General features: G+C 36.0%; 1 protein-coding gene across 1 annotated transcript; it reads left to right on the top strand.

The window, feature by feature from the left end:
• Window positions 1-24,091: 24,091 nt before the first annotated feature.
• On the top strand, window positions 24,092-125,282 carry SHISA9 (shisa family member 9). Its single transcript, XM_089502115.1, has 4 exons — window positions 24,092-24,609; window positions 52,029-52,153; window positions 120,042-120,197; window positions 124,921-125,282. Exons 1-4 carry the CDS (start codon window positions 24,092-24,094, stop codon window positions 125,280-125,282), a joined length of 1,161 nt encoding a protein of 386 aa, XP_089358241.1.
• The last annotated feature ends 18,897 nt before the right edge of the window (window positions 125,283-144,179 follow it).

The following is a 144,179-nucleotide window of genomic DNA, read 5'->3' as shown; positions in this document are numbered from 1 at the left end:
GACTTTCCAGAATCTTCCAGGGCTGAATGTCTTTACATCATGGTGATATCTCTAGGTGGCTTCTGTTCTGTGAATCTTATGATGCTGGCCAGGCACCCTAAACAGAGGTCCTTCACCATTTTGTTCTTATGTGCTTGGGCGTTTCCTTACCTATTCGGGCCCAGTGATCTGTACATGTTGACGCCTGATGCCTAAGTTACAAGTTATATACCTATGCTTAACTAATTAACCCTGTGGTGACTGGGCTCAGGAGTCATATAATTAAAATGCACTACACCCAGAAAGGAAAAAAAAACACCGTATTGGAGTAATTTCTAGCTGTTCCTCAAAAAGTAGAAAAATGCCTTCATAAGCATATAATAAAGGCAATGATCGTCACCACCATTATGAAAAAATAGAATGGCGTTACTTACTTTTAATACAATTGTGCTTATTTTTGTTTTTTTGAAAGGTGGCGGGGGTTCATTTTTGGTTTCGGCCAAGTGAATCCTGAATTTTCGGTCCAGCATTTTCATTTGGGTAAATCACTAGTTTTAGTGCCTTGACTTCAATATACATTATGAAGATTACGAAGAGCTTGGCTGGCCCTGTATAATGTATAGTTGAACCAGCACAACCATTTTTTTGCCTTTCATAATTAATAATGAAGTAGGGGAGTTGAAAATACCAACAAACTTTCCTGCCAACTCATTCTTTAGTCAATAAAGCCTACCATGTATGACAGCAGGCAGGAGAGAGTGGTGAGTTGAGCTTTGGGTGTCGTTTACTTGGAAAAGTTGGAAGTAAAACCCAATGCATTGCGTAGCCTTCTTGTTTACAATGGGTTAAACATAGAAAACTAGCAATTTGTAGAGTAGACAGCTTTTCTAATGAGTAGCCCTCGGGGGATTCTGTATGTCAAAACTGCATGGAGCTTATCAAAAACGGAAATGCCATGAAAGCAATGTCATATTCCATGTCTGAATCCTATCAGAAATCCCTCTGGATCATTTTGTACAAATACTGAAGTTTATTAAATGTGTCTGATATATATCATTATATATAGTTAGCTAGAGCCACAGTAAAAAAAATGAACAACAAAGCACCCTCTTCCAGGTATATTCTGCAGCTTGCAATGGGTGGTATTCTCCATGCCGTGAGATAGCAGACCACCTGTAGAGTATATGCCTGTGTTTTATCTGTACATCAAAAGAGATGAAATAGATATTATGCCTTGTAAGATTTTTATTCCATGTTTGATGAAGAAGCTATAAAAAAAGTGCCATGTCTCTTACAAGCTTACTTCAATTTAATTTAGTTTTCCAGCATGTGCAATAAAGGAGTTTCTCTTCTTAATATCCACAGAGTCCCCAAAGGTATTTTTAACTAAGATGTTATGTTACATATAACATATAGTGTGCTGATTAAGGACAATGATCTAAAAATAAACGAAGCCATTTATTTCCAAAATCTGTGTTTTCTATTGCTGTGCTCGTTGTATCTAATGATGCTTATCAAGCAACTTATAGGCCATTTTCAAATAGCCAGGAATGAATAGAAAATGTCATTCGAAATAATTTTAGAGTAACGTTGCACCCTCCTATTCCAGTTGACTCAAGTCAAAATAGTTCAAGAAAAATAACGCCACATTCTCGTTGCAGTAAACCTTACCCAAACCCTAAACCACAATCTAGTGGCCATTTTGTTTGCACAATCAACCTTATTTTTTAGACAAACATTTATTTTCCTTTGTTAACACTATACGAGATCCAATCCTTTTTTTGTTTTCCCTATTCTTCCTATATTAGCTTAATATTTTATTGAGGTATGTTTTATCTTGTCCAGTGTCCAACTAAGACAGGTTCTAATGTTAGTTCCTTAATCATGTAATGCTAATCAACTATCGGTTCTTCAGCTCCCCCACCATTACACCCAACGCTGCAATCATCGCCATTATCTGAGGCATTATGCCTATAATTGTATCCCTAATTCTAGCTCATTAAAGGCAAGGTCTACCTCTTCAAGCTCCCATCTGGAGAGGAAAAATGAAGTCCTCCATCACACAATACCTGAGAATTTCTTCAAATACAAATAACTCAACTGTGATCTGCTAGTGCTCAACAGGATCAAATTGTTGACAACAAAAATGTGAGAAATTATTTGCATGAGATGTAAGCAAAAACCAAAATGAAGCAATTTACAATGAACTCCCTCGCAAACAATCTGGATAGCACTACGTATATATGCAGAAAACGTCACCATAAAATGTACCCATTCCATATTATTAAAAAAAAATAAAAAAAAATGTGAATGTTTATATTTTGTGTAAAATTGTATTCCCAATTTAGTTCACCTTCACAGTAATATTATTTGACGGTGGGCATGGTCCAATGCATTTAACAGATTGCTTGCTAGCAGGGAAGAAACATCATTGTTGTAAGAATGCCAAGATATGTTGAGGTTTGATTATATTGGAAACTTCTTTACTTTGGCTGCATTTTTAATCCACCATATAATTTTCATTGATCTGTTACCACACTGTTTTTTGTTTCAATTTATTTACCAAAAACATCTTATTTATACCTTTTTAATGTCAATCAGTATAATAATTTGGGAAACATTTGTTTTAAAGTGAGGGAATTTTACTACAATAGCACTGAAGGAGGCCTTGGTTACAAGACCTGCATTACTAATTCAGATTCCTGTCCAGAATGGATCTGTCTTCCCTTTGTTCACATTTCTAAGGCTGCCAGAACAAATTAAAGGAAAGGAATAATTTTAACAGAGGGGATTATATGCAGACGGCGAGAACAGGAATTACATAACTAGAAACGTATACATATAAAATATGCACCTGGCCAAAAATATTATCAAACAACTGGAACGGTTTTAAGACAATACAATATTTTTTTAAAATTAATTTGAATGTGATACTTGTAATAAAAAATTAGTCTTGTCCAGTTTTTATTATATGTAAATTTATTAAGATGTCCTATTAAAAGCATTCTCTTGAATGTGTAAAAGGGCAATGTGTTCAATTTGTTTTGCAGTGAAACAGTTTGGTTGCTTTTTTTGCACAACATAAGCACATTTTTCATGTTTTCGAATCTCAATTTGTTATGTTCTCTATTTGAATGCCTCATTTTGATATCTAAAGGCTTAATTCCAAATGCATCTGTTTTATGTTCAGTAATACCCCCTAAGTTAGTTGCACCCCCAATTTAAATTACACATGCTATTTTAAGGGGTGGGAAAGGTATTATTTAATATTTTTAAAGGGAGAGCAGTGCACATATAGAGATCCCGGGATCTTCATTAGCACATGGGAACCCCTTTGATTTCTCGGGAGGACCTCACCTCTTAGGGTTCTCCTGCACAACACTCAGGGGGTTCCCGTATACAACAGAGGGTTTCCCAGTGAGGTTCTCCTCTATAGAAGTCAGTGTAATCCTACAGGGATCCTCTGATTGCTGTGTGCAGCCCTGTGACAGCTCTGTCATAGGGATACAGTATACATGCAGGCACACTGACTTATCGCAAATTGTGTTATTGTGGCAACAGACCTGATCAAGGTTTCTACAGACCCCGCAAATCCTTGCCACATCACGGTGAGTCCCTGGCCCCAGCTGTCAGAGGGGAGACCAGGCTGTCGTTATTGTCTTGTCTTGTCTTTGTTTCTTTTCTTCTGTCTTCTTGTTCCACATCTCCCTGCTATCTGTTCGGTTAACCTGGCCTCCTTCTGCCACAGTGTACACCACAGGGACAACCTCAACAATGATTGGAGGAATGGGGGAGAGACTGACCACGTGGTGCGCAGCATGGCTCTGCCCTTTTGTGGAAATACTTCTCTTTCTCCACAGATCCGTGGGCTCTTGGAGTACTCCCCCAAAAGGCAAGAACCACGGCACGCACCATGGGTTCAGCACCTTCCCTATCCTGCCAAATGTTGCTCCTTACCAAAAGAAGCAGTAAGTTGGCGGATAAAGGCTGACTCACATCCCCCACCAAACTCGATGAGTTTTTAATCAAGGAAATTAACATGAAAAACATGAGTTTTTAATTAAGGAAACTAACATGGAAAATTTGTATAGAATTATTGAACACATATATACACGTTCACTATATGCACTCTTAGCCAGAAGGTTGTAATCATAGATATAGCTGTGACTTTCCTGAGTTACATCAATAAGATACAATCGGCATCTCTTTAGGTACAGTTAGAAAGGAGGTCCTTAGCTGGACTCACCTTTAGAGTCGCGTAGAAGCCCAAGAGGTTCCCAAGGGAAGACAGACTTATGCAAAAAAGGTCACCCAAGAGCACACACCACCATATTGTACAGGTTCTTGACTGCCCTTTGTGGGAGAGATTACTCTGTTATGCTGATGGTGGTTTTGTCCTCTTTAAGTGCACAAGTGAGGTAATATTTGAGAGTCTCTTGAGCAGGAATTTAAGCACTGTCGGTTCTTGGTGTGCTAGTCTCACTTTTTTATGCATGTCTGGGGCTGTGGGTGCCATTTTATGGGTGACATTTGTTAGACTTTCTGATAAAGGTTCTTCCTCTGCTATAGTGTAAGTGTTAAGACTCCTCCAAGAAGGGATTCTCTAGGGGACAGAGCGCTTAAATCTGTCTATTGTTGGCTCAGCTAGTTTCTCCATATTTTGTATGCAGTTTACATACAGTCATTTAAATTTTGTTGATACATGGTTTATTGAGGCTGCTCCAGGATTCAAAGGATTTCTTCTCCCTTTTGAGCAAAGCTGGCTTGTTTTTAAAAGGACCTTTTTTTAACTTCACGGGAGTCAATGCAATTATGGATGCCTTGGAAAACGTATTGCGTGTTATGTCTTTTTTCCTTCATTAAAGACAAAAACAGTATTACATGGCACTTAAAGTTTAACTAGTTAACAACCTTATGACATATTTTAACATCTTAAGGATTTTGTGGTATATGACCACAAGGACATAATATGTCTAATAGGCTTTGCACTGGCAGGGGCATTTACAATTTGGAGTTCTTTTTTTAACTTGCATACTTTGCAAGCAAAACTGTCAAGAGTGCTTTGTTGCATGTGCCAAATTGAGTTCGGTTTAGTGAAGTTTGTCCAACTAGCGACAAACTGCTGCAAACTTGATTTTTTTTCCAACTCGCATGCACTTGCAACTGCAAGTGAAAATACTCAACATGACATCATTGCTGTTGATGTAAATGAGAAAGACATTTAATAGAGGAAAAATATAATTTCATTTATAAACATAATTTTCTGCAAATCATTATCAGTTTCCGTGCTGTGGAACACTGTGATACAATCAAACCCAGCAATTTTGGGACATCAATAGAGGTAAGTGGGACAGAAAGCACCAAATAGGAGCATAGTTCTGTAACACTAAATGGACGTTACCATGGATATGGAAGTAAGGTAAGGATGTGAAAGAAAATAGGCAAATTAAGGTCTTTGCACATTAGAACCAATATCTGCAATTTTCATTTATTAGCCAGAAATGTCCTACTTTTTCTCCTTTTTTACATATTTTTACATTTTTAGGAGACAGATACATTTTAATGTATGCTGCCTCATTGGTTATTTTTATTATATGAAAACAACTTACCGACATCAGCATGTAGTTATCTATTCTGATATTATAATTAAGATATAAAAAGGGATCTAGGACAAATGTACCTTCCACCCACAGGTAAAATAAACATATGAGATACGTAGTCCGCCTTAACGATTTTTTTTTCCCAGTCTGGACAGTATAGTAAAGTTTGCACACTTTTGTGGCAATTAGGTATAAAGATCAGACATACATACTATATAATATTTTGGGAGCAAGCATTGTATTCTCTGAAATTCTTTTCTGTTATACACAATTGGGTAATACCAAAAATAACGAGAAATGCACTTCTTTTTCAAAACCCACTATCGTAATGGCAGCCTGTGTATTGTAAAGGCAATATCGGCAATGGTATTAGAGTTCTGACACACTTTGTGTGGAGCGATTTCAAACTGAGTCATGCAGTCATGTGGTTTTCAATTCTTTGAGTAGAATTGAATTTATTTACTGACGTAAATGGGGATTACCTTACCGAGAAAAAGCCTCTCACAGATGAAGTAAGTAGTAAATCAACTAATGAAATTATGCAATCTGCTCATTTTCCATCTGAAAATATGTTTCAGTGAAAATAGGTGTAGAGACACAATGGGTCTCCATACCTCCCGTGTGTCCCTCTTTAAGACCGGAATCCTTCTGTCATTCTTTGCTAGCCTAATATCCCTAAAATATCCTTCAAGAAGTGTTTGAGTAATATGTAGTGTTTTACAGCCTTAAAAGTAACTAAAATGTAATTGTGTAAAAGTAAAAGTAAAATACATTATTCTTTTAATAACTTCCCCAGTTAAAAAAATACTAGGCCACAAAGCCGCAAAAAAAATATTGGTAAAGCCTTACCCCAGTCAGATACCTAACCCACAGAATGGCCCTGCTTCAGATAATACTCTGTGTACTGCTGTGGTTTAACCATATGGTACATTTTAAAAGTCTCACATAATTATATTAATTATTGGCTTGAGTTGTCTCTTGCCTTAAGACCACCACGTTCAACCATTTGCATTGTCCAGACGAGTGCCAAGTATTGCACCAGAATAAAGGGAGGGGAAGAAGCCTTTTATGCCAGCAGGTACCACAGATGTATATCTGCTTTAGCCACGGTTTATTTTATTTTGTTTATACATTTATAAAATAGATTGTCAAAATGTATCTACTGTACTCATAAAGTCATTCAGTATCTGGATTTACTATTTCCCCAGGTAACGCTTCCCACGGACATAAAAAGGCATGAACAGAAAGTACATTGGGAGTGGGAGACAATTGGTCTAAATGGGGGTCTACCCTAAAAATTGTCCCTTAACCCCTTAATGACAAAGCCTGTACATGTACAGGCTCAAAATGCATTGTTTTCAATGGGTTTAGGGACCGCCCATTGTCCTTAAGGGGTCAAATACATTTCATGATACAACCGTGACACTGAATTGCCTACATACAACCCAGCCATTGTTCCGGGGACTTTATGTCAGTTTGCTAGATCAGAACACATATTTGGGTGCTTAAAATGTGAACATTTTGTCTGAAATGAAGGCTAGATAGTTAATATCTTTTAGCAGGGTAGTCAATAATCTAGTTACCTCTGTGTGCTAATTAAGCCATTATCACATAGATCTGCAAAACTAGCATTTGCAATGTTTATTCTGCCCATAGGTATGACACAGTGATTGAAATGTTAATCCAATGTAGAATGGATTTTATCTGCTAATTTGATTGGTTTCATCAGGTAATAAAGCAAATCCCGATTTAAAATATTGGCAAATCTACTTACTTCTTCTCAGTTCCAATACATCAATAGGGCATACTGCATGGAACTGTTAGGAACTAATCTAATTCAGCTCACAGTTCGTGATTTTAGGAATCCAGCTGTTAGTAAATGTCAAAAACCCCCACTGCTAAAAGTATCCATTGGAATCAAATTTGTACATAGTAGAGGAAAGAAGAGAGATGGGAGATACATAAAGGGATTTAACAAAGCATGGGAGGGAAGTTTATTTCAAAGGAGGAGAAATGTTAGAACAAGAGGTCATAATCTAAAACTACAGTGTCGGAGGTTTAGATGTAACGTAGGGACAGCCTACCTCTGCCTTGCTCTCATATACCGCCCAGGGGGAAGCAGAAATGCAGCAGGGTCGTGTTATTTCACGTGACAATGCTGAGTTACTGGTTCCTCTAGGCGGTAAGAGAAGTTGTTCGCACAGTGTTCGAGCAATGCAGAGGTTAACGGAGGGCCCCTGCAGAAGTGTGAGACTGCCACAGAGAAATCGGGTGAGGTAAGGGTGTGGAGGAGGGTGTATTTATGAGTATCTGTGAATGAGTGAATGAATAAATGAGTATCAGTGAATTAATATTTGTGAATGAATATGTGTAATGAGTATCTGTGAATGAGTTAATGAATGTGTATCTGTAAATATGTGAATATCTGTAAATAAGCTTGCGTGTAATAGAATGGATGTGTAAGTGGGGGCAAATATGACACAAGCAGGCTGTTTGGCGCAAGGATGAAACAAAAACTGTATGTGTAAAGACAAAAAGTGATGAAGGACAGTCTGAGACAGGTGTGTGTGGAGAAAAAACAGTGACCAAAAATACTTCCCTTCTTTCTTGTCACTGGTTCCGGATACCCAGCTGCAGCCCGTACAAAACACTCTCCAAGTGTTTTTAAACAGAAAAAAGGACACTAGGGGGCGCTCGTGTATACCGGTTTAGATCAATCGAAAAAATAAAACAGAAAGAAACAAATAATAGCGTAATATTGTATACAAAGGTGGCGCTGTATGACTCAGTGATGCACTCACACTTTGTGTAGACTTTCAAGCGTTATAGGACCTCCAGTCCTCCAGGTGGACGTATAATGGGAATATGCAAAGAAACAGAAGACACGTGGAAAAACCCAATATATTCTTTGCATATTCCCATTATACGTCCACCTGGAGGACTGGAGGTCCTATAACGCTTGAAAGTCTACACAAAGTGTGAGTGCATCACTGAGTCATACAGCGCCACCTTTGTATACAATATTACGCTATTATTTGTTTCTTTCTGTTTTATTTTTTCGATTGATCTAAACCGGTATACACGAGCGCCCCCTAGTGTCCTTTTTTCTGGCGCAAGGATGACACAGGCAGGCTGTTTGGGGAAAGAATGGCACGCGGAGGCTGTTTGGGGCACAGATACCACAGATGGGCTGTCTAGGGCAAATATGGTACAGGAAGGCTGTTTGGGCCAAAAATGGCACAGGTAGGCTGTGTGTGTGTGAGGGGGTGGTACGAGAAGGCTGTTTGGGGCAAAGATGGCACAGACAGGCGGTTTGGTGACAGATGGCAACTTCTATGCATTCAATCTGGGTGCTTGGCAGGTCCTGTGGATGCAATCTGAGTGCATTTTTTTGGTTAATCTGTACCTGCAAGGCATGGTTTGTGTGCTATTTAGTTGCTCTGTAGCTGCAGTGCTATATTCCATGTGTTATTTATTAATACCTGCAAATACAGGGTTTGTATGTCTCAGTTGATCTAAACCTGCAATGCCCTGTTTCCATCTGATGTTTATTTGATCTATACCTGAAATACATGATGGAGAAAAAGAGATGCGTGGCATGGTAAAGTAGGGGACAAAGAGACTCTAGGGGTGATGACGGGGGAGGGGACACCAGGAGGGTGACCCGCACAGGGTATCTGAACACCTAAAGCTGGCCATGATCCCTATTCGCACTCTATTTCAGGTCACTCGCCGGACCTCCACCATTCATTTGCTATGTAATCTGCACAGTATTGTGCTCCTCCCCTGCCTGCGCATGTAGGAGGAGGGAAGACCACGCTGACTCCTCTTTGGTGTTGGGGGGAGGATGTGATTGTATGCCAAGGAGTAGGCAAGCAAATGCTTAATGGTCCCATTAATATTTAAGGCGGCCCTGAGTATTTCATTTGGTACTCAACAGTGATAAGATTTTTGAGGGCAATTGCCCCTTAACATTTACATGGACTGCTTTGCAATAACAAACCCGTAAACCAGACAGCACCTATATATTACTATGTATACTTACCATTATATACCTTTCTCGGAACACCAGCACATGTCCTCCAGTGACTCTAAGTCACATATCTGCACAGTATTGTATTTGTTTTCAAAATATTATGAGAGCATTTACCCCTCACGTACAAAGCTGCCACTTCACCCCTAAATGTATTCATCTTCTAAGCCCAATAATATAAACTATTACCATTCTTTTTGTTCACTCACGTTTGCTCTATAATGTTGCTGCTATCACAAGAAACAGCAAGCAAAGATTTTTTCTGGAAAAACATTGTCTTGGGCAAATATTTAACAGCACAACGCCTAGAGAATATGCCAAACATTCTGTCGATGTCAGGATAACTGTACTAAAACGTATTGCACAAGACTATAATTTAGAAAAAAATGGATAACCATGCAGAAATAAGATAATATTCACATATGATGGTTGGCGCAAGTAAAGTACAATCCACAGTGGAGTAGATCAGGAGAAATCACCAAGGCGGTCTGTAGAAAAAAATTGTTTCTCATCTAAAATATCATTAAAATAGAGCCTAGTGGACCTAATTTAAACTTGGAATGCTAATGAAGCTAGATGGTATTTTTCCCTTTGGCATCCTATGTAATGATACTCCTTTACTCTGGCAAAATAAGGAGGATAAAAAATTAACATTTCTTGGAAAAGGAAAGAAAAGTAGAAAAAAATATTTTTTTTCCACTACGGAGTAGTATTTCTAAATTCCTATTATTATAATTATGTAAATTGCACAAAAGGATGGTATGAATGGACAGATACATTTTGCTTAAGCCTTAAACTCCTGACCCTGTATCCGTCAAAGCCTTACATTAAAAAAAGCAAATTTATCTTGCAAATCACATGCATGCATGTCAAGGCGTTCAAGGACTTCAAGAGGAAATATCACCTTTGGCTTTTGCTTTCATTAATTAATTAAAACAACCTATAATTTGGGATTTTTTTTTACTGGTATAAGTATGTATATTTTTATTTATTAAGCGCTAACCGATATATTTAGCAGTTTATATTCTATAAGAATAGAAATCGACAGGTATATTGATAATGAGGTCCCTGCCCCATATAACCTATAGTATAAGTAGTAGATGGTGTTTTAAGAATATTAAGTTTAAAATAAGAAACTATTTGATCTCAATGAAGTTGCGTTCAGTGGTTGTTAGTGGCAGAAACTCTATAAGTAAGTTCTAAATAACTAAGTAAGTATAATAATAATAAAAGTACATTTGTCTAAAAATCATCCATTTCTCCCCAACCTAGCAAGGTTCAGCAAAAAGAGAGGAATATCATAACTTGTATGGCGTAATCCTGAAAATCCTGAAAACAGGGAGTGAATTATTCCTAATAAAATGAACATATGTTAACACATCCTGCCTCTTTAAATGGTCACACATTGCCACTGGTCTCAAGTTATGTAGAATAAGGATAATCGTAAGAATATTGTATAATTAAAGTTGTTGACATTCCGGTCCATATTTAAACAAAAAAGAGCCCTTGGCAAGATTCCCTCTTGGTCTTCCAACACACTGCCCACTCCAAATGATATCTGTGATATATGTGTGCCGCATGCTGCTGGGCACTGCAATATGATGTCATACTTTGGCGCTCTCCAACAGCACATGGTGTGAAGGACTCAACGGTGGAAGCACTAGGAGAGGTCTTTGCTGGCGGCTGTACCGACCTTCTCCCCAGGACTGTGCGGTCTTGTGAGGGGCCGGGGAACAGGTGCTAGGGACCTCTAACATAAGCCTGGGAACTGGCTATTATTCCCTGTATTAAAGATGACCCTGCTGAGATTAAAGTATTGAGTATGAAACGCTCATAATTGTGCGTATTTTGATATTGTCCAAATTCAGCACAATTTTATAGCTACTGTCTGGAGGTATATTGTATGTAAATGAGCTCAAGCACTATGTTTTCATCTTATGGTTTGTAAAGAGCATCAGTGAAAGTTTTCTTATTGAAGTAACATTTACCTAGCAGCTCGATAGTTCAAGATAAGCATCTTATATATTGTATGATATACTCTCATTACTTATTTATATTGAAGTTATTAAAGTTTTATACCGCCATTCTAATGCATGAACCCTGCTCCTGTCATGATGCGACTTAACACATTCTTCTGATATCTCTATAAAGTGAATCAGTCATCAAAAATGCATGTGTTAATTATATGCATTTAAGCATATTCTTAAGTAGTATTTTTTGTTTAAGTTTGGTTTCCGATCTGTATTATTATTCAAGTGTAAAAAAGTGAAGTTGTGGAGAAGGCAAGAGAATTATGTTTATTGAAGCATGTCTATCATGTAATTTTTTTGGCATAATGTTACCTCCAATTCTCCTTTCCCATCCTACAAAGCACACTAAAACAAATCAGCTGTCCAACAAAGGACAATTATATATCAAAAGAGAAGAAATAACATGATGAGGAGGATTTGTCTTGTAAACACTATGAGCATAAAGCAAAGATGGTGCTTCAAGTGACAGACTAATGAAATGGTTTACTAATATGTATATTTTTGAATTGTACTATTAAATATATCAAAGCACTAATTTTCACATTTATAGAATTTGTACGTAGAGCTGACACCAGCCACCTGTCCACTGCCTCTATGCTTACTGCTGAATGACACAATATGATGTCATATACATACCTGGGAACTCTCCAGGTTTTGGTCTGGTCTCTGGCTCACCACCGGAAGACTCTGGGTCACAAACATGCCACACTCTCTGCCCATTTCCCCCTTAAATAGTGGCTTTGTGGGACCTCCTGTCCACATCCAGCAAGGGGGGCTCTGGGTAGCCGGAGCCATAAAGTTCCCAGGTATGGTCATATTCTGACATGTGTGTAAATGAGATGGCTGGGGAGATAAGAGCAGTGAGGGCAATGCTGCATGGTTTTATAGCAGAGGGACTGCTGTGCCTCTTGTGCCACCTTCCTAGGCCCCGGTCAGAATATTGACAGGGAGATTGTTTGAATCCATTATATTGCTCACCATTCGTTGTCCTAAACTAAAAAAACCATGAACTGGTTCTTATGGACAATCAATTAATACATGGCTACACATGAGTGGTGATCTGGCAACTGTACCTCTTACCCGAGTCTTGTCTAAAGGCTTGTACAGCGGGCAATTACTTTCAAGGGATCCATGTATAAAGTGGATATAGAGGCAAAAGGTGATAATTGTTGACCTTATTTGCATGTGCCTACCCAAAATTCCTTGTGGTTGTGGCAGCACCATGAGATTTCTGAGGGAAAAACAAGCCTTCGGGCTTGTCTGGTGTCTGTAGATGAGTGTTTAATAATACTTCTACTACCCCTTAATTTTAAGTGGAAGGGTTTTCCATCACCTTTACCCACCATAACTTATGTAATGGTATTATACATGGCTACACCACATTATATTACAAATAATATTTATTTATTTATTTCCTCCAGTCCACCTTACCCTGGAGTCCTCCTCTGAGTTGTCAAACATAATTGTTTAATACAGCAGCAAAAATAAAATAAGTAACTACATTTCAAAGCAAAATCTTTAATGTTTATCTAAATGATTTATATACTTCACTTCATAACAATGATTTATCTTCTTTAATGAACACCTATGGGATTTTATTAAATAAGGGAAGAACGAAACAGTATGGTGAGGATTGATTGAGAGAGAACATTATTTGAAACATTAAAATTGTTCCCAGTGGTTTAAAAATATCTGAGATAATGGCCTGTGAATTTCATTATATAGATTTGTATTGCTCATTTTGTGTCTTAAACATCTTGAATGCGCATCAATATCATGTTGAAGGGGATCAAGCCTTTTAAAAACACTTGAGGATATGTGAGCAAATGTCACCAGTTCAAACAAACCCAATAAATATGAAGTTACTGAAAGGGAACAAATTTAATTCTTACATAGTGACAATTATTCAAAGAAGTTTCAATGTAAATAATCCAGTAATCCATCAGATAGAACATGAAGTAGTAGGACCAGGGACATTGAGTAAGTCTAAACAGTAAGCAGTAGACTTGTGCATTCATCTTTGGGCGAACATGAAAACGAACATGAAGAGTGCGTTTTCCTGTTCGTTCCGAAGACACGAAGAAGAGAAGACAGCGGCGGTAAAACATAGACGAAGACACACACCACGAAGATCTTCGGGATCGTCTTCGTCTTCGTCTAATAATCTCCCCGGTCCCTTCCCCATCTAGGCTACCTTATCTTCGCAGCATCGCGTGAGTTCACGGAAGCGGAAATGCGTAGGTTCGCCAAGTTAGAACGACTGAGCATAATACATAATTTAATAGCTGAGGAGATTTTGCAGAAATCCCTCCGATTAAACTATGTATTCGACGGGGCCAGCCTAGCTCCTCTTGTAGCAGAAGTGTGCCAAGAATGTTCCGTCATAATGTATAGGAAACGCAACTTATCCTTAGTAAAAAAAAAGTCTTCACTATCCATTATCAAGGGAAACTCCAGTGAACGTTCGCAGCAAGAAAATTAGTTAGCCTTGTACAAAGCATTGCTATGTCAGTGAGATTTCTTAAAAGACTCATTGCCCATTGAAGTATACATTTTAAAGGACATTCTTAGCCCTTCTTCCAAGGCTCTCTGGGGGTTGGCTGTTCATCATGCATAATTAATTTAGTAAGCAAACCCAAAAAATGAAAACTCCAGCTTTTGTTAATAAACCCCTTATTTTTCCATATTAATTCTTTGTGTGTGTTTCTAGTCTAAAGGTTCATTCTAACTCTCAGAAAGAAGGAAAACGAGAAGGAGGGTGAACTCTGACTTTCCCGGAGTGTACATTTTCTTAAGCATCTCTGGTTAATAAGGCTACCTGGCATTTTTAAAGGAGCTTTAGGGAAAACATGTTTTTTAGCAAATTATCTTGTAACTTTTCTGTTAAATATTTGAACATGTGTGGCTTCAGGGGATTTGCCCTTTAAATATTTGAACATTTATTGCTTCAGGTGATAACCATGTTCACTAGTACTTACAGCAAGACAGTTGTAGTAGACACATGTTCAATACTACTAGAAGCATTGTTAGTTACACTAACAAGGATAAACCATTGTTAACAAGAGAAAAGCAGAAGTCATTTGTTTTATACTAGAGTGAGCATAAAGGTTACATTCAGCTACGGCAAATGGAACACGATACACTGGTACACAGGATCTGTTCTAACCATTTATCTCTTTCATGGTAAATGCTGTATGTATCAAAATGTGTTTGATGAGATATGACAGCGCAGAATGCCTCTATGTCTCCCACAATGATGTCAAGAAACTCCTAATTCTTGCTAAAATGTGCACTGACACACACACACAGTCATAATTTAATTTATGATCCATTAAAAAGCTGCTAAATCTCACGTGGGTCATAGAGTTATTTTATGGGGATTTGCCATTGCAATACTTTAATGCCTAGGTAATATTGATGAAGGCAAAATCAGTAACCTTGTCCTCTACCAACAATTCATCTGTAGATCCTATTTTAAAAGACTCCTGAGTAATTATTTTCAAACTGTGGGTTTGATTCAATAATTAAGATAAGGTATGTCTATATATTCTGTTGAATAATTTTATTCTCTTACCATCTTAGTTATACTATATGACCAAAAGTATGTGGACACCCCATACACACTCACAGAGTAGGGATGCCAAGTGCTGAAGCGCGTAGCGAGTAAAAATCACCTATCCTCTGTAGAATCACTGACTAGAGTTTCAAGATGCTTCTGGAAGCAATTTCAGCACAAGCACCGTGCATCAGGAGACTCATTAAATGAGTTTCTATGGTCGAGCAGCTGCACACAAGCCTAAGATCACTAAGTGCGAGACAAAGCATATGCTGGAGTGGTGTAAAGCACAGCACCACTTGATTCTGGAGCAGTGGAAACGTTCTCTGCAGTCATGAAAACACTACCTACCGGAATGCATAGTGCCTGCTGTAAAGTTCTGTGGAGGAGGGTCTGGGGCTGTTTTTTCCAGGGTTTGAGCCCTGGCCTACATCAGTACCTGACCTCACAGATGCTTTTTTGGCTGAATTGGCACAAATTCCCACCACTTTGTGGAAAGCCTTCTCAAAAGAGTGAAGGCTATTATAGTCACAGAGGGGTTAAGTCCCTATGAATGCCCATGGTTTTGGAATAGGATGTCCAACAAGGTTATATAGATGTAATGGTCAAGTGTCCAGATACTTTTGGTCATATAACATGTCTACCCTGATGTACTATCATTTATATGACTACAAGTTTTTTATTTGAATATTCACTAATTACTAAGGGCATTGTCTCCTCTTTTGAATAAAAATATAATTTAGTTAATGTCATCTATAGAGCGGAGTTATATAAAATACCGTCCCACTCCATACCCATGTAACAAGTTTCTTTTTTCAACATTACTTTCTTGACTTTTACATCTCCCACAGATCATGTATTCCTCAAAAAGATTAAGCTTTTAGAAAGCATGTCTACGTCTTGCTTATTTTTGGAACTTTAGTGACAAAAGTTTCACATATTACATGTTTAACAATTTACTCTTAATTCATATAATTTTTAATCTCACATATTATGTGGAATGCCTTACCCTAATAATTTATCCAAATGCATGTATTCTGCTATCAAACAGTTTTGGATAGTTTAGGGTCTGCAACCAATACTACAGACTCTACATCTGTTTCATTGATGTGAACTATGAACTTCTACAAATGGCATTTTTTGATGTTTCTCTTCACGTAGGTTTTGATGCCAATAAGCCAGTGCAGGAAACAAGCTACTTCCCGAAGGCAATCAACAGATAACAACTGAGAAGGAAGAGATACTAGTTGGAATCTGATTATTAGTGTTCAACACATGTTTTTTGACAGCCTTCTAGATCAACTATTGTCATTATTATGCACAAAATGTAGGAATTACCTGATTGCTCAATAATGCTAGAGAACCAGGTGGATGGGTCATCAAACATGTGGCACATTATTTCATCATCAGACACGTTACTTCAAAGCAAAATTGTCTACAAATACTTTGGTTTGGATATCTGTTTCTAACAATAAAAATTGTATAAGGATTGAAGCACACCACTGCAGCTGCTGACATCTTTCTTTAATCAAAGTACTCGTGATATAAAAAAAATGTTCCAAGTAATGAATTTCATTAGCCTACTTCAACTTGTGAGACAACTTAATTCCTTCCCCCTCTTCACTATATTTGCCCCAGGTATCTTCAAAAAAATACATACTTTTTTTTAGAAGATGCCTACTGTGAAATAACTTTTGGTACATATATTTTACACATTTGTTGCAATATACTTTTTATCTTTCAAATTCTACTATAGCTATCCAAATCACATGCGCTTGAACAGGTGGCAGCCTGAGATAGCACATGATGAACTATATGTCCCAAATAAATTATTTAAATTCTATATTTGTGAGAATAAAAACTTACTTTTATTTTTTATATGATTCTAGAAACTTAAAAAAATTGGGAACTTGTAACAATTAAAACAAGCTGGAACTACACAGGCTGTAGTAATAACAGTAGTAATAATATTAACAAATATCAATATAAGTAATATCAACAATATATTCAACTTTTTTTATTGAGTAGGTTCTGCAGGATTGACCCTTCATATTGCATTATTATATCAGGAAGAGTGGTCAGGTCAACTTTCTTTCATACGATGTCTGAATTGGCTACTACAAACTATGTAACAATGGAGACCACGTTTAAAAAGTTATTTTGGTGGAGCCTGCGGTAACAGTTGAAACACGTTCACAACATTAAACCAGAAGTGCTTTTTAGATATAACTCCCAATAGGTTCATGCGATGAGAAATTGCTAATGTTTTGAAACAACCCGTCTTCTTTGATTTCCTTTTGTGTTAACAATTTGATTTACACAACAATGCATAATCATTTATATCCTGGAAGATTATCCCATGGGAATTGTGACTCCTTGGTTGACGGTTGCCACATTCCTAATATGCTGCTTTTATGTCACAATATTTGGGGAGTAAACACATTGCATTTTTTTTCGCATTACTAATCAATTTTTCGGGATCTCCTACATGACTTGGCTTGCAAGATAAACACATCTGTTTGGGACAGAGAGTTAGTTGTAATAATTTAGAGTTTGAAATGGATGTAAGTATACTAATATACTCCAACTTTCTTATAGGCATGTTGATATTTAAAATGCACTTCTGATCCCTTCTTACCCATATTTTATTAATTCATATTAATAATAATAAAGTGGCTCTGGGTCACAGATTCAATAGTGCTTACAAATCTTTTACATTTTTACATTCAGCCTAGGCCAAGGCACGATGTTTGATGGTCTGTCACAAAATCTGGGGCAGATCACCGTACTGGGCAATTGTCTCCCTGCTGTGCTGCTTGCTCAGGTGGCTGGTTGGGTAGATCGCAGATCTCCCCTGTTGCTGGTCCACTGGCGCTATGGAAGTCTGTGTCTACCTGGTACAGCCTCTAGCATTCTTGCCCCGGACAGTCTTCAGAGGATGCATGGTAGAGTCTTTGCTAGGAAACTACCATGGGCAAGACCTAAGTTTGCAAATCCTATAAGTATTCAACAGGGGGTATTTACAGGCTATTAGTCCCCTGTTGCTGGTCCATTGGCACTATGGAAGTCTGTGTCTACCTGGTACAGCCTTTAACATTCTTGCCCCGGACATTCTTCAGAGGATGCATGGTAGAGTCTTTGCTAGGAAACTACCCTGGGCAAGACCTAAGGTTGCAAATCCTATAAGTATTCAACAGAGGGTATTTACAGGCTATTAGTCCATCAAGGCAAAGTCTTAAATAGTTAGTACCCCCTCCAAAAAGATGATAATATTGATAATATTGTATATTATCCTAGATACAATGTGGAAAATAGGACAGAGTATGAGAGAACCAGAAAACTTTCGGTCTCTGTTCTTGTTATTGTCTGTTTAATCCATTGTACAACACTGCAGAATACGTTGGCACCATATTAATAAAAACTAATAATAATAGCTGAATTACTCCAAAGCCACAATCTTACAATGCATGATACTCTGGCTCTCACTGAGTTAATTTTAACTGCCTTTACTAGAGTCCTTGGAGCTCCTCTGTCTATTCCTCCCTCCTTCTTCAGGCTGCTGTCCCTGTCCTCCTGACCTCTGTAACCCTCCCTCCATTGACAGGATTGAAGAGGGGTTAATGATATTCAAAGCAGACGCCTGCCCTGTCTAACCTCTGTCTAGTGCGGCAGTGGAAAGATAGAAGCAGGGAAGAAATGGCAAGGGGGGCAAGCTGAGAACACCCCGCCATGTTTTATATTAGATGACAATTGAAGCAGGATGCACATTTGCTGCTCCTAGTTAATTCCACAGTTTGCTTTATACGTTAAGGGGATACGTTTGGGGAAACTAGGTTGTATTGTGAACAAAAGGCTCATGTTCGGTAGCTGGTAATTTCATAGAGTACAAACACATGATCACAGGGAATGATTTGGTCAATGGAGCAGCTGGTCCTCAAAGCAACTGCTCAATTTATCCTCCCTTAGAAACTACCCTCCTTAAGAAGTGCGCTTATTCCTGGATGAACATCTTGGCAGTCAGCGTTACAGAAGACTTAACCCTTGCTCTTGAACCACTCATTTTCTGGTTTTAATATTTTTCCTTCTTTCTATGTAATTTTCTGTCTATACTTCTATATTTCCTTAAAATCAATGCTCTACTTTTCAAATATTTGTTATCTATAAAATGCCATGTTGTGTAGAAAGGGTCTTATCTCCATAGCAACTAATGAAATATTCCTTGTAGTTTAACTAATCCATTGGTTGCTATAGTGACAACACCACTTTTCAAGTGGTTTGTCAGAATCATTTTTTTAAGTAAAACCTCCACGTGCATCCAACAGGATATTAACCCCCATTAGAAACCTTTTTGCCAATTCTGTGACTCATCACCCCAATCGGTTACATACAAATCTCTAAAGCTGGTTGGTGAGGGGCCATTTTGTGGCACTATTTAATCCTAAACTGTACTATATGTACCCATTCAATAAGGGGGTGCATTTTACTGTGATATGAGAGTGATATCTTTAGGGTTAATTCACTAAAGTTGAAAATGTTGGCATACCTGGGAAATTGTATGCATACCTCGGTTTGCCCTACAGGATCAGAGTATCACGTTTGATTAATGGGCCTATGAGTCAGCCATTGATCTCTAGATGAGAGGAGTGTTGTCTAGCTTTGTCCACTCTATTTAGTTCCACTTGCGTCCCTCACCCTGCCCAGTTGTGGCTATTTCTGCCCTTGGTGCAAGTAGCCCAGTCCCCTCCTGCCCGGGTCTGCTACACTTCCATCTCTATATCCAGCAAAAGGGGGAGGCATCTAGTGGAGCATTCCTGTCAGGTTTCTGGGTATGTAAGTATGTGAGGTGTGGTGGAATTAATAATTTATGCAGGCCCAGAATGACCATCTAGCATACCGGGCAAATTTCCAGTGCGTAGATGGTCAAGGTAGCCCATGCTTACCTTATTCAGTGTGCGGCCGCAGGCTCAATATGTGCAGCTATTTGCTGCTAGAGTGTAAGAGCATAGCATGTGGCCAGACGTATCCAGCTGGTGGCCACAAGAACATCATTTAGTGGCTTCTGGCCTTAGACCACAACATTTGCTTTTCTGCTTTTTTACAAGAGAAACTCACTGGCCCTTCTTATGCCAATGCAATGAGCTAACACTTTTCATCTCAAGCAACTCTCCCGCAACTCACTAATTGCATATCTGTCTGTCTCTCTATCCATCTATCTTCTCATGCAGGTTAACCTTCATCAGTCTAAAAAAAGATACTTTCATGTGCGTGTCTCAAGATGTTCTGCAGCAGCTACCACATACCCCCAACATTTCAGGTGTGTAAGTTGGGAAAAGGGACTAGCAGGAGCTGGCACCATAAGCATGCAGCGCCACCACCAGGAGTGGATAGGTCCTGAGGCTCTGTCACTCACCCACCATTCCTGCAGTGGGTAAAGAGGAGCTGGAAGGGAAGTCGCATAGACAGTAGCAAAGACCTTCACTGATTTTACAGCTTCCTGAGCTGGTCAGGAAAGGTCATATAGTCTCCCCGTCTGACCCATGATCCCCACTGCCCACAAAAGTGAAACAGTGTGGCAGCTACCCAGGGCACCAGGAAAGTTTGATTCTTTAGAGGTATGCTACAGGCTCTCTTATACACCTCTTTATAGTCCCAAAGTGACCATCACATTCAGGTATAGTTAAATAACTAATAAAAAGGTATCATTATACTATTATTTTATCAGCCAGATGTCTGAAAGTAATAGGAGTTCTATTCCAGAACAGGGTGAAATTTGGCAATTTGCCACCCTTAATCAATATCATAAAATGTCCTAGCTTATTTACCTATCCTTACTGTACATATAGATAGGGAGGATGTGTCACCATCACAGGGTGTTTTTTGACGGGTATACAAACAGCACAGCTTGAGTTTTGGGACATCTGAAAAAAGGAAAAAACACAGATTGTCCATTTTTTATAACACTTAAGATAAATAGAAGACATCCCCCAGCCCCCAGCCTTTCCTTGAACAGATTTTCCACCATTCTTCATGATATATTTAGAAATGATGAAACATTCGCTGGTGAATCACATGTATCTGTGAGATATTTTTGTCCTCACTGGAGTTTGCTTGTCCCTCACTCTCTATCCATAGCATCTTCAAACCATTTCCCTCTTTCAGATGGTCACAAAATTTTTTTCAATGTTATATATATATATATATATATATACTAGCTTATACTTAGGGCCACTAAAACATACATTTAGAAAGGTATGGCAAAATTAGAACTGAAAAAGATGAACTGATACATTAGGTAAGTACCCTGCTTGCAAGCTTACACACATACACACATTTATATATATATATATATATATATATATATATATATTTCATTTTACTTTTCTTAGACATGTGCTATAAAGGTAAAAGCCATGTCTTTCCCTAAAAACTTGAGTAACCCTTTTCTTACTAAGCCAGGCAATGCCTAGTTGAGCACAGTCGAGACACATCTCTATGTGTTTTTACAGAAGCTACTAAGTTAATCATGAAAAAAGTTGTATAATACAATGTTAATGCATATTTCCATAGGTATTAATAAATAGAGAAATGTTTCATATGTCTTGAGCATGTGTTTGCATTATGTAAGTATACATCCTCACATATAGCAGAAAGGCTAGAAACTCTCACTGCTCACTTGGTTCAAACGTATTCTTTTGAGTTGGAAAGTTCACACGTTGCATACAAACACAGGGTGAAATCAACCCTTTGTCTTTCATTACATTCCTTCAAAGACTCATAAGCCATTGGCACCTTTTCCATGGCCACTGTTCTTTGTCTATTGTTCTCTCTCTCCATGGTGCTGAAAGCTAAGAACTGCATACAGACACAAAACACCAAGAGCTTAATGCAGATACAAAACACTGCGGCTGGTTAGTGTTGTCCTCACCTAAATGGGAGGTGTGATGATAAACCCTCTTCTGCCCCACACCTTCTCTTCCTGCAGCTTCTTTTTCTCCGTGTGCCTTTCAGCACTTGTGGAATCAAGGAGAGCAGAAAGGAGTGTGGATTATTTAGAGTGGTACAAAGCGAGAGAAAGAAGAAAGGGAGAGGGAGAAGAGAGGGGGTAGGAAAGAAGGGCAGGAAGAAGTAGTGGTAGTGGAAGGATGGAAATGGGTCATGAGTATGGGAAGAAGATCCTCCAGAAGCTGTAGGGGTGCATGATTTAACCTTGTCATTATCATTGGATCGATTGCAGTGATTTACATCCACTCATAATGCTAAATAAATGTTAAATATGTACGGAATGAACAGCAAGGGCTCCTGTCCTACTATATATATATATATATGTATATATATAATGGTGTCCAACACAAGCTCAGCATATGCTCATAAACCAAAGGTTTCTTTAGTAAATGTATTTCCACAACCCCTGCATTATAATTATCAGCTTCTTAATGGTGCATATCTATCTATCTATCTATCTATCTATCTATCTATCTATCTATCTATGATCTATCTATCTATCTATCTATGATCTATCTATCTATCTATCTATCTATCTATATATCTATGATCTATCTATCTATCTATCTATGATCTATCTATCTATCTATCTATCTATCTATCTATCTATCTATCTATCTATCTATGATCTATCTATCTATCTATCTATCTATCTATCTATCTATCTATCTATCTATCTATCTATCTGTCTATATCTATATACCTATCTTTCTATCTATCTATGCACAACAAAGGAGGGAATCAGTGCATACTGCAAATTGTATACATACTATTGAAAACACTTATCTCCTGTATAGCTATTCAGGATTCAGCCACACAATACTGCCATGCATTGCTTAGCCCCCTACTACATAAAAATACCCCAAAGTAAGTCGTATCTACTCCTAACCTGACTGTTTTGCTTATAGTGAATCTTAACCAGTAGCGCTGCATTACTTTTAAACCCACGGAGTCTCTCCTGTAATTGAAATCCCTCTTTGGACACTATTATCGAAGCACATGTGTTGTGAGGTCAGAATAGATAGTAATAGCTATGCGATGTATATGCTATTTCTATATATGGCACACACCTACAGACAGATACGTGCTATATATAATGGTATATGAAGAGACTGATTAAATCGTATTTAACATGCCATCGATGCAGGAGGTATGGGAATACATTGGAAAAACACTCATGTGCGAGTTCATTTGTTTGTATGTGTTGTGGATTAGATTATATCTAAAACGATTTACACAGATATACATTTTCTTTCTTCCTGCAATGAAGATCAGTATAATTTAGTTCCTCGGTAAGAAACAGGGAAACTTTTGGATTATGAGAGTGCTTGATCTTGTTTTTGGCTACTGAGAGTGAACAGCGTCATATACAAGAGGAAGGATGGGAATCCTTACTGCTCACTTGGTTCACATTTAACCTTTTAAGTTTCAGAAAGCTATGCACAAAATCCCCCTAAGGTTAAATCACACACCCCCTTCATCTGTTGGAATCACTCCCTCAAATACTCATGACCCATTGCCACCCCTCCCTCATCCCTCCCTCTCCCTCCTCCTCTTCTTGCCTACCCCCTCCACCTCCCTCTCTCTCTCTTTTTCTCTCTCTTTACACTACTCTAAACAATCCAGATTCCCCTCTGCTTTCCTCGATTCCACAAGTGCTGAATAGCAAGAGCTGAACACAGACACAGAGAGATCACCGCAAAAAGAGAACTGTGGGGAAGAAGAGGGTTATTATCACACCTCCCTTCAAGGTGAGGACTGCAATGCCCAGTTGTACTATTTGTGACGATGGACCTTGATTGATGGGCTAAGGTCCTCTGTGTTCTCCTCATGGTTGTCTCTTACAACTTTGGATCTTCCAAATCACTATAAAGGAAGATAGTTACTTATCATGAAAGGTCTTAAGGCGATTCTTTATTACTTCTTAGTAGATCTCTTTACTTTGCTCTGTTGGGCACAGAGCAAAGGTGGTCAGCACTTTGGAAGCACTGTGGTGGTATCCGATGTAAACCTTTCAAACCATGGAGATTTAGGGTCGTCGGAGCCCCCTCAGACTGCTGAGGGTTGCAGAGGATATTTTGATGTTATGGGGCAATGGGACCCTCCCTTTAATTGCAGCTCCGGGGAATTTCTCTACTGCTGTGGTACTTGTGGCTTCAGATACTGCTGTAAGTTCCAACAAGCCAAACTGGACCAGAGTATATGCACTAACTACGACAGACCGAACTGGCTAGCTCCTGGAAAGACTCCCCCAAAGATTGATGATCCTCTTCTTGATCCCAATAGGGATAAAGCTAACCTGATTGTCTATATCATATGTGGAGTAGTAGCTGTCATGGTCCTTGTTGGAATTTTCACCAAACTCGGTCTGGAGAAAGCTCATAGACCGCAGAGGGAAAATATGTCAAGGTAGGTCATCATTAAGCATGTAACCTCTCGTCGTCTTCAGAAATGTCCTAAAGTGTCCCCTATCTCCATTCTCTGCACCTCAATCCCTGTATTACCACCAGAAGCGATATCTCCTCTCTTAACTCTTTATGATCCCATGGGAACTCATCAAGAACACCAGTGTTTCTCAGATAAAGATCATGTTCTCTTTTATCACGATTAGGTGGTAATCTAAGAAATGTCACCTGCATTTGTTTACATCGGCTATTACAGTTACAGTGTCAAGTGAAGACGGTATAGATGGGTCAGGTGTCCTTGTACACTACCTCCCTTAGATTATGAAGTTATTCCATCAATCATAACCTTACTGTGGTATAAACAATACAGTACCTCACTCATCCACCACATGAAAGCCTCTTTTGTGCTCTGCAGCATTTGTATTTGTGTTAGGAAGTATAATATACACCTGCATGGTGTGCAGGTATTTAGGTTAAACTCATTTGTCTTAAAGACATCTTCCAACAGCTAATGACTTCATCTTTTCTTTACACAGGGTTAAACCTCTAGTCTACACAATATTCTTTCCTATGTTTATGAATAAAAGATGAGATTTTTTTGGAGGAAAATGGATAGTTTGTTTGTATCAGTACATTGGGTCATGATGGGGGGGGCAGTTCTCGGGGGCAGTTCCCATTTTCTAGGCTGCTGTTCTGTTGTTTTGTGATTTATCATGAGAAAAACAAGAGAGAGACGAAAGGAGAGATATAGATAGATAGATAAATAGATAGATAGATTCGATTTTGCATCAATAGTTGAGAAGCTGATGGATGAGTAAAAAAGGCAAGAGTAAAATATATGAGATAGGGAGAGAAAGAAAGATGTGTGTGGGCACTGGGCAGGTTGACAGCTTGGGACAAAAGCCCATTTTTTTATCATCTCAACATTCAGATCGTGTCAGCTCCAGTGTGAAGACATATTTTTAACTTCTCTGTGTTCTGATTCATTATGCAAATCTCAGCCACATGATAGCAGATGGAAACAAAAAAACAGGTTGAGATCTATAAAATTTGACTTTTCCGCGATTCTAGAATCATCACGAATACCGTGTACTGAATGTACAGATGCCTTCATAAGTGCATATATCGATGCAGTTATGCAAGCGTGTAAAATGATATATGCAGACAGTAGGAAATCTTGTGAAAAATGTTTGGTAACAAAGTATTACTTGACATGATGTCATTAGGTAGTGATAAATAAAGGTTGTTTATATATATATATATATATATATATATTTATAGTGCCCATACTTTTAACCCAAAGCTTGTGCTAATATGCCCCACATTACGATCACTTATTCCAGCAGTGAGAAAATATGCCATTAATACTCTTGTTTACTTGCTACTCTGTACATTGTGTTCTGGTTATACACGATACGCTTGGAGGATGTTCTGGATGTTAGGTCTACCATTAACAGAAATAAACAGTTAACCAGTATATAACAAGGTTTTAATAATAATAAGCTATAGTTGATTTAATTATTTTTTTAACAGGATATTTTTCTCATTTTCTCTACAGCCATTAAAATAGAGTCATTGATTTCCTTTTCATATTGTTTATCTTCTCCCTTGGGAAACTGTACCTTTTAGACATTTTGATGAATGCTTTCCTCCTCAGCCTAACCGCTTACCATTCAGGGATAGGACTGAATAAGCAAGGGAGATATTTAGTGTGAATTGTTCTCTAAGGAAAAGCCAAAACCATTTTTAGCAGCATAAAATGTCACACAGCAGAATTCTCATTCCACTATGGCAAGCGTTTCACGCGGAATTATGTTCTTTCATTTGTATTGTACTTTATTTCGGGTTTAGCTATCTGCTAACAATGAGTAAAACGCATTGTGAAAAAGGAACAATGAACAATTAAGCAGAGTCTAACCCCTGGTGTAGCCACTGTACCTTTCCCCATTTTTCTAGACTATAAACCTTATAGTTTGTCATATATTTAAAATTGAGCTAATAGGGAGATAAATTGCTAAGGCTTTTGTGGATATGTGCTCAGAGATAGCGCAGGTATTGATACTTTTCAATGCTTTCATTCGCAACAGAAGAATTTGTTATGTAGTAAAAACACTTTTTCTTAATATATCGTATTTGGTGTATTTGGTGTGTATTGGAAAAATCCTTATAAATGGCAGTTCTGGTGAAAAGGGGCCAATGTTGAGCAATTAGCAGGACAATTCAGTTGGTCGCCATGGTAACTGCACAACATTTCATAACTTTGACCCCGAATAGACATTTGAGATGTTTCTTTCCTTTCTGGTTTTGGCATGCTGGTACTCACATACGTTTATATATTACCTCTCAAAAAGGGGAAATAAAGAAAAGGAGGAATATAATTTTTATGCATAATATTGAAAATAATGCACCCAAGCAAAATAATGTAGATTGAATTTATTGCAGTGACCTCAAAAAAGGCAAAAAAAAAAATATTAAGATCAATTAAATATCAACAATGGCTCAAAGATGTAAAAATAACCAGCAGGGCATTTTTAATTATTTTTATAAACATATACTAACTGAAGAAGTTTGGGGGGGAAAATAGGACTGTTCTAAGGCTATTCAGCTGTCTACATAATTAAGGTAGGATTTACCTGAGACCAATATGAAGGTTTAGTCATGGGCCCTTTAAAATTCATTTGGATCTTCTATGTAATATCACCTACAAGATAATGTATTCACAGTTGTACCGACCGGTTCTATTTCTTACATCCTGAAGTCAGGTAGCATTCCATAATTATATTGCTCTACTGAACTATAGACAAAATATTGAATCCGGTCAACGGTCAACATACCATCTGTTGATGGCCTGAAGCTCCCATCATTATTCTTAACCAGTAAATTTTTTTGTATTGGTCATGTACAGTAGATTGCCTTTTATTCTTATGGAATGATGCAAAAATGTATTTAGATGAAAAAGAAAATCAAATAATTACCCTTTGCGGTGTTCTAGGAGTGTTCCCTATGACAAATGTAATTGTAATCAGATAAACAGTTACAACATATAATAAGTGGTTATGCTCTGGAGCAATAGATTGACAGGCTGAGGGGTAATGTAAGGGTATAGGATATATAGGGCACGGTGGATGATTGATGGAATAGGCTCTTGATACTGAGTCATACTGTATAGGGCATTTAGGCATTTAATAATTTGCATTAAAAAAAGAATAACTGATTTAACTTATTGTACCAGATAGGTGAATATGGTAACTGTTAACCATTTGTCAATATTCTTAATCATGTTAAAAATTTGTGAAACATTTTTTAATGTTGAATCAGAAGCGATAGAAACTTTTCAGTGAAGCCCTGTAACAGTACAATTAAACATATTGGTGGACACTAGGCTCTGGACTTTTTAGCCAACTTCCTTCTCTTCACAATTCTTCCCATGCCAAGTAACAGGTTGTGTACTGTATAGACCCAAATTATATATACATGAGAAATAGATATATTGCTATAAGCCACAAATTGAAAAACATATAGCTGCTCATTTAGTGAATGGTGTGGCTTTTTAGCAGCTGCTACAGCTTTGACTAATTTCTACATCACATGGCAGTTTGGCATAGGTGTCAAATACAGTCTAGAACAGTGTAAACCACTCAACAAAAACCCATAAACAAAATGCAATGCTGAACAAAGAACGGCATGCATAAATATTGGGATAACTTTGAAATGTTGATCCACTCACAAGTGCATTTTCATTAAAAAAGTACCTTAGTAGGATTCCAATTATGATTCCTGCTGACATTTTATTAAGAGTAAATAACTGAAGTCTATAGGGTATAAGCTTATATAAATGAGTGTTAAATAACGGGATTACCAGAACTCTTTTAACAAAAGGTCTGCTCCACTGCTTGTCAATAAACTACTGGGATGGTGGACAGAGATCTTAGCATTCCCCATATATTGGGAGCCCAGTGTAGGTATCATTAAACACCTGTAACTCCCAGGACATTGTACTTGGTGTACATGCATCCATTTTTTAAGAATCTTTTGTATGGGATACATGAAATAACCTCACATTTCTTCTGACTGCTGCTAAAGGAATCTTAATAGGCAAAAGCCATTAAAATGAAAGCACCTAGAACAGAGGATTTCCCTACCAAGTAGAAACCAAGTAAAAACATTTGATGGACCTCAAACATAATATCCAGAAGACAAATGAACAGTGTTCAGAATGCTATAAATGAATTACATTAATATTTAAGGATTTATTTTCTATCTGACACGAGGAAATTATCTATCCCTCGTTATATAATTGTGTTCTACATCCATTAAAGCAACTTTCATGTACTGTCCTTAAGCAGCCAGCAATGGAAGTTTATAGAGAATCATCACATAATTGTTGATTAATCCAACGTTAGCGGGATAGTAGGTCTCATGATAATTAAATACCTAATGTCTAAAACTAATAATTCAGGCATCTAACCAATGGTTCTCTTAAATGTAACTCTTTACTTACCTTTCTAATTATGACTGATTCTAATTAAAAATATATGAAAGAATTAGGAAGTTTGAAGATCACATGCATCTTGAGAATCTGTGATAAAGTCCTCTATCATACCTGCATATTTTCACCTATAGAATATTAAATGGAGGCTTGCCTGCCATGCAATTTTACCATTACAATAAACCCTTCTAAATAAACTATTTTCAGAAATCGCCCGACAATAATCCTAGAATTATTTATGCATTACTGGTATAATAGCATCAAAAATATTTACAGATTGGGCAAACCAGATTGTAACAGGTAGTTTTCAAAATTACATATTATCATCCTTGGAACAGTGAGCCACTTTTGTGCTAAATATGTGTCAAACTTTGGCTTCTCAAACTGTTGCATTGTACATCTCATTGAGGCACAGACCTGCTATGATTTATGGAGTTTACTGTCTGATGAAAAACTTGGGTCTTGATCCCTCGTTGCTGAATGTGACAATTTCTTGAAAGTGTCTGCAATGTTCTTTAGAAAGATAACTGGGGATATGCATCACATAGATTTCCTTTCATAGTACAAACATAAGAAACAAATGGCTATTTTGTGTTTTTAAATGCCAATAATCATATTTTCTAGTAAAACCTTAGATTACAATAAAAGTACTACTTACATAACATGAATATACTAACTATGCAAATAACTGCCATACTATGATTTTTTTCTGTCTACTGGTACTTTTTAATTTCTTTGTGATTCTACCTGGTTGCCCAGGAAACCGTAGTAAAATTAGCAGCATGGGATAATGGAGCAATCATCAAGGATTGAATGTGATTCAATGGAGAGCTCTCAGAAAATGATGTAATTCTGAAGTCTGAATTAGGTAAAATATGTTTCTTGTATAAAGTTAACTCTTAGCATTCAGCTACTTAAATAATCTAAGACATCAAGGTCACAATTTAGTAGTGAGGAGATATGGACACAACCCACAACACCACCAGTAGAACAGTAGAATATGAGTCAAAATCAAAGTAGAAAATATGATTATTTGGCATATTATTGGAAATATTATTTGATTTGTCCCATATTTGACAATCTTTATGGATAAACTTCATTTTATGCTCAGAGATTTTAAATGATCAAATACCCTACCATGGTATTTATATACATCATGCTTTTTTTTTTTTTTACTAGGTATTCATTCTTTTTCAGTAGATATCGTGGAATATTCTGCAAAAAAACTCTTTGCTTAAAACATTATATTATAATGTCATAATCATGCAGGATGGACCTGTTTTCTTATACTGAAAAAGGTTGTTCTATGTTTTATTGGAACTAAATGTTTGCCAAAAACACATTTTATTTGGCATATAATAACAGAATAATTTTATGCACGTAACAGGGTTTCAGCGCATATACAAGACAATTATAACATTCCTGCTTATGGTACATCTGCTGCTGTTTCTAGTCCTGCATGTGAACTCCCTAAATAACTCACAATCTGTGACATGCTGTGCGTAATGAGATATTTTAAACATGCCTGTACATATTATAACCTTTCCATGCGTATCTCTGGCTGTGTGATTGCTTGGTTCAGCTAAGTAGCGCCACTAAAAAGGTCTATTTAACATAGAACCATAAGAAAGTCTTGTAAATGGCGAATGTTTAGACAATCATTGAACATCTTTTCATGAGTACGGCAGAATAATCAGGCAGCCCGAGGTCAAAAAGTGCCACTGCAGTGACAAAGTGACTCTACATTTAGAAACATCACCATTACACTTATTTATATCTAACAGGTTTTTTAGTTATATATTTTTTATTACCACAAAACATAAAAAGCAGAGAACATTGCTGATTCCCAATGCATTTGACTTTAAAATAAGCATAAGTGAATTTTCCGGGCGAGAAATGATACAAACAGGTCTGTTCCCAGGGTAGCATTAGCATCAGGTGCAAAGTAATTCTCTGGGGGGTTTTTTAAATGTAAGTACTTATTCCCCCCCCCAAAAAAAAAATAAAAAAAAATAAATAAAAAAAATAAAAAAATAAAATATATATATATACAAACACACATACAGTATATGTATATATAGTTTTGAATTCTTACTTTACAACATTGTTTCACACCTTTGTGTTTTTTTTCATTACTTTTTCCATAGGTTCTAATGATTTATGCACACAAACATTCTTCTCTGTACATATAAGCACTCTCACATACATATACACTTGCACACATGTACATACACAATGATGTCTTTTCTGTGCATGAAGCTGAGAAGGGCCCTAGGCCCCTATTCACAATACCTATGGACCCCATACCCTTGTGGTGGCAGATGCCAGATATGGTACGCCTCTGGTATCCCTTAAGACCAGACATGCGAAAAGTGGGACTTCTTGCCGTCTGTATATTTCTAGAGATTATTGGCATTCTGCAGGCAGCTTTCAAAATCACATTCTGATCAGGGATTTCCCTTTTGCCATAAGAATGATTACATTTATAACTGTTGGTAAACATGTTTTGTACTTATATAGTGTCATAAGGATATTCTTTAATCGGTTATGTAAAATTTCTAAAACATTTAATGGGTAATGACAATTTTTGAAGATAGTTTCAACCCCAACCAGCTTTAAATCATTATTAATAAAACCTATTTTTTTTTAACATTTTGGAAAACCTCGATGGGGAAAATTGACTCCTCACATGTTTTATTATTTAGCTTATCTGTATTCTTTTAAATTATGAAATAAAAGCTGCTGCCAACAAAACAGCATCTGGAAATGTCTTATATTTACACATTTAAAAAAAAAAGTTGGACTATTTTCTAGATTGGTTTGAAATTATTTGTACACATAGTTTAATTGATTGACATCAGCAGCACTGTTATGAAGCACATGACAATAATAAGATAAGTTATAGGAGAAACCTGTACCATCTGCAATGATAATATTAGAAGTATTAATACTTAAAGGCTTAGAGATATTCTGAATTCTTAAGATTGATATTAGATAGATCATACCATTTAGGTTGCGTAAGAAAAATATCACATAATCAAACTTTAAGCTGTTTTAATCGGCGCAATATCTATAAAGGTCATCTGTCCTAAAGATATAGGGACCTTTTGAGTTGGGTTGCTTAAAGTGGAGATCCTCAGATAAGATGTATGTGACTAGAGGATGTTCATTGTGAATGCGTCCCTCATAGACTTACTTTAGAATAGAATTATATATATATGGCAATGAGCTATACATAATGCTTTCATTTGACAAAGACATGTAATGTTGACATACACTGTTAGGAAGTATGTGAAAACACATTATGCTCACCAAGTTCTACCGTTCCAAGATATTGCTAACCGCATTTATTTGGATGTAAATCTACTGCAAATTTCGCCTCAAAGGGCAGTCATATTTATCATTATTTATCATTCAATTAATGTATTTATCTATATATATGACATATAGGTAAAGTTTTTTCCAAAGGTTGTATATCAATATAGTATAAATAATAACACATTGAGATAATGTTACATGGACTGTAACAACACAAACATTTTATTTGCATCAACACTTATTTGTTACCTTCCATATTTGATAGAAAAATAACAACTTTGTTAACAAAGTTTTGATGCAAGCAAAGGCAATAGCTACTTTGTTAGCATGTCTATAGAGAGGGGAATTGATGTTGAATCAAGAAGATTTGTCAATCCATTGATTATATTGGTAGGACAAAGACAGTCCAATACATCATGTTAAGAGAACCGTGCTACATTCTTACTAAATGGGTTTTAAGAACCGCGAGGGCTTGAGCTGGACACTCAACCATCTGTGTGGGGTACAAGGAGCTGATGCTACCTGGAACCGAACCTAAACAAGTTTAAGATTATCCCCTCAAGTTTTGAGTCCCTATGGATTTCTATCAGGTACACGCAGTAACCTGGGTCTCTGAAGGATGAGATGTAGTAAGCCAACCTCTGGTATATGTACCTCTGTGTATATGTAATATGTGATGTGTGCACACAGCTGTTGTGTATATGAGGTGTGTAAGTGGTGTATAAGAACTATTATTCCGCTGAAAATGTTCCCAGATGATGTCCCAGGCCCCGTAAAAGCTTACCATTATATTCCTAACCTATAAGTAAATCCTTAAAAATCTATAATCAACTGACTTGCCGATATAACAGCAGCCTGTAGGATGCTAGAAATGCAGATAATGTCTTAAACCTCCTCAAATACCCTGCATATTCACACGTCCATGTATTTTGATTTGTTTATCTGCAGCTACCCAAGCATTATGCTGTAAATAATGTATTTTGAAGAAAATAAACGTAAGTGTGCATACCTTGAGAATATGTACTTGCTCATTTTGTGTATTACTTATTATAAATTATTTCAGTGGGGTCGGCTAATTTTAAGATCTGTGTATAGTAAACACTTGCAAAATAGAAAGAAGGGCAAAAATATTGAATCATTTGCATTGTTCTTCGCCTATTGTAAAGGTTAGTCGATAGCTAAATACATTCAGAGTGCATTTGTCATGCTGGGTTGCTATGATACCTTATAAAACCAAACACAGCTGTGAAAAGAATATTTTAGAAATCTGTGTGTTTAAAAGAAATAACACTAACCTCGTTATTCTTTGTATCATTCGTATGCTTAATTGTCTCATGTTTCCAAGGAACCTTAACTATTTTTTGTTCATTAAAGGGACACTCCAGCCATCCAATGGAATGTAAAGCATATGATAGCTGAGTTGCCCCTTTAAATGTTCATGTTGTCCATTTTACAAATTCATTGGGTGATTCTGGAGACTCCCCCCCTCCACATACATTTGCCCCTTCCCGGCTGCTACAGCTCATTAATTTCAATGGGAGCACTTGCCACTGATTGGCTGCTTCATTTGCAATTATAATTTATACCCTTGACAAGGGCATCCAGTATAAGTTTATCAGACCTCCTAGGGTAGAGTAACCAGAGTAATTGGCCAATCCCCAGATTGTGACATCTGTCCCCAGAACGTTTTGGTCTTTTGAAATGTCTCCTAAACCCTACTTAATTTAAAAGGAGAAAATTAAAAAATAGCCCTGAATGTCATAAAAAAAAAACTGGTCATCCTAGGGGCTGAATCATAGTAATTATAGGGTCCCCCTGAAAATCCAAGTTACTTAATTCCTGTGTTCCCTAATGAGCAGCATGTTCTACATAGATTAACACTACATATATTTATTTACTATGTGAATTCTCATATAATATTTTATGTTTTACTCCTTAATGTAATGCTACCTAGTGTTACATTATTTTTTTTAATGTGATTTCAAACAATGCTGTTATTTCCGTAATTCTTAAAGAATTGGAAGCAGAAATTTACATTTTATCTGTGTTAAATCAGTTGATTTCTCATGTGATGACGATTATGTATTATTCTGCTAAATATGTTCGTATTATATATTATTTATATATATTTACTTTGCATAAATGTACTCCTTTTATGTAATTATGTATCTATGCTCCAAAACCTGCCAGCTACTGTGTAATATTAATGTATGTGAGCAGTCATTTGACAAAAATGCCTAAACGTGCAACATTATTTGAGTGAGATGGGAGAAAAAAGAAGTGCATACTTAAACGTCAGAATATCATACACAAATGAAATTTAAATAAAAAGCCGTGGGATATATGAAAAATGTGTATTATACAATCAGTCCCACAGATATGAGATTGATTATTCCATCATCAAGCAGATTACGTCAGGATATCATGCAAAAATTAAATTTAAACGAAAAGCTATAGAATATATGAAATATGCATCTCATAAAGAAATGTGATACTCAACATTTTGCAGTCTGTATACATATTCTATACTTTGGATTACATTAAAACCTGATTATGAATGACTCAACTAAACATTGCTGTCTTTTGTTTCATTAACATTTACCTATAGTAATTATGAGGATGGCTGACTTTTGACAGCAGTACCAGCAGTACCAGCAAGTACAAAATTGTTGTCGAATAAGTAAAAAATAAATAAAAACTCATTAGTGCTCAAACTTGTAAGGCAAAAAGATGTCTGTCTTTGTTAAATCATGCACTGCTTTTGTCGCAGTCTGGAAGCCCATCTGAGTTAAGACAGACCCAATAGGCTACTAATATAACACCAAGCAGTTTAACATCCTCTCCCTTTGCAATTTTCTCATGTTACGCTCATTTAACAAGAGCAACAACCAGTGCTAGAAAGGAAAAAGAAATAAGACAAATTAGTCTCAAGCCATCAACGTCGTGTTTGAACAGCATCTAACTTGAAAGGCTAAGCCTGTTTTATTTTCATTGTCTAAACATTCTTGGCCAGATTTAAAACAATGTAGAGAACCTTGCTTGTTCTGTAAGAAACATAGCTTGCTAATATTGAAAAAAATATATGTATACTAAATGAATTCTAAATATATTAATATTTTGTCTTGCCATTCTAAGCATATATTATATAAATCGTAGAAAATAAATTCTCAAACCGATTCAATGGGCTCTGCAGCAACCCTAAATTACAATGATAGATCACATGTCGAGCACCCCAAAGGCCCTCCCCAGGCACCCAGATTGCACACATAGGACTTGCCCAGCACCCAGATTGCACCCACAGAACTTGCCTCAACAACCAGATTGCAACCACAGAATTGTCCAGCACCCATATTAACCCCTTAAGGACCGGGCTCATTTTTCGTTTTGTACCCTGTGGGACCGAGGCTGTTTTGACACTTTTGTGGTGCTTGTGTTCAGCTGTAATTTTCTCCTCACCCATTTAGTGTACCCACATAAGTTATATATTGTTTTTTTCAGGACAAGATGGGCTTTCTTCAGATACCATTATTTTGATCGCATCATCTTATTTACTATAAAAAAATTAAAAAAACATGGTGAAAAATTGAAAAAAAAACACATTTTATGACTTTTATTTGAAAAATCTTTTACTCACCTAAAAAAGCAAGTAAAAAAACTAGCTAAATAGATTCTACTACTTGTCCTGAGTTTAGAAATACCCAATGTTTTTATGTTTTTTTGCTGTTTTTTGTAAGTTATAGGGCAAATCTGGTCAGTCTGCCTCCATCTCCTCTTTGGAACATCTTTGAAGCCGGTTAACTCAATTTAACCCATTCAAACCATATATTTTTGAAAACTAGACACCCCAGGGTATTCCAAATGCTGTTATTTTAACCCTTTCCATGCACCAATTATACAACTACACTTTGTCAAACTTTGTAATAGTAATTTTTTTTTTTTTTTTTTCCACACAAATTGTACTTTAGTTATGGATATACAGGTGCTGGTATATGTCACTGTCAAACAACACCCCAATATGTGTTCAGCAACATCTCCTGAGTACAGCGATACCCCACATGCATGGGTTTGTCAGATTGTTTGGCTGGTAAAAGGCTACTTTTGGGGCATGCGTAATTCAGGTGGTCATTTGGTCATTGTGCCTCCCTCTCCTCTTTGGAATATCTTTGAAGCCGGTTAACTCAATTTAACCCATTCAAACCATATATTTTTGAAAACTAGACACCCCAGGGTATTCCAAATGCTGTTATTTTAACCCTTTCCATGCACCAATTATAGAACTACACTTTGTCAAACTTTGTAATAGTAATTTTTTTTATTTTTTTTTCACACAAATTGTACTTTAGTTATAGATATACAGGTCCTGGTATGTGCCACTGTCAAACAACACCCCAATGTGTGTTGAGGAACATCTCCTGAGTGCAGTGATACCCGACATGCATGGGTTTGTCGGGTTGTTTCAGATTTAAAATGCCACATTTGGGAAGTGCGCTTTTTTTCTCCATTTTGGTCAGTCTGTACCTATGCCCTATCTTTGAGCTAGGCCACTCCAATTTACCCCATCAGCCATTTTTTTATATATTAGACACCCCTTGGGTATTTGAAGTGCTTTTATTTTAACTCTTTGTTGAGATTTTTGAGAAATTTTAGCACTTGCTCAAAATAATAAACTTTATTTTTTAATTTAATTTTATTTTTTTAATACTTTTTTTATATTTTTTTTTACACATTTTGCTGGTACTGGATGGTTCATCTAGTGACATCACTGCATAATTATTTTTAAATGTTAGCACATTTTTTTTAAATTTTTTTTTCCATTTTTTATTTTTTTTTATTTTTTTTGAATATTTTACTAATCACATAGTGATTAGAAAGCTGGGCTCCATTGACTTGCATGGTTGAATTCAGTACCTGTATTCAACCAGCAAGTGGAGCCAGTTCTCTAGAGGGTCTGGAGACCCTCTAGCGAACTTTTTCGTCTTTATTGTTTTATTTCCCGGGCCGCCGCCATCTTGCTTGATGGCGAAGATCACCGGCAGCGGCGGCTGTGACCGCTCTCCGGAGCGGCCACAGCCCACCCAGAGGTAAGTGTTTGGTGTCGCTGGATGCCTCCTGATCGAGGCATTCCAGCGACACCATTTAAGTTTAGGAGGCGATCGTTGATCGCCTCCTAAACGCTTTGAAAACGGGCGGCTGTTGACGCCCCGGGGAGGGGCCAGACGTGGCCCCCGATGCCGATCTCGGCCTTGCTGAATGCCTCGACATCGAGGCATTGCAGCAAGGCCGTTTAAGCGAAGACGGTTCAGGACCGTCAAAGGTCATTTAGTGACCTTCTTGTTATGACGGTCCTGAACCGGCAAAGGTCGCGAAGGGGTTAAACATATACTTTTTGCCAAGCACCCAGATTGCACACACATGATTTGCCCAGCACTTAGGTTGCATCCACAGAACTTGTCCAGCACCCATAATACACACTTAAGGATTTATACCAGCACCCAGATTACACACAGACACAGGTCTTGCCAAGATTGCATCCAGAGGACTTACCTAGCACCCAGACTGCACCTACAGTGGCCTCTTCTAAGAGTCTCAAGGCTTGTCTCAGGGCTCCTCTCAGGCTGGGTCACACACATCCATTCTATACACTTTAGGCCCAAAAATGTAACAGAAATGTATAGACTGTCAAAATACACACATATACGCTACTTTTATAAATGCCTGCCCATAAAAACACATGGCTGCCCATAAACACATACATACACATGCAAATTCACGCTTGCCACTAAACATTAACATCCTGGCTTATACTTGTTTTTGCATCTACACACTTGCTTACCCATAGACATACTTGCCTGACATATGCACACTTTCAAAATACAAACACATTATTTCTCCCCTTTCTCTTAATGTCTTCTCTTTATCTCTCCCATCTCTCCTCCTTTTCATTATCTCATTCCATTTTCCCTATCTTCCCCCTTAGTCTCTCACTCTCTCTCTCTCCTTTCTTATTATCTCTGCAACTTTTCCGTATCTCATTTCCTCTCCCCTTTATTCCCATCCATCTTCTTTCTCTTTATCCCTCCCTTCTCACTATATCTCCTCTTTTTCCTCATATTTCCTCTTCTCTCTATCTCTCTCCCCTTTCTTTCTTCTCTTTATTATATCTCCCATATATATTTATCGCTCCATTTTCTTACTATCTCTTCCCATTATTTACCTTGCTGAAGTCCTGTGGAGGGAACATGAGGCCTCTATCTCAGTGCTCTGTGGCGGTGCACCCGGCTTCACTGCTGACCCCGGGATATAATGTCACAATATGACCGCGAGGGAGCAGTGAGACAGAGGCCTCATGTCCCTACAACTGCAGTCCTCCTCTGTAGCTGACTGGACTCCCCACCCCTGGCCCTGCTCCTCCAATGGTGGACCAGTAGTCCAGTCCACCGCAGACCAGGCACCCCCACATAGGTCTGCGCTCTAGGCTGGCACCTACCTTGCCGGCCTTGTGAGTAAAGCCTTTAGGGACCAGGATACATATTCAATAATACTGCTGCTCTGCTTAACTGGGCAACTTTTGTTCTACTACTGGTTGAACACTATGCATGAGAAAGCCTCCATATCAATAGTTTTCCCATTCTATTCCAAAAGACCTCTTTGCAATATAAACAATTACTGATTTATATAGCTATAGTGAAAAAAAATACTACCCCTGCCATTTACCCCAATGTCAAAAAACTCAACAAAATGAATATAAAAGTGTTTTATTCAATATTTGCACAATGTTTATTATGCTTCACTAAATAACATTAGGTGTCTCTAACTCTTTGGTTGCCTCCTATGCCACTCAAATCATCCAAGCCTTCTGACAGAGTTCAAAGGAAAAATTAAACAAAGGCACAGAAGAATCATTTTGTCTGTGTTATTCAGAGGTTCATAAACTGCCTTTTTTCCCAAACAAAAAATTAATGGATGTTTGAAGTTGCTATGGTAACTTCCAAAAGCTGTGGGCGGCTTACTTTGATCTTATTGTATCTTATAGTGTTATCCATGATAATTTCTGTGCAACATGTGAAACCAGGCAGTTAGTCCAAAAACGATTGTCATCACGCTGAGCCTGTTCCACTTTTTAGGCTATTTCCAGACAGTATAATGTGGTCTGCATATTTAACATATTAAACAAACTGAATCTTGCCATAATAAAGAAACATGTTTTTAAAAAAAAGACCATTTATGCCAGAGCTTGTGAAAACATCATCGCAAGATGCTGTCAGATACTTTGTTTAACCATTAAAGTAACTCTGCATGGAATGTGTGAAAGTATCAACCCAACCTGTCATGTAGAATTTTCTATTTCATTTATTAAGTTTGTGACTTTATAAATGTTTTAGATCTTAATTATTGTGTCTGAAACATTCGGTTATATTCTGGGGTAAATAAAACATATGATGACAATTTTATATACCAATAAGTCAGACATAAGATAACAATTGCACATGCCTGGTAAATAATTTAAGAAGACATGAGCAGTAGATATATGATTCAATGTCGTCTTTGAGATGACCCTCAATGCTTACCTGGGGACCTCAGGGTTGACTCCCTAGAAGCACACCTTCTGCTGAGTAATGGCTTTGTTAAGGGGTGGGGCTAGCCATGCATAGGGGTGGACAGGGCCGGCCCAAGGCAAAATGCCGCCTGGGGCGAATTTTAAAATGCCGCCCCCCCTTATCTACCCTTCCTCTGCCTCCGTCCCTGCCACCCCCCCCCTTGTACTTACCTTTCAGCAGTCCTGCGGCGAGTCTCCCTGTTCGGTCTCGGTGCCGGCTTGTAATTACAAGCTGGCACCGAGACTGAGCAGGGAGACTCGCCGCAGAGGAGAGAGAGAGGGGCGCCGAGCGGGTACTGACAGCTTGGTAAGCGAAAACCACTCGGCGCCCCTTTCTCTGTCTTTCGCTTTAAAAAAAAAAAAAAAAAAAAAGGGCTTGGGGCGGCAAAGTGCAGCCCCTTCAAAAGTGCCGCGTGGAGCGGTTGCCCCACTCGGCTCCATTGTCGGGCCGGCCCTGGGGGTGGAAGTAGGTGGGGAGTAGGTGGGTGTGGTCTAATGCTCCTCCCCTACCCTCATTGAGAAAGAAAAGGAGGCAGTGCAACTATTTAAAAACTCTACCTGATGTCTACAACATGGGGAGAGGTATCTTAACTCAATGTCTCAAGATCATCATAATTATTCCTCCCTGTTTTGTTATATCTGCCCTGTTTTTTGTTAGCGTTTTCGTTTCCACAACCTTTATAAATGTAGGGGAGGAGAAACGGGAGGACGGGAGATGCTGGCTTTGCCACAGGCTACCACCAATCTCATCTTTCTTAAGAACTTTTAAACCAAACATATGATTTGCAAACAAAAAGCACAGGCTATAGGCAGTTTTAAGTAAATAATCTGGACATGCTAAAGGCTGATAGGACTCCCTGTGTGTCTATCTTATTGGATATTCCAGTATTTACAGATTTGCCACAAGCTTGTTTACTTATCAATAGGAACTTGGCCTAAGAGTTGAATTTATGAGAGACACTTTAAACTATAGTTGTGGGTTGCATTGAATTTACCAGGTGACAGAGGAGGAAGGATTCCAAGGGAGTTTGAGTTAAGATGACTTGAAAATAACATGCAGCTGCAAACTGTACTTTTATATCAGCATAGAGATCAAAGTGACTACAATAATACACCAGCCTGGACAGTGGGTGGGAGAGATTATCGGGCATCGGCCCACAAAAGATTTGCCAGAAGTGTACGATGGCCAGTCGGAATTTCTTATTATCTTACTTTTCATATACCCCACTGTATGGATTTAGAGCACACATTTTTGAACCTTGTCCAAAGAATATGAGAAATATGTTTTGGCTTCCTGAGGGATTCCCTTTATTTGTGCAATTTTCTGCTAACCTTTCTGCTGGCCTAAAACTGTTTCAAGAGCAGTTCTTCATTCAACTAAATGGCAAAAGAAACCAGGTTTTCCCTGAACGTCTGGAGAACTGCATTGTATACATCATGCACACTTATCGAAATAAGATAACTTTATAGTTCATTTTCTCTTTGACCTGATTATTCTTGCCAGTGACACTGGGGTTATCTAATAACTTGCTGGATACAAACAAAAATGTTTTTTTTTTTACATGGGCTTAGAAAAGGCAATTTTGTTGTAGGTTTTTAAAGGTGTATTTCTTTTAAAATTAACAAGTTGCAACAATATAAATTCTACATTTCTAAGTAGATATATTGTGTTTTTATGTTAAAGTATATAGAATTTGATAGCAGATATCTATTCTGCCCATTTTTGCTGCTTTAAAGACTCAAACCCTAATCAGTCCCTAGTGTTAGATTCAGTATAGCTGTACGCCTGTCACATTTTTTCTGGGTCTGGGGATTGATACAGAGAAACTCTGGGTCACGGGAGCAACATAACCAGGACCATCTACTGACATCAGCAGGACCGTCCATGACATCAGCGGGATCTCCCACCGATGTCAGCAGGGACTCTCACGCAAGAGGAGCTCCAGGTAGCTGTTCCCAGATATGCTTCTAACATTTTTTGTCATTTGAAAAAAAACTTCACTATTCTACTTTTTTTGCATAGAGGCTCTACAAAATTAACAGGAGCTATATGGAATGTTTCTGAAAAAATTCAGAACTAGTAACGAAAATGAAAGTTCTGAGAATAATTAAAATTCCTTATTAAACTATATTTTAGGGGAGCAGGTAGAAGAGGACTATTAACATTGGAGAGAACAGAGAATAGAAACTAAAGCTCGCTTTTCAGGCTTTGATATTGATGTATATTGTACTTTACATTAATAATCTAGAAATGGAGCGATATGCTGGAAAATTCTATGGCAAGGATTTTAGGCTAGAAAGACATGTGAAAACACAATTTAATACAGTATATCCCTGTATTATTTTAACATTGGAAATATACCAACATAAGAACTCATTGGAAATCTGAAAATACAATGCGAACGATGCAAATACCTATTGTATTTAACGGTTGACCTATATTACTTTAGTTGTGTATCTACATTTGGTGAACAAATGATGACGATCACAGCCTGACTACATATTACCCTGAATGCACCACTTTAAGACATGGACTATATATTATCATATTGGAAAAGTGGGTGATTATGTAATATGAATGTAATTGACAGATATTCACACCTTATCATAAAAATCAATAAGAACAGAGCTACCCCTAATCCAACCACTATTTCATTAACCTTTATTATATTATTTTATTTTATTCTAGATTGTTACCTGATTAGGAATAAGAGTAGGGGTAGCCTTGTAACAAAGCAACCTAAATTTGGAAGACAATATGCAAAGTGAGTACTACACAGCCTTGTCCAAAACACAGTCACAGGAAAGAAATGCACAAAGACACAAACAAAACACAGAAATGATCCAGGTAATGAGTGAATGCATTCCATGAGTAACGTACACCCTAGGGGCTGTAAGTGGAATTGCAAGTAAGATGCACAATAACTTCTGGTAGTGGCATTAAAACCAGAGCAGCCCAGAGAGCAATTGTATATAGAGAGTGAAAGGGAGACGGTGCATGTGTCTATGGTTTTGAAAGATGATTCAGTACTCTAGTATAGGTGTCATTATTAGAAAAATAAAACTTAATGATCATATAATTATTTTCTTTCATTTACTTAGCACTGACAATTAACACAAAACTTCTATTCAAATGGTAAACAAATTAGAATTGACAGACTAAGACAAACTGATACATTAGGTAAAGAGCTTTTTTCATGAAAATAGAAAGTATACTACAGTTTGGTCGAGGAACTCAGCTGTCTCCATATAATGTTGAAAGAAAACGCTTTTAGTTTTGTAGCAATTACAAGATATTTCAAGATTCTAAAGAAATGGACATGTATCTTATTTCCTATTAACAGAAATCACATACAGACAAAAAAAATACTTTTAGATATGCTTTTAGTGACACACAAATTAGAATTTGAAATCCCTATGTTTCTGTGATTTGATCTTACAGTACATTATTGAGTGGGTGCAGAATATTAAGGACGAGTGGGCTAAGCCATTTTTCATGTTTCGAGATTTGTTTTTAGACTAATATTGATGAATATAGTATTCTTAGAAGAATTCACTAAGGGACAACAATGAGTTTTGAACAGGACATTATGAGAAAAGCATTTTACACCTTAAATATGCTCAACAGGAATAATGAACATATTTAATTAGTTTTAAGTTTTCATTAAAATAACCTCATTATATTTTAATTAGATACATTGCATAGGCCTGATTAGATATAAATGAGATGGTTTAAAAACCAGACAATTAAGATGTCTTAATGGAGTCAACGTTAGATGAAACTTTAGCAACCCATTCAGAACAAGAAAATGTGCACATTATAGTTGATGGAAATTGAATTTAACATGGTACTAAATAGCAGCCATAGTTATACCTGAGATATATGAATGACATTATTATTATTATTATTATATTATTATTATACATTCATTATATTTTACATTCTCTATTGCTATTTTTTTTATCTGTGTTCAGATGTTTAGGAGAAGATAGCAGTTGTGGAATGCTAATGTTCTAATTGTGGTGGGAGATGATACTGAGTGTGCTAATGTTACAAGTAGGCATATGTGCGGCTGCTTTAGTGGTTGAAAGTCTACTGCTGCAAAACTGGAGACAGATCACCCTCTTGGGCGATCTGCCCCTCCACTGTGCCACTACGCAATGATCTCCTCAACTGGCCCATTAACATTATGGAGGCTGTACTATAAGGTGCTTTGTGCTGAATAATGTCATATATATATATATATATATATATAATATTTTTATTGATTTGTTTTGTCCAATTTTGGTGTAACCACACTTTTATTAAAAGTAAGTAACATTCCAAAATTGGACAGCAAAATTCAATAACAATATTAATAAATATATATGATTGTTAACAGCAATCACACTTCTATCAGGCCCAGGCAACCAGTACATGCTAGAACCTGTTAGCAATCATACTCCTATGATGCTAAGTCAGCTAGTACATGCTAGAATCTGGGTATGCCTTGACATGATAGGATTGTGATTGCTGTTATATTACATTTTTTTGTCCAATTTTGGTGTGTTAATAAAAGTGTGGGATTTAATTTTTTAAGGGTTGGGGGTCATTTTAATTTTGGTGCATCCCTACTATATACTAAGCCAGACACTGAAGTGGTAGGCCTACACCACATCAATGTTTGGCTTAGTATATAGTGATAGGGTTATGCTGTACCACCGTCAATGTGTGCCTCAGTATCTAGTGATAGGTGTTATGCTGTACCACCGTCAGTGCGTGCCTCAGTATATAGTGATAGGTGTTATGCTGTACCACCGTCAATGTGTGCCTCAGTATCTAGTGATAGGTGTTCTGCTGCACCACCATCAGTGCGTGCCTCAGTATATAGTGATAGGTGTTATGCTGTACCACCGTCAATGTTTGCCTCAGTATATAATGATGGCAGTTATGCTGTACCACCGTCAATGTTTGCCTCAGTATATAATGATAGCAGTTATGCTGTACCACCGTCAATGTGTGCCTTAGTATATAGTGATAGGTGTTATGCTGTACCACCGTCAATGTTTGCCTCGGTATATAATAATAACAGTTATGCTGTACCACCGACAATGTCCTTTTGGCTATAGGGTGTCCAATGTTGATTGATGTTTTTGAACCCACACCAAGTCCAAAAGTGATAATGAATAAATTTACGTATACATTTATTTATTTTTTTAAAGCTGTGAGTTTTTTAACATCTAGTTAATGCTGGGTTTGTAACATTTAAATAAATTATTTATTTAACAGTGACAGAAAGAAAACTATTCAGACTATTTCAACGTTTCAAATAATGCATGCGTTTAGGTGAGAATGTGTATCAATATGGCATAGCACATACTGTAGGCTGACTTTGTAACTTTAGTAGCCAACAAACACAAACGGACAAACAAGTGTTGCTTGCATACACTTTACTCCTCCACACTTTTTCTTCCAATATCAGCAATTCAACTAACCCTCCCTACATCTGCCATTTAACTTTTTTTCCTACAACCTACAGTTATTTTTTTTAATAAATCACCAGAAGGTAGTTTCCTTCAAAATACTGATTTAGTATTTATTAAAATACACGAAAGGCTGGTTATTTAAAGTAACATATTATCTATATTTCAAATAAATCAATCCTTAATCTAGTTCCAGCATGCCTGGTACGGATTAGACACGATGGTCTGGTCAAAGAGTTATTATAATAGGAAAAACAAAGAAAAATATGGCAGTTCTTTTACTTAATACACCTCACCGAGCACAATGCAGAATGACTTTACACAACCCAGAGTTATTTTCTTGCTTAGGGGCACGATAAAAATACAGGAGTACTGCTCCCCTGGAGATACTGTATCCAGGGACAAACGGCACGTAAATTTGTCTCTTGTGAAGTGAAAATTAACCGGTACTTTGATTTAATCTGTCTTTCCGATGGGTGTAATAAAAGTATATACAACTTACAACAAATCTAATACATAATGAATGAGTGCGTGAAATTACAGAATCGCTAAGCCGGCATTGCTTATGCATACTTTGCTTAGGTAATTATAACTAATTGGCAAAATAAATGACTTACGTTTCTCAGTAAGATGGTGAAAACATAATTATAAATATTACTGTTACTAAATCTTTGATTATATGGATGACCTGACATTACAATTGTAGAACTCTCATGTATATACAGATATATATACTATATATTCAGTGTTCTAATTTAGAACATGGTATGCAGATACTAGATTCTTTAAATTGTATACAAATACTAGCAAACTATGTTTAAATTATATATAGCATTGGACGTTTCAAAACAACTTTTATAGATTTATAAACCTGCCATGCAATTTTTTCAATATTTAAAAAATAATCATTTTTTGGGGTTGGTTTTAATATAATCTATAATGCTTCTACCGTACCCCCAACATTTCCAGTGTCCAAATCAGAACTCCTATGTAGTAGCGTGTTGGGAGAGACTTGGTTGATTAATTGGGTAGAGTCATAGTGTGGCCACTCACCTGCCTTACAGGAATTGTCACCTTGTGGCGCTCAGAGTGTCACGTGGTGACCATATGGGAGCTGAAATGGAGGTCTGTGTTGCAGGGGATCTCCCCAACTGGCCCCTGATTAGGGTGACCACATTTTCTTAATTGCCATTAAGGGACAATTACTTTCTTTCTTTGATGAGTGCATTGCATCAAAGTTATGCATTCATCTTGGACATTGGAGTTGGGGGCCCCTACCAAATGAGTGGATATAGGATAGGGCTGGCCTTAAACATATTTAGAAAGCATCAAATCTCAAAGCAGTCCCAGATTTCACGGGAAAGTAATGATTACCAGGAACTGTGCCACTGTCCCGTGGACCATTTGGGGAGGTCCTCTGATCTCCCTTGACTGGCCCCAGGAGGAAAAAAGTAAGGCGAGTCAGTGCTGTTGCAACACAGATCTCCGTTGCAGCTTTCATGAAGCTTGATCACAATGCCACCATTGCATGGTAGCTATTCAGGAAAGACATGTATTAGTAGGTTCTTGAGGAATAACTTGATAACCAGTAAGCTGCAATGGTTACTTTGTCATTGGATATTGTCGTAATACCAGGTTGAGAATAACACTTCCTGTATATGCAGGGATAATCTTAGAAAAAGGAGAATCGTTAGAACTAGAGGGTCTAACGTAAGAAAGTTTTACTTTACCAAGAGGGTGGTATATAAATTGAAAAACCTCCAAACAGAAGTGGTGATGACTAACACAGTGAGGGGATTTAAATGTGCATGAAATATGCATTAGACTATCCTTAAGCTAAGATGAGACCAAGAACTGAAAAAAGTTTCACTTTACAACAGGCAAAATGGGCATACCAGATGGACCGAATGGTTCTTATCTGTTTCTTATCTATGTTCCTATCACAAAAAGCCCAATGGAAACAACCCTAACAAATTTGTTGTGCTACAGATTCTGGCAGTAGCACAAACAGTTGCATAGAACAGTAGTAATCACATCAAAAGAAATATTGCCTGAACAAAAGGTTTCGGTTAATCACACCTCTGTCTCTATGATCACCAACCACTTGTTGAATTGTGTTTGTGTATTTTTATGTAGACAGCAGATAGTCAATGTGGCAGATCATGGTGAATTCAATAGTAATTGTGCTGACAAATAGTAATCCACCAGTTGGTGGCAGAAAAAAACAGTAAATGTAACTTTAGAGGAGAACAGAACTAAAAACATGAATAAAGCAACCAAACTGACAGGGAATTTGACAGCTGAATCAGTTAATTCTGATGATAATTGAAGTCATTCTGAAACCAGAAAGTTATCATTCGTGGGAGTGCCTGGAAAAAGTGCAAATGTTTATTTTTTTTACTTCTTCTTAATATAGAAATCAGACTACTTTGAAAGTTTAGATGTGATGCATGCGTGTTTTTTATCCTCTTAAAGGATATGTTCCACATTATTGGCCTCTTAAAATGCTCCATGTCTCTTAAAACTGTGTTTAAAGGGTTTTTGCAATACTACAGTTGCCTAGCACCAGACCACTAACAGCCACTTGCCATTTCATGATTATGCATGTGGAACACCAAAGTGTTCGTAGATTTCTAGACTACATCCAGATTTACACAGTGATGGCTGGCGAGGGTGATTGAGTAAGGTGTTCTGTGTTATAGGTGTGATGAGCGTTATTAGAAGAGAAGATGCTAATCGTCCTTTTGCGACAATCCATAGTCCAAGTATGCTGCTGCCAGGGACAAAAAGCTGATTCCAATATTTTAGGGTAATGTGGACTTGTGGTCATCTTACCACTTTAATTTTATTAGTGAATACGGAAAGACAGAGGAACATCATTAAAAAGCAGCATAAATGTCCATCATATTTGGAACTTTTGACCTTTAAACAAAATCATATTTGCAAATGAATGATCTCTGACATGAATTCCCTAAACAGACAAGGTCGCACTGCCAGTCCCAGGAATGATCTCTGACATGAATTCCCTAAACAGACATGATCGCCCTTCCAATCCCACATTAAACATTTGAAAGCCCCAGAAGACATGTAACCTTTTGAATGGCAAAGTGGCAAAATGCATTTTACCTTTCTGTAATGCATACATTTCAATTAACAATAGGCCATGACGGAAAAGGTTGGTTGTGGAGCCAAGGGCCGTAGATAAAGGTTGCCACTTAATCATGATGATATTTTTAAGCATAAATTATTTGATGATAATGCATACATATAATAATTAAGCGGATTCACTATTTAGCTAAATTCTACTCAAGAAATACAATAAATTTACATAAAATAAAAAATATCTTTTGTACTATTCACGTGTGTCATCCTGAGGACCAGTCTGTTCTGAGTTGCGGCAAGTGAGACGCGAGAATCTTAAAATATTAACCTTTTAATAGTCACATTGCAAAGATCCTATTGTAGTGACCCACTAATGAAAGTAACCGAATGGTTCTAATAATAGTCCTTATCATCACCTAAACTCAACTAGTGGTTAGGATGTTCTGAAATAAGCCTTTCATATTTAAACATGGATTTAAATAAGAGTTTATGTATTTAAATGGGTTTAAACTGTGATATACTTGGTTTAGCTCATCACAATGCATAGTGGAGCCAGCGAGTTGAAACACTCAACACATTTGTAAGCTCCCAGTTTAGTGAATGGGAAAGTAAATATATCCTGTAATTGGTGGATTTACTAAACCTCAACAGTCAGGTGGGAATTTTAATAAATGACAGCTTGATGTAGATGAACAAAATGTGAATTTGCAGTTTTTTTCTACTTTATGTGACTAATTTTCATATATTACACACTGCAATCAGATACAAGCATGCATTAAAGGGACAGTGACGGTGTAACAAAAGACAATGTATATGGGAGATCAGAGGATCGCTCCAACAGGCCTGTGCTCCCCACTTCCTGTAAAACCAGGACTGTTGCGTGAAAACCGGGAGTGTTTGGAGGTATGAAATGCATATGGAAGTTTCTACAGAAGCCTCGAATGCATTTGCACGGTTCACTTCTTTAGTCTTGCCAAGTTTTGAACACATATTTCTCAAAAGGTCTAAAGAAACAGCATTATTTTCACATTATCTTTTCATAAATGTAATTTGATTTAGAAGCCATTTGAAGTTCAACTTGTTGTAATAGCACAAGGGAATACGATCCAAATTTCCAAAACAACTATTCTAAATTCATTTGCTTTAATCTGATGTTGAGAGGCAGCAAGAATTATTTCAATTACCACTATAATGATATATGTCAAATTGGTTATACCCAAGTAAATTTTTTTAAATCAATACATTATTTTCCCTGTAAATAACTATGAAAATATTTTGAAGATGCTCAATGGAATTAAACTATTTGGATCTATTTTGTTAGCTTCAATTAATTTGATATGATTCGATCAATAACAATTTAAATAATCCTTTATTTATCTTGAAAAAAAGCCATTTTACACTTGATCTGAATGTGCAGAATCTTTGGTGCCAAAGGTTGAAGTTACTAACCCATAAAAGACCAGTCCTTTCTATGAAATTGTTTGATTCATTGTGACTTGTGTGTCAAGTTGTGTTGAGTTTTATTAAATCACAAAATGTAGCTTGTAGAAATACTGTAATACAACATGACAGATGCATTGTTTTGTGTCAAACGTATACAAAAAAAAACTATTTTTCCTCCATAAAATTGGGTCAGGAGGAATTATCAGAGCCATTGCATGTGTAATAATTATTAGAGGATGCCTACATGTCAAAATAACAAAAGGGTATCCCAGTTGTCAGTACATTTAAGTGAAGTTATACTAATGTATCAAATAAATGTATTTGGTTGTATTTTCACAACCAATGCCAATATACAACATATAGTCCCTTATCCTTACTTCCATCCCCACTTTAGAGACATCGATAGGGATGTACTGTAGATTTAGATAGGCCCGTATATAGACAATTGATAGGTAGAATATCCACATCAACATATACTTTACAGCTTCCTATCATATACTTGGTTTTTTTTTTCTTATTACATGCAGGGACAGACTAAGGATTAAAATTGGCCCAGGCACCTTCAGGCCAGAGGCCAATGAATGACATGTATGGCCAATGGCTGAATACACGCACCCGCACACTATGCTCTTACATTTTGCAGCATGTGACCACAACACTAAAGGTTGGGATCCGCATTATGAGTGACAATAAAGGTACACAGGAGGCTCCATGACGCACTGATCCACTCGGCATTCTCCTTGTGTGCCAGATGGTCAGTCCTGGTCAATGTGTGTTATGTGTTTCACTCCAGCTGCTATGAACTTACAAGTGTCATGATGTTCAGAAAGCATCCTCAATGGGTATACCTGTGCACTACTGAGCATGATGTGAGGCATATATTAAGTGGGAAGATCAGAGAACGCCCCTGTGCTTTGAAACTGATCACAGCTCTTACATGGCCACCTTTAAAGACACTGAAGCTGAGCACCATTGATGATCCCACCCTGCTTCTAACAATCACACTGTTCTATCCCACCCCCCAAAACAGATCCCCCGAAATATTGGGGAGGGTATTTACTTTAACTACATAGTGAATGCACATACAAATTGTGTAGCAAATCTTTTTTCAGGGTTCCAAAGCAATGTTCTCACATAAACTATATATCATGACCTAGTTTTTTTTTAAAAAACATCCCCTTCTCGTTATCTAAACACCTGCTGTTAATAAAAGAAAAGGAATCTAAAAATCTACTTACTTAGAGATCTGTGCATGCTTACAGTAACATGCAGAGGAAATAAAGGTAAGGGGTACAATCTCCTCTCTCCCCGTACTAATACTTACGGATCCGGGATCTGCTGTTAGCATGCTCTGCCCTTGTCCCAGTGTAAGCGGGAGGTCTATTGATGGGAAGTAAATGTGACACTAACTTATCTTAGAAATGACAATCAACATGAACTGATATATTGTATACTCACAAGGGCAGGGACCTCTTCTCCTTCCAGTGTGTATTAATATGTTAATGTTATTAGGAGTTTTAAATTTGTTAAATATATTCCCTGTCCCCTTTGTAACCGTGCTACAGAATCAGCTGGTGCTGTATATATAAATGTAATGAACAAGTTAAAGGAATTTGTTTTAACAATTTCTTGTTTTGTCCATTTCCTTACTGCAACCACGAGAATTAACTTTTAATATTGGGCATTTAAATATAATGTTGGTTCACATGTAATACAGCGAGAGAATAAAACATGCATAGGATAAGCATAAGACAAGTCCAAAAACGAATTAAGACCTGAGTCGTATATCAGGGAAAATTGGATAGCCAAACTAGATGGCCAAATGGTTCTTCTCGGCCATCGGATTCTATGTTTCTATGAATATATAGTAATAATTTGTGGTGTAACAGCAGCATTTTGCTAGTTGGTATACTTATACTGGTATGTAGTGTTATCAATTGCTTTTGGCTCTATTCAGCTCTAGTTTGCAAACAATTTTAATCTGAGTGTACAACTTTACTCCTGTCTCTAGGGCTCTCGCTGATGTGATGCGACAACAGGGTCATTGCACAGCAGACCACATGGAAAGAGATGCAAACCTCGTCGTTCATGTGCAGCATTATGAAACCATGCCCAGATCATCCGCAAATAATTTACGTGAGTCCTACAAAGGGGGAACTGTTTCATTAGAAACAGGGGGAGGCTGCAATTACACTGTGGAATGTAGATTTTCATTAAAAGCTTAGTAGATTTGTGGTTTAACGGATTTAATCCTATAAATAAGATAATTACATAACCCCATTGTATTTCCGCTATGCTCCGTTCCCTGGTCCTGTTTGCTCCAGGTGAAATGAAAAGGCAGAGGTCATTTAAGGTTCTTTTGTCATTCAGACGTGCAGATGTGAAGACAGTTTTTCCATGGTTGAATTTATAGTATTACGAGACCCATCTGTGTATGTCTTGGCTTGTGTATTTTTCCAGGTTGCTAATGGAGTATCCTAAGTTCCGCTGATTTTGAGTTTCAAGGTCCCAGTAGGTTTACAAATAGGAATTGTGCAGTACGATTATAATGCATTTTAGCCTTGTTTCTCTCTTAACATGGTAAATCGTAAAATGCATTTAACGGCAAATGCTAATATATTTTTTTGGCTGTTTTTGTTGAAACCTAAGAGTATTCTTTCATTGGAGTGGGTGCCCCCTAGAAATTAGCACATCTCCCCAATAAATCCTTAATATCGGTATATATTATGTTCGATACATAATGAGCTAATATGTATCATATTAATCACCATATCTCAAATGGTTAATTGGTAATATTCTTAATCACATTCATTTATAAATATGTACCATCATATTCTTGAGTATACTATAATTTTATTTTGCAATCAATCAATGCATAGACCTGGCATAATAATTATGTGCCCCTTTTTTTGGAGGTAGAGCCCCTCTTTGATTCATGTATGTCTTTATCAATTCTTTTTTTTTACCTTGATTTCCCGGAGCTCAGAATATTTCTCATGATAACGCTATGTCCCCAATAGAAACACATCTCTCTTTTGTCATTAGAAATGTTGAGGTGTGTGGAATTTGTGTACCCTGCTTTTCACCACCATACCGCATTTATCTGTTCTAAGCCAGAAAACTATGTCGCCGCTATGTTACTATATCCAGTGGGATTTTAATATAAAAATGGCATGTTTTCCCGTCACGGATGCGACAACATGTAAACGTTCCATGTCATAATGTTTACAGAATGAAAAAGAAAACATTGTGCTTTTCACCAGAAATATCATAATACATATAAACTGTCTGAGCGTTCACATGCAGATATAATTATTTACTCTTCTAGGATTAAAATCATTTTTTTCTTAAATAAAAATAGAAAAAACACAGTTAATTATTTCAATAATCATTATTTTTTAAAAATACATAACAATGCCTAGCTAAGGATGGAAAGCTTATGTCACTTGGCAGAACAAAATAAGTTAGAAGTATGAGGCCTTCACTTATGCTAGTAATTCATTAAATGTTTAGTATTACAAATCACTTATCTTCCCACTTCAAATAGGCATATGTCTGCGTTATATGTCTGCGTTATAGATCCTCCCATGTGCTATATGAAACGGAAGAAATTGTAGATTGAGTATTGAGTATCTCCTGTGAAGGAGGCCTGCATTTGGTGATCCGTCTCCTGTTTGGTATAATAATACAATAGCTGTATGGTTAATTGGCAGAGATTTAACTTTGTGTTCATCTTTTTATGATATTTATGGAGTATGGAGTATGTGAGTTTTATTATGTATTTGTATTTACTAATTGGGCAATTCTGTTGGTTGCTATGGGTATAAGACTATTCTTCAAGCTTTGCACCATTTTTAAAAAATATATAATTTCCCTTTAATGATGCATTGTGCAGGGACAGCTAATTCCTTCTTGGAAGCATAATTCAAGAGCATTATAAAAGTTACTATGGTGATAAGACCACTTTTCATACTCTGCACCAGAAAATGGTGGAAGTGGGGCAGTCGGGGAGAAAGATCTCTCTTGTAACTGGCCCTTTGAGCAGCAACACAGTTGAGGAGCAGGTCACCCAAAAGTATCATCCCCCGTGACCTCTCGCCCATTGTTATATAGATCTATATATATCTATACTATATACTTTATATATATATATATATATATATATATAGTCCTCTACAGGGCCGGCCCAAGGCAAAATGCCGCCTGGGGCGAATTTTAAAATGCTGCCCCCCCCCTTATCTACCCTTCCTCTCCCTCCGTCCCTGCCGCCCCCCATTATCTACCTCCCCCCCCCCCTTGTACTTACCTTTCAGCAGTCCTGCGGCGAGTCTCCCTGTTCGGTCTCGGTGCCGGCTTGTAATGCTGAGCGCCGGCACTCAGCATTACAAGCCGGCACCGAGACCGAACAGGGAGACTCGCCGCAGAGGAGAGAGAGAGGGGCGCCGAGCGGGTACCGACAGCTTGGTAAGCGAAAACCACTCGGCGCCCCTTTCTCTGTATTTCGCTTTAAAAAAAAAAAAGGGCTTGGGGCGGCAAAGTGCCGCCCCTTCAAAAGTGCCGCCTGGAGCGGTTGCCCCACTCGGCTCCATTGTCGGGCCGGCCCTGGTCCTCTAAATCATACTCAGTGTTTGAGGTTTTCTATAAAACATTATTATTTTTCCATGCAAATAAATATATGCGCTTGTTCATGTTCAAATTTTATTGTAGTCTTAAGAAAAAAAAATATGTTTTCAGTGTGAATATTATATGGTTAATTACTGTATATGTATACTACTTTGTAACAGTTGACATGATTGAATGGCATATTTGTATGATTGTAAAAGGTCCTTTAAAAGTTGAGTAACTAGTTCATAGAATTTAATTGGACACTATGCAGGGTTCAGCTAAAGGTTATATATTAATTGTAGTGGAGCTGTCCATGGTACTGAACTGTTCTATGACTGCTTAAATAATTGCATTTATTAGTAAATTGGTAAGCACAATGTTAAAGCAGGCTGTGTTCTCTGAAATTGTATCCATTGAGTAATTATAATTGGGCAATAATACCAAAATTAAGTAAATAAGTCTAAATATGTCATGGCCATCATGGGTTGAGAAAATTGGATGCATTTTGTTGAAGGTACATTTTGGTCTGTAGTGCTGCCAATTACTTTCAAGTTCTCATTGCGTATCCATTAACCTTGACAAAATAGTATGTTAGGTTACATTGTTCACTGTGTGTTGTTTAGTAATATACTTGTTCCATCCTAATGACAATGTGCAGAAATGACTCACTTCTTGACCTTGTGAGCTCGATTCAACGACTCATCGAAAAACGAGGCCTTTCATGAAAAAAGCAGATCGCTTGCTGAAATCAGAGCCGCATTAGGCAGGTATACCTTGGTAATCACAGCGCTGTGTGTTTGGATTTCCTATCCAAACCGGTGTCATAGTCCTTCCCCGCATTGGAAAGTTTCTGAGCCAGTGGCATGCAATTTTGCATATGTACTGCCCCTTGCATAAGGCTAATATTTTGCCCCTCTGCCCTGGGAAATGTTTCTGTGGATGCACATAAACACTGTGCCAATGGTATGGGTGCTTATACTTTTTGCTGATATTCGTTTCAATGTTTCTTTACGCCTTTGTTAAATAAATACACGTATTTTGCCTCTACAGCTAGCACTATGTATCAGTAAGTGTCGCAGGCACTCACAAACAACTTGTATGTTAGTGAATCTGCAATCGTTTTTGGAGCATTAGCATACATGGGTATGCAACTTAAGTCTAGTGTAGTTAGTTGAGTTAACCCTCTACTGACCACTCAAATCAATTCCCATTTGCCTTCTACATTCCCTGACAAATTTAAATGATATGGTTTTGTCTAGTATATCTTCTTTCCTATCTATCTATGTATCTATCTATGTATCTATCTATCTATCTATCCATCCATGTATATCGTGGCTACTTTACACATAAATGTTGCAGTTATATTTACCTTTAGCAATTTGAGAGTAAATAAAAAATACAAAAATTTCATATATTCTAAAAAAGATGTTGTTGGAGAGCTAAATAATAATAGTTGAGATCTTGGCCCAGTAAGTAGCTGTAGACGTCTTCTTACACTTAGACAGAGGAAGATATCACGGTTCAATTGCTGTGGCAGGACTTTGAGCAAATCATTTTATTACCATCACCAAAAATAAATTGTGAACAGTAAGAGCTATGACCTACTGTCCCTTAAGATGTCAGTGTAAAGAACTATCACATCTTAATATTCTAGAGAACTAGAGGTCAGGACTGTCATAAAACCTGTGATATAGTGCTAAATTTGCTACGCACAACTGACAAAATTGTTAAATTGTGACTATACAATTTTCCTAATTTGTTTCTAGGTCTTGTACAAAGAACATTTTCTATATTATTTACATATTAAATGTTTGTTTGCTGAGAATGTATCACATTTCAGATCATCCCCAATCCTAATTCATGCACGTCCCACATAGTTATCACCTTAGTGCCAATGAAAAACGTGTTTCTGTTATGGTCTATGTGAAAGCTGCTATCCTGATGTAGTGCGTTTTACATGCGTAAATGTTTCAAATTGTTGATTGCAAATGTAAAATACTCTTGTTATGTGTTTGGTGGAGGTAGATATGATCACAGAAGCTGGAAAATCTAAATTCTAACTATGTAAAAATTGAACAGTAAAAACTATTAACTCGAGGGACAGACATGATGACAATTGTGGATGGGGTCCTCCATTAACACAAGAGGATTTAAAAATCGAGCGTACTTTGAAGACCTCATAGGTTTATTCAGGGACAGACGTACAACTAGGTAGAGCCTCACTCAGCAGGGCCACATATGTACAATGTTAGCAAGGCTGCATGGGACAGGCTTCATCAGTGAAACATAAAATAAAGCATATTACTTACACACAGTAAAGGGCTGCTGACAATTACCTCTTGGAGCAAGCCTTACTAAGCGGAGAAAAAAAACACAAAAAAACCCCAAGCATTCCTACACACATAAAAAAAACCCCAAGCATTCCTACACACATAAAAAAACCAAGCATTCCTACACACATAAAAATGTCTCCATAAAAACTCACCATAGGATAACCTAACCAGCATCACGCAGTCTTTGTTGAGCCAAAATCTGCAAATGGAAACCAAGAAAAAAAAGGACCAGGCAACTATCATATGATGGCTGGAGGTTCCCTTTAAATAAATGAACATGTATCACTTTGATTTGCTTAAAGTAGACTATTGTGTATTTTATAATTCTGCACTGCTGCTATTACATGAACGTTATGCTCGCATACCTGGTTAAAAAGCTGAACTGATTTTCAATCACACTGTGATGCTTCTGCTTCACTAGCCAACTACAAAACGCTGCTCATCCTCACCATCTCAGGCAATATTTCTGCTAAATGTCAAATCACAGTAAAACGGGATAGAAATTGATTATAAGTGAGCTTTGCTGCCTCTCATTCAGTTTTGTAGTTTTCTCATAGATTGTCTTCGGGTAGACATGTAAAATTCTAATATAATCTATATTATCATAAAACAGATTTGGTGGAAGAGGCTGGACTGATTAACATAATCGAATCAAATACTTACGAGCAACCAGCAATTATGTCATCGCTCTGTAATTATTTCATCCTTTTTTCTGCTTACATATCGCCTGCTATTACATAATATTTTATACAAATATCAGAACAAAAAAAATAAAAACACAAACACCACACTGAACTGATTCTTTATGGCAATGCTAATGAAGTCTGTTCCCCCATAGACTTTTATTAGTCACAATGTCTCATGGGTGATTAACAACAAGCCTTTCTATTGTTTAACACAGGCTGCATGATAAGGAGTCGGGGTATTTGGGTTCAGATAACAGAGCGAGAACGCATACAAATGGCTAAAATGCAGCTGCCTGAAAACATATTATACAAAAAAAAATTAAAACACAAGCTTTTACAATTTATTTTTTATCTGATGATGGGAATTCCCCTTAGTACATTGTATTTTGAAATCTCTAGGAATGACATTTACTATACTGCATGTAGTCTTAGGTATTTATTTAATATATTGATCATGCTGACCAGTGTTTGATTTACAAAAACCTTTTATCCACCTCAAAAATGTTTCTTCACACAGAAATGTGGTTTGCTAAGTTAACATACTAAAGCCCAAAAGCCCAAAAAGGGGTGGACAAGAGTATCTGTAAAGTGTTTCCCATTGAAACTCTTTCCAGACCTTGGGTGATTTAGAACAACTATATCAAATGTCAAATGCTGCTTTAAAAGATTGGGGGATAAATGCTAAAGCAAAATAAATAAGCATGCTTCCACTTTCCACGCACATTCAAAGATTGTTAGTATTTAATTGGAAAGTACAATGTGGTGTATAAAACCATCTTGTTATGCTTTGTAACTGAAATAATTACATTGTTCTCACTGATGTTTGTTCAAAGTAAATTGTAACGGATAAGAGTAGAAAACAAGGTTAACCAGATGGAAAGTACGTAAAGAAAGTGGGATGAAGCAAAATACTTGTGTTTAGCTGAATATGTGTCTTGCTGCTTTTCTATGGAAAGTTTTTGTTTTTTATGAATGTGTAATATTATCTTATGAGGCATATCCGCTAGGAGTCTGTGAGTTGGGAAAAATAGCAGCAAACACACATGAGTTGAGCAAATGTATCATCTCTATGCTTGATGGTATTCTGCCCCATTTTGGCTAATATGGGATTTTAGGGAATCCCATTTTGTTTTTTAAAAATATATTATATTTATTGTCAATGTTTTTTTTTATATTGCAAGTTGAGGAAATGTTGTCATATTGCACCGTTGCATGTACTCGAATACATCCGTTTCCCATTATTGTTAGCATGCCAGGGCATATGACCTTGTCTGATTCTTAACATGACTGTCCATAACTGTACACAGCATTTTGGATTGTTATTTAGGAAATTGTGTTTTTCCTGTAGCCTTGAAATGATACCCAAGAAAAAAATAGAATACAAAATGTGAATTGCTGAGTCCAAGGGTCAAATATTCGTAGTGGTAGGAAGCTTTCATGAGGCCTGGGATCACAGTCAGCCAAGTTCTTCCTCCCCTATGGCTTTACTAGAAGACCAGCTAAAGGCCTAGCAGCCATTCCATAAGGTACATAGGTACTGTGATTTTACATAAATATTATTTATGGAGTTCCCCAAAACCTACAGACATACTATTGCATCTGTTGTAATATCTATGATTATAATAGGCTGGAGTGATGAGATTTTAAGATGTATTTAGAACAGGCAAGGTGTAATTCAGACTCTTGTTGGACCAGCTCGATACTTTATGAGCCTTAGTAAATTAATCATCACCAAACCAAAAATCACTAATACGTTTCTGAATTCATTTTGAGAGTGTGTCTAACATTACTTAAGAAACAGATACTTTTAATCCACATGAAGAGACGGATGATTCCTTCTCCAAAGGGAATGCAAGATAACCAATTCGTAAATTCACAGAGGAAATACGATTTGTTATTTACTCCGACAACTTGTTCATTAAACTCAGTTGTGATATCAGCTGAACATGGTGCCTAAATAAGTCTCGTGTTATGAATGAACTGATTGGCTGCTATATAGGCTATAATGTAAAAAAACATTTACGTCTGTCATACTGAAGTTCCTTTTGTCTTTTTTGTTAAACAAGCGCAGTGTCCGCAGATCAATGTGTCCCACCAGCAATAACTTTTAATTACGTGCCTTCTCTATTTAACCTTCTTCCTATGGGTATATGATGTGCTGCCAGAGGGCACATGTAAAATGATCTGCAAAATGTTAAAATCTGTTGATTATTGTTTCTGTTATAATTAATGACCTTTAGGCAAGCCTGTTACATAAAGTACATACAATTGGGGTTTTAGTATTTTTACCCATAGTACTTGCCTACCATGAGGTTAAATTGATTCCATGGGATTGTTCATGGCTTTTTAAGGTTTGTGACTATTTGTTTTTGTTTACTACATATAAATGCTTTTTTCTCTATGTAGTCCAAATAATATATATATTTTTTTAAATTCAAAATATTTACAGTGGAACAACTTGTGCATCTACAAAAACATATTGTGATCACAAGCATGAATGGCTTCGCTGTCCCGAAATCTATTAATATACTGCATAGTGAAACAGCCTGTAAAGGCATGTCCAAAATATGATATTTTGACAGTATTCCCTTTTAGGAGGCATGTGTCTATTTTGCATAATAATATAATGACATTTTCAATAAAAATTATCATCTGTAATCCAGCATCTGAATTCAAATTAATTATGTTTAGTTTGCTAATATGGGAAACGCAGAGATGAAATCTTCGTAAACAGTGAAAGATGGGTATTATATTGTGTTTATAGAGATAGTTTGACAATTAAATTGATTATCAGATGGATATTAGCTACAAAGAACTGATTTGATTATTTTGTACAATATATCCTCTGCCTTGTTTGTGGCTGAAGTCATATCTTAACTTGGAACAAATGTCTACATTAAAACATTTCGTACCTTTAATCCTTAATATAAATTTATTCTAGAGACTGACAGGTATAACATAAATATCTAAACATTCCCTGTTGCGGTATTAAGTTTTTATTCTTCTACATTCGTTGTGTCCTTTGTACTTAATAGGATTTTTTAATTTGTACGCAATTTAAAAAAAAAAAAGGCCAGTCTATACTTATGGCTTAATAATGCCGGCTGCGACTTTGTGGAATCCTGGGAAAAAAATATCCCAGTCGGTTTGAAATGATGATTGTTTAGCCAAAGACTAAGAACCAATATGCACTTATTTATTTCTCACTCTAAAATAATACTTTTTTTTTATAAATGCTATCTTGGTATCCTGGTTTCATAGCTGAAAAGAATAGACAATTTACTTTGACTAATAAAACAACTAATGTACCATGAAAGATATAGATGAAATACATGCCTACAGTAACAAATTAGAACGGTTTAGGAAAAAATGCAGTGCTATTGTCTTTTGAAATCACTTATTTAACATAAGAAGAAAAGAACATTTGGAAAATGTAAAACAATTACCTGTTGCAAGCTCAATGGTAAAGTATCCAGAAAATTACTCAGTTTTACTGAAGATGTTTTGTATTGAGTATTATGGATTTAAATGCTTGTGAAAATAGTCCTAGGCCTTAGATCAGGCCTTGTGTCAGTCTATAAAAAAGGTAAATTAATAAACACAAAAATCTAGAAACCCATTAACTGAATAGCCAATAAGGAAAGGAATGCCAGCTGTATGCTGGGATATATTCTTTCAGCAGATGAGACAGGAAAATGTAATTGGAAATCTTTTATTACACATATAAGTGCATTTAAAGTGGTATTTAACAATATAACGCAGGTATTATGGTGACGGAGCTTCTGAAAGTTTTTCATTAATCAGATTATTCACAAATGTGGCGACGGGCATTTGCTTGAACCTGTATAAGATCGATATGATATGTTGATTTTTACCCCAAGTATATTTGCTAGGTGACGAGGTTCTGACACAAATGAGGGAGATTAACTGTATATGAAAAACAATTCACTATGGCATTAACATTTGCAAGATGTATACAAGGACATTTTAGTTAATGATAGGTAAGCAAGAGATCTAAAATGGGTACAGTAGTTTTGAGACATGGCATACCACAAGATCTGGGCTATCCAAAATCTTAGGTGTTATCATAAAGACTATGTGCCTAACTGTTGTATGTAAAGATTCAGTATGTGTTTATGGCAGCCCATGAGTGGTACTCAGAAGAGTTGAGATTGTAACTCATTTACTATGCATTGCAAAGGGTCAAAACTGGCAAGTTTCTCCAACAAAAGGTTGAGATGGCCCTTTATAATGGGTGAACAAACTTAGCCAAGCTCTTCTTGCAGCAGAAGCACATTGGGGTTTGGGCCTTTATAAGCAGTGAAATCGAGGAACTGAAACACAACTCTCCTGACAACTCCCCCATCCATGGAGAGATCCTAATGTCTGTCCTTAGTATACTGTTCATTGCACCATTAATTAGAACATTATTAGTACACTGAAGCTACTGCATGGAATAGGACTCGGGTTTACTACGCTATCGACTGTGATAGACATTAAAATAGTGAGGGAATGTAAACATGCATGACATAGGCATACCGCTATCCTGAATCTAAAACGAGACCCATCATCACTGATTGAGGTCTGAGTCTTACATATGGAATAAAGGTGCGGACTATATGGGCCGAAGGGTTTTAATGTCCGTCAAATTCTGTTTCTATGATGTAAGGGCTGTGTTTTAGAATAAGGCACATATTTACAGTTTGAATAACCTTATTTGACTGAATGCATTGTTCAGATATGTTTTCTTAATTCGCTCTCTATGCAGATTTGAACAGGAAATACCTTCTGCCAATGTTTAAGGTTGTCATGGCAACAGTAGAACTGCAGCTTTTCATGGCCTAAATGTAAACCTGCAAACTAATGCATATTATATATAGATGGAAATATAGGCATCTAGTTGCTAGGATATATTGGAAATACTAAATTCAGCAACTAAGAAGAACAAACCACAATTTGAATAAAGACATAGACAGCAAATTGCAATCAATGCAAGATCATTTCTCCCATTGGTGAGCTTAATTTAAATATTATTTGCCTTCTGGATCCTTTTCTGCCACAACAATCTAACATCTTTAATCCCACGGAAAATATGGAGGAACTAGCTTTGTGAGCCTTTAAGCTATTAGTAGATTGCTGAGACCAGCGAAGCTTTGGTTCTACTGAACAATTCTGCTTTACAATGAAAATAATAATAACAATATCAACGACATGTAGGATTTATATAATGGGCAGGATCAGGTCGAATAAAAACAGCCACAAATTAGCAGCTGGCATTACATATTTACCTCACACACACTTTTTCTTGATTGCTTGTTGTACTATTTGCATTTGACACAGGAGGTTTTATTGGCCTGTAATAAATATAGATGAATTACCACCGTTGATTTGTACAGTAGTCCATTTTATTGAAGGAATGCTTAGCGTACATAGCCAGTGAGTAAGAAAATAACTACAGGTTTGTCTGTGTAAAATATTATTAAGAACATGGTTCTCCATACAGTAAACCATCACAGTGGCATTAAATCATTGATACATGATGAGAATTTTTTTTAAAAAGCATGAAAAAGTCATTCTTCACGCTACTTTATTGTGTTTATTTGTGCATATGCATAACACTTTGGGGGGTCCTGTAGAATAAAATTTATTCAGATACCAATTGATTAATTCATGTAGTAGCAACAATAAAAAAAAAACATATCATATATGTACATTGTGCTTGTTAACACCACGTGGCCTTCCCTTTCTTCCAGTTACCATGAGAAAACACTAAGCTCTTGTGTTTTCAGCATATTTTTTGTGGCGTTTGTGGAGAAGGAAGCAGAACTATAAAAATGGTTATGTTGCTTCTTACCAAGCGTATAAAGGTGGCAGCTTTTTCTGGGGCAATGTGTGAATTTGAACTGGTGGTCAGAGAGATAGGCGTGGGATTTTGTAAAGGCTAATAATAACATTTTGAAAAATATCTTGAAACATAGTCTCTGGTTGTATTGTGCTATACCCTGTGTGTGTGTGTATATATATATATTTAATAACCTGCCAAACGAGATATTAATAACAACATACATAAGTACTGCTATAGTTAATAGTTAATCTAGTATATAACCACTGATGGGGACTCTGCAAAAGTCAAGTTGCATTGGGTACCGCATTTATTGCCAATGGTGTATTCTTCAAACAAAGGCAAGATATTTATTGGGGATTTGAAAATACGTCTTGGAAAGTGTATCTGTTTTACCAAGATGTATAGAGAATGGAATACCCCTCAATAATGTCACAGGCCCAGTGTTGCTAAATAGTAGTTCGAACCCCCCAGAGGTTAGAAAACGTTATTACGCCTCCCAATAAATTAGGGTTTGCTGACTAAATATATATGAGCATAATTATATGGAGGTAAATATGTCACAGTGAGTCACCTCCCAGCTGTAGGAGATGACTCATATAACTCAGCTGGAGTAGCTGCATAAAATATATGTTCTATTTTCTAAGTTTTACCACCATTTTCAACAAATACTACAATCTTGTAAAATAATATTACAAACCGGTATTTATATGCCACATAATGCAACATTATAATTCAGCGCCAATATAATTCTGATTCTTTCCTTATTCATAGTCTAAACCTAGGGATGTCTTTCCTTATGCTTAAAGACAGCATACCTTGCAGAGTTTTAAGATATCTCCAGGAGCTCAAAAAATGAATAACACTGTTAATAGAAACATTAAATAAGAACCATTTTGCCCTAATCTGACTGTTTTTTTGTTGTGCTTTAAAGACTGAAACCTTAATCAGTTCTTGATATTTTCTTAGATTCAGGATACCCATATGCCTGTCCCATACATGTTTAATATCCCTTACAGTAAAACCTCAACCGCATCTGTTAGTAGTCTACATACCTGGGAACTCTCCTGACCTTCCAGTTTTAGATCATGACCTCCTGTTCTAAATGCTTCTATTATAGCCGCTCTCTCCTCCACGCTTTACATATTGAGATCCCTTAGTCTTTCTTGATCATTTTTAACTTGCAAACTATTCACCATCTTAGCAGCCCTCCAGGACTGCATTAATGCGCAATCAGAACATGCTGTATTTACGCCTCTTGGGAACAGGGTGAGACAGCTCTGTTCTTATAAAATATACTGTCAATCCTTAACTAAATTAGTTATATAACAATGTTGATAGTATGCTCATGCCAGTTAACAGCTCATGTGTTTTATGGAATCACGAGGAGTGGGATCCTAAATATTATATATAATATATATATATAACTGTATATAAGTCAGCCTATGTAGAGCCAGAAAAGTATGCATTTTTAAGAATCCATAAACGATAGCGGAAACAGGCAGCTGCAGTAAACGGTGAAGGTTTGGTAGTCATGGCTACCTTGTTTCTAAATCCAGTTTAGATCAATCCTGCCGTACAGATCTGTAGACATTTATGGGAACATTAGAAGGAAGATCCACGTAGAAAGAGGCAGAAACATTGTCATTCCCCTACTACAACACTGTGGGTTGGCACTGCCAGGAGGATACAACATTTTTGGAATACAAAGAATAGTTCTGGGAGGTTTAGAGGCCTCTATATAATAGTACAAATAATAATATTACTAATAATAAAATGCATTATTACTGATCTATTTGCATAGATTTACCGTTCATATAAATTTAACCATGTAGCCCTTCTTTGCTGTTTTTGATGTTCTAAAATATATTGTAAAAAATACTGTAGATAATAAATCAGAAAATAAATCCAATTGACTCCCATGGCATTTCAAGGTCTGTGATAACTGAGAGATCTCTTTAAATTTAAATGGTGTCCCCCTTGCAAATGCATGGACCCAATATGCATTCACCTTTTTCACCAGCCGCCAGCTATTTTCCTTACAAGAGATGTGTTTCTCCTTGTACGTGTTTTATGTACAGCACTCAGCTACAGTGCTGCCTTGGCAAATTATGTCAATGGGGGTCTGTTGAGACCCCTGTATGTGTGCATGGGAACACCACTCCACTCGTGGGTTGCTCCAAGCAGCCCATCAGTGACAATAATCCTTAAAACCACAAAGTAGGAAAACTGTAGCTCTGTTCCTGCAAAGTAATTTCATATGCATTGTTTGTTTAGGGGCTCCCTGAGACACTGAAGTGTCCCTTAAAATACCAAGTACCAATGGGATTTATACTGGGGACTGATAAGCTGAATCTACTATTGTGTTTTTTTTAAAAAATGGGACATCATATGTTACTACTCAAAACAAAGTGAATTTATTTATTAACACAAATGATAATTTTCCTTTTTCTTCTTATAAAACCCATATACCCAAAAATCCAAAATGAACAAGCACATTTTGCTTATCAGGCATTCACAGGGGACTTTCTTTCTTTGGCTATGTCAGATAAATTATAATTAGAGTTTGCAAGCTATGATCGCACAAAGCCTGACATTCACTACACCATTTTCTAAATTAACAGTCTTGAAATAGAGTAAGAAAAGGGAAGTTGGGCAGTATATGCGGCTTTACATCAATGGCTAAAACCCTGTGTCTGGTAGCAGGAAGAAACAAATTATTTATATATATATATATATACATACATATATATATATATATATATATATATATATATATAATTTGTTTCTTCCTGCTACCAGACACAGGGTTTTAGCTATGTGCTATAAAGTAAGTACTTTTAAAACTCAACATGTTAATAATATAAGTATTGCAGAAGAGGGGCTGGAAAAGGTAAGCAAAGGCATACAGGAGGAAGGACACTAATAGTTCCTGTAAGTTTAGATGCCTAATTACTATTTAATTAGTACAAAACATCACAGGGTAAATATTAAAGGCCGAATATAACATGACCACACTTCTTCAGTTGTGTTTAAAGAAACAAGGGTTTTTACCCCCAACATTTTACCTTTGTTGGGGTAACATAAAGGGGTATGGTTAGGCACAGGGGGGCACACCTTATTCCTCTGGCCACCTTGTGGCACTCTTTGCTCTAACAGCACATGCCTTGATTGACAGGGGGGTTGATCAATGAGGAGAGGTGATGGGATCATGCCAAGTAGCCCATGGGACAGTGTCTGAAAACTGGGACTGTTTGGGCGGTAATAAAAAGCACACTGGAAACAAATGAAAATCTGCAAAAAGTAGAGTAGTCAGTCTGTGTCAGAAGATATGGAAAATTACAAGAACGGATAATTTGTGGATGGTACGCAGTACCAATATATTAACCAGGCTGTTTTTTGTTAATCTTAGTCTTTTTGTTTTTAGGGAAATTGATCAACAACACTGCATTCAATACAGCAAGGGAGTTCTTTCTGAAAATTCAATTGAAGTACATTGCCGATGCAAAACCCACACAATATCTGCAGGCCAGAAATACTTTAATCTAAAAACTGTCACATAATGGTAATATTAGATTTTAATAAACATGAAACACTGCAAAGGAGAACAAAAATATCTGACATTTAAAACTTGCATCCCCATGTGTGTTATTCTGCACATAGATTTGCATATCAAATATTTCATCAAAAACACTAGCAAGATGAAAAGAATTTATATGCCATAACCCTTGTTTTATATGATAATCTCATTCACCTTTTATACATTTTAATTGAGCCAATAACTATTTTGACAGTGGTGTGCCTGATTTCCCCTGATAATTAAATAGACACATTAAGATTAATATTAATATATAAGATGTATTTATGATTAGGGGATTGGCACCAAGGAGAGCCTACATCTTGGAACCAGTACCTAAAAAAGAACCATTTATACGTTTTACCCAATTCTCAAATGAGACAATACGTAGGCTTTTTATCTATCAACCTTGATACTTGCAAGATGTCACTTTTTGTCCAAAATTTAAGAGATCACTGTAAAAATACTTTGAGAAAATATTATGCTTATAAAAGTTATCATGTGACAGCAGCATGTGTATATTGTTCTAGGTTTTGCCATAGGTTATCACCTTCCATGGGCATGTAGCTACCTCTACCAGAGACTAAGGATCAATTTTGCCCATTTGTCTATCAATCCTCTTGGGAAAACAATATATGATTAGATGTTATATTTGTCTTCTCTTTCCATTTATCCAAACTTGAATTTGAATGATAAATTTCAATATATGTAAGCCTAGTGGGAGAGAACAATAGCATTTGTGAAAATCAACATCTTTATGCTCTGTATGGTGATAGCAATCTAGGATTCACCTTTCATACAATCCTGAACTGGTATGCAAACATGGCGTTCCTAATTGATCACTGGCAGACATGCCATAGAATAGTCTACAGCCTCCCAAATGAATGTTTATTATTGAATCCCAGTGTTATTGGTGCATTTACAGTAAAAGCTATGCTACATTTTTGATAGTTTGATATAAATAATGCAAAGCATGGTTTGGTTCATTACCATTTGCTAGGTTTACATTGCATTAGTTTTGAAGTTTGAAAGTCACTCAAGAGGTAAAAATAATGTGAGTGGCCTCCTTTCTAAGTCATAGGGAAAATATTATTATAGTATCAAAGCTGTCAGCAACCTGATAAGTTCATCTGACATTACTGTCATACAAGTGTATTAAAGTCAAGATTACAGCTTTTCATCCCTTCCTAATGTTCCAAGAAATAACCATGAATGTTTAGCAAGAGATTAGATGGGTTTGAGCCAATGTGAAATATTTTACAACCAAAGGCAAAAACAGAGTAACTTCTACATTTATTACTGAGAAAACAGCCACAGTATATATAGATCACATAAGGTGTAATATTATTATCATGGACGCTGATATCTTTATTAGAATAAAAGTGTCAAATTGGGAGAATTAGTCCCAGCCACTTAATGCATCTCATCTAGAACTATTTGTCATAATCCCTTTTGATCACTCACGCTGGAACAAATTTCAATCCTCCGTTTATTGCAAGAGTGAAAATGAGATAAACTGTGCTTTCAATTTTTTTTAATACATTTATTTTTTATATTACCAAAAAAAGAACAAATTTTAACATACAGATATTCTAATGTCTATTCTAATGTCTGTCTATATTTTTTTTATTGTGCAAAACATAAATTAAATAAACTCTTGGTTTATATGATGTTGGTAAATGTATTCTATGCATCACGTGTGATTTCTCTACATGGCATGTGGTATGGGAGAATAGCTAAACTTATACTTTGCTAGTATTTCAAGCTAGCATATAGGCACACATAATATGCTTACATCATATCTTAACGTGTTCCCCGATTACCGAGTCAGTTTAAAAAATGGAGGTTACATTTTTAATTCTTCAGACCAAGTTCCAAGATGAATTATGAGCAAATCCTAAAACCCTTAGGCTACTTCTGGCAATAAATTTTAACTAATATTCCCATGGATGCTATTTATGGATGAACCAAGCAATTATTGTTCATTGTCTGTTGTACTAGTTTTAGAAGAAAACAAAATGGCAACAGTAAATGTCCAAAGACCGAATAAAAAATGGGTCCTTTCTATCACAAATGTTCAGTGAACTGTATAGCTATAGCAGAGCAACAAAAGCTTTTCATTATATTCCTGAGACGAAACAACAAAAGTTTTTAGGTCAAAGGACATTAACCTTTCGAATATAAAAGGGATATTTCAAGTGCATTAATTTGGCTTTCAATTGGTTAAATGGGAGACTGTATTATTTGACAGTAAATTATTATTTGGTTCATCAAATTTGTTCTCTTCTTCTAATTTAACCCTTAGACGGCAAAACATTTGTTGTACACCTTGGTATGTTAAGTTTACTAATAGACAAACATATCTTTGCTTTTATTCTTTCTTCTAAAGATTTTATCACATAAAAACAACTCAGAAATGTTTTAGAAGCATTTTGAGTTTCTATGGCAGCAACCAATTGTTGCTTTTGTGTCACATGACATTTAAGTGTTCACAGGAAAACTTAGAAACATAGTAACATTTTACATGATTAAAGAATTATTTCTGGGAAGTGATTGGGTAAATATTAAGTATTAAGTAAATATTTTTTTTACCAGAAGAAAAAATGAGAACATTTCTGTTTAAGATAAAATGTTCTACAGAACAAAATATATCCAATTTACATGTAAAATGACATTTTCTAAATCTGTAGAAACTGTCAAAACTAATCTTGCCATTTTTTTAAATTCATTTCCCCCAAATTGTACTATAAAGTGCTGTATGGTCTGGTAGCAAACAAATCTAATTTACTTAAAATTAGATTTTTATATGCTTTTGAGGAATAATCAATCATCTGATTTTAATGGTCAAATACAACATATATGTATGTTAGTTTATGTAAAACCTACAACTGTTTTATCACTACATGGGAAATACTTCATTCTAAAACAGAGTTGTACAATTCTGGTTCTAGATCATACAAAATTGATTTCCAAAACTAACTGGTTAATTTCATACGCACCGGAATCATATTAAAAGTATGGCAGGATTGTAACATTCACTGAGTTCTGTAGAACCTATACCTCCTATGTAAATTCTTCATTCCCGCTAGTCGATATCTAGTCGATAGTTCTAGACTGTGCCCTAAATAATAAAAATGGTCTGCTTTTGTAAAAACTTTAAAATGTCCCTCTTTACTTTAGCATTAATGAAACATAATGCTTATTTTACATTGTAGCTAAACGCCATATCAATGATACCCCTACCCATCTGTGCCGAATCACTCCCGACCTGGTTATTGGGAGAGCTCCTACAGGTAAATATAATTTCTACTTGCCTTTATATGTTTGCTATTAACTTACAGCCTTTAATGTGCACATTTATGGATTGTGGATGGTTAATATTAAATCAAACATTTAAACAAATAAAAAAACACCAAACAGTTATATCTCTACTTTGACACAATATTTTTAAATGTGATATTCATATTTTTTCCTCTTTAGCTAATTGTTTATAGATTAAAGTCTCCATATATTAATTAGCACCGTATATGGGTTTTATCTGTAGTATTATTTGATAGCAATATTTTTGTAATCTTTTTATTTGAAAATACTTTTAATTAATTTGAATATTTTTGCAACATTCTTGATTTATGTTTGGGCTTTACAATGGTTTTTGCCTCCACAAGGAGTGTATAACTAATTAAATTATATTGCCCTCTTTTGATATGCTGCTGAGAGTTGTTGATAAAAACTACGACTGTATGAAAAATTATTATAGAAGAGCACACTCGTAATAATGAAAAATGGTGTGTACATGCTATCTTATTACTAATGGATAAGGAAGTCCCCCCAATGCAATAGTATCCTTAAAAATAGCAATTGACAGGACATATGCAAACTAGAAAAAAAAAGAAATGTATTTATAACATAAATGCCTCTTGACAGAACAAAACGCCAAAGTTTTAAACCCCTGGCTCTTCATCAAAGAATATACATTTTTAAATGACCGTATGCTCTTTAATATTGCATATTAAATACAAAAACACACTTTTCTATGGTGCGTTATCACTCTATACTTCATTATGTTTAAACCTAAACCTCAATTTTTAATGGAAGGTTCAATGGAACAAAAAATATATATATATTTTCTCCTTAAGCATAAAACCCAGTGCTGTATAGAATAATGTAGGTCAGTGCTGACAAAAAAAGTTTTTTTGTTTTCATTTCAGTAAACTTTTCAGACCTGGAGGCTGCCATTATTGTCAGCCATGTAATATTTTAGGTGACTTCTCCGCTCAATCACAACACTGAGCTGATTCTTTATGGCAATAGCAAAGATTGAGCAATTCAATTGTTTACCATAAGGCAGTATGCTTACGTCTTAAACATAATACTAATAAGAATGTGATGGGGGTTCCTGTTTAAATATATGTATTGTATTAAGCACTGCATAGATTGTTGGTGCTATATAAATAAAAGATAATAATAATAATAAGTAGTTGATTTCTTAAATTCTGTAGCACTTACACATAGCAGATCGGGAAATTGAAACTAATATTCTAATGTTTTTGTTATTTGATGGCTAAACTGAAGCCAAATGTGCCAAATTTCACTGACTTACTATGGTGATTAGCATTTTGAATAACTGTTTTCCAGTTGTCACAATATTATGTAAATGTGTTTTTTTACATTCTTATATAACGTACTCTATCACCGTTGTATTCTTTCCTGACAAGCAACAGTAGAAATAAAAATAGATATATAAGGCTTCTAAAATAAAAAGCTACTTATTAGTTGTCACTTTCAGGTATTCAGTGGTTAGGACAAAGTGAAATATTCTTGATTTCATTTGAATGGCTGTGTAACTAACACTAAAGATGCACTTCATAGAACCATGGTAATTTATCTACATACATTAGTGGGAAACATCAAGCACTATCTCCGCAAAACCCAATAAACACAATGATTGTTCTTACAATTCGATGTACATTATTCCATCTCACGCCAAAACTAAGCCATACAAATTCAAATAAAGACTAAAAATTAAGGTCATATTTTTTATCCGGGTGGGATGAATGCATTACTTTGAATTGAATTGAATTCAGAATGACCTAGGTTTGTAGGAAAAAGAAATACAGAATTTGATGTCAGATTAGAGCCATTGAGTCAATCTAGTCAGCTATTAAATAATCAATAATAAAGAAAAAAGTGTGAGCAAATGAATACATCTTCATACTCCAACTGATGAATCCACAGAAGTCCCTTTGGTATAAAAATATGAAGTTTATTGAAAAATAGTGATATAGTAACAAAGCAAATGCAGAGAAGTCTCACATGTTTCACCGTGAGGCTTTATCATATATTTATGTTATTAAATATCCCCATTAACTAAAAATTAACAAACAAATCTATTAATAGCCAAATTGTATGTGTATTAGAGTTAATCTCACTTGGTTAAAAAAAATAATTTCTTGAGGTATGTGCACAGCCTCTTTAGAATATCTAGGAATCACCTGATTGATCTAGTTGGCCTTTCTTTTTTTCTGAGATTAGAACTGGGGTTCTTATGGGGCTGGATAAAGAATGTGGTATGGGTAGTTGAGTTCTTCTTTTAGTTGATTATTATTCATGTAATGTATCTCCATTTGGTGACCCAGTGTAGTGCCAGGAAGAGAATTGTGATGCAAAAGGTCTAATTGTGTGATGAAGGCATGCTGTTGTAAGAGTCAATTGTTGACCAAAGGTAACCATGATGTGTATAAAGGTATAATACTAGCTTTAAACCAAAGCGATGTCATGTAGAAGGTTCTGGTGCTGCTGAGCACAGCTAACATTGTCCTTGAACTTGAAGGGTATTATATTAATAGATTTATGAGCATACTGATAAGTACGTAAACTCTTTTTTTACTACTAAATGTTATAAAAGTGGGACCAGCAAATGTTGAGTCACGGATGGGTTTCCGATGCTTGGCGTCTAGCCCTGCAGCCCATCTCGCACTGTGAAGCAGCGTATAGCTCTGAGGGTCTCCCAGTGCAGGAAGGGATGGAACCATAATTAGTTCCGTTCTTCTTTTAGTTGATTATTATGCATGTCATGTATCTTGAGCTGGTTAATAAACTATATGCTTGATTTCACACATGGAGTGAAAGTTTTATCTTTGTATCCTTGAACCTGTATCCACACAGTCGTGCGCAATTCTCGGTTAAAACACCCAAAGACCCAAGGAAGCCGTGCTTCAACTGGAGACTCTGGGTCAAACCCAGAGAGCTCCCAGGTATGGTAATAAGGGTATATAAGGGTGTAATATACTATCTTTTATACCAATGCTTCATTAAAAATATAGAACACATAATTAATTCTAAATCCTTATCAGTGGGATATCAGATGAGGCTTAAAAAAAATAACACCCCAATTGGCATGTACATTTTTTTAGCAAGCTTAAATAAATATTGATAACATCCTGGACATTTTTGCATTAGATAATCACTGCAATTATGCAAGTAATATGATGAAAGACTAGAAGGAATTAAATGTTACAATAGATTTTTTTTCATCATTTTCAGAGTTCATGTTTTATAAAGGGTATGATTTTAATAAAGGAGACTTTTGTCAGTAGAGAGAATAATTAAAACAGGCTTAGATTTCCCACTTAAAAATAATAATAATTTTACAATGCGCCGGTGATAATGTACTTCTATTATAACAATGTTTTGAAACGATTAAAAAAAAAGTCACAAAGTTAGTTAGCAACATCAAATATGACTTACAGGCTTTTAGATATACAACCTTTTTTCCATGTAAACCCAAAGTTATACCTCAATTATTTATACAGTATATTGAATTCAAGTTATTGGCATATATCTGGGAACTTCCCATGTTAGGCCCCCAAAGCTCGCCCTCTTCTGGGGAGTAGATTTGCATGGAAGTGGGGTTAGCCACATGTGGATGTGGTTAGTCATGTGAGGGGCGAAGCTAGCTGCTCATGGAGGCAAGGGTTGCCCAATTTACCTAGGAAGAGGAGGTTAAATGGGCAGAAAGTGAGTATAGCCAAAGGCCACTCCACTGCCCAGAGAAAGAAGACAGTGAACCAGAGACTCGGGGATGTAGTGCTTCACACGGAGACTCCTGGTCAAACCCGTGGTGCTCCTAGGTATGGTTATTGGTTTTGATTTTAATGTAGCATGTAGAATGGTCTCAGTAACGTTTCAGCACAATGAGTCCAGAACACTGTTCAGAGAGATACAACATCTTTCAGCTGTTACTATTCCATTACCTAAATAAAAAGGGTCATCAACTTGACATAAAAAACAGCAAATAATGACCCCAAGAACAACGTCTTTGTCCAGGTTGGTAGAAATGATATTTGTCAATTTGTTTGTGCCTATAGTTATCTGTGCTGTGTTATCACTAGTATTAGGTACAGTAGCTATGCTGGTTAAATAACTTAGGAAAACATGTCATATGAACTACATGCACTACTGAAACTGCATAGTCCCTTCTTTATTGTGTTTCATGAAATGTATACTTTTGTTAGATTTTTTTCAGTTCAGTGGACAGTGTGATAATCCCCAAAATGAAGCCAATCTGTGCACCCAAGCCATTGGTTACAAACTTTGTTGTATTACTTTATTTTTAAGTCCTCTAATACTGTTCACATCATGGTACGTCAATCATGCAAAGCCATTATCATTTCTCTGGATGTTACTGTAATCAATGGCTGATTTTTTTGATTAGACCCACTTTGTTTGAGCTGTGAAGGTGAAAGCCATTTTAATTATAACCATGATTAATTCAGATTACCCTAGGGGGATTCATGGAACCAGAATTATTTGAATTTTATTATAAGATTAAAAAAAACAACTCAACACACTTATAATTTGGAGCTATTTTTTGTGTTTAATTTTAATTATATATTAAGTGGATTAAACAGTTATTGTTGAAAGAAGATGTTTAGTTTTACTGTTGTCTTTTCTGCTGCAGTACCATAAAAATACTGAACTTTACAGTGCTCTTGTGTGTATTTGGCATTAAGCTCTGAAGCGAAATGATCAGAGACAAAAAAGATCAGACACAGTTCATTAATATCCCTTGAATGTTGTGACACACTGATAATTAAAGGATTAAGGTCCGCTGGTATCTATGACAAGTCAGACATTTCTTATCATTTTGCGTGGGAGTGAGACATTTCTCAGCTGCTAAAAATATGCACTTGTTATTGTGTTAATGCGCTTTCTACCTGGACACAGACCAACATCAGTAAATGAATAGATTAGCTTGGTACTTACACAGCACATACATCCTGGTGAACGTGCTTAAGTTAAAGATATACAGTATCTTGTATGTAGGGCCGGATTACTGGCATAATTTGAAACCTGAGTACAAGAATTGAGTAATCAACACCCATGATATCCCAGCTGGAGTTTAAGGATGTAGGCACAGAGTAAGTTCAATATGGAGGCTGTGCCACCTAAGCACAGTAGTCCATAGTGAATATGGGGCAGTTACAAGGTAGATCAGAGCCCTACTTCTTGTGGAACAGGGGTGTTCCTGATCACCCAATAACCATCTGCCCTGGCTATGTGGTAGAGGAGCTTCTGTCCTCTTGGAGATGCCACCCTAGGCTTAGTCAGCCTAGGTCTGAATGCATTACTGGGTTTAAGGTTTGGAACATGAACATTAGAAGTGAGAGGAATGTAGGTACAAATCATGCATTTGTAAGCATTTGTAACGTTCTCAGCTGGGGACAACTTGGACAAAGGTTAAGGTTGAATGTAGCTCCAATGCAGTTATCATTCACTTACATGGATTCTTTAAGTAAGAAAATGAGCTTTATTAAATTTGAATCCTACCACTGGATGACCACGTTCATCTTTCAGTTGAGCAGTGCAAAATATTATTTTTCATCAAAATAAATATTTTGTTTTTGGGCAACCAAAGAACAATGAAGATTTCATATACCGAGCTATTTAATGAATACAATTAATAGTAGAGAGTTATAATATAGTGCATAGAATGTTAACTATGATGCCTTGAGTATAAAAGTTTATACCATTTTTGTTTTTGAATGGGTTTTTTAATGTAGCATATTTATTCTCCTGGAGGTGGGAGCTCAGATTCAAGTTGCCTTTTAAATATTATAATAGTATAATGCTGTTTCTGTTTATTTTCTTTTCCCTTGACTAATAATAGATTCCCTGGTATGTAAAAATATATCTCCTACAGGATTTTAGTTTTGAATTTGCATTATAAGTATGTAATAGATTAGTTCCATCCATCTGCTTTGTATATCAAATTCTTTACTCGTAGGGTTACAGGAAATTACTTAATCGAAAAGGGAAAATGTTTCTTAAAATAGAGTTCTTTGTAATAGTGTTTACATACCCATGACTAAAGTGACAGTTGGATGGATTGTTCCTTCAATTAAAACTGACTCGGAATTCAAGTGCAAGATTTCGCCAAAATAACACTTTTATACATTGTGTATTGCTTAATCTAAACGAATGAGACAAGATATAATGAGCCAAGAAGCTGTGCATATTGATTGATTAAAAGAAAGCAGCAATACTCTTGTTTCCAATGCTAATCCTATTTATCCCGGGCAGTTATGGCATTTATTCTCTTCCTTGTATTTCGGCTTTGTATCTGCATCATAGCTACACCGAAAAGGACTGTTTTGTTAATAACGTGGTCCAAACAATGAAACATACTCTTCAGCATACAATTAAAAAAAAATATGCTATTAATCTCAATTCGCTGTTAAAAGGCCCTTATAGATTCGGATATGTATTCTTAGAAAAATTTAAATTGTAATTTATAATTTTAATATACTTGATACTATTGAAATGTTGATGACCTACTTTACTTTTAACATAGCAGCGAGCTAAGCAATATATGGCTATATAATGTAACAGAATCCCAATATTTGTGCCTTAGATAGGTTTTTCTTAAATGGTATTTGCTGGCTACGCTCTGAATTATTATTTTGTTTTGTTAAGTTCGTAAAATAGCATGCACCTATATGTATATACATACCACTTCATTGTGGCTCATTTTTTGAACACCATACATAACACATATTAACCTCTAATAATTACATTGATGTAGGGACTTTTGACCTATTAACAAATAGGTTGGTTACATGGATTCTTTGTGACAGTATAGAGTGACAAACCTCTTAGTAGAAAGCCACTAAAGTATTTTATCCAGGTCTTAGAACAAGGTACTCTAGTGCAATTAGGTTTTGAAACAACAAAATTGATTATCAAAAAGTGAAGAAAAGAAATGTCTAGATCCCATCAAAACTCTCTCTAGTGCATACTTTGTAGAGCTGGACTGACCAGCCTAACTGTTCACTAATGTTGGCTTCCCTGCTACACCCAGCTCTTCGAGCCAGCAAACAGAGGTATAGGCAAGTACCATGCCTCCATAGTTTTCCAATCACTTCAAACTATAGGGGGATAGACCATTGGCCCAACCTGCTCCCCAGCTGCTCTACCCCAGAAACCCATGTGCATCTCCTTAGGGCTGTACAGTATTGCAAAAGGTTGCTCATTCTAAATTAGAGTTACTCTTCTTCAATATTTTCTAAACTGAATTTGCTCTATCAATGCATTTGCTGTATCAATGTGTCCACTCTCTGTTTGAATGAAACCACACAATTCTAAGTGGTTTGCAGGCTTTTCTTCTTTTTTTTTATTTAAAAAATGAGAGGATGCGTGACAGTCATACAGTTTTCCTATTTATGACAATGCTTATTCACTAGGATGCATTTTTTTACAATGTAAACACGATTTATATTGCAACTTTGGCATTTAATGGTACATTTTCACTTTAAATAACAGGAGTTAATGGTCTAAATTGATTTAGTTGAACAAGCCAACTTAATATTCATGCATTGTCAGTCTTTGCGAATGATTGCCACTAATTATATTTTCTTTTGCCATAAACAAGCATTGTCCAGAATCAACAGGAAGCCAAATTTTTTTAGCTGTTAAAAAAGGATCCCTGCTCGATTGGCATTTGTGAACATAATTAAATCTCCTGGCATTGTTAGAACCAGAAATATTTTGCAAATGGCAAAAAAAGAGTCTAAAATATATTTGACTTTAACAGAAGCATAGCCAATTTGCGATGAATGCAGTATAAACATATGTTCCTTTGGACGGCGAGTTACATATAGTTTATCTGAAATTAATTTTGATGAGTTTTTTTGTCAGTTCCATAAGTTTGAAATTCCACAAAGAGGTATAATCAGTCTCTCTATTTTTCCTAAAAGAATACAAATTGATTATATCTTAACTGCTACTCTTCAATATAAACACTTTCACTTTTTGATAAACAGAGATATATCTTCCAGAACAGGAAAGTTTTTATAATTATAGGTGCTTTTTTTTTTTTTATATATATATATATATATATTTGTAATTTTATTTATTCATTAGTAAAAAAGCTGATCACATTTAATGCATCAGTACAATAAGTAAATTAATAGTGTAATCGAAATTCCCGCAACTCACATCCCCATTAATGGTGTAGTTATGTTGGGGGCTCTCAGTGCACCCAGCATCTACTTCCATAGCTTTACTAAGCACCAGGATATGAAGTCATATCCAGACTCTCTGCTTAGAAGGACTTCTGGTACAGCATTACATTATTCTGCTCTTTTAGTGGAAGCTGATGAGTAGGTGAAATTTGCATGTTTTTGACACCATCAGCCACTAAAGTTCACCAAGGTAAAATCTTTCTTTTATCTTTAAGCTGAATATTTTAAATCACAATCTTCTAACAATGATCTTGAATGAATTTAATCATACAAATACTGTGTTGGAGACAGCGCTCCTTTAATCAATGCCAGAATATAAAATTAAATGTTATTCATATATTAGTTCTTTTAGGATATTGCACCAATACATATAAATTTTGGTGTGTCATATATATATTCTACAAGTCACCACAATATTCAGTATCAAATATAGTATATAAAACACAATTCATATCAGAATAATAATGATAATATTCCTAATAATAAATAAAATAAATACAATTATAAAGTTAAAAGGGACCCAAAAACTATAAAAATCAAATCTTGTGTGGTTTTGTCTTTTTTTGAGATATATAAATATATATTTTTTTCTGTGTTTGCTAGATATCATGTAACTACACTGAGTTATTATTTAGCTACTTACAAATAGGTTGGTTGTCATATCTCAACTCTTTGCTTAGATGTGGCACGAGGTACTGCATTCTATGAAGGCGGTGCCATCTCAGGACAAACCTGGATAACCTCTGTTGGAATCCGAAGAACTTCCCAAGGTTTATAATATAATATATGCTCCTTTTGGAAGCTAAACTATGGGAATATTTGTCAGATACTTGATTTACTTTAGATAAACTGCTGAACTAAGTTTTGACAATTAAAATCCAAGTAAACTCAAAACAAGTGTAATTCATGTAAATAGACAGAGCATAGAGCGAGACCAAACAGGACAAGGACCAACGCTTGACGCGTTTCGCACTAACGTGCTTATTCAAAAGCAGCCTTAGGCGCGCTATGCTTTGTGTTTAACGACTAAGGACCTGAATAAAGCTTATTTTGATTTTACTTGGATGCATGTTGCCTGGTCATTTCCGGAACTGGCTTTTTTGTTCGAGGAGGCGACATTTTCAAGCGAGATTGAATCTGGTCCCACGACGATGCAGCATGCAGCAAGCAGAGTGATTATACACTCACTAACAAAGAGGGCTTGAGTGGTTCAATTGAATTTGTTATAGCTGCAATTAAATCCTAGCTTGTTAATATTGAGTTTTTCAGAACTCCAAAGGTTTTACACCTTCAGGATGCACTAAGGAGATCTTTTCTATTTCCAGTTGAAATGACCTTAAGGTTCATAGCATGGTCCAGAACCCTAAGAACTTTATTTTCCTGTATATATATATATATATTCTCACATCAGTACATCTTAACTCAAAGAAAAAAAACTTAAAAAACGTAAAAAAATAAAACAATTGAAAAAAATATTACATATTACATATTAACTTTAAAGATTTACAAGAAAAATTAATATAATTGAATTAGCACAAGTGAAAATGTAGTTGAAACTGATGCGTTTTGTTGGGCCAATAGAAATGAAAAATAAATAAAATGTATGCTTACGTAAGCTTTTAGGACCTCAGAGATCTCTTCTTTACCTGAAGAAGAGACATCTGAGATCCTGAGAGCTTGCGTAATTTCCCCATCTTTTTCTTAACCTAAAAGATTTGCATTTGAAATGTATTTTTCTAAAAAAAGAAGAAGAAGAATTTGTAAGGCAGTTTGACTAACTGGGCATGTAAAGGTTCTACCTGGAGATGCATTGAGTAAGCACGTAGAAAGAAATATATCACATTCAGGTACTGAAACATAAGGCTGATTGACAATAATAATTGTACTTAGGACATAAGTGATATCATCATCTGTATTTTTCTGCAGTACAAAAATATATAAATAATTCACATAATATAACACATTTTACAACAAAGAATAAAAAGCAAGGACTGCTAGATCACAATGTTCTGTCGATGTGCTGAAATAATGGAAAATCAGTTTTTAAGATATTTTCTGGCGGCGACAATAAATTGTGCAGACAAGAGCTAAAGTGTTTTTTTTAAAATGAAATTCTTTGCCAGGGTTTTAGAGATTTAAGTAATATTTCTATTGTATTTATTTATCATTCTGCTACATGATAAATAATGCTGGTATTGCTATTGCTCCCATTTTGTAGCATTTTAATAGTCATTTGCTTTCTCTGCATAAGCATGCCATAAGCAATGGATAAGTAGCCTCTTATAGCACCTTATTGCACCCAGAAATAAAGTTTTTAAAGTTCCCCAGTCACAATCCCCAACAAAGGTGTCTCAATTTGGATGCCCAAATTTTGTTCAGTATGTATGCTGTATTATCTACAATTTCTACTTAGACTCCAATCTTTATGCATTTAAAATATTGAGTTATGAAAGCCAATCGCTCTTAAATTCTAATTTACAGAGGCATCTCCATACTGGATTACACATAGTAAGACACCATTCTTTAAACACAATTTTGTGATGCAAGAGATGTTGAGCTTGGCAATGTATGGATGCCATCTATTTTTTAGAACATCCATTGATTAAATGTTACCATGTATTTTGCGGTTTAAAGCTCTGCTTTTGTATTTCATAATCTAATCATGACCCCCAACAATAATTTACCACACCAATGTAACACCCAACTAACCTCTACGTAATTTCTACCAAAAATCCCATGCTACTTCCCCAACTTGTCTATCCACCTCCGCCGCCGTGACAAAAGGGGAACCCCCCCCCAACCTTCACATAGGGAGAGAGGGTGGGACACCAACATGTCTGAAAAACTGATTAAATGTTTAAACAAAATGGATGCCCCTTATTTATGCAACCTTGCCCCTACCATAATTGGCCAATTAAATTAAATCAAAATCCCCTAATAGGCCCACCTCCTATCTCTGTCATGGCCCCCTCCACTAAGCTGTGTATGCTCCATGGGCTACAATACCCATACCCTGGACGGTACGTACATTTTATCTGTACATTTTATTAATATATTCGTTGTTCGGGGAGTTTACGTATTGTAGATGTAAACTTTTTTCAAAGTAATTATTCATCACACAGTACACTGGAAATGTCACCTTAGATGCTTCAAAAGTTGTGCTTTGTTTTTATGAATTTGTTATCATCATTCATCAGAATAATCTGTCAGCTATTATCACAGGGACATGATGACAAGCTTTCATACCAAACATTCAATGCTTTTGTTGTGCCTTGTAAAAACCTTTTTGCTCATTAAATGGTACATGACAAGTATTCTTCTTAAATAATTAATCTCTATCTAAATGGCATGCATTTAATGAAGAATTGAAGAGCTACCAAGTGGCTCCCTTTGTTAAATGTTAAACTCTTGTTACCCTTACATATGTACGCAAGACAGAGTTCAATTATTTATCTTGGGACAAATGTCCTAGTTTGTATAGATCTAGATCATAAACCTAATGGTCTCACATTATCTTAATCAAACTCACAGACCATCCAAATAACAATCAGCTAAGTATCAGATCAAGTAAAGCCCTAGTCTACGTATAGCTTTCAAGAAATTGATTTATTCATCCTCAAAACATTATATTGTGTTTCTCTATTGCGTAGTATGCAATTATTTTATTATAAAAGGATATATGGAATTGTAAAAACTGGCGACAACCTAACATTTTAAAATCTAGGCAGCCCATGGGCCGTTTACTCCCATGTTACCCTTGCCAGCCCTCCCCTGAGTGTTCTTCTGGTTTACACAGAGTGATACAGTATTTTCACTAAGCTTACTTATTGAACATTTATCACACAAAAATTAAGAAACCAAACACCCCCCCAGACATCCTGAAACCTAAAGGAAGCATGGACAAGACAGACTTTGAAGAGGCTTTCCCTGTCCCCAATGTAAAGCCCTTTGGGATGGCCTTAAGTCCATACTAAACAGTGTCCTCTCCAATAGTTGCACAGTTAGAACAAACATATTAGTTCCCTCCTTCACACACGACTGGAACATCCATTCACGGGATCATCCCTGGCTAAAGTTGCATTAGAGAGATAATGTAGGAATGACTCGATGCACTTCCTAAGAAATAATGCATTGTTAAAATGTGGGCTTCTAATGGAAATAAAAAGTGTGATGCCTGAAATAACATGGGTGAAAGAACAAACTGCCTTTGTGGGACATGCCCAACTGGCCTTATACCAAAGCTGACCCTTAATAAATAACCTATGCAAAGTCATTTTACAGTCAGTTCTGCTTCAAGGGAATTCAATTTTCTTGTGGTCATTCTTCCGCTATTAAAGTCCTGTTATTATGGCGTCCAGAAAGATATTGTCTTCTGGAACAAAGCTGCTGGTGATCCAACACATTGTAACTCCTAAGTGACCCTACCTTTCTCTTTTCTAGAGGCAATGAATGGTTTCGGAGTTTATGTGAATCACAGCGTTCTACAATCCTAAAAGTCACAGTGATATGTATAAACATTATAAAATATGTTTATATATTAACTGTATAAAACATTCTGTCTGCTAAATAGATCTGAATATGTCACAGTCACATAAAACACCTCAAAAGTGCCCTGCCTATTAGCCTCCCGCTATTTACTTGTGGACAGTTTCAAAAGTGTCTTTCACAAATATATATAGAGTAAATTTATTTTAAAAAAGAACAAATTTACCGTATACACTACCATTTAAAAATGTGAGGACACCTCTAGCGGTATTAACATAATTTCAAAATGATTTTCTAATAATCAATTTGCCTTTTAAACTTAAACTTGGATTAGTGAATACAAAGTACCATTGGAACACAGGAGTGATGGGAGTGATAAAGGGTCTCTGTACGCCTATGAAGATATTCTATTAAAAATCAGCCGTTTCTAGCTACAATAGTCATTTGAAAATGTCTACACTGTATTTCTGACCCATTTCATGTTATTTTAATGGAAAAAACTTGCTTTTTTTCCCCCCAAAACAGAGAAATGTATAAGTGACTCCAAACTTTTGAACGGTAGTGTATAAAAACAGATCCCATCTGAACTAAAAATGAAAAGTGACTGTTTGAGCTTGTAATTTGAGATATCAGAACTAACGCTAACTCAGTTGTAGCTAGTTTCCCAAGTTTCATCCCCTTTCATGAAGAAACATGCTGAGATTAGAGAAATACCTGAGAGTGCACCTGATTTCTGTGTTTTGTTAAGTACTTAACCTTGTATCTAAAACTTGGCCATTACTGAACAAGCTAAGAGCTTTAAAAAACTTCAGCATAAAATGTTAATCCAGCGAGAAATCAGTTTGTCATTTTAGAATGCAAAATTAATGTGACATCAGGGCTTTTTTTCTTCCTATTGGTCACATTAATTGGTTTTTTTTCACAGATAACTTGTGAAAGAATTCTATATGAAAATGTAAAACTAAAAACATGGAGAACTCTAGGTAGCCTACACTGAAAGTTCCACGGTATGGTAATATAAAACTGAACATGAAACATCTGGAATTACTATGTCTTAATGACATATTCTTCAAGCATGACAAAATCCTGACCGGCTATTAGATCATGCAGAATTTTTTTCACCAGTTTTTAAAATTAAATAATGTGAATATATGATATAAGCACGTTTATTCCAGACAGAACCTAGCTTCCCCCCCTGAATGTTTAATAACATTCTAAAATGTGATATATATTATTAGCACCATTGTCCATATCTGGTATACGGGATTTCTGTTCCTCATACCTGCTGGCATCTTAAGTTTCCAGTCTTTGATGATTACTATTTATGAGGCCATTACCAAAGAGAACAGAATATAGTAATATACCATGTTCTGATTCTCAGCAGTAACTGAATTTATTAATCATGGAACATACTGAGACAGAATAGAACATTCTAATTTTGTATTGTAAACCACTTTGTAAAATATCTGAATACCTTTATTGGATTTATATAAAATGTCAGGTGCTCCTTTCTAATCCCTGTGTATGTTTTGTCAACAGCATTAATTCAGTGTGTAATGAAACTGTCAGCTCTAATTACAATTTTCAGAGCATGATTGTAATTTCTAATGTTCAAATTTACTTTAATGTTCAAAAGAACAGACTATCTCCTATCTGGCCACGTGTCTGTCTGTGTAGTTTGTTAAATTATAACTATTATTTATTTCAGGTGTAAAAGTAACACATATGAATTATTAGTGAAATATACAGGTATTCATGTTAATATTTCATTATTAATCCCCCCAAAATAGTGGTAGAATTTAATCTTGATGCAAACAGACCTAGTGGTGTAAAAAAAAATATTTAGCCAGAATAACCCAAATTTTTAGGCTACTATTTATTGATATTTTATACCTATCCCTCAACCACTTAACCACTCAACAGCATTATTTTGGATTAAGATTAGGTTAATAAATTAGATTCTGATTTTATTGAATTGTTTGAAGCAGACTCTTCTTTCCTTAATTTGCACTGGGAAATGTTAATAGTGGCCCCAGGTCATTATATGTAAGCCTTAAAAAAAAAAGATACAATATGTATTGTAACAAAAGAGGCATGTTTTAATGTAATACAGTAATTTATTGTACAGTATGTAAAATAAACAAATAAGAAAACTAAATTGCAATCTCAAAATATTGTTATGCAGAATAGGGTTTGCCATAATTATTGAATTTCGGCAATTTTTGGTGTGGAAACTGCAAAGGTAAACCCCTTATATATATATATATATATATATATATATATATATATATATATATCATGCCGAAATTCAATATTTATGGCAAACCCTATTCTGCATAACAATATTTTGAGATTGCAATTCATTTTCTTATTTGTCTATTTAACATATTGTACAATCCGTTATATATATCTATATATATATATATATATATATATATATATATAGCCAACTACGTGGATAATTTTAATTTAATCATTGGAATGTGAAACCTGAAAAAGTAGAACAATCCTACTGTTCATAAAAGCGACCGTGATTAACAGAACATTGTCAAATAAAGCAAACATGTCATTTTTAGACAGACAGATATATATATGAGTTTTCATGTTATTAATAAGACAGCAGCAGTAGTAGTATAAATAATACTGAAACATAAATTTAGTGTTATGTGGAACAAACATTATAAAGTTCCCGAGTTGGATGCTAAATAACTTTAAACCTGTCTAGAAAATAACTTTAAATTGTAAGCTGTACGACTGTAAAAGAACACACCTCCATATTAATTTATAATAAAGTTGTTTTTTTTTAAAGTATATTCATATTAATGAATATAATGAATTAATATAATGAATTAATTTTCCGGGTGCTTACAATGATTGCATACATTGCACAAAGTGTATATAGCTAAACTATTTTGTATGAAGAATATGTCATCTTTATAATACAGCTCTTTCCCTCCTTCAACCTATTTGGAAGCAGAATTTGTAATGGTCTAAGCTGCATGACATTTTGAACTTGTCTGATACCAATGTTGTCATCTGACTCACGTGTCTTATGAAGCAAAGAGAAGGAAATATAGACTATGACATAACAGATGAAGACAGATGGGAGAACAATCCATCAATCTTCAGAAAGAGGACATACTTGACATGTTTTATGAAAGAACAGAATTTGCAGGTTATGTCGTTTTTTGGAGCATAAAAAATAGCAATATCCGGAACAAAATTATTGAATCTAATTTTGTCTTTCCATAATGTATTGTCCTGGTAGAACAATATAAGGACTGACGAGACATAGAGATGTGTGCTTATAATTTAAAATCAAGGGGTTTTTTTTAAACGTTTTTTTATTTTTATTTTATTTACAACATAAATTCTGTTATTGGTTAAAAAACACTATTTAGAACGCTACCGAATGGGGCTGGTAAAGCACACATGATGCTGCACACTACACTTTACCACAGTAATGGTAGGTAGGGTCTGGGCCTAACATATGACATCAGGCTTGCCTCTTTTTTTTTCTCATGTATTACATCATGTGCAGGTTGCATTTTGGTCCTTCAGCATGTCATTTTGAAAGATAAATTGCCCAACACATTATAATGTTAGAAAGAACTGTGAAAGTATTTATAGGCCACTTAACAGCTTCCAAACATTTTATTCCATTTAACAAATCATCTTTACTCTGTGATCAGATTGGAAAGTCACCTCTAATTCTCTTCTGGTATAAATTAATGTACTTTGATGTCATCCACATATTAACGCTAGTTATATTTGGCAAGCTTTTACATCTATAAAAGTACAAAAAATTTAAGATCACAGAATTTGTTTATATTTTGAGGTTATAGCCTATTCTTACATTTTCTATAGAAAACATACTATTTTACTATATGAAATATACTATTTTTTATTAATTTCAAATCTATATATTTACAGCACTAACAGATATGCCTATTGCTTTAAAGTTTAATAGCACAGCCAGACTGGGAAAGAAACATATAATTATTTAACATGACTTATAATAAAAAAAAAATGTAGTCTAATTACTTTTTATAATAATTTTTCCATTGTTTTAACTGTTTTTGAAAAATACATTTTTCAAATTGTATAATGGATGAAGGAGAAAGAGTTTCTTGAAGAAACAGAGACGAGGGAATATCTATTGAAAATATAAATGTATTCCATCACCTGGAATCATACAGGTGCATATCTGTCATCCTAAAACCAATGAGTTCATTAGGGAAATAGTTTTCTTATATACTATTGTGGTATTAAAGTGCTTATTGGAAAAAAGTAGTCCCAGTTTAGAATTACAACAGAATGGTGTACAATAGAATTATTTGATGACGATATTATTTTTATAAGAATATTATTTGTATTGAGTATCTGAAATGATACTATTGCTATTTTTATCTCTTTTTTAGATTCTGAGACTCATAATTTTGTCAAATAAGATGTTATATCCTTTACATCGAAGGCCACACACAGAAATTGTCCAAGTTGTTAGGCACTGCTGTAAATAATAAACTGAAGATGCAAGGTCCATTTTGTTCCTGTGCCCTGGAACACACAGTTAATTAGTTCTTTGAGATTAGTGTTCCCAAGTGGAATTTGTACATCTTAATTGCAAATATTTATTAAATGTAAGCTACTGTTGTATTATTCCTAGAGAAAAGTTTGCAAGGCTGCGTGAGTTAAGGAATGAGGAGTTATTTTGATACACCACTTTCACTATAAATTTATATACATTAAACACTACCATAAAGGTTACACCTTACCAAGAGCTTTGTGATGGGTTGTACATTATACTTGGCCCTTATTGTAGAAGAGGCTGTGGTTGGTCGATCCTTTAGAATATCAAGTCAACATGTTTCAGGTTTGCCAAAGGTTATGAATGCAGTAGCCCAAGGGACTATCCTTGGTTTCATTCTTTTTTTATTTAATAATCAATTATTTGGGACATTTAGCATAAAATTAGTAAGATAATTATAAACGAATACCTTCTCACTAATCCGCTATGGAGAAATACCTACTGCTACTTGTTGATTATAGACTAGTCTGCGATCTTGGCAACTTTTGCAAATGTAACTTTTGCAAGTTGTTATCCTATATTAAAAGGGGAATAAGTTCACAGGAAAATAATTTAATAATGATACATTGCCTTTTTATATATCATCGAAAAGACCACCCCATGAATATGCAGAACAGGTTTGGGTACCAGTTCATAAAAAAGACATGGTTCACTTCCCCTACAATTATTCTTACATTCAGGATATCTCCCATATTCCACATTTTGTAGTATTAGAATATTTGTTCATTAAGTCACATTACTCATATCATGATTTTTTTATTAAAAAATGTAGCGAGTTAAGTAAAAAAGTTTGATAGCTATCATTTAAAATGTTTACGTATTCCACTTCTTTCACATTATTCAGCAAATATTCACATATTTCACTTCTATGTAAATTAAATCTGCCTCAACAACAAAGAATTACTGTATGAGTAGAATTTTGGATTTTTTTTCTTTTGCTAGCGGCTACTTTTAATAATTATACTTAATGATAGAGCCGTATAAAATATATCAATAGATACAACTAATTGCATTAATTAAATCAAATACTTCTGGGTCTTCCTAAAGTACTTATCTTGTATTTAACGGTGTCAGCTCGTACAATTTTGTAATTGTAGACCATTTTTATTCAAATACATGTGTGTGCTGTTTAGGTTCTTTGATCATCTCCATTTGATATTTCTAGACAGAACTATCTTGGGGCAGCAGTAAATTAGTGCCATCACCTTATTTGACAGATGTTCAATTCTTTTCATTTATCAGTGCATGTTGGACTTTTAGCTGCTCTTTTATTTCAAACACCTAGTAATGTGTAAGAGCTTGTTGAATATGTCATTAACTCGACGTCATTCCTGTAAAACATTTCTGAATTGTTCAAGATTGCTTTTGTTTCACCAATTAACCGCAATATACATGTTAAAATATCGGTATTGCTTAATTAATGAAATACATTTAAAGTAGTTAAAGTAGTTTAAACATTGGGTTTATTGCATTGTATGCATAATGGACATGTGTTAGTATAAATCAAATTTCAACGTAATATAGCATAGTAATTAAAGAGTATGTAAATATAAAACCCAGTGTGTATACATTAATGCTGTTTAACATTGCCTGAAAATAAAACATTATGCAAACACTAGAACTGTTTTTTAAAAAGCAAATAACAACAGAAATCTTACTTGTAATCTGATCATAATAATGTTATTATTTATCTTTAACCCCTTCAATCCCAGGGGTTTTTGGTACCTCAAAGCCCAGAGCAATTTTTCCATTTTTGGGGTATGTCGGTTTAGCGATGATTCTCTTTTCCTGTGAATAGTGTACCCATATAAACTATATATTGTTTTTTCAAGGAGAGCTAGAGCTTTCGTTTGATACCATAGTTGGATGATTAGCTGAAAATTTAGAATGAGAAATTTAGTAAAAACTAGCGAAGATTAGAAAAATAAACTAATTTATTTTTACATTTTCCCTCTGAATCCTCACAAAATTAGGTAAAGTGATGGAAAATCCCCTCCAAGTTTATTAATTCAGGTGTCCTGATTTCAGAAATACCTAATTTATATAGATTTTCCAGACTTTCCCAGCACCAGGGAGCATACTATAAGGTGTACAATTTTGTATAATTTTTATGCATATGGCTTAACGGGTTTGGGGGTTGTGAATGGGGGCAGAAGGGTTATACTGGCTAGATGTTATGCTAGGGCAATGGGAAGTAAGGATTTTTAATAATTTTTTTATTATCTTTTTTATATATTTTTTTTAATTTTTTATTTTATTTTAATTTTTTTACATTTTTTTTATTTTTTATATATTATTTTTACACAGAAATGGTTAGAGGTCCTCCTAGGGACCTCCTGAACATGCCAGTGATGTCAAAATGACATCACAGCTCACATTATAATTTTTTTGTATTATATATATTATTATTTTAATGATTTATTTAATATTATTTTTTAAATGAATTAACTTTTTTTTTTCCTGCTTTTCTCTTTCAGGACGGGAGGGGGAGTGAGAGAGATGGTTTCTCACTCCCCTCCCCGCGATCCCCCTGCACCGATCACACTGTGATCTCTATGCAGGTCCTCACAGACCCGCATAGAGATCGCAGCGTCTCTGTGCCTCATCGGAGGGCAGGATCTCCCCACAGGGGATATCCTGTCCTCCGATGACCTTCCGGGTTACGTCAGCAGTGACGTAACCCGGAAGGGAATGCCCGATCGCGCGTTTGCAACTGTGCGATCGCGCGATCGGGCAATTTCAACTGTAACAGCTTACCGGCTTTCATGCCGGAAGCTGTTACGGGAGATCGGGCAGCAGAAAGCCGGCGATGCCGGCTTCTGCTGCCAGGGGGGAGTCCAGGGTGTCAAACGACAGCCTGGTCTCCCGTGCAGCGGCAGGGATGTGTCCCTGACGCTGCACGAAGGGCTGGACGTACCGGGACGTCCATAGGGGTTTCTTTGTGGGCGTTTTTTGGACATCCCGGTACGTCTATAGGGGAATGAAGGGGTTAAGGGGAAAATGTTACAGATAAAAAAAAATACTTTATTGTATATTAGGTGATTAAGGAACTTTATACCTTTACACTTGTTACAAAGCGCTGATGTTTTCGGTTAATCACAACTCATGTTGATAACCAGTGATTTTATCAACAGGAAACACGGTGTTGCAAGTGAATATTTAAACATGGTTAATGCACAGATATTATACAATCACTCAACATGGAGCACCTGAAAGAGACGTGAAGTTGTTTCACTGCGTGACATAAGTGATCCTTTAAAAGGCTTGAAATGAGAGAACGTAACAAATATAAATGTCACAATCCTAATTTTTTTTATGTTTGAACAAATAGTGCTTTATGTTTGCAGGGAATTGTATGGATGGTTTACTTTGCTGTAGTTAAAGAGACAGCTCCTGAAACTATTTTGATGACATCACAGCAGCTGCAAAAGGGTATATTTAGATAGATGTAAACTAATCTCTCTCTCTCTTTGGGGTTGCGGGGCAAGCATAGCCCCTAACAAAAAAAGCAAACAGACACAAATACAGTAACTCAAGGGAAGAAAAAAAGAAAAGGAAGAGGCACAGATAAAGATACAGCAGTGAAGATGGAAAAGCTAAGCATGTGATACTTACAGAGAAAATCACGCTATCAGAGAGCTCAATGCACTGACAGGCAGTTTACAGGTAAGTATAACAGGAAAAGTATAACATTATCAAAATGGCATACAAAGGGAACTGAAACCAACTAATATGTGAGCCACTTAATAGCCTGTCCTACTGCGTATGCCTGCTTGACAACATTTCAAATCTTAGCTCACCTGTGCTATTACAGAGAAAAACACTTCATGCACATATCAGTCCGTTCATATCTACACAGCAGATGGATGGAAACCGACAATCCCATGCATTGATTTTTTTTCTTGTTTAAGCCCATGGTGAATTATGCTTCCCACTGTCCCAACAAGGTGTCCGAAGGTGAACAAGATGCAACAGTTGGCAGGGCCGCAATGGAAACCAGGTCCCCAATATTCTTATTCTACTGCACTCCCCACAAGGGGGCTTTGCAACCTCTAAATTCCCTCCCTAGATAAAATTGAAAGTGTGCTGGGTATTCTTGGATCCCCTGCAAGGTGGTGTTCTTACCTATCCAGGCAAATTACATGAATAACTGCTTCTGCACAATCATGCACTTGCAGACCAAATTAGGGGCTCCAAGGAATCCCTCAGGCTTCATGCATGGTATTCAAATGAGAAACGAAATTAAAAAATTTTGTTGTTGTTCTGTTTGGGTTTTTTTGGCTTTATTGACTTAATAAATGAAGCTTAGCGAGACAATATCTTACTAGGTCCAAGTGCACAAGGGTGACTCTCTGTTAAACCTGTGGTGAACTGTAAGAGCTGCCTAAGAGGAGAAATAGAATACACAGAGGTTGCCCTTGAGCCCAGGATAAGATTGATATAATTGATATAAGAATGAACTAAAATTGAGAAGATCTTGAATGTGGCTCCCTTTAGGCAGACTATTAAGTCATTGTCCATTCTTGTTGAGTTCGTGTCACCATTTCTGTACACCATTGGCAATCCCATGAGGTTCACCCCAAGTGGAAAGGTGAGTGTAGATATGGATCTCTTTGCTCACATGCCAGGGGGCAATGAGGGAAGGGAGAGGAATGCTTGTGGGTGGCTTCAGGCCGATATATTGATGGAAATGTTTTTCTATATAATGAGAATATGATGTTCTATAGATCAGGTTGTTGTATTGCTGTCCTCAGTTGAGTTGGTCTTGTGCTTTGTACGCTATGTTATCCGGAAATGCACATGCTGTATATTGTAGCTATATTGCCTGATCTTTTTTTATGTAATATAGAATACTTCACTCTAGATAAACCACTTGGCACCAGTGTTCCTTTATAGAAATCATTAGCTACAGGTGCATTAGAAATATTCCCTTTCATTATAGGATACACAAATAGTGTGTTTCCGTTTCTGGGCATGATGGCAGTTCTAGTACTAGAACAGGTGGAGGGCTACCTGTTGGCTAATATCTTCACCTGTTCACTTACACATCTTTTTTTCAATCAGTGACTAACAACAATCAGATTATGGGATCAATAGGTGGCTTACTTAGAAACTAATAATGCAAGGGGACAGTGGGAATGGAATGAATGAATAAACCCACTGCTAAATCAGTACGCATTACAGAGCCTTTGAGCCCTACGGAATCTTACCATAGTTGCATGAACACCCCTACATTACATATCGACAATTTCCAGATTAGCCTGGAAAAGAAAATGTGAATACTGTTGTTTTCATTTGGCAAACTGCATTTAAACTATAATTTATTTTCAATGCATTATGTTTGGTAGACATATACAATTGAAAATGGTGCAAAGATTAACAATTATCTTTGGAAGGAGAATAATTTGCTCCTCTCCTCTTAATAAATTTAAATGTCATCTTTGCGGTGGTTATGAGTAATTGTTCATTGTTTAATAGAAAGCCAGTTTTAAATTTAAATAAATTACACTGAATAATTGTTATACTAAGTGCATACACAATAACAAGTTAAATATCTAACTTTATTTCAAAGGGCACATTTTATATGTGTATTGTATTTAGTTTATCTGTATTTCAAAAGGAGTCACTGCACAGCAAGCCAATGAATCACATAAAACAGTGAATATGTGATGTCTAATAAATAGTAAATAATACACGTGAACCTCCTCTGTCCCATCTTTTGCAAGGGGTCATTAAAACTCATAATTATGTTTTGCTTTGCATACTTTATGGGGAATGGTGGCCAACAGTTCCCCCTTGATCCCGAGATGTGAGATGGAGGGAATTAAATGCATTTTATTAGCATAACTTTATAGAAGATCTGTGATATTGGGGGATCAGGTAAAATCCAATGTACTCAGATGTTTGCCAGGAGGTTAGATCACTGTCCACCCCCTTGACACAAATTGATCAAAAATGCTGGATGTGATTTTAACGGCCCACTTTTGTGATTCTTCTCCACCTGCATCTATCTGGATACTTAAAGGTGTTTGGTGTTTATTTAATTCTTACTTTTATATTTCACTTAAACTCTCCAAACATACATTTCAACCACATGGGTGCTTAATGAGGGTTTTATGCCTACTAAAGGCTTTTTTATTATATTGCCTTTATAGGGAATGGGGGGTTTCATTGGAGAGTTATAGGTCTTTCTTGGATCATATTTTAAGTCCTTCAACCCCTCTCACCCTGGTGGGGATAAGGGTGAACTAACTGCCCAACTCAGAGAATAATGAGTCCAGTGGACTTATTTGTTTACATGTACTTATTTATGTTTCTGTTTTTTTATTTGGATTTTTATGCTGCAGAGTAGGGATTGAGCAATTGTAACAATCATTTAGGGAAGTGCGTGTTGTAAGTCTCAGGAACTCACATCAAATTATAAACAGTGTTTCGTTTAATTAAGGAATGAACACGCAAGGTGCTGAGTGAATTCTAACATACAAGTAATGAATAGACTCTTATATGTAAAATATCTTTTTCCTAAAATGGATAATTATTGTTGCAAGTAAAATATGCAGAATAGTTGGATATGCCATGTAGAAACTGTTAGGATACATAACATAAAGGATATTACAGTATGATGTACTTTATTCCAGCTTCTGCAGATGGCTAGACAAAATTACAAGATTAAAAGGGTTTATTTTTCCTACACTGAATGTGTCTGTATTGGAAATAGAACATTTGTTTCTAAATCGGAAATAAAAGGACACATTAATTGAACATATGCTCATGACATTCACTTGTTACAGAATAATGATTTACGTTTAAATCTATTAGTTCAAATTCCATAGAAAGATTTTTCTTCTACTACTCTCTGCAGTTCTTTATTTATAGCACCGTAATAGCATGTTATCTCCAAGCCATTCTTAAATTGCCAATCTGCATGACATAGCTGTAACTAGTTTATACCCAATGGCCTTACTAAGATTCACAATTTTTCTGCATAGCAGTTGTTTACGATAAATGTTGATAACAAACCACATGTGCTGTTTAGCACTAAAATATTAAACATTGCATGATTATAGTTCAGAGGTACACAGAGATCATTTAGAAACTCTTCATGTATATTATAGTTTTTTTTTAAATTGTGAGGCATTCACTTGACCCATACAATAGATTGTTAATGCTGTGCCCGGTGGGGGCGGGTGGTTAACAATTGATGCTATGTGCGGGAGGGAGAGTTTGGGTTGGCATTGCCAAAAAGAAAAAGACAGGGGGGTGAAGAAAGTGAGACAGAAGCAAAAGCCAGAAAAGGTACGAGAGGAGAAGTAAAGCATGCAAAAGGAGAGAAGAGAGGCAAAATAAAGTAGGGGGAGAGAAGAGATGGATAATAGAGTGAGAGACTAAAGAGATGGAGGAAGTGAAGGGAGAGATGGAGGGGGAGAGATGAAAGAGGGATAAGAGAGGAAGGAGAGAAGAAGGTAGGAAAGAAGAGAGGAAGAGATGAATGAGACATAATGAGGAAACAGAGGGTAAGAGAAAAAAAAGATATAGACATTGAAGAAAGAGAGGAGGAAAATATTGAAAAGGAGAGAGAACAGAAAATTGGGAGAGAGACAATATTAGAGTGATGAGAGAAAAAAAGACAAAGGAGAAAAATAGAGGTGGGCACAGAGAGAGAGATGAGGGAGGACAAACTATTTAGTGTTAGTAAAAGAAGCAACAAATCTAGTTGGGTTAGTATCCAAGTAGAATGGATTGGGTATTTGTGGATTGAAAGTATGGAGTTAAATGTGTGATTTGTTTATTTCTTACATAGGAGTAGTGCAATATAATAAGGGCACACAGTATACTAAATTCTTCTCATGCCATTAGGTCAGAATATGATTTTAATTAATGAATTCTACGCTGTCTTACTAGTGATGCCAAATATTACATCAGACAAATCTAGCCCCAGGATTTATGTTATGTCATATTTAGTTTTAATAAATGGGTTATGAAGTAATGAGGATATTTAGTACCATAACTCAGCCATTAATGCCTGGCTTCTACTTAATATGTTTGCTAAAAACACACTTACTTTGATGATTTGAACGCATATTATATAGAAAAAAATTCAAAATACTGGTACTGTACTAATAAATAAGCTCATTAATAATGTATACATGAAGACTAGTGCCCATAGGACGCTGTATTAATAAAGATTTGATAATTTTACCATGGCAAAATATGTTTTTTATATTTACAACAATTTTGGATACAAATTGTACTTGTTGCCATGACAATTACTGCATCTTATAATGACACCCACGTCTTGTCCTCGGTCCAGTTCTTCTAAGAAAGAAACTTGGGCACCATTTGGATCTCACATTTCTTAATTTGTGTGTTTAGAATCTGTGCTGTACTCTGGGGAGTTACCTTGTGAAGCTATATATCTTAGCTGTTAACCATTTTTATTTTGCAACCAAATGGGGAGCTAAAGTGGCAACAAACTGTTTGTAATATGCTTTCGTAAGTCATTTTTATTTTGTGACCTTTTCTGGCATTTAATTTAACCCCCTTTTTCAATCTACATCCTTCACGACAGGGTGCATCAAAGCTGCAGGTATTATAATGTTAATAGGAACACATTTTTTCATAATTGATTCTTGAGAAATTTCAACCATATGGTAGTTTATTATGTAGCAAAATCACATTAACATTTAACGACCCGGTAATCTCTATTTTAGAAGAGAAATTAAAAGTCTTGCAAAAGAGGGATAAGCCATTTAATGGCATAGCTAGGCTTTAGAAGAATTAATATTGGGCTTTTGGGGCAGTTTTCCAGTTTTGATGACTAGTCATTTTGGTTCAATAATAATAATAGTGTCCTTCTATTCTACTCTACTTTATGCATCCATCCACCATTTTGAAACCTATCGAAAGTAAATAAAGAACCATTATGGTTTAAGAATCTCATGCTATCCTATTCTGTTGAGCAAATGGTTATCTTTTATTTTTCCAACCTCATCCATTGTACCATAATTGTTGAAGGTTGTACAGAAAAGGTATTCCATGTAAGTAAATTAAACAGCTGTGTATTTTTTTCTGTCATGGAATCTGTGAAGATTTGTCTACTTCCCAACTGTCCAGGTCTTCCAAGGACTTTCCAAATTTTCAAGCACTATCTCACTGTTTTGGGTACAGACTTCCAATGCAGCTCCCATGTGGCCCCCTTGGGAGTCTAGTGTAGCAAGGTGGCAAATTAGGTACAGTGGGTGGACCAGCCCTGCCCCTCTATAATTCTTACCACATCCACCATCACAGGTGTCCTCTTTTGGACACCTGAAGTTTCCAGGGGTATGTTTTTGTATTATATGTAATTATGTGTGTAGTGATGATGCTATTCCTTTAGGTAGCTTTTGCTTGTAGTGCTTTCTTAATTTGAAGTTGCTGCACTTTTTTCCCTTTTTCACATATTTGCTACTGTTATCCATTGTCTCAGTATAACAATACTTGATGTAATGGTTCTAACACATAAAGAAATGTGAAGCTATCTAGCTTAAAATGTCTATTACTGAAAGAATATTTAGAGGAAATACATAGACCAAGGAAGCTCACCACTTATTATCATCAATATTTTTTTTGGTTTAGAAATGTTTAATTATGTTATTTGGGTTTTTAGTTGTAATTCAATAAAACTGTCATTGTGTTTCGAGATTCTCTGAGATTTTCTTATTGTGCCAGTCCACTTTGTGCCAGTCCAAACTTTGAATAATGGCCTAAAACACATGTAATGCTCAGGCCAAAAAATGGCAGCTACCATAGGGACAAGCTTATCTTAGAGGCCCACAACAGCTGTCCCTTAGACACTTCATTGCTCTGTGCTTGTGGAATATCACAGCATTACGTGAAAAGGGGTAGGAAAGGAGGGATCTGCATTGCTACTGGGAGCAGGTACAACATGGCTGGGAGGAGGCACTAGGAGGACCCACTAGGGAAGGTTGATCATTAAAGACAGCCCTATTTAAGGATTACACTAATTTTTGAGTCACATAATGAAATTCTACAAATACAGGGAAATAAACACATGCAGTAAGTATAATATGTAAGTAACTAACTATATTTAACACAAATATTGCCATATTAGATTATGATAATGTTATTGCTATGAATGACCAGTAATGATAATGCAGTAATTTAACCTTGGTTGATTTAAATGAATGTGCGAGTAAGTAAATGAGTGAATGTATGTATAAGTGCTTGGGAGCAGAAATGGCACAGGCAAGCTGTTCAGAGGGCAGAGATGGCACAGGCAGGGTATTTAGAGCCAGAGATGTCACATGCTGTTTAGGGGCAGAGGTGGCACAGACAGGCTGTTTGGGAACACCGAAAATCTGTTTGGGGAGGAAGATAGCAGAGACAAGGTGCTTGGGGGCACCGACAACATGCCTTAGGGGTGGCACAGACAAGTTTTTTGGGGGTAAAAAGTGGCACAAACAAGGTATTTGGGGGCTCTAGGTGGCACTGTGGTGTTGACTAACTACATTTGTTATTTCTGCAGATATGAGTTGCTTCCATTGTAACATTTCTCTTATCTCTCTTAAAGTGTTTATTAATAATGAAAGCTGCATTATCTTATCTTGGCTTCTGAAAAGCAACTCTGCATTACTCTGCCTGTCCTGAAACAAGGTCACCTTTAGTGTGCCTCGGGTCTGAATTTGAGGTTAGAGATACTGGTGTCAAGTGGGATATTAATCATAATAGGAAATTTGAAAAGGTGAACCAGTGGCAATGCAAAATATGTAAGCTATGTACATTCAGAACGAAGGTTGGTAACAGCTGTACCATTCCCTTAAAGGGAAGCCCCATGGAATTAAAATATTTTTTCTTCTAAAAGAACATATAATTCCATGCTATATACAATAATATAATTTAGCACATGAAGACTGCCATTGCTATCAAGTCATGCAATATTTTGGATGACTTTCCCTGCTCAATCACCTCACTAAGCTGATTCTTCATGGCAGTTCTAATGTAGTCCCTTCCTTTATAGACTTTATAGTCCGGCTGGGTGATGAGCCTTTGTACTCTTTACAACCAGTGGTTCCTGTATGTAATATTTCTTTGGAATAACATACACTCTCTGACATTCTCTTATATGATTTGTTCACACATGTACATTGTAACGCCAATCACTAACAGCCATACAGTCACTCTAACACCACACAATAAAACACAATGCTCACACACACACACCCTAACATCCTATTCTTATACACACACCTTTACACCATACACTAACATCACATAGTAATAATCACACTCTAACACCATACACTAAATCAACACCATACGCTTGCACACACCCACACTAACACTGTTTCTTCATACACATACACTAACACCGTATGCTCACACACTCTAACATCATACTCTTTAACACATTCACCCCAACACTATACACTGGCACACACACTAACACCATACAGTAATACTCACACTTAAACACTAAATGCTCACACACAAGCTAACACCATACACTAATGCACATGTACACACATTTATGCTAACACCATACACTTAACACACACTTCCCCTCTCTCTCTCTCTCTCTCTCTCTCTCTCTTGTCCTACCTCCCTCGCTTGCCCATCTATAGAAATGCTTGTGCCGCTGCCACAGCTTGCTCCCAATCTCTCCCTCTCTCTCCTTTCCTCCCTCTTATATCGGTGCGTCCTGTCTTTAGTTCAGTCACGCTGCTACCATGAGTTCACATAATGCTCTTTGCCCACTCTTTTACCACAGGCACTATGAAAATGAGTCAGGGTTACTGTTGGTAGAGTAGGGATATGTGAGCCTCTGCTGGAACATGAGGTGTTTACTTCATTGTGACTTAACTGGGTGTTCCTAGCTGCGCTCAGTCTAAAGGTAATAAATTATATTTTCTATAAAATTCTTTAATTGGTTTTGCATTGTCTGATTGTAAAATCAGATTAACACATTAGGGTGAACTGAGAAATTAAAGCAATAGTCATATTGGGTCCTATTGTCATTGGGCTGGGTTCAAAGCTGCAGATAAATCTATTAAACTTAATTGGATAGTATTCCTCAAGTAGATTGTAGTGGAAAATGGGATACAGCCATTGTGTGTATACCTGTAAATACAATATTTACCTGTAATATACATACCTTACATACATATATTTATACATGAGTTATCTCTTTTTTAAATATAATCACATTCAATCAATACAATCAAATACAAGTGCAATATGTTTAGCATCTATTTTTTCCTTTTGCTTGCTTAAAAATATTTTCTTAAAGTTACTTGCATATGCATTGATCTTCTCCTGCTGCCTTGTTTCTCTCTCCTACAGTATGGTCGCTGGCAGTGTCCATAACAAGCTGTCGGATCCTCACTGTTGGAAGTGAGAATCCGAAACTGTGTATAGACACTACCGATGCCCATTCTGTTGGAGAAAAGAAGATGACAGCAGGAACTGATGGTGGTATGGTAAGTAATCCTTAAGATAACAGCTGTTCAGCCCTTGCTTTTCATGTAGGTAAGTTTTGCTTAATTGTTTTTTAAGGGTGAAAAAAGATTAATGTCAGTTTTTATATTATGCCAAACCAGTCACTCATTATAAGTAAAATGCTGTGAAAAGTAATGGACGTTATCTTGCAATGTCATTTATTACTTTTAATTGCATGATCCCAAAGTGATTTGCTGAAAACTGGGCCTTTTTAGTCACATTGTTGAGTGTATTCAAATGAGGAATTTGGCATTAGTTAACATATCTGATTAATGCACCTCAAAATAGTGTGACTGCAAATTGCTGATGGCACATTTAATGAATGGTTATTCTGGAAGGATAAATAGAATCTGTTATTTTATTCAATTGTACCAATTTTAAACATGCAAGTATTTCCTTTTATGCACTCCTAGAAATTTTTATTTTTTTTTAAAAATCCAGTTTTTCTGGAAAACCATTACGATGTATAAATTCACATACTAAAGCTGACACTCATTGCTTTTGTTCCAAGATCATGCACCATTATTGTTGTAGTAGTACTAGCTCTAATAGTAAGAAATAAAGGGTCACTAGTATTTGATTTTTTACATTGGTGGTAGTGAGATATATTAATAGGAGGTATAATAAGAAATGCTTCTCAGTAAAAATAATATTAAAACTTTAAACAAATATATATTTAGCTTTACTTGTTCTTAATTATCCAGACACCCCTATTTTGATAAGAAACAGTGTTATGGCATTACTAAGTATAAAATAAATATGGCAAAGGATGTATTTGGCTCTTTGGGTCATAATGCCTTAAATATCCTCTTGATATGTACATTTAATGTCAGAACATATTAAATGGATCCAAAGGTTTAGCAGTGCAGCTGGTGCACCAGTAATACCGTTTTTAATTGTCAGAAATGATTTGATTACTGAAAGCCAATATAAAACTAGTATCCCATCCAAGATCACATCTGAAACCTTGTGATGCAGTGTGCTCAGATCTTGTGCTGAAACAAAATATAGCATTGCTGCCTAAGTTCTAGATGTTCTCCCATGATATTCAAGCTCCACCTCAAACAAATAATTATCAATAATCTTCGTGTTCTTTTCATGTTCGCACCAAGACAAATGCACAAGTCTACTACCAAGTAAAGTTAGATTAGCCCACAAGTATCCTTATGTCAGTGAATGCACTTAGAGTAGTATAACAATATTGACACAGAAATCATTAAGGAAATAAAGGTAAAATGAGCTTCACTTATATAATATGTACAATTTACATTTCAGAAAGATATCCATGTGAATTGTATTCCACATGTGCTAGTATTTGGAGAATTGAACAAAATATATTAATTCTCAATGCCTTAGGGTTTTTCCATTTCTGCGTGTGGAACAGCCACATAACACATGCACAATGAAAGTGAGAAGGTGGTAAAAATGTCATCCCATGCTGTGAATATTCCTTAATATAAATGTAGAATAACCTCTGGAGTCAAACTGGAGAAAGTATTTGCCTTCATATTGCATGCTATTGAGAGGAAAGGGATAACAATTTAAATAACTAAAACTCAGAAATGGGAACTGTTTATACTAAATCAGCATTTTCTATACAGTAAAATATTAATTCTACATGTATATTTACGATGTTTTCCCGTGTGAAGAAAAAATACATTTAAATGTTTCTTGTGTATGCCTTACAGTGTAAGAAATTCTGGTTTCATGGAAATACATCATACATTCTTTGACAAAATACAAGTTAGTAACATTGCCCAGTTTAACCAGTCGCCTACCAACCAATGAAGTAATGCAAGAGTAAAACTGAGAGTCGATGAGCTCTGATTTACAATGATCAAACAGATCAGCATAGCACACAACCATATGTATCAATGTATGACATTAATTAATCTCTGAGAACTATAGGAAAACCCAAGAATATCAGCGTGCCTGGGAACTCTTGAGGTGAAGCCCTGCTTCCTTGCGTTTCCAGGTCAGTTTTTTCATTATCCGGGCATGGGAGCGGTGTTTAACCGCGTCTGTTCCCCCTCCCGCTATGTGCTGTCTGGAGCTAGCCTTAGTCGTGAGGGGTAGACCCACCTCGTGCATAGATAGCTGCAAATCTTCATGAAGCCACCTAACAGAAATTGGAAAGCTCTGGGATAGCTTAGCTCCCCCGGGAAGTTCCCTGGTATGAAAACAAGATCTGTCTTTAATACAATACTCTTTAGAAATGTAGAAAACGAAGGGCATCTGTTATGTGGAGGAGACATAAAGGACTTTAGTGAGTGTGGTCTTTGTAAGTGCTATATCCCAAAAGAAAAAAAATGGATGCCACAAAAATTGTCAGATTCTACATATGTTATCACTTATCTATATGCTTTGCAAACACATAAATGCATCATGTAACTACATTTGTCTTGGGGGCTTGTGTATTACAGTGTGACATTATTGATTACTGAATTCACTCAGTTGGCAGATTATACAACAAATAGTTGTCAGAATATCAGCTAATTGTTTAAGCATGTATAGAGGAAAATTAAGCCTATTCAGACAAAAATATACCAACATCCACTGATAATTAACCGGATTATATTTGCTGTTCTTTTATTAATGAGCGTATGCGGAACACATAAAGAGGTAATTTATATTTATATGAATCTTGGCATGATTGATTAATATATGTTTAGACATGACATGACACATTATTGAAAACCATTATTGGTAGTGTGTATTTGTGACTATACAAGCTTTGAAAGGCATTTGTCTTGAGGGGTTTGTGTATTATAGTGTGACATTATTGACAACTGAATTACCAACATTCATTTATTCAATGATGTGAAAGTAATATGTACAACACAAAGATATGTTTGCTGTATTCTCACTAAAGCTTTATATGAAGCTCAGAACACTACTGATCTGTGACCAATCAGCAGCTTCTCTGTAAGTAAAAAAGGGGACAATTGCTGCTATGAGCTATGCCGGTACATGAAGGAGGTATCCTAAAGTGGCTGCCTGCTACCATGGCAAGAAGTGCTATAAAAGTAAAAAAGGATTCCATCATTTTTTTTTATTATTATTAAATACGAAAAATAAATGTATATATATATATATATATATATATATATATATGTGTGTGTGCTGAAATAATACTTACCTATACAGACTCGTCCATTCACAATAAAAGGGAAATAAACAAATTTTTACTATACCACCAAGTGGTTGGGAAGAGCACTTTTTGTGATTTTAGAACTAAGATCTTTATAAGTTTGTATATTAAATCTAAATAAATCAAATCTACAAAAATTTACTTGGCCTCCCAGGGAGAAAATGTGTCCTGACTCCTGGCACTGATAAGATTAAAACAGCACCATGATCTTTTTATTACAAGTGTTTCCACAAATGTTCTTCACCATTGTATATACTTTATATTGCTTCATAGAGTAGTTACTAAAGAACTGTCTGAATCATCAAGACTCCAGGTTTCACAACAATACTTCATTGTCTATGCAGTGGTAATACAGAGCAGCTCGCTAATAGATAATAATCATATTGATCAACATTGATAACACATGTTGTTTGGCAAATTACTTTCATACTGTATATATATATAATATAAGACATTATTATTACTACTATTCTTTATTGTCTTATATAGCGTATTCATATTCCACAGTGCTGTACATTGGGTAATCTGAACATAACAGTAGTACATAACAATTTGATTTACAGAAACACGATGTAAGGCTAATAAATGACAATTACATGTTGATTAACAAAAAATACATCTTTTAACTACATATTGTACTAAAAAATATCGTTTCCCCCTAAATGGCAGAATGGTAGAATAATGACTTCTTGCAAATACTGTGGATGTTGTAACATTCTATATGTATCCCATTTTATACCCGTCGAGAAACCATGTTTAAAATTAATTTAAAAAAACCCCCAATAATTAAAATTAAACTTTAGGTGTAGAAAAATGAAGCATTTTGAGACAGGTGGGGGAAGATGACCAGTTCAGTGATCTGTCCTTGTGCTTGCATGTTCTTTTCTTTTTCTTTTTTATTGCTATTTTTGTATGATTGTTGTTTTGGCATTAAAATACAATTTCTTTCTGCATGTATTGAAGATAGCCATATGACTATCCTATGCATGTTTAAATTCACTATATTAGCATCTACCACTGTTGGGAGCCTGTTTCACTTATCTACCACCCTATCATTTAAGTAAATGTTTATTTTGCAGAAGTCATTGATTTTATATTTTTCTCTAGGTGGTGTCATTTGTTATAGTCTTACCTAATATTCTAATTTTCTGCCTTCTAGTTTCTAATTAAAAATAAAATTTGTTTTACCAATTTAGCTGCGTAAACAATAAGACTAATGTTTGTGTTCCATTCCCCAAATCCCTAATTGTCCAAGTAAAAATATTAGTTCTCTGCCAGCTAGATGCAGTCATTTTGCTTCTGTTGTGAATATGTTTTGGCTAATGTTTTTCTTGGGATTTGTATTTTTTGCTCAAGGGTGAAATGTTCTGCTGAGACCCTATTAGCTATGACTTGCATTGTATGATACGAACATTAATTAGGTGCTAACAATTCTATTTATGTTATTCCATTGTGAGATGCTGTTATTGCCTTTAGAAATGGATAATTGTTACGCAAACAGGTCTGGAAATAATATACTGATGAATTTGAATGTCATTATTCAATGGGAAATGGTTAGCAATCAATCATTCACTTTAAGGGGACATTCTAAAATCAGCGAAGAATAAAACGCCATGACTTGGAAGGTTTAATTTTTTTCCTTCTGTCAACTGAGACAATATGTATAAAATGGAAGATAACCGGTGAATATTGTAGGTTTTTTGTTAAAAACATAGTAGAGTATTATTTTATGTTAGGCAATGTAGAACCTGATTTTGTTAAATAATTCTAAAAATGTAAACACAGAACATAAGCTAATAAAAAGTGACAATTTCTGCTGTAGTGGTAATAAAGTATTTCAAGCGAGGTCTTTCTGCTTGTATTGCATGGCATTGGGTAGCATTAAACTAGCCCAATGACTTGGGCAACATTTTAATGTGATTAAATGGTTATTTGTGGTAGGGTTTGGGCATTCAATAATAAAATAAATACTTTTAATATATTTCTTGAGTACGTTTAACAAGAACAGGATGTTTGACCCTTCTCCTTTGCTAGGTTCTTTCTACCATGTTACTCTTATGTGAGCAGGACCTTGATTTATTTGGTCTTCATATAAGTATGATAAGTATGAAAGTAGTAACTTTGTTAGTATATATAAGTACTAATTGCCTGTTTCACAGTTGTATTTGTAACATAGTTACTGAGGTGGAAAAAAGACAAATTTCATCAAGTTTGTTACTGTGACTGGTATCCATATCTGTTGATCCAAAAGAAGAATAAAACCCAGATGAGACGTTGGTCCAATACTGGCCCAAAAAATAGTTCTTGACTACAAAGGTTATCATATTTTTCCCTGGATCAACAGTACCTAAGTTCAAGTAAAATAGTTACACATTATTTCACTGAATCCTGAAAAGCCACTTCACTTGGCAGAAGATTATACGTTTTAACTGTCCTGACTGTAAAAATAAATCTCTTTTCCTATAAACTTAGAAGATCCTCCTGTGTTGTCTGCAAAGTTTATATGAATGAAGAGATCTAAACATGTCTTTGTATTGGCCTTGAATATACTTGTATATAGGTATTATCTGTGGTTCTGCACTATTGTCTGATTTATTAGTATATGGAACTAGGCTAGACCACCGTGTTATCCCATTTTATCAGATTAGTAAACCTTTTTGTTAATATGCAAGAGAAAAATAATAATATGTGGCATTCATTTATACTACATTAATGGTGGTATTCCATTAATAAACTACAATTAAGCCCATTTGATTTGAAAATCATACCGTGTTATAAATATGAGTCCAGTGAGTAACTACTCACAGTAGTAAACTATTCACAGAGAGGTCATGGAGTAGGAGCATCAGTCGTACATACTCAGAGCACACGCCTACAACATTTTCTGGATTAAGCAAGGTTTTCTGTATAGTAATTCATGAAAATAAAGGTGACCCCCCCCAAAAAAAACAATGGCTATGGGTCCAATGTACAGTTTCTCCATAAAAAATAATTTACTAGTGGGGACATTTTTCAATTAATTGTCTTCACAATCTTTGAATGTCATAGTGATGATCAATGTATTTCTCACCTTTCTGGAATTAAACTGATGGAACTCTTGTTTAGCCAACCTTAATGAGCATCAGCTAATTATTCTCAATGCCGAAGATCGAGGTAGTTCCTTTTCAGTATAATTACCACAATCCATACTGTAGCCATGGAGACCGTATTATACTATTCAGTTTGTTCCCTTCAATCCGTGTAGAACCTAAATATTAAGTACACTGGAGTGTTTTTGTTAGAATTTCTGAAACAAAATAATAGGCACTCAACATTTTACTTTAGACTAATGGGGCTTGGCACATGTCTGCTAAACTGGGCACACTGTGTTGTACATTAACAAATTAGTGTCACTGCTTATTATTTATCTCATTTAAAGCAAGATAAAGCCAATAACAGCTAGGTTAAAGGATTAGATCAGATGCCATGGGTGAATGTGATGACATATGATACCATTTCTGCACGATTATGTCTAACTGACCTACAGATCACCTTGGTGATTTCTTCAAGCATATGCGATATATAAAAAATAATATATGCATACTCTGAGCTTGACTTGGACTCTCTGAGTAACTTTCTACCTTGAGTCTGTGGGTTGATTTATTTGTGCAGAGAATCCCTCATGAGCCAGTGACCAATAGCATTGTGCACTCACCTGATCTTCCACTCCGGTCAGCTATTTCCTCATTGAAACTCATATTGCAGAAGCAAGAGTTATTGATGGGACTGGATCACCAAGCTCAAACTTGGTGGCTTGCTTGGTACTGATAACAAAAGTTATGGTGGGTAAAGATGATTATTAAGGGGGTAATAGAAGTATTATTAAACACTCATCTACAGACACCAGACAAGCCTGAAGGAATATATATATATATATATATATATATATATATATATATATACCTACCCAGAATCCCTTGTGGTTGTGGCAGCACCTTGAGATTTCTGAGGGAAAAAACAAGCCTTCTGGCTTGTCTGGTGTCTGTAGATGAGTGTTTAATTATACTTCTACTACCTGCTTGGTACTGAAAATCCTCACATTTGTCCAGTAAAGACACACAAGGACACACATACTAAGCTAGACTACCTATCTGGCACATCAGGCAAATGCTCAGTCAACAGCGCCACATACTCACCAGATCTGCCAATGATGTAAGTGTGGTCACCGGCTGATTGTTTATATGATGGATGGAGTGTCCACTTAATATGAAATATTTTGGATGGGACTACAGAGCAAGCATTTTTTAAAAAAAAATCAAAATACCCAGCACTGGATTTTTGTGTTTGCAACTATGTAATAAGACAAATGCATTTTGGATTTTTTTGGCAGTGGATATAAATTAAGATATTGTTGTTGGCAGAGAGAAATACCGTTTCTCTGTTTCACTCGCACAGACATTTGAAAACAGAAGCAAACTCAACAGTCCCTAGATCTTCAAAATGAAAAGCAATTTCTTATAACATAACAAGGTCTGACATTTCAACACCCCAAAAGTAGATAATACATTTCAGGGCCTATTCAGCAAAGTCAAAGCATTGCTGAACTGACACACTTCCATCTTCTTATCCAGCCTTCTATTCATCCTGCCCATTATACGAGAAAAAGAAGTATAGAACATCACTATACGGATTAATTGTTTGTGCTGTGTAATTCCACCTCCTAATATTTCCTATAATCCTTTTTTTAAGGTGACCTATGCACCCCAATCATTTTTATAAATATGCATTCATAGTCTGCTCAAATCCATTCCCTTTTCATAGATTTTATCATTACAGCTTTTAGAATTGCTAAATTACATCATATTTTATTTAGATAGATTCTGCACCACTATGAATATAAGGAAGACTACAACACTAAATGGCTGCTCCAAGATTCCAAGCAGGATTATCAAGAAAGAATGCATATGAAAGTTCTTGATAATTTGCATTCACTAAAGGTCAAATATTAAAATGTCTTACCTTAAGAAGTAGCTGCAGCCCCAGCGCTGCATCAGAACGCCTCCTTCATGGATTGAAGATTCATGCCATTGATAGGCTGCTTAAAAGTTGCAGGAAAACACACCCATTGAAATAAAGGGGAAAACTTTCTGAGTGTGCACATGGGAGTTTTCAGGGATCTCATCAGACCCCTTCAAGAACACTCAAGTCGTATATCATGTAGCTAGGGGAAGCAAAGAAAGGGGCAAATGCATTTGGGGGAATTCTGCAGAATCCCTCTGCACATTGTCATTTAACGTAAAAGTTAATAACATACAAAATTAACAATAGCATTAACACATGTTGAGACATACTGGCACAGAAGGAGAAGACAGCTCTGCTCTTGTTAGCTTACAATCTATTATGAAGTTTAGGACTAATAAAACAGATGGAGATGAAGAAGACAGTATTTTTTTATGTATTTGGATTATTTCATGCATAACTTTCATCCCTGAATTTAGAGATTTATTAATTAGCTAGGAGGTTAAGGTTTCAGTATGAAAATCCTCAATTTCATATTCTGGATAATAGGAACTACAGTTGAAATTTGTAATTAGAATTACCATAACCCTTTCATTGCTGTTTCAGTACAAAATAGTCAAATGCGCTTTTGTTTGCAACACAGTCACCTGATAGAACTACAAGGTTAATAACCTCAGGTATATTTGATGTATGAAGCACACAGATTACTGTCAAATGCAAAGTGATTCTAAATTGCACATCAATTGTATAATGATATTAAGCGTCACACAGCTCTTTCTCATTAAAGCAAATTAAAGTGCTGGATCTCTGTGGGACGTCATCAACTCACAGAAAATGTTTTCTCCATGTTGTATCACACTCTTAAAACAGATTGGCAAAATAATACTTTTTTGTGAAGTTAAAACAATGAGTTAATTTGGAAGAATGTGTTAAATTTTATTACGGCATCATTTCTTTTTGGACATTTTGATTAATCAGCCACAGTTAAGTCCTGTAGTAATTTTGAGACAATGACAGTTGCTTTTTATATCAACCTTATAGATATGCATGTTTTATGGCTATCTATCTACCTATCTATCTACCTATCTATCTATCTATCTATCTTTATCTACAGATGTGTGGATGGCCCACGAGCAGGGTTTATCTGGTAATCCTCCAGTTAACTGGGAACTTCACCCATTTCTAGTGAGTTCCACCTTTATCATGTCTATGTCCTACATACAACATTTATCAGGTCTGACCAGGGCCGGCCCGACAATGGAGCCGAGTGGAACCGCCCCAAGCCCCTTTTTTTTTTTTTTTTTTTTTTTTTTTTTTTAAAGCGAAAGAGAGAGAAAGGGGCGCCGAGTGGTTTTCGCTTACCAAGCTGTCAGTACCCACTCGGCGCCCCTCTCTCTCTCTCCTCTGCGGCGAGTCTCCCTGTTCGGTCTCAGTGCCGGCTTGTAATGCTGAGAGCCGGAAGATTTGCGGTGCTCAGCATTACAAGCCGGCACCGAGACCGAACAGGGAGACTCGCCGCAGGACTGCTGAAAGGTAAGTACAAAGGGGGGGAAGGGTAGATAATGGGGGGGCGGCGAGGAAGGGTAAATAAGGGGGGGGGCGGCATTTTAAAATTCGCCCCAGGCGGCATTTTGCCTTGGGCCGGCCCTGGGTCTGACCCAATACAGATTTATAATCTTTTTAATTCTAAACATCAATTACATATAAGGATAACTCTTTTATGCTATATCCCGATACTTAGCCGTACAACATACTGTTATCAAACCTATTCCTTAAATTTACAAGCGTATGACATTCCTCTACAGAATAAACCCATGTTCTTTTCCTTCATAGTCATAATCTTCACTATTCCTCTGATCCATCAAGAATATATTCTGGCTGCCTTTTGCTGCATCGTAACACCTTATTAATATGTAACATTTTTGTACATCCCAGTCTTATTATATTATTTTTATCTTCAACCTCTCACCACATTACTTTGTACCATTAGAAATGCATACATTATACCATTTCCATCATTAAAGGCACTGAAAAAACAATGGACAATAAGTACCATGCTATCACACATATCAAGCCATAAATCTACCTCTAATTGTATGTTTTAATAAAGATCAAACATAGTACTTAATGTAAGACTATTTTGTCTTACTATTTTTGTCTATTGTATTGCCCCAAGTAACAAGCACAACATGAATGCTGGTCCTAATTTAATATAATTTATAATAACACAAATCTTTGGCTAATGTAGATCTATATCACAGTATTTAACATTACAAATACATCAAATAAATTTATTTTTTATTATTATTTTTCCTATAGACATTAATGTTTTAGAGAAATGGGCTAGTTCAGTCCTTTGTAATATTCATGCCATGCACAGAAAGCATCAATGCAAGGTTGTATGTTAGAACACTAATGTAATTTCATATCGTTCTAGAACAATGCACATCATACTCCAAGCATATGATAAGGTTTGTGGATGGCAGACCTCGTGCATGGTTAACTAAGGAAGTCATGCTAAATGAACAGCATGATTGACTGCTTAAAGTAGCACACAGAAAAGCATCCCTTCCTTAATATCAAATTTGGGCTCCTAACTACACGTGATTTATTTTCCTGATATTAGACAAATATATGGTTTCTTCTAAGGAAATAGAACCTTAAGGAATTCACTTGGCTAATTCTGTTCTGCAAACATTTCCACTATGCCTCTACAATAAGGGCATTTCTAAGTGATCCCAAGCTTTTGAACAGTAGTGTATATATTTTGGACAAAGGGTAGCCTTACTGGGTTTTGGATATTAGATGTAAGGATCCACAGGAGACTGAGGTAAGGATGAGAGATGGGAAGTGTGTGGGATGTGTGATAGGTGTGATAGGCATGATGTGTGATTGCTGGGTGTAATGGGAGTGAGCTGTGTAATGGATGTGATGGGAGTGACTTTGATATGTAATAGGTGTAAGGGAGTAAGGTTTTATATGTGATAGATAAGATGGGAGTAATGTGTGATGGGAGTGAGTTGTGATAGATGTGAGGGAATGAGGTATTGTGTGAGATGGTGTGATAGGAGTGAGGTGTGGGGATTAGGATGTAAGGGATGAGTGAGAATGATTTAGTGAGTTTTATGGTGAGTATGTGTGTTCTAGCGTATATATTACTTACTAGCCAAAAGGTGTCAGCTCTCTGTAGACAATGTACACCTTAAATACTTAATTTTGTTTTTGTTCTTATAGAAACATGGTTGGAAAGTCTGGTGGAGAACATGTATTTTTTTGAGTACAGAACATTTAATATATGCATAAACATACAGAAAATCCTGCATGCTGCCCTATAAAAAAATAATACAAGTAACTGAATATTCATTTGCTAGCAAATGTATTTAAATCTATTCTGGAAGAAGGAAAACACTGAGGGGCTCCCACATTATTTAAAAAAAAAACATTAAAATGAAATAGAAACTCATCATTTTAGCAATTTGCTGCATGTTTGTACTTGGCAGATAATTTGTGCGGGAAATACATTGCCAGAACAACAAGTTAACTTTGTGAAAAAGAAAAAAAAATGTCCTTAAGTGTTCTTTCCTACCAGCATTAACTGTCAAAAAGTTCACAGAGGGACTCAATCAGTATTGAATATTCATGTTCCAGTTTCCTACCTCTTTTGTTTAACAAGACATAAAAGAATATTAATTCATTATGATTTAATTCATTCCAATGTAGAATTCTTATTATGTCAAAAGTAGTAATGCTTTTAATGTCTGATTTTTTTTGTCAAATTTTAAATTCAGTGGCGTGACTCCAATGCAATCAAACCACTGGAACTATGTATTTAAAAAACAGTCCCAATTGGACATTGATACTCTAGATTTAAGAATAGTCAGTTTAGTAAAGTGATGTTTAGGTTACCGAGGTAGGGAGTGCCTTCATAGACAATAGTCAAAGTAAGTGATGGAACCTCTCCAACTTGTATGTTCTTATTTATTTAGCACTGATGGATGTAGTTTTACAGTTTACGGTATAATAAAGGGGATGGTGCAGTTGTATAATAAGTTCAATATTAACAAACATATTATGATCAGGGTACAATAGGTATTAATACTTTAGGAAAATAGGGCTTTGCCTTAAAGAGTTTACAGTCTAAAAAGTAGTAGGTAGTGGGTAGATAGGCAGATACAATCAGGAGGAGGTAATTGATTTAGAGAGCCGACTAGCAGCCTACATGGACTATATATATAGGACATCCTAAAGTGCCACCACATATAAGGTACAGGATTGCCCTCTAGGGCCCATTTTGCCAACCACATACCACTGACATGGTTGGCACTGGTTTAGAATGTTTATATTAATTGTACATGTATGTTTGCCAGCAGGTAAATGGAAAACAGGGCAAGATCTCTCAAAGGGTCTACCCAAACCAGTTGAAAAAATAAAGCATTTATATAAAAGAGCCCCTAGCATGGAGGGAACAGGTAAAACATTGAATTATTGAACTTTTGTCATTTTACAGCTTAGAGATATGTAGAATAAGCCATAAATACTAAAAGGCTGACTTTTCTAAGTATTTAATGAAGGAATGATTTATAGATTTTATAACATATTTAAATCATCTCCACATAACCACAACTTGACCTTTTTTTTAAAGGTTGCCCAATAACTCCTGAGGTGACATTAATTGCTAAAAGAGGTTATAATTCTTACAAGAAATTGTTTCACATTAAATATTTTAATGTGTCAATGAGATTCACGAAAAAAGACAAGCTTTAATAATTGTTTTCTGTTAAAATGGCTCGCTTGTCATTTTCTATAGAAGATCTTAAGTTTGGTGTTCTTCATGTGGAATTAATAAAAAATTTTAAATTCTAAAAACATATTCTGAAAATTTGTCTTTTTTTTCTTTCATTAGCTGCTTTGAAACATATTCACTTTGTTATTTTAAGGGTTTTTGAAGACTCTACTACTTTTTGGCATAAAATAGTAATATTATTTGGCCTTTTTGAAAAGAGTGAGATGTGGCATTATTCCGTAAACTGTATGTATGAAAGTGCCACTGGGTAAAACAAATCTATATAATGCAAGGAACAGCAAAGTAGGTCATGTGATCAACACAAACCAAACATACCAGTAATGTTAACAATTTAAAAGTGAATTTTTTAATAATATTTAAAAGCAAACCAAACAAAATGAAATATATATATATATACATTTCCCATATGATTAACTGTTACATAAAGCTGCGGAAAAAATACCAGAAGCCATACACATTTTTTAATTTGACTTATTATGCAAAACCAATTCGTGTTTATGCTTTTCATTTAACAATAACAACAAATATTTCAAATTTAGATCTGAGAATGATTTACATTTTGTTTTCTCTATAATTAAATAATAACTGTTGTAACTTCTGTGATATATTTGTAAGAAATATATATAATCCCATATTCCAAGAAGTATATGTATAGAACTATATATAATTCCAGCTCCAAGCAAAACAGGTAGGTTTGTGATATACTAGCGAAAGCCTGTGGGAAATGAAATTCTAGCATAGAAAATTGAGAAACTATTTTGCAGCTTAATAAATTATTAGTTAGAATTTCAGAAAAGCAAAACAAAACATTCCCTCAAGCCAGGGGCTTTCCCGTAAGAAGGTTTAAATCCTCTGCACTGCAGTACACAAATTTCAAGTTGCAAATCTCTCTGGAGGCTCAGTGCTTTCAAAAAGGAATTAATCAAAATTTTACTTTGACTAGAGTGATACTGGAATAACGCTTTCATAAATTCTTTCACTACCAAATGTCTAACTTGTCTGTTTTGGCTTTAAAATGACTTTTTGAAGTTCTTCTCTAGTTCTTCTAAGTATTTTACTACATGCTGCCCTACTTTTAAAGTTGGCAAAGCCTCAAGTTGGCAAAATTAAGATTTTTGTATCACTTGAAAACTACAGAATTTGCCATATTTATGTTAGAATAAAGATTCTTAGTACTGTCAGAGAACTGTTTTGTCATTTCTCGTCTAAGGTTAACTTTGTTACCCCCAGAACTCTGTGAGCTGTTTTTAGAAATTATAGAAATTTCTAATTTGTTCTAATTGTTGACTTAGCATTAGCGAATAGTATGTTTTACTTCAAATGCTGGAGTCAGAGATATGATGACATTATGGATAATAGGATTTTATCTACTTTTCCTACTTTCTAGAACAGGGAGGTCACATATTTATACTTGAACACAGTTAATGGAACATTAGGAATGCACCGCTGTTGTAGTGTGCTGCAATGAGAAACTGGATATATGTTGCCTATTTTGGCTAAAACCTAAAACCTATGTTAACATGACCCTGATGTGTACATGATCTGCTGAAAGTCGACATGTATGTGCGACTTACTATAGATCAAGATATACATAACCCCCCAAATACCTCCCAATCAATTATACTCGTAAAAGTTAAAGCTATAGATATTTATGCTAAAGGCTTGGAAGTGGCAGTTACCTTTCAATTTGTTGGAAAATGGAGATTTTAGATTGTTAAGAACCTTTCAAAGAGAGTTGATGATTAAAACACAAGAAATAGTTTATCATGACATACGTTAAAAAGAGGAATTTACATAAAACAACCATCCAGAAGAGGCACAATATTGTGCACCCTTGGGGACTGGATAAGGTGATTCTTGGGAGGATTTCCTCCCCTTTCCGGAGGAAGGGTGACCAATAACATAACCACTTATGGTCTCAATGTTGTCATATGTTGAATGGCAACCAATTGGAGAAGTCCCTGCCCGCTCCATGTTATTCAATGGGCATAGGCATAAGCTGACTCAACCTTTGTTTTATAGGGCCACTCAATGCCAATCCTGGGGCTCAACCCCAATCATGCCTCCCCTATCCGCCACAGAATGCAATTTTTTTTATTTTTTTTGCTCCATGATTTTTTATCAGTATTTTTAAAAAGGAATCCTGTAGATCATAAGTATATGACTTGTCAAGAAAAGGTTATTGAGGAATCCACCAGCCGGCTTTTGAGATTTGTTGGATTTTTATCATCTTTAGGTAACAGAAACTGAACACATCAAGTTAGCGGATGAGACATTATCCTTTCTTACAAATATTTTTTTTTAATCCCTTTTGATATTGAATTGCAAAAAATACTGTGATGTTGGGTCTACATGCCTTGTGTGCTACATGAGTCATTATTAGCCAAATACAAAAGTTCACTAGTTAGACATTTCTTTAGCAGTTCATAGATGTTGTTACTGGAATACACATATGAAACAAGAATTAAATATATAAAACATTATTCCAAAATCGACTAAAATACCAAATATTTTAAAAAGTCCTTAAAAGAAACTAATTTTCACAACATAAAGGTTCTTTTAGGTACGAAATTGCATATAAAATGATACAATTCATTTTATAATCAGCGTCACTGAGCTTCTGTTCTCAACTAGCCCAGCCATAGTTCTACAAACACCAACATTTTAATTAAAGAAAACAAGATTGTTATTTTCAATATAGTTAAAATACATTTAATGGTATTTTGAATAATGAGGCACCCATCTGGCAATAGTGAAGCACTGACATATCATTCAGAAGAATTTCCAGTTTACAGCATGGAGTTCTATGAGTTATACATTATTTTCTATGTACCGTACATGCTGTGACTCATTTGTAAATAACAGCTAACACCTTGTATTTTGTAAGTCATACTGAATGATTTGTTTCATCTGGTACGATTTTGTAAATATGTAAGGGTGTTATTTACAGCATACTGTATATCAAATAATTAGTGACCCCGCTGATGCAAGTGTTCCTACTGCATACTAAATTTACTGTAATGGATAATGCTGCTGATAGGAAATGAGGGGTTGTTCTAAAATGTTATTTTTTTGCCTCATTAGCAGGCTGTTGTTCTGAGATTTGCATAGCGCCCTGTGAGCTCTTGATGCATTATTACTAGAGCAAAATAAAGACACATAGAGGGGAGGAAAAACAAAGGTTCTTGTCGTTCTGATGATATTTTCACCTTGATGAACAGTAGGGACACATTGTGATTAGTTTAGCCGAGAGGTTAATGTTACCTCTACAATGATTGATTTGGTGCCAACAACAAATAAAATGATGTCTACAGATAAGGACATTGTGTAGACAATGTGGAAAAAATAGAAAGTCTCCCATAACTCATTTAGAAACGGGTCCTCAAATTGTTTGTTGATGTAACAACTATCATCTTGAAATGGAAACTCCATAAATCTATTGTCGGTGATACAACGTCGAAACGGTCCTAACTGTCAGTCTATAAAAGCATACCAAAATGGATTCTTATTATATTGTTCCATAGCTGCTGATATCAGAAAATAGAAACAGGTTCATTAAATTGATATTTCATATTTCCTGTGCTCAAGAACAGTTAAAATTACTCTGCACCGTGCAGCTTACCTCATGATACAATTTTCTAACATGTTAACGCATTTGTTACCATATAGGCCGACATACAGGTACATCCACAAAAGATGTGACAAGTAGATCCTGCATTTTTCACAGCTTCAATGGCTGACAGATTCACCCCCCATCAGCAAAAACCACCATTGCTGGCTTCCTGCTGACTGATTGTGTGTAATGGGGCTCATTGCGAGCACCCGTACACTATTATATAAGCAATGCCCGAATGAGTCATCGAGCATTCCTTTCTGGTAGGCACCACTCCTGACACCCACAAGACAGACTGTATCTAGACCCTGCTGATATCGCCAATTGCTCTCCCTGCTGGCTATTTGCATGCATTGCGATCAGCAGTGCAAGTCTATGGACCTCTGCTGTCAATGAAATATAAACAAAAATAAAATACATACAAAAAAATAAATAAACAATACAGTGTGCGCATTGTGACATTATGGCATACATAAGAAGTACGAGAGAAAAGGGATCTCTATCCAGACAGTACAGAAAACAGTAAATAAATATTCAAAAACGCCCTTACTCTAGCACTACGTGTACAAATTGTACTCCCCTAAAGTGAGAAGTATTGAAAACACTACTGTATAGCATACTATGTAAGGGATGGATGTGGCCCTCTGGAACATAAAAGAATATGCATGTGGGCTATGTCTTTTCAGTGGTGGATGTATCCACATGGTAGAAACAGCAAACGTCTGGTACTTAAAAAGCCTTAGTAAGGAAAGGGTTAAAATGTCTTCCACAGTCCAGCCCTGCTCGTTGATAACTCTAGAATTCACATCCACACACAACACATCTGTGCTTTAGGGTTTTCACCTCTTTTGTAGAGTATCTATTTCTTCCTAAGGCATTATTTCTGGATTGGGACATCCATTAAATATACTAAAATATACTAAAAATGTCCATTTTTCATTTTTCACAGTTATATAATAATTTGCTTTTCTTGAAAATGAAGTTAATGAGTAAACAGAATGTGTACAAAGTAGGGCATTACATTTCATTACACTTTGTTTTAAAAAAAGAGATAGTTACAAAATGTGTTGTTGCAAGACAGGAAAGGTTAATGTGAATGTCGTATAATCTATCATAGTGCTATGATAATGAGTACTGAGTATACACTGCCAAGTCTAGATTGGTTTTTAACAGTTTATAACTTGTAATAAATTAAAAAAAATTATCCTGGGTTTATCAATCAAGCACTAAGTGAAGATAATGCTAGTATTGCTAAAATAAAAAATAGCTTTTTTACCCCATGTGCCCTGTCTTTCAAGCTTGTGTAGTTCATTTAATACAAGGAATAGAATAGTTTCCAGTGTTATCTCCTATGTATACTAAAACGATCTATAGGTTGCATCACAGATGTATCCGGTGGCATATTCTGGCCTAGGCTGACTAGGCATGGGGGGGGCAGGAGAAGGGAGATTATTGCCCTCTTAGGCTATCAAGCTCCCTGTAGCACCTTTGTTTAGTGGGCTGTTTAAAAGGAAGATAATTGATCTCCGCAGCCAACCCATTAGCCCTATGAAGGCCTGTTCCGACATGGCACAGGCCTCCATAAATCACTTCCGCCCGGTGCTGCGTTTTCTTAAAAGGCGTAGAGCTGGGATATGATGGGTCTGGACTGGGGTTGACTAAGTTCCTTAAGGCCAGCAGCCGTTAAATGATTATGAGTGGGCAACTGCTGCCACATAGTACAATTTAATATGAAAAGTGAAGACATTTTTGTTATTAGAGGATTCTGTATGTATCATTTTACTTTTGATTTCTCAAACTGAGCATGATATTGCTTTTAAGGACACACTTAGAGATTTAAAGAATTTAACAGGAAAACACATTGTTTTAACACATTTGCCGAAATTCACTTAATGCCTTTCACCAAGAGAGTTCAGGGAAATCTAAAGGAGCTTTGCTGAGATTACAAACCACAACGTTTAAATGTAGGCTACCCAAAAGTTTAACATTTAACCATAGCTTCCAAATTAAAAGTTTAGAAGCAAGAGAATAATCATGTGAGGTGAAGCAGAACAGCTGGAGCTTTAGAAGTATTGTTAGAAGTAATTAAAGAAGGTAACTCAAGAAGGGGAGGAATGATCTGGAATACATGAGCAGTCAAGGGAGGTAAAAGTAGTTGTTGCTTACTTGTTTTAACAAGCCATCTTGTTTTCTTATCCATGCATCAAATTTAGGCCACCATCAACTTTTAGAAAATACGCTAACACACAGACACACAGACATACATATGCTAACATACCAGACATCCACACACATAAGCAAATGCCTGCCCACACACACATACATACACATGCACATTCATGCCTTTACACACTTTCTTTTTACTCTCTCTTTTCTCTCTCCCTTTATCTTTCTTTTTCCAATTTCTTCCTCCTTTCTCACTATCTCTCCCCTTATTTCTAGCATTTTTACGCTTTCTCGCTATCATTTTCCTCCCTTCTTCCTCCTTTCTTCCGATCTCTTTCCTTTCTCTCACTTTTTTCTGTCTTTTTTTAAATTCCTGTTGTGGGAGCGTGAGGGTGGGATCATAGATCATGTTTCTGTGCTCTCTTGCAATGTGCACAATCACGTCACTCAAAGTCAATCACTGTTGCACAATGTGGGGGCCTGTGGAGCATGGGTCTGTAGGATCATACCTTGTACTCCCTTCATTTGGCCAGTTGGAGGGAGATCCATGATCTCCCCATCAGTAGGCAGTCCAGTCTACCTCTGCCAAGAGCCAACAGGGTGACATACACCTTGCAGACCACTGGAGGTAGAGCTACACAGTGCATGGCATATTGTCAAGCTCTTCATTGTACAGGAGAGTGCATACAATAAATCACAAGATGTAATTGTAAAAAATATGCATTGTAGAGCAAAACAGGTGAACTGAAAATGTTTCTTTCGATGGAGTGGATGCTATTTAAAGGTATCATATATTGGTGAATCCTCCAAGAAATGAGAAAATAAAGGAAAACTCTGGAAATACAGTATGAAAATGATATGAACTTACTCACTGTGCCCAAACAGATACCAGCCACACCTCACTGAAACAACCAGTAATCTTTTCAAAAGCACCACCAGCTATTAGGAGCTTACAGTCTGCAATTTAGATACCCCTTGCAGATATTTGCCAAGGACCATATTTTCAATACAGATCTCTAACACAATACTCTTGGCTACGGCAGTAATAGGAGCCATGCTTATTTCCTAAGAGTAGCAGTGATCTACATTAAATTACAAAATTATCTTTTCATTTTCAATGTATTAGTTTGCTAATTTAATTGAATGTTTTACATTGCAGATACATCAAAGATAAACAATGTTGTTCCAACATCTCCACATCTCCCCCAGATGGCTCATCCTCATTCCTATCCCACAATGGGACAGATTTCAAACCCATATGAACAGCAGCCTCCTGGAAAGGAGTTAAACAAGTATGCTTCACTAAAGGCCGTTGGTATGTATTACTTTTTCTTTGATTCCTAAAAACATTAATGCTTATGTATTACATCATTAATTTAGAATTTGTTTATAATTTATGGAAAAGTTACAAAAATATTTTGTGAACACCATCTCCCTTATTACTTTCTGATGCTAATCAAGAAATAAGACTTAATGCTCTGATAAAAGCAACAAGCAAGATTCTTTAAAGTAGAGTAACCTCTTAGACCAACAAAACCATCTTTTTTGTTTAATCTGGGATGTGAATTTTTAAATTAACATTCCCGCAGGAGACGTTTGAAAACCGGTATTTTTCTAATTTCTGATATCCTCTGGGATGGTTTTTATAAATATTGAGGCCCACTGTGCAATTTTACAGCACCGAAGGTGGTTTTGGCTTCAGGCAGAGGCAGAAATTTAACAGAAGCCAAAGTAGTTTCACAGATGTGCATTTTTAAATACACACGAATTTCAGCCGTCAAAATATAGAATGTGTTTTTTGGAATTTGTGGTTTGGGGCACAAATTGACAAATAAAGCCAAAGCGTTTACTGTTTAATCCTTGTAATCTTGAGGCATGCGCCAAATGTCAATTTGACATTACAAAAAAAAGGCACCATAGTACATCTGTAAAGAAATAACTACATTTATAAGTATAATGTACTCCTTTGTAACGCTAACATCTTTATTAGACTTGTGCACTAGGTCTAAAATCATTTTGGACACATTTGATTGTTTCCTGTGGAATTTGCGTTTTTTAATACCTAAACAGCAGCATGTTTTAGATGGGGTCTAAATGCTTAACACACGTACCCACTTTGAACCTTAACCACATTTTTACGCGAATTCTGCCAAAAATGCTGATAATAGCTTCCTTAAGCTTGTATGACCCAAGATAAAGCAACATTTTGTAATTACTGGCAACTATCCAAGAAAATGTATAAGAGGGAAAGATAACATTAAGGAATTTAACAAAATGTCGATGTTCTTGCAATTTGTTTTTTATCTGGAGATTCACAGGAATATACGAAATGCACAAGTCTAATCGTTATGCACCATAAGATGTTGCAAATGGAGATGGGACATCTTTATAATATTGCTTGCCATGTTAAAGGGATAGCTGAGTGTCCCATGTAGCCCCACAAATTAAGAATTCATATGAAAGAACATTTTAAGTACTGTAACATTCTCTAAACTACTGGTCAGAGGTAGGTATAGCGCTCAAAAACTCTGACAAGCAGCAGATATGTTTGGCTAAGCACATCTCTTACAAATCTAAGATTTTGGGTAGGAAAAGTCACAAATGCATGGGCAGATTCTGCAGAATCCCTCCATGCATTTGCACAGAGAAGGAAATGATAGTGGAAAACACAGCTACCAATTAAATTACACAGCTAGCTATTACATTACCTACAAGTGATGGCCAGTGTGTTGCTTAAATATTGTTTTTTCACAAGGTAAATCAGGATGTTTTACATTTTTGTTATCACACAGGGCTTATATGCTAAGTGCATAAAGATAAACATCTTGTTGACTGTACAATGTCAAACACTTTTGCACAAAAACTATTCCTTAAAGAGGCATTACAATATTTTCACTGCTAAAAAAAAAATGATAAAGCAGACCTTACTTATATGAAAAGTAAAGTTAGTCGAATTGCTATCTTAAGGGAAAAAGAGGAATTCCACTGTTTACTAACCTGCTGTTATAAGTATTATCTTTATATATATATATATATCTATATATATAGCGCCAAACAATTTACGCAGCACCTCTCACAATACATATATGCAAGGGCAATGACAAAACTAGAACTGAAAGACTAAAATAAACCGATATATTAGGTAAAGACAGCCCTGCTCACAAGCTTACAATCTAGAAGCTTAACTCTTCCTGTGCTCCTTCTCCATGCTTTTCACTGTTGAGTTAAAGCTGGTCAGAAACTATACAGGAGTGTCGCTTTATAAATGTATTCAAGACATCATGATATAAATGTGGGAATTTTTATGAATATGTTTGACTGTGACACATAATGCTTGTTTCCCCTGCATTAAAATGACTAGTCTCAAAAGATCTATTTGCTGCATTTATTCTAAAATGCTATCTAAGGAGATCGCTATCTATGCTATCTATGCATGATAAGCATTGTGAAGTGCAGACCTGTGCATTGACCATTTAAATATACTAAGAATCTTGAACTATGGGATTTTGTTTATCATCCTACACAGTAGACAACTGGATGTTTTTTAAATTTGGAAAACTGGATTATACAATTTAGAAAATGTATTTTAACTTTTACTTAATTTGATGGCTGAGTATGATGGGAGATCGCAACATCATGCATTTTATTATTCTTGCAAGCTATTGCCTCGTAAAAGTTGAAAGAATAGCTGAAATGCACATTTTACTTTGTCTGCTGTATGTAATTATGCAATTTCTGAATGTGTCCGGTTATCTCTCAAAGACATCAGAGATGGAGATGATTATTTAACTGGGGAATAGATGTAAAACTAAAAGTTAGAAACACAAGGATCTTTGGAAAGCAATTTACCCGCATAATATCCCACATGCTTGTTTGATATAATAACTATATTTAATCCATACTGTATATCAGAATAACACCTCCGCAAAAAATATAGAAAACATAAGCAACGTCCTTCAATTAATCTTTTGCTTGTTACTTGGGCTCTCCCATGGAAATAGAAATAGTGAATTATTGTACATTCATGAGCCATCAAAGGTAAGTTTTATACTTTATAAACTATAGTAAAAATAAAAATGAAAAAAAAATTGCATTGATGAAGAAAAACAGTTTTTCTTTCTGTGTAACCGTAACATCCAATTGTTGTCATTATTGGCATGTATTTATTTCATAAAAAGTTTAATTAAAAGAAAAGCACAAGTTGAACAAAAGGGCAACTCGCAAATTCACTAAAGCCAAAATATTTGCACCCACAAAAAATCGCTCACAGCCAACATATACTTAACTGCAGGAGAATAAAACTGATGGGAGCTGATGCAAGTGAAACATTTAAGCAACTCACAGATTCATTAATCTGCGAGTTGCTTGGGACTCACAAATGCTAGGTTTAGTTATCCTGGCTTGTGGCCAGTCATGGAAAATGTATTATTTAATTCAAATGTTGGAATGTAGATGACGCAGGCTCCTAGCAGATAAAAAAAATGATGCAGATGTATATTTATATGGAAAAGGACTATCCTGGACAAATAATGGTGTCTATTTACTAAACTGCGCGTCCAAAAATTGAGCTTACAGCAGAAAACACAAGTTAGGCAGAAATTCAACTCGCAAATTCACTAAACCCAACTTACACTAGCATTCACAAAAAATAAATACAAACTTTCACATGTCCTTGTCTGTAACTTGCATTTTGTCTGTAAGAGAGATTTAACAATGCAGTTATTTAGTGATTACCATTAATTGGTGTCATCGCTCAGGCACGAGACATGCATCCGATTAAAACATTAGACAACACGTATTTTATAACCTCTACCTGGATGTTATTATTTTGTTGGGGTTTTTTGTATCTGTACCTGCTTAGCAATTGATAAAGTATTCATTAATCAAAATACATCAAAAGTTAATTGTGATACAAAAATCAGACAGTATATAGAATGGGATCACAAAGGGAAAATTGTAAGATGTTTGTGTTCCATCTCTGAGACAGTTAAGGTAACTTTTTTTTTGTAATCATAAACAGAATGCTTTCCTGCAGCCTGTGGGTGGACAAATGCTGAAAATAATGCCTGGGATTATGTAATTTCTTTATGTGAGCAGATGCTTTTTGTATTAGTTACAGTGCAGATAAAATACAAAAGAAGTAGGAGGCTGAGGGAATGAAGGCACAAAAACAGCAGCAAATGATTCTTGTTCAGTTGGATGAAAGTCAGGCTAACATGCAATGCAATACTTTTCTGTATTACATGTCTTCAGCCTAGAATTGCACTTGATGACAGGTCGGTTTTGATGTAATGGTAAATTAAATTAAAGACCTTCCAGAAGCCATCTAAGCAAAACTCTTTATATTCAATGTGTTTCATGCACCAAAGTAATTAGACTGTTGGTGCTTTAAATAATGCAGAAACATAGATTTCACAAGGATATTTGTGAATTATTTCCAACATGCCATTTGTCCCAGACAGTGTCAAGCCCAATCTATAGGGTCCAAAACATTTGGTTAACAGTGGCAAGGACAGCAATGCTCCCTTGGACAAAATGGGCTTCTTAAAAGGAGCACAGAGAGGATATGGTCAAGGTGTAAATGATTACTAAAGCGTATTTTACTCTTCATACCCTGGAGGCTAGGTTTGGAACTGTAAGCAATGGCCAGAATCATCAGATTTGAGCAACACAGAAGGCAGCTGCCTCTTGTTCCCACAGTGAGGGAATTTAAACATGTATGGCTAGATTTATGGCTATCCAGAAAAAAGACAAGACCGAGGATTAAATACGGGTTGGGTCTTTAAAGAAGGAAAAAAATGGACAGACTGGATGGACCTAATGGTTCTAATCTGCCTTCAATAAGACGACATAAGACAGTAGTAGGAAGAGCGAGCTGTTTAAAGACAATACTACTTTATTTTATAGGCATGCTTTTTTGATTAGTAAATTTGATGATGAAAAAATATAAAAATCACCATTCTTCGTGATTGCTTGATACCATTATAGTATGTTCTCTTTTCCTTTTTTCTAACTCGTTTTATTTCCATTTGTAACAGCTGAAAAAGGGAATGATGACTTTTACTCCAAGCGACGACATCTTGCAGAACTAGCAGCAAAGGGAAGCCTTCCCCTACATCCAGTCCGTATGGAACAAGACAGCCCAGTGGGTGGCACTTTAAAATTAAACGGGCAGAAATCCAAAGTCAACAAAATACACACACATCCTTTGTCTTCAACGTACAACCCTGACTACAAAACCTGGGATCACACTGAGCATTCCCTACGGCGACAGGCCTACGCAACTAAGAAGCATTGCCCAGTGGAATCCGTTAATGAACAGATTCCATCGCAGAATCAGCATTACATTCCACCACAGCCATACTTTGTAACAAACAGCAAAACAGAGGTAACTGTCTGAAATATAATAATCAACCCCTAAGGACAAAAATCACAGAAGAAACGTTAATAGGATTCAGTACAGTCCTTGTAGAAGATTGAAACGTGTGCTTTTGGTATTCAATGTTCAGCAATACAGAAACTGAATGGAAAGGAGAGACTTCATTTTTACTTCACAATGAAGAATAAAAGAAAACACTTTTGCTTACTGTTTTTTTTAACTAGAAATTCAAGTTTATGATAAAGAAGTAGCACAATAAACAGAGCCTCCATCTTGGCAAAATCACTTAAGGATGAAAGAACACAAATTATGATGGACAGGTCCATGAGCAAATATTTTTGTATAAAAGAAAGGGAAATACCGTTACAAGAACTTTTCTCATTACCGTTATTTTGCACATCTGTGAAAACCCATTAGAAGACAGGCCTTTCCATCCTTAAGAAGCAAAAAAATATCTCGAAGAACCTTAAAAGACTGTTACATTAAAAAGGGAATGGGGGCTTTCTTATTGGTGGAAAGTCCCACGCTAATATGGAAATAATTACAAAAGAAATTTAAAAAAGTTTTTATAAAAAATAAAGTTAAAAAAATCAATGAAAGAGATAACTTTCAAGAAAAATCAGAAGTAAATATATGGATTTTTCATTTGAGGAAAAAGTTTGGAAGATAGAAAATCCACATGTTCTTCCTTTCGTGGCATTCCACAAACTAAGCAGAGAGGGTTAACACTTGGCGCTGTCTGCTATAACTTCTTATTCAGTCAATGTTTTGCCTATTTCTACTTGCTTATGACTGAAAAACATACTATGTGGGCGGTGCCTTTAATGTATTTCTATTGTTCAATGAAAAGTCTTGTTTTTCAAAGTGAACCTTTGATCTTTTAGCTTATTTCCTTATATTTTGCTGAGTAATAGTCTTTCTTTTAAAACACAGCTCAAAAATTGTTAACAAATTTCAGTCTTGTTTGACATTTCTCCTTACTATAATTGCAACGTCTGGTCGATTCAATGTTTTTTCAGGTAATATATTTGCCTAAATGCCTTTCAATTTCTTATTATTTTTAATTGTACCATTTGACCAGAAAATATTTTTTGTTTTTACATTCCTTGGGTCATTTTTGTGAATGTTTTGCATCACGTTTGCATGGGGGGGCTGCCAGACTGATAAATTATTATTTTTGTTACATTTGATTTATAGAGCTCCAGCAGATTCCGTAGCGCTAGTACAATAAGGGAGAATACAAAAAAATATTAAACTAACAATATATACACTTAACAATAACATGAAAATGCAGAGGGCAAGCTAGCATACAAGGAGAAGATGGGCGGCTCTCCTGGGCTTACAATCTATTAATAGGTTAAGGGGGGATGAGGTGGAAGGTGAGGGTCTGCTTGGGAGAGGGTGATTTATTTTTAATAAAAGGCACATGCAGAAGTCAGTGGAGTGAAATTCTTCAGGTTGGAGGAAATAGAATGCAAACAGGGAAAAGAAAAAATGTCGGTGCGCTAAGCTAGTCTCAGGCTCAAATAATACAAATGTATAATATGAGGCCTACCAAACAGTGTGAGCATGCTGCAAATACAGTGTGTTGGCTGTACAATGTATACAAAAAACAAAATACTGTCTGCGCTTCTCACCCTAATAAAGTTGGCAACAAATATATAAACATAATATAAATGAGAGGTTTTGGTTATATGAATTGGCCAAAGCATAATTAAGCTCACCCGCCACGTCAAGGCACACTCTCAATAGGGTGAGATCCTACTCTCGCCTCCTACATAGTGGGCACACGAAGCAGTTTATACTGCTACCAAAACTTAATTATGCTTTGGCCAATTCATATAACCAAAACCTCTCATTGGAGGAAATAGAATGCCAGTTGCAGGATTTAACCCCTTAAGGACAATGGGACTTCTCTAAACCCAATGAAAACAATGCATTTTGTCATTAAGGGGTTAAGATAAATTGACTGTATGCTTCTCTGATCGGGTGGGTTTTTAGTGAGTGTTAGAATAAGTAGGAAAGAGGTTTCATCAACTACTCTTTAGATCTCCAGCAGTAACACACCATGTAATGTTGATGAAAACTTCTTAAAAATGTTTTGAAAAAGAAACATTATTAGTACCAAAGCACTGGATTGTGGGCAAAATGAGGACCTCTAAGATCTAGCCAACTGTAGCACCTTCGTATTACAAAACACTTGACTGCTCGCAACTGATTTCATATTCAATATTTATAACTATATTTAAGACTGGGAAAATCCAGGGGGCAAATATATGTGCCCGGCTATTTTTTGGGTGCTACATTGGGGAAAAAGATGCGTCGAGAGTTACCAGTGTTACAGCAGGCTTTCAATAATTGCACGTCATAGCCTTGCGTTCTTCTTCGGTCACATTCTTTAAAACCATCGAAACTAAAATTATGTTATCGTTTATTGGTGATATAGCGTACAAAGAAATACAAAACTCTGCATCTACAAAATATCTACATTTGTCAAGATGTTTACAGCTAATATTAAAGCAAAAAGCTACACTAATCCATAAATTTATATTAGGTTCCATGCCTATGGAAAGTAAATACAGTATATTGCTGGATTGCACAACTCGTCTTTTTTTTAGTGATAATATGTTAGTTTGGAAATGAAATTACATTCCTGAAATGTCCATCAGATTTTGATGGTATTGTGAGTTAGGAGCTAATATCCAATACACTTTATTACAACTATAGTAATATAGAAATGCTGGCCTCATTGCTTTATGAGGGTATAGTGTTGAGTTTTGGGTCATATATTTCTCCATTAAACATTGTCCAACCACTGCCGAGTTAAAAGTTTTGTAATTATATGTATTTACTATGTTTCTGAAATTACTTACACTGTATTCCATTATTGCAAAACTGCTCATTGTAGTTAGCAACTGAATCATGTTGATGAGATCTTACTCTGTAATTTAACATTTTGCATATTAAAATGGTTTTGTGTTTATTTTCTATATCAACGTTAATTTGTCATACAAAGAAAATGACAGTTTACTGGGTTCTCTGTAAAGAATGTGTTTCTAGCAACATGGTTATTTCTTTGTATTAACTCATTAATGGCTAGATGAGTGAACAACACATTGTTTTTATTAAGCATCACTTGATGCACGTTGTAGGATCAAATGGGCATGCTCATTGTATAGAATAAGGGATTCCACTGCAAAAACATTTGGGAAATCTGAACATCATCTAATATATTTTCAATTGTTGTTCTGACACTGAATAATTCACTTACATTATATGTTAGAAATGATATAGTTTGCATAGGGTTTATTCACTAAAGGGAGAGTCGGATAGCTTTAGTTTCAATTGCCTTACCTTACTCTTAATTATGAAGGGCCACTGGCAGATTTCTCCAGCACAAAAGCCAGAGCTGTATAATGCATAATGGCTTATAATGCAATCTCACTGATTTAACTATACATCATACAGGGCCAGTCAAGCTCTTCGTACAGCAGAAGCTCCCTTGGGTTAGACCTTCACAACTCTCACACAAACTCTCCGGTCAACTCTACCTTTAGTAAATAGATCTCCAAAACAGTATGAATCGGAATTTATTCTGCAATGGTGGACATATTAAATTATCTTATTTACAAGTTAAGGGGTCATCTGCGCTGATGTGAGAAGAAACCTGAACCATTAGGTGGATTTAAGCACGGAAGTTAAGATACTCATTATACTCTGCATTATACTAAAATATTTGATATTTCAAAGAATGCTAAGTTAGCTTAACAAACGATTACTGATTGCCAATTTGGGGAGACCATCTGAAAAGCAAAATTCACTGGAGCTATTCAGTGACCAAGAATTCCTGCAAGAAAACCAAAAAGATGTGAATTGATGTTCAGGCACCATCAAGGCTTATCATTATTTTACAAATTAATATGTTTGGTTTTTTTTCATTCAAAAGTATATATGCAAATTGTTATAGTTGTTATATGGCTGAATATTAAATGCCCTGCCTAATATTTTTCCAATAGACATTGTTTGATTTAGTTCCTGTTTGCTGGGTACCAGAATTTCTTCATTTTTGCTCATCTCGCTATTATAAAATAAGATCATCTTACTGATATGAAATTTTTGCAGGCATTTCACAAAATACTATTTCAGATCATTTGTATTCCATTAAATATAACATTTATCATAACTTTTGATTGAAAGATGCTTTCATCAAGAAAGCCTTCAAAACATTTAAATTGGCATTCAAGAAGATAACAAAACCTTTCCTCTTCAAATACTACATGGACATTTCTGCAAACTATGGGGTTTACATAGCTAAGAGTTTTAATGTTGGGATTTCTTTGATACTTTACAATCCTTTACAACAAAAATATTTAAAAAATATATAAAAAGGACATTGCTGCTAAATATTGATTTCAGCCAGGGATATGTAACCAACAGGCAGTGAGAACATTTACAATTATGCATTTGGGCTTTAATGCATGTCACTTGTGAGTGTGTTTTTTAGCTTGTAATAAATATCTTATTTTATATTTTTTACACTATGGAGGCTTCTTTGTTATGTGTGTTTTGTTTGTTTTTTTAGATTCAAACTTTATTAAAAACGGATGTAAAGTATCAACAAAATCCCGGTAGTGGACTCCGTTGCTGTATCTTTTAGAAGAAAGTGAGAAACCCTTTGAGCCACATATTTTATACGGGAAGCATTTCTTTTTTTTATATAGGCCTTATGTTAAAAGTTTTAACAAACCAACATCTTTTTCTCATTAGGGAATCTTGCCAAGGCCTTTTACATCCACAAAACACCCCCAGTAAAACAATTTGCTTTGTGCAAGCTATACAACATGCAGGAATCCCACAGCCGGATGGCATCTGAATCTGCATGGAGTGAAAAGCAGATGTCACTTGGTGCAAGAAACTCTGACTTTTGGTACTTGCAAATTTATAGTAGTTGACAAAGCAAGTTTTTCCATAGCTATCCCCTTCCCATAAGTTTACTTGGGCATCATATCAATTAGGAAACTGTGCCAATTTTCTAAAACTGAAGGTGCCAACTCACTCAGTTTTCGGGCATCACTTACCGTTAATGCGTGTTGATGAGCACACATGAACCTCTATACATTGGCTGTTGGGAAATATATTGATACAATTCAAATGCGAGTTATCCCCAAAGAAAATTCTGCTAGTTACCGAGATCTAGGAGGAAAAAGTAGAACAAGCTCCAAATATAAATATTTATAAATATATGTACCTAATGATCTGAATAAGTATCACTTCTAACCACAAAAAATAATTAGTAAAAAATAGGGCTTCAATATTTTTGCTTTCAAAATTGTGACAGATTTATGTTGTCAATGGCCAAATTTTATTTTTTGTGGTCCCTTTATATACAATATGAGAATTGGGTTAAACTACTAAACTTAGTGTTTATATATTTATATAGAATAATGATAATAGATTCTATTTAAATAATAAGTATTCACCAAAAAAACAATTATGTTGTGACTAAAAGTTGGGCTAAATTACCTGATTAAATATTTTGTTTAATCTATAAAACAGCAGTTGTTGTAACTAATGCATTTTGATTTTATTAACTATATCTTGCAGCATGAAAATAATTCTCACCCACTGGATCTTAATATTTGGTTTATTTGCCCTTCTGTAGAATGCTGCTCTATTTTGTTTGTTTCATATAATTTTTACTTACTCTGTATAGACATGAGACTCGTCTATGTGCAAATACTTTTAGTAAAATGTATGTTCAGTTGGTAGGTTGGTGTTCACACTTGTCCACAAAGGGGAGTTTGCAACATCACCAATACTTCCTACAAAAACGTTTTTTTTCTATTTTTAATGTTTATTTGTTAACATATGTACTCAGTCAATTCTATCTGAATTTCTTACTTGGCAATAAAATGGATTATATGTCAGACTAATGCTTTGCTTTCTGTCTGGTAATAAATAAGTAATATATATATATATATATATATATATATATATATATATATATATATATATATATATATATATGAAATATGAAATATATAGAAGTTCATTTCAACCAATGGAGTGCCTCATACTGAGCCATATCTCCCAATAGTCTCTATAAAGAAGAACAAGTCCCTCTTTTGGATCCAAATCCCTCTGTCCCTCTTTTCTCCTCTGCTGGGCCTCTTTTGTATGAGCTCAGAATGTTTGAATGTTTGGTGGGTATGGGCATCAAAGGGTAAAAAAAAAAAAATTGACCAAATATCTACTAAATTCACATGAAAAGTATTTGTAGAGCCCTTTGAGAACTGATAAATGAATGTCTTTCCCCACCAGAATATCTTTCTTAAGATAACCCTGAATAAAATGGGCTGGAAAAATCGAAGGAGATCTGCTAGTGAATGTACCTGACCCCAAGGCCCCTGAAGGGATAGGTCAAGAATTAGGTAGGGCCTGTAGGGGGGAAAGGGTGGTGGGCCTGCCCGAGCAGGCTGGGCTTCCAAATTGGCCAATCTCTCATGAATGGAGGAGACCGATGCGATGCCACTAGTGAGGTGAGTATGTCCCTCATTTGAGCCAAGTCCACAGAACTAGATTGTCGAGGGCTGGATCTAAGAGGAGGAGACATTACTTTTATCTTCAACATTACTGCACTCTTGGATCTGTCTGATTATACTGAATGATTCTGAAACTTTTGTTCTTTGACTTAACTATGGGACAACCAATAGGGAATCACTTCATATGTATTACATTCATATGGAAACTCTCATAGTTTGAAGTCTAAGGGTGTTTTGCACCAATCTCGGGGTCTCCAGGGAATAAGCATAGTCTCAGGCTCATATTATGGCTCCTTCATACTCCTTCATACACCATGCTCAGTATCAGTTGTATTTGAGCATCCCAGCTGGTACTTGTTTTCACAAATATATCACACCAGAAATTCCTGCCTCATATTCAATTCAAAATATCTTTACCTTGTGACAAGCCATGGTTTTGGTAAGTACCAGAATCAGAACCATTTGGTTGTCAACATTAGGAAGTCCCTACAACAGAATATATGTGATGGGTTAAAGGTTAATATTTGAAGACTTTTCTATGTCCAAGAAAGTTCCTTGTATTACGATTATTTTATGTCACGTGGAATTCATCTGTTGTTTCGCCGACAGTATATACACATTTGAGAACTCCAGATTAAAGAAACTACTGAGAGAGAATAGTGTTGTGTTTATTAGCTGTCTAGAATTGTGTAATTCAATTCAGTTCATGTTAACGTATTGTTCTATACCCTGAGTGCAACACTGATCTAGATAAAAGCTTTCTAACTTAGAACATCATAATTGGTTTTATACAAAGATTTAGACTAGTACTATATAAACAGGTATTAAATATATAGTAGAGCTATGCTAATTAAAATTATCTATACCATATATTAAATAAAATGTATTATGCATGTTTGTCAAGTACCCATTAGACAGTATAGATTAATAAACATATTAGAAAACACAAAGTAGCTATGTGGATATAGCATAATAAACGAAAGATAATGTATTACTTACGAGAAAAAAAATCACACATTAGCAATGTGCTGTTTATGCAGTAAGTGGTGCAAAAAGTCTGCCGGAAGGAAATGAATCCATGTCACAATAGAATTTGCGCATTATATATATTCAGAAAATGATTTCATTTTCATGCATCTTGTATTGCTTACTGTGGATGATGTTTTGCTCCCATGCTTAGCAGCATCACTTTCACTTAAATTACAACTGTGCTTTGCTTGTTAACAGGACTTGACATTTCATTAGGAATTTTCATTTTCTCAAGTCACACAATATGCAGTGGGTACACTCCAGAGCAAAGAATGGCTGCCGTTGTTGTTTTATTCAAGTGTTAGAAGAAACGCAGAGACAGATGTGGCATTGTAATTATCATAGTCACATTGAGGTATGTTGTTGAGATCATGGATTTCCAAATAAAGGAAAAATATATACGTAGATATCATCTTCAAATAAATGCTTTCGTTTTCATTTGAGTACCAAGTGCCACAACGAAAATTGAGTAAAGAAAACCTATTTCCACCACCTTAGAAGGTCAGTCTATTTTAAACTGCAAACTAGTTGAGGAAAAAGTTTTAATAGAAAGCATGCCGGGATGATTGTTGAAGAAATGGTCTGATATTAAATGTTGCTTCTTATGGACCTACATTTTTAAGTCAGAGTTCAGTGGCGGAACTACCGGGGTCGCGACTGCGACCGGGCCCCGGCGGCAGGGGGGCCCAAGCCAAGGGGCCGCCCGAAATCTTTTTTCCGTTTTTTTTTTTTTTTTAAATAAGGCAGGGGCGTCCAACATGCGGCCCGCGGGCCAAATGCGGCCCGCGAGACCTCGAGGTGCGGCCTGCGTAAGATCACAGCGAGCACAGCAATCACAGCGAGCACAGTCCCATCATGCCTAGGTACCAGCATTTACTGGTTGCCTGGGTATGATAGGAGTGTGATTGCTGTTAGCAATCACACTCCTATCATGCCAAGTCATATTGCTAATTTTGTCCAATTGTGTGTTACCTACTTTTATTAAACATGTGAGTTTTTATTATTATTTTTAAAGGTGGGGGTCATTTTCGGTTTTGGCTAAGTGAACCCTGAATGTTTTGGTCCAGAATTTTCATTTTAGTTCATCCCTAGAATAAATCTAGGGAATCCTGAATTTGTAGTCGCAAAACTTTCAAGGCCCAGAAATCAGTGAGAGGAAGAGTAAAGGTTTTGTGTCATTTTAGGCCATATTTTTTGTCACAGTGAAAAATGAGTGCGGCCCGCACACGTATACATTTCTGATGAAGTGGCCCACTGCAGAAAAAACTTGGACACCCCTGGATTATGCCCTTTGTACATGCGCCCCTTTTTCTTTGATTTTTTTACAGATATGATTCAATATGTAAATTGAATTTGTTGAATTTGTTGAAAAAAAATTGTTGGGTAAAAATCATGTTTTTTTGGGGGGGGGTGAGGGGCCCTTAACAGATTCTCGCACCTGGGCCCTGAGGCGTCTAGTTACGCCCCTGTTAGAGTTGTTTTTTTTATGGCTGATATATGGGTTGTCTCCACCAAATATATCTGACATACAATCATAGCTGTAAACGCCGCATGTATGGAGACCTAGAAGTCTCAGTGGACATACAGCACCGAAAGTAGGCTGTCAAAGAATAGTGGATGGGGAGAACTAAACACAGCTGTCACCCAACCTGGAAGCCAGCAATCAAATATCATGGTCCCTCCAGGTTAGATCTAAACCAGTCTATTCACTAAGGGAGTGAGTTGCCAAAAAAGGTGAGTTTGCAGCAGCAGCTATGTGTATCCAGCTTATGGCCAGACACTGAAGAAGGGGACCAGGCACTTTCTCCTGATGGCAAGTCTGGGAATATATATATAATTAGGCCATTTTATAAATATATATATATATATATATATATATATATATACATGTTGAGTTAAAATCTCAATAATTTTCAGTTGCAGGATCTTATTATACATTAACTGCTTACTTGTGTAGCTTAATAGAGACATAGGGGATCTCCCTGATTAATTTTGGGTAGTGTTAAGGGACCACTTATACAAGAAACAGTGGGAAGCAGCTATGCATAAACCATAACATAGTAAGGTATTTTCCAACAGCACAGCACTTCATAAAATGCACTGCAGTGTCAGCGCTGAGACTGAATAAGCCAGTTCACACTATTTATAATTACATTTTATCAGTCAGCCTCTCACGATATTATTGCAAACCTGAAATTGTGTTTGGTGCAAAGCAATATCACCAAGTATTTTGAGAAAGAAGTAAAGCAATATAAAAGAATTATCTGAATAAATATATAACTCAGTACCTTCTCCACAACAGCAAGGCATTTCCGAAAACTTACCTACACAGTAGTAGTGGTCTATAAAAACTCACTCAGATACTAACTAGGACAATAAAATTATCAACTAAACTAATATGAACGAAGAAAAAAATCTATATGACTTACAAGGGCATACCTCCCAACATTTCAAAATGTGAAAGAGGGATACTTTTTTTTTTTTTTTAAATCTCGCGGAACTCATCGATACACGCAATTGCACTTTACAATGTTGCGCTTGCATCGCCACTTAAAACATGCTTCGTTTTTGTCAGCACAGTCTCGCTACACACATGTACACTGCCCTTACACACACATGTACATGTACACTGCCCTTACACACACATATGCACATACACTGCCCTTATACACACACACATACATGAACACTGCCCTTACACACACACACACACACACATATGTACACTGCCCTTACACACACGTACATGTGCACTGCCCTTACACACACACACACACACATATACACTGCCCTTACACACCAGCTAACAAATACCTATACTGCTCTTACACACACCAGCCCATACAGACACACAAGCTTACAAACACATACATACACATACACTGTCTTTACATGCCTTTCTCCCCATCTCTTACCTCTTCCACCATCCTTCATCCTTCTTCTTTCTGCCTCCATCCTGTATCCTGCATCCTGTAGTGGGAGCACGAGGTCTGTCACTTCAGATCTCTTTACTACTCCCCCATCACTACGCGCCGGCTATTGCTGCAGAGTGCAGGGATGACGTCAGACCTCCCGCTTCCTAATGTTGAGCCGACTGGAGGGAGATTGTGATCTCCCAGCTAGTCTGCAGGCTCCACCTGCTGATCGGGCGGCTATGCGCCCCCCGCAGCTGCACCTGAGGTGAGTATGGGTCTGGCCTCACCCTTCCTCTGCCCCTGCAAAGCGGGATAGGGGAAGGGGGGACAGCGGGACACAGACCCAAAATCGGGACTGCCCTGCCTAAATCAGGACTGTTGGGGAGCATGCAAGGAAAATCTAGATCAGTAAAAGCAAGGCAAACGTTATCAGTACAAGCGCAATGTAAATCTCAAAATGTTTTATATATGTATATACCTAAGTGTGTTTGGTGTTGCCTTTGGGTGGTCAGTGGTGGATTAATGTTTGATGGGCCTTTCTTTTGTTTTTGCACACTGTACCTTTTTGTTTTGGTGCACATGTTGGTGGAGAGTAACAAGAGGATCTGGCCCTCCCTTGATTTTTTTGGAGGGGTGGGAGAATTAATACCCCTTTTTTATAGGTTTTATACCCCTTTCTGGAGAGTGGTCCCAGATGAAGAACACTGGGGATATGTTCTCCCTTTGTGGCTTTACAATGGCACTTGAACCATCACAAACTTCACTGACATGTTAAAGCGCAACACCTCAAGCATTCAGAGTGAAGATTGCCTTTATTTTTCACTTAGATGCTAATTGGGAGTACAATGATATGATGACAAATATTACACATCTGTGATGGCAGCAGCAAAATTTAATCTAAGATGCTTCTCAGTAGGGACCACACTCATACTCACACACACTTAGTCAATTATCTGTTTATTGCAGACATTATATGGACGTAGTCTAAGGCAGGGGCATCCAACATGCGGCCCGCGAGCCAAATGCGGCCCGCGAGACCTAGAGGTGCGGCCCACGTAAGATCGGCAGCCAGGGCAACCGATCTTACACGGGCCGTACCTCAAGCCCTGCTACAACAAGAGCCCTGCTACTTATCAGTGGGAGGGTCTTTTGTACTGCAAAGAGGAAGCGGAACCCAGCAGAGTTCACGTGACATCACATGACTCTGCTCCAGTACTGCTTCCTCTGTGCAGTACCAGAGAACGCAGAGGGAGGCCGCGCCCCCTGCTAAAGTCTGTGAGCAGCATCGATGAGCTGCAGTGCAGGTAAGGGGGTAGGGAGGGTGTTTGAATGAGTATGCGTGATTGAGGGAATGAATCTGTGAATGAATGAGTATATGAATGAATGAGTGTGTGTGTGATAGCATGGATGTGTAAGTGCTGGAACCTAGGCATGATGGGACTGTGATTGCTGTTAGCAATCACACTCCTATCATGCCAAGTCAGCCAGTACATGCTGAAACCTAGCTAGCTGCCCCCCTTGTGTATTGATGCTGCCAGCAGTATGGGGTCTGCACATCACTTACAGCCACCCTGTACCAGCTGTACTGGCTGACTTGGCATGATAGGAGTGTGATTGCTGTTAGCAATCACACTCCTATCATGCCAAGTCACATTGCTATTTTTTTTTGTCCAATTGTGGTGTGTTACCTACTTTTATTAAAAATGTGAGTTTTTATTATTATTTTTAAAGGTGGAGGGTCATTTTCGGTTTTGGCTAAGTGAATGTTTTGGTCCAGAGGTTTCATTTTGGTGCATCCCTAGAATAAATAGAACTATTTCATTTTTAATTATCCTGAATTTGTAGTCACAACACTTTCTAGGCCAAGAAATCAGTGAGAGGAAAAGTAAAGGTTTTGTGTCATTTACTTTATTTTAATCTGCATATTTTATTAAAGGCCATATTTTCTCACAGTGAAAAATGAGTGCGGCCCTCGCACGTATACTATTCTGATGAAGTGGCCCACTGCAGAAAAAACTTGGACACCCCTGGTCTAAGGCATTTGATGTATCATTTACACAGGCAAATATAAATGTCTGAACAACTCTTAGATTACAATAATACAATGGAAATTGGCATATTGTATACAGTAATCAATTTGCCATATCATAAGAAACACATGCTTCTCCATAGGGAACGTACACAAATTATACAGGTAATGACAGTAAAATGAAACATTGTAAATAATACAGCATGTGAAAGAAAGGCATAAACCAGATTCCAGTGTAAATTTGTTAGCATTAAATAGTTAAAATAAAATAGCTAAAAAGATATGACATATATATATATATATTGGATCTTATCCTATCAAGGATGAATGTGAGATTTAACAAAGATATCAGCACTAGGGTCATTAAGTAGACCGTAACTAGTAACCCAATGGAATTTAATCCCTCATAATGATACGCATAGGTTATAAATTCTTTCCAGGGGTGCCATTTAAGCTCATTTTGGTGCCCCAAACCCCTAGCGGACATCATCAAATTCTCCATCTGGTAAATATATTATATTTGTAGTGCATTTGTGCAAACGTTATCCAAAGTTTTTCTTCTGAACAATATAAGAAAAAATCAAACATATTATGAAAGAAAGAAAGAAAGGTTATAAAAGATAAATACATGTAGTGCGCTTATTGCTAATGTGGCTGATATTGGTAAATTATTTAAGTCAGTGATAAACATTAGTTTTAAACCTCCTTTGATCTGAAGAATGTTAACATTGAAAGCAAAGTTCCCTACAAGCAATACAACTGTTAATGAAGTCTCTAACTAGGTTAAGCTACACTAGATCAAAACACTTTTCAAAGCTAATTATGTCTTCATTCTGGAGGTTGTGCACCTTTTCAAAAAATATCAACTAATTAAAAGCTATGTATTCAAAGAAACATGTTTGCCATAAGAGGAACAATAATTGTGTTTTAATTTGTTTGTGAAAAAAGTACACTAAATCAAATCTCCTAAAGTACTGGGGATGTTGACCTACATTTACTTCAAAGTACATCAAAAGGCAAAGCAATAGGATATTGTGGGGAAGTTAGCATATCCATGTTAGGTCTATGAATTTGCCTTGCTGGTCACAGCGCTACTTTGTCGTACGTGCCTGCTGCCAGATCTGCCCGACCCATGAAAAATGAAATCACTCTTTCTAACGGATATTTTCATATTTTTTTTGTACTTGTCAGTAAAAATGAAAAAAAAATGCATAGGCTTACTAAGGAAAAGTATTTCGCTCAGTCCACACTCTAATTTTGTCACCAATATTGATATATGATTTATTGTTTTGTTCACAAACTAGAGGTTCTTAAACTGTGCTCAGGAACAAAAACACACTCCACACATTTGCAGTCCAATGCCTAATTGTGTCACCAATATTTATTAAAGTTTGTTTCGTTGGGGATCATCCTCATTATCAGAGATTTCATCTTTGGCTTCTTATGGTCATGGAGTCACTATATACTAATCCCCAGTGGTGAGGGACAAAGCATCGGCAGTTTTGTTGTCTACAAATTAAAAGCTTAAAACAAACATTACAGCAATCCAGCCTCCAAAACCCTTAAACCAACTGAAAGGATTGAAACTGCCTAGTCACCTATGGTTGGGTGGTGAGTTTTGGCAAAGTGAACCTTCAACTACTCTACTCATTCCATGTTATTCAATAGCTTCTGCAATGTCGTCAGTTAGTTGTCCTCTATGTTTTCGTTGGCTATGGGTCTCTTGCCAATGCTGGACTCAGATCATGCCCACAACTCCTCCCGCAGTAAAGAAAAAGAACATAAAAAACTGATAGTAGTAGGACCAACCTGGAAGGATGAAAATATTAAAGTTTCGTTTTGCCCTCTATTAAGAAGAAAGGTTACAACTTGTCCTTGAACTATCTATTTCCCCTCTCTTAGAAGTATTTTGCCTGCTATGCTGAGGGTTATTTTTATTTTAGCTCCTACCTCCAGGACCTGTTTACATTCTTGGATTTGTTGACGCATGTATTGTGTATGTTCTGGGTCCTAGTCCGCCCCATATTTCTTATCTCTATTTCATATCTTGAACTTTGTTGGCGCTATATAAATAAAAGATAATAATAATAATAAAAATAATAAACTCTATACTTTTATATTTGGTTCCTCCCTATTCAATGCCTTCTAGTTCTTAATACCACTGAATGGCCTAAATCAGTGGACAATTTTCCTGATCCTATCATTTTCTGAAGGGGTATGTAATCTTGAATGAACTGTTATTCCTCCAATCGGGGTAGAGAGTGTGCGTAGTGGCTCTGCCCTTTTGCAAAGGCCAGGACAACACAGCAGCGAGTGAGGAGAAGAAGACCAATGAAGAAGAAAGACGTGGACATGGAAGCGGTTGGCCTCAAAGGGAGACATTGACAGTGAGTGTAAGAGATTGTGAGAGAGAGTGTAAGAGATTGTGAGAGAGAGTGTAAGAGATTGTGAGAGAGAGTGAGAGAATGTGTCAGAGAGAGTGAAAGAATGCGAGGGAGTGTGAGAGAGAGGGCATGTGTGAGAGAGTGTGAATGAGTGTGACAGAGTGAATGAAAGAATGTGAGGGAGTGTGAAAGAGAGGGCATGTGTGAGAGCATGTGAATGAGTGTGGGTGACAATGAATTTTGTGTCCAAATTGAAAAAGCCCTCCCCCAAAATTTTCTCTGAAATGAAAAGTGGGAAACAAAATGTATTTTCTGAACAAATAGACCAAAAGCGAATTTAAAATGTATTTTTGTTGGTGTACAGTTTAGTGATGTCAGCTGGGTCCTGACCAGACAGTCTTTTCTGCCAGGTACCATTTCCATTTTTGTGTAGTCTGTACTGGCAATTACTTATTGGCTAGTCAGTTCGTACTGTGACTGGGTTCACACTCTTTAATGTAGATGCATCAGCCTGTTCCACTCTCACCATGAACATAGCCTTCTTGTCACATTTTAGATCAGCCACAATATGATGCCAAGATGAGGCGCAAAGACCTCCAAAATCTGAAAATACCTATTAGAGCTTGGGCTTCTTTCATGTTTGTTGGTTTCTTAAGATTGGCCATGGTATTGAAAACAGGTTCAGGTATGTTTTTTTGAGATCCATACGTTTGACTTGTTGTGCAGGCTCTTGCATTTTTTGGGTCATTTATGGTTCACCCTCTACTTTACATCCATTTGATCAAAGTTTGTAGTTTCTATACAGAAATATAAAAATAGATTATATTATTATTATTATTACATTTTCACTCATCAATCACAGTCATATATATATATATATATATATATATATCACTTAAAACAAATTACTAAAAATGCAATATATCAAATATAAGGATAGTGAACAAGAGTAATGTGTACATGATAAAGATCATGTTCACTAATAGAGACACATTTATTGCCACCCTCTTGGTAAAAAGCATCCTAGTAAAGGTACATTAACTCCTAGTGGTTAAGTGAATCACGGGAAGGAAAATGAGGTATTTCTGCATTTGTATAGCTTGTATGTTAGTAAGGGCTGATATTGGTTAAAACATTGTCAAAGATTCCCTTCCTAAAAGGAAAAGATCAAGGGTATAGACAGTAGGTACACCATCTACCTATCTTATATCCTGGTATTAAAGTGTCCTAGTGATGGAAGTGCTTTCTATTTATGAGTCTCAAATATAATTTATTTTCCAAGTGACATTAGCTATAAGCTACAAAATGACAATTTGGAGATGATGTGCTTGTAGTCGCTTTTGGCAAGCAATCTAGGGTAGAAGAATGTCGACTCTCATCAGTGATACTGGTCATTCATCTCTTTTCTAAAGCTAAAATTTCAAGAAACGTTAAACCCAAAATTATAACCTTTAGACATTTTGCTATATGGACATGTAAAATATTCTAAATCAGGCTGTTAGCTCCTAAGACTCAATATAGTTATGAAACCATATGTATCAAGTATGACACATATCAAAAGGGATCCAGAATTCGTTGTAGCTTCTACACGTTCACCTATCACCAATTTGCAGGCTTTCAACCCTTTACAGCAGTGTTTAGGAGAATAGGAGTCTAGGAGAATTGGGTTGGAATAGCTAGGAGTAGAGTGGAGTTGCATTCCTATGTTACAGGATAGGGTAAGTCTAAACTGTGTTACTGATTATTAGTAAAAGTGTAGTTAATACTCAAATTGTATATACGAACATTGTTGTATTTTGAGTTTAACACCATAGAAGCAGTGACACATTTTGGCCTTGGATGGTTAAGCAACCCCTGTCCTCCTTTATCAGGCGCATATCACTCTATGGGGAGTTGGTTTCATGGTAGGTTTACCCCTCAATGGGCAGGTTGGGAAGATCAGAGATCTCTCTTCTAACCCACCTGCGGTATGCAGTATTCTAAGCCAGAGGGCTTGAATATGATATTATATCCTGGTACCATCCACAAGGTATGTCTGTGGGGCAGCTCGGGCAGCCCTGCTCTAAGTCTGACCTAGGGTAGCTCTCATAATAACAATATATCACTGGACTATGGAACATTACGCATTCTGTTTGATTGGATTCCATAATGACTAAGCAAATTTTATGGGGACTTATGTGACGGATTCTCCTTTGAAAACCAATTTTTATGTTAACAAAAGTTAATACTCCTGTGGACTACACTCCTAAGCTAAATGTGCATTCACTTAATTTACAAAGTAATTGGGTAAATAACATATTCTGTAAATCTAGCCTTTCTCAAAGGAGTTGTTACCCAAAGATTTAGTGGGATAGATAACAATCATTGCTCCTAATCTCTAAATAAACAGCATGCTGTGAAAGGCTTGCAAGCAAAACTAAGCTAAACCTTCTACACGGCCAGCAATTTCTTTCTCTTCAAGGATAACTGCATTCTTAAATGAAAGAGGAATGTCATACACCACAGGCTGTGAGGTAAAATTGATTATAATTGATCCTGCAAAATGATATGGAAGGGATACGGAATTGATTTCTGTGACCCTGTGGGCAATTCTCTGCTAACCATGAACCAATTTTGTCCAGGTTTGCTTTTTGTGGCCAGAGGCTCAGGGGACTTCTGGCTCTGATAAGAAAATGTGTCTTGTGTATCATAAAGACAATGCAATGCAACTATGCAGAGTGTGTTCATAAAATGACAAAGATTAATATGCCACTTCTTAAATGGTTTATGAACATTGCTTTGATCCTAAAATTATCTGAAGGCCTTACATAATATTAACTAAAGGGTCTGAAAGAATAACTCGTTCCTTGTGTTTTCCACAAAGTCTTAATGAAATAGTTTTTTCACTCCTTATTGAAATATAATATCAAGTAATAATAAATATAGCAATAAGATATTAGGGATTTCCTAAAAAGATAAAGGTAGATGCATTGGTCCATAGAGCACTCAGAGAACGTTTTACTGAAATAAAGAAAGATCATGTTAAAAATATATTTGAATTGTCTAATGTCCCAATTACAGTTATTCTCATAAATATTCAAAACATGCTGATGATCCCCCAATAAAGAGAACAGACTTAAAATGTTCTTTTAGTTTTTGGTCCAATTGTTTTCGGGCAACGAATTTCGTTTTCTGCCCTTTCAGTTCCGACAAAATTTTCTTTTTCCTTTCCGGAAGAAAATTCAATGTCTCTCAACATCACTCACTCTCTATCTAATTCTCTCACAATCACATTATGTCGCTCCTTCTCACACTCTCTAAATGTCTTCCAATCTGCACCGCCAACCACTTCCTTTACTGCAACTCCACTTCTTGTCTTGCCTCTTCTTGTCTTGAGGGCCCTTGCGTTATTCTTACTTGGTCTGCTCCTCCCTGCTATCGCCTGCATTGTCTAGGCCTCACAGAGCTCTTCTGCAAAAAGGGAGGAGCCTACACGCACACCCTCTCGCCTGATTGGAGGAATGGGGGAAAGCCTATGCCTGTGTGGCGTGCCATGGCTCTGCACTTTTGCTGATGTACTCCAAGAGGCCAGAATGCCTCAGACGGAGAGGTGAAGAATTTTTGTTAAAATTTTAATTTGGATGAATGAAGTATAAAAGGGACACTTGTGTGAGGTGGTTGAAAACATTGACTTTCTGATAATTATCATACATACTACATACAGACAAGCAGAAATATATATATATATATATATATATATATATATATATATAAGGGGTAGAAGAAGTATTATTAAACACTCATCTACAGACACCAGACAAGCCAGAAGGCTTGCTTTTCCCTCAGAAATCTCATGGTGCTTTCACAACCACAAGGGATTCTGGGTAGGCACATGCAAATAAGGTTAACAATTATCTCATGCTGACGAGTCCCATGAAGGACGAAACAGCTGTCCATGAGTGGTGATCTGGCTATTGTACCTCTTCCTGAGTTTTGTCTAAAGGCTGTCTTGTACAGCGGGCAATTACTTTCAAGGGATC

Source organism: Sceloporus occidentalis, unplaced genomic scaffold, assembly GCF_023333645.1.
Source record: "Sceloporus occidentalis isolate IW3139 unplaced genomic scaffold, rSceOcc1.0.p SCAF_195, whole genome shotgun sequence".
NCBI lineage: Eukaryota > Metazoa > Chordata > Lepidosauria > Squamata > Phrynosomatidae > Sceloporus > Sceloporus occidentalis.
This window is presented reverse-complemented; position numbering and strand designations above follow the sequence as displayed.

What these genes read in the sequence shown, in the direction of transcription:
- SHISA9 (XM_089502115.1), top strand. Translation starts at nt 24,092, where the DNA reads ATGAAAGGTCTTAAGGCGATTCTTTATTACTTCTTAGTAGATCTCTTT. An exon ending in CAGAGGGAAAATATGTCAAG is followed by an intron (nt 24,610 to 52,028) that starts GTAGGTCATCAT and finishes TCCTGTCTCTAG; the next exon opens with GGCTCTCGCTGATGTGATGC. An exon ending in ATCATCCGCAAATAATTTAC is followed by an intron (nt 52,154 to 120,041) that starts GTGAGTCCTACA and finishes TTTACATTGCAG; the next exon opens with ATACATCAAAGATAAACAAT.